General features: G+C 41.5%; 1 protein-coding gene across 35 annotated transcripts; it reads left to right on the top strand.

The window, feature by feature from the left end:
- Nucleotides 1-44,496: 44,496 nt before the first annotated feature.
- Nucleotides 44,497-126,478, top strand: adgrl2a (adhesion G protein-coupled receptor L2a). 35 transcript variants are annotated; one of them, XR_007194520.1, is made up of 27 exons: nt 44,497-45,109; nt 65,413-65,590; nt 82,378-82,591; nt 85,353-85,462; nt 91,692-91,706; nt 92,930-93,730; nt 100,074-100,379; nt 100,995-101,098; nt 101,595-101,780; nt 102,586-102,624; nt 104,186-104,369; nt 105,105-105,227; nt 105,558-105,763; nt 106,434-106,607; nt 108,378-108,587; nt 109,378-109,598; nt 111,095-111,161; nt 114,318-114,409; nt 116,224-116,268; nt 116,540-116,566; nt 117,772-117,940; nt 118,174-118,302; nt 118,820-118,916; nt 121,940-122,068; nt 122,647-122,664; nt 123,205-123,973; nt 124,597-124,706. XR_007194520.1 is itself a non-coding variant. In XM_048251755.1 (27 exons), exons 2-27 carry the CDS (start codon nt 65,488-65,490, stop codon nt 124,655-124,657), a joined length of 3,867 nt encoding a protein of 1,288 aa, XP_048107712.1. In that variant the 5' UTR covers nt 44,497-45,109; nt 65,413-65,487; the 3' UTR covers nt 124,658-124,794. The 35 variants fall into 35 exon arrangements, 34 of the variants coding, with proteins under 34 accessions (XP_048107712.1, XP_048107718.1, XP_048107716.1 ...); XM_048251755.1 differs by having other exon boundaries at nt 123,205-123,241; nt 124,597-124,794; XM_048251761.1 differs by having other exon boundaries at nt 123,935-123,973; nt 124,597-124,734.
- Nucleotides 126,479-144,179: the final 17,701 nt, after the last annotated feature.

Here is a 144,179-nt window from a genome sequence, read left to right as displayed (position 1 = left end):
TCCAATGATTTCAGATACTGAACAAAAAAGCTCTTCTGCCAACAGTGCATCAAATAGGTTTACATAAAAAGGAAAATCTGATTTGTTTGGGTGCCTGCTGCAGATTGTTGTCTGACAAGATTCAAATAAACAAACAACAATGACAGATAAATAGACAGAAAAACAAACAAACAGGTTGGGTTGGTTTGTAAATAAGTCAGCCTTTTCAATACACAACAACATTTTTTACATGATTTTTCTCATTGTTGCCTTTAACAGAAGTAGTTATCATGAGCGAGAGACCAGTTTATACTAATAGCAAGACTGAGCAATCTACTTTTGCTTGTCTGTCAGACACGATCTTAATCTTCACCCGGTGTTATAGCTAATCTTTGCTTTGAGATTATGGGATTTAGTATATTGACCATTGTTTCAAGAGAAAGATTACAAATGATTAGCATTTAAAGAGGTATATTCAAAAGGATATTGCCAAGGACACCCTTTCACCATTCATTCAGTATGTGAGCACCATTTAGTCCATTTAATATCAGTCATGAGAGTATGGTCAGTGAGCATCAGCTATACAGAAGTGGTTTGAAGGATATTCAGACTAAGTGGAAAAAAACATTAAACACTAGCTTTACGATTAAAATGTCTGTTTTGTAGACTAGTCATCTGGAATAAACATTTCAGTTTAGAGCAGTCATCTGAACCTCAGAAGTAATTGAAGGAACACATTTACTTGAGTGACTGGTTAATGCATTTGTTAAATTGCATTTTAATAATTGCTAAAAAAAAAATTTTTTTTTTTTTTTTAAATGCGATGTTTAAAATGAAACGCTTCAATATTTCATTGAGTTTTGGAGGTCACGATAACCTGGAGAAATCATAGCGCCAAAGTAATGTTACTGTGGAGGAGTCATTGAAACCTTTCCATGTTTAAGGACGTTTCCACACACTAAAGGATAAGAGTCTGGTAACCTCACGAACAGTTAAGATTGTAGACATATTTTCCCTAGATATCATCTCTCTTTTCGCAGTCTTATATTGAAGTTTTTGGTATGATATTCATAATGTTTTCTGTTAAACTGTAGATAATTGCCTCTGCTTCGATGGATATTTTGCCACTTCTGGCTGGATAAGACATAATCACTCTTTTATATGTGACATTTACTGCAAATAAGTATCACAAAATTGTTCATAATAATTCTCTTTTCAATAATCATATTTTGCTTGTTCAAAATTAGTAGTCTCCCTGCTTGTGTCCTTTTTCGTTGTAAGTTAATCAGGTGAAATATTGTTCCTTTGGAGCTGCACAAACTGAAGTCTACTGTTCTTCCTGTGGCTAAACATCATTTTGAACAACATGCACTTGTAATGACTGGCTGTTCAATATATCTCATTATGTATGTATACAGTATGTGGTTGTAATCCTTGTAATAGAGGATTCATTTGAGGTGCATTTATTTGATTAAATTTATTGGGCTTATTTTTCTCTTGATATTTTGTTCCATGACACTGTGTATAAGAAAAGGAATGATATGTGTTGGCTGATCACTTATTTAGTGATGAGAGATTCGGTAGGTTTGAATCCAGCCTGTTGCTGATAGTTAAATAGTTGCCTAACTGACTGTAATGGGATCAGGTCTTTATACAGCAGAGATGACATGGCACCATTATCATCATTAATCCATCACCAATTTATGAAGTGGCGCAATGAAAGTCACCACATGGATTAAGATCGAAGATCTTAATGTGAGTAATGTAAGTTGAGTGAGTGAGTGTGAGTATGCTTTAAGGCCTACAGTACAGAGTTAGAGGTATGCTTTGACAGAGGCCTGCAGTACAGAGTTAGAGGTAGGCTATGCTTTAAGGCCTATAGTACAGAGTTAGAGGTAGGCTATGCTTTAAGGCCTACAGTACAGAGTTAGAGGTAGGCTATGCTTTAAGGCCTACAGTACAGAGTTAGAGGTAGGCTATGCTTTGATAGATACCCTCTTGCCCCCTTCCTTCCAGCATTTCCGTAGGGAGACCAGAGGACATCCTACCTCATCCCCCTTTCCTCATCTCGCTATAGGAGACCTTCTCAGGCAATAGCGGCCTACAGCCTATAGATCACAAACTAGAATAAAGGCATCCACCCTAGCAAGGTTAATCAATCCAAACGGTGACTTGATATATTGTTGACATGACTTAGATAAGTGGCAGAAAACAGATCACACAAATGTCACCATTCCATTTATTTATTTCTTTATTTATTTTCACAGCCCCCTGTGCCACCACTGGCAGTATGGGGGTCGCCTCAGAAGGTTGCCTATTCGTGCAAGGCGTGCAAGGCCATGGCGTGCAAGGCCATGAACTGCTTCATCAGGCAGACATTAATCATATCCTGTCAATCAAACTCTGTCAAGTTCACCTCTTGGTGAAGAGTCTCAAAGACCTCTGCACTGGTTGCTAGGCGCACCTGTTTTGTGCCCAGAATCATTCACTTACTACTGTAGATGCCCACCCTATCATGCCAACACCAGGGCCATGTCACTTCCTAGACGCCCACCCCATCATGCCAACACCAGGGCCATGCCACTTACTAGACACCCACCCCATCATGCCAACACCAGGGCCATGCCACTTACTAGACACCCACCCCATCATGCCAACACCAGGGCCATGCCACTTACTAGACGCCCATCCCATCATGCCAACACCAGGGCCATGCCACTTACTAGACACTAGGTTTGAGGACGGTCACAGTGCAGTGGCCAGACATTATGCAGGAGTGGTGACAGCATTGCATCTTCATACAGAAGTGTACTGTATGTCTGCGAGCAGCCTCGGAACAAAGCATGTCTCATTGGAGTAGAGTGCAGTATGTAATGCTGGCTGGCTTGATTCATAGGCTACTGAATGGATGTATAATAAGCCCCATCACATCACTGACCATACTAAATGAAATGAGAGGGGAGCAATCCTGCTATTGTGTAGCCTCCAGAGGACTCGTGCATATTCATCACTGTTGATTATTATCCAAAATATCACTTCAAGTAAGTCAGGTTCATTACTACAGCCTGTCTACATTACACATATTTACTAGTTTGATGATGCAGATCATGGCTGGCTATTTGAAGTGTAAGGTCCAAAAGGAGTTTAGAAAGGGGAATGAACTTTTTTCTTTCCAGGAAACCGTGAACATTTCGTAATCAGGGTTGGGTTTTAATTAGGGTTTAGTATCTCTGGGTAAACCTTTGGCTCACATAAACTCTCCAGAGTCTTGGTTCTCAACAGAGAGTGCAGAAGGAAAGCAGGAAGACCCACATGTGATGCGGAACCTACAAAAAACATAATCAATCAAACATACAGTAAAATACAATGTCTTTAACATCTTGTTCAGTAATGAAACAGTACTGGACAATTCAATGATACAACTGCAAACAAATGGCAAATACAGACAGATTTATATATTTAAAAAAAAAAAAAAAAAAAAAAAGCTTTCCATTATATCACTATTCCACTATTCCATTATGTGCACAATAACAGAGCCTCTTTATTTATTAGTATTTTTTGCACAGCTAAATAAAATGGCAATGCCTATGATTTGTGTAAAGCGAAATCACTATTCATAAATAATGTGCTGTGAAAGGTAATTAGTGCAGGTGTTTTTCACACACTTATGCTCTGTGGGCCCCCAGGATGAACACAGTGGCTTGTAGAGCATAAATCAGGCTCCCGGTAACAGGCAGGAGTAATGACCTCCAGTGAGCCGAGAATCACACGGCAGGATTCATGGCCACCACGACACACTGAGCTCCCTTCTTAAAGGGTGAATCCTCTCACTATCGCCCTGAAATATAATATCTAAAAATAATCACCTGCAAGTCTACTCTACCAAGTAGGCAGTAGCTGTGGTGGTAGCCACATATCATGGAGCAATTACTGTGATTTGATAAAGGTGTGCATCAAGTCTGAGCGCATAGCTGCCTTGTCAAGGTGCGCCAACATGCTGTAGAACATTTGATCATGTTATGTATAATTTCTACATTAATCTACTGTAATAATGAGTCCACTGAATTAACTTAGAATTAAATGCATTTACACACAGTTTAAGTTAAAACAATTAAACAGATACTTCCATAACATTTTCATATTACAGAATAGAGGTTCAAGCAGCAATTTAAGCCCCAAGTACTGCAATATCACCATTTCAGCACAGAGCTGACATGTCCATATATGTGTGCATAGGGCAGCAACATAAATTCAAACATAATCAGGTGAAGACATGAAAAGCAATACAGATATTTTGGTCAGAATACTGTCCTTGGACAAATGACACAGTTTGTCTGTACCCTCAGGGCATGGAGCTGGCGTCGGTCTCTTGATTTCATGGCAATACTCAGTGGTATGGCCAAGATATGAATAGAAAATATGAGTTATTCTTCCTTGGTCAAACAATACTGTATGAAAAGACTGCATTTCCGGCGGGAACTGCGAAAGTGTGCTTGCCCTGGTCCGGTCACCAACGTGAGCAGACAGTGACATACGCTACGCTGAACCTGGCTTGATCCAAGCATTCTAACAGTGCCTTTCAGTGTTGGAGCAGTGGCAATACCTCAAAAGCTCTATTCAACTATTGCCTTATGGGTGAATGCGGTTCGTTGGATTTTACCTGTGGCCTGCCTTCGAATTTAGCTTCTATGACTAAAATCAAATCAATAAAATAAAACAACAGCAGTGATTGGCTGAAAAATAAAAATAATGTCAGCGTCTTGCACCTCTCAAACTGGGCTATCAGGTAACCTAGAAAAATGTGAATTTATGAAATATGACTAAGGCATTAAAATGCTGCTTGTTTGTCAGGATACTTTTTCACTTATTTTAAAAATATGAGCTATGAGTGTGAATGTTATATATTCCATCCCCTAATTCTGTTTTACTGGTTTATTTGACAAATAATCTATATGGATTTGCTCTATAAAGACCTTATGTCTGTTTGGGATTGTTTTGAGAGCCTATTGATGTATCTAAGAATAAAGGAATGTCCACAACATTAGTGATGTTTTTTTTGTGTGTGTGAATGTATTTTACTTAACTCATTGAATGTAGCTGGATACTCATGAACGCATGTCTCTAATAGCCACAATAGGAGTAATTTTAGCAACACCGTATTTTGTGTGGCCCATAACGACCCAGTGAATCATGAAAATGTGCCAAAATTCACATTCCTTGCTTGTTGTTGGTACATTAATCCCATTCAGATTGCCACTTATCTGTGATGTAAGAGTTCAGTATAGGTTTAAGGTCTGGGGCAGGGATATGACATTCTGTGACTTCTTCATTGAGGGCTTGCTTAGCAGCACTGTCCACTTTCTCATTTCCCCTCAGACCAACATGGCCTGGGACCCAGCAAAAACTACATTCAAGTTCTGGTTCTTTAGACGTTCTAGTTGATCAAGCTATGCTTTGGTTGTACTTTTTGCGTGACATTAAAGCCTACTGGAAAGATTTTTAATTGCAATTTAATTGAATGCAATTTACTTTTACGATTAAATAAAATTAATTTATCCCTCTCACCCATAGTTTTCTATTTATTTACAAATGTACATAGGCCTACTGTAATTACATTTATACATAGTTATTCTACTGATCTTCATACTATTCATCCTGCACATAGACTTATTCTTACTACTCTTATAATGTTGTTTCTGCACTACAATGACACTGTTTCCACACTGCACATAGCTGTATGTTATGTACATATCTGTTATATATTTGTCATATTGAATATCCATATTTATTCTGTTTTATTATATTCTGTTAATACACTGCATATATCTATATTATTATTTCTACTATTATAATGTTACTGCTACATCTACAGACATTATTCTACTTATTGTATGAGATAACTGCTAATACACTGCACATATTTATATTTAATTCATATTACTCTAAACCACCTTCTGTAAAATCAACTGTATACTACTGTCTACATTATTTCTTGACCTGTCTCTGTATATTTCATCACCATACTTTGAATGAATGCATACTGTACATGAATCACTGCTAAGATCTTTGGTTGCTATGAAGGCCAGTCGTTCTAAATGGATGGTTGCTATGGCCAAAGGCCAGTTCTATCTCTGCCGTTGTCAAGCGGGCATATCCTAACCTTATTTGATCTTATCTATTTTACTTAGCCTACTTCCATACAGCGAGTCCCATTAAGAAGTGGCCACTTCATTCACACTTACCGTGATCCATGCAGCAACATTATTAAATGAATCTATCACCATATGCCTATGCCAACGTTTGCAAGGAGGAGAATATTTTAATTTGATTCACAATGAAACGTTACATTTAATGTACATGTTGACAATGAGTAGGCTAGTTTTGATTGTTGTTGGTGGGGTTACTGCATCCCTTAGTTATGCCTACAATGCAAAATTGTTCCCTCGCGATTGAGAGCTCCTGCAGACGCATTTCAAAACATCGCGACGTGAAATGCCACCACAAAAAATTGTTCGGTCTTAGTGAGTTAGGAGTCTTCCCGACTTCTTTTAAGCCGTCACGGACTCAGGCGCTACTTTTAGGGCTAAAATGCTTCCTGAATTACTCTTAGTAAAAAAAAAATAGGAGTCCTAAAGTTACGAGTACAAGCATCTCATATCTACGACGGAGTATTAGGGCCACACATGAAGAGAAAAAATATTTTTGCCATGGCGAGATTAAACTCGACATGTTGACTTTAAAGTCGCCATGTCGACATTAAACTTCGACATTTCGAGAATAAAGTTGAAATTTCATATCTACTTTAATCTCGACGATGTCGACTTTAAAGTCGCCATGCTGACATTAAACTTCGACATTTAGGCCCTTGAAATATCATATCTACTTTAAAAAGTTTAAAGTCGACATGCTGACATGTAGCCTACACACAGTTTAATACCTACAAATATGTTATGTTGAAAAAAATGGGCTTCAAATAGGTGTTATTTCAGATAGATTGCAGATATTCAGATAGATTGCGTCTTTGTCTGTTAACTATCATTGCCGTCCATCGTGAAGTGCTGTCTCGTGGTTATGGAAACTATGCCGTTTAGGCTAAATAGCTAGAAAAATATATGTATCCAATGATGTTTCTATACAAAATGTTATTTCACTCTGTTTTACGTGGTTAAGGCCACTGCACATCCAAATAACTGCCCTTCATGACCCACGGGCGTCACTCTCCATAGGATAACATGGCAAAACTAATTTTTCTAAAACTGCTTTTCCATGTCTCACCTGCAATACGTAGCCTATAGGAGGCTAGAAACACAGGTATAGCCTAAGCATATATACTATTTTGATCTCGTGAGAGAATATGTGTGCATGCACTTTATTTATACACTTTGAGTGCATATGTGTGCAAGTAGGCTACTAGCCTACATGGGGTGGTCGGGAGGACAGCTTCATTCGTCCCTCCATAGACATTCAGCAATGGGCTGTTTTGCATCCATTACAAACAAGCAACGTGAAAGTCTAGGATTGGAGAGCCTAGTATGCCTCTAGTGCATAAGATGAAGTTGAACATTTAGATGCAACAACTAAATGTTTAGAACAACACTTTAATAATAGGCCTACAATAAATAAATAAACCGCTATGACGTTTAGGCTACTTTTGACCATCGCATTTATCGCCTGTAACTCCGTGATAAGGACCTAACAGCAAAGTATTTGGCTGAGCAACGTAGGTTAATATGTTCTATGTTTTGTCCACATGATATAGGCCTAGGCCTATGTCTAATCATTGTTGCACTCAAACACTCTGAATCATTGTTGCACTTGTTGCATTGTTTCATTCGTCCTCCCTTTCAATCGTCCCGAGCGGTCGTTCTCTCCAAACTAACTTTATTCTCAAAATGTTGAGTTTAATGTCGACATCGCCGAGATTAAAGTCGACATGATAATTCAACTTTATTCTCGAAATGTTGAGTTTAATGTCGACATGGCGACATTAAAGTCGATACGTCAAGATTAAAGTCGATATTACATTTCAACTTTATTCTCGAAATGTCGAGTTTAATGTTGACATGGCGACTTTAAAGTCGACATGTCGAGTTTAATCTCTTCATGGCAAAAATATTTTTTTTCTTCATGTGTGGCCCTAATACTCCGTCGTACATATCAAATGACCATGGCATCACGCTAAGCAACATAAATCCCATACAGCAACATCTCCTCCGTAGCTTCTAGCCACACAAGAAATGAATAATGTTAAATCTCTGCTTGGCATGCTTCTCCGCTTAGCATTCTAATAACAGAAGGGGCACGTTTATGTTGACCACTACCATATGACTCATTATATCTGTAACTGTATAAAACACTTACTTTCATAAAGGACGCACACCATCCAGCACATACACATGGAAACCGATATTTTAGGCACTTGGCCACGAACTCAAAATGTGTCTCTCTGAAGCTCTGTTCTAGAATCTTTGCTCTGTTGTTCCCAGAGTTGCTAGGCAATAACAAATAAACAAATGACAGTCTTTGATACCAATGGTATCAAAAGTGTACGAGTGATTACGAATGGATGTGTGTGGTTTGCAATTAGAATAAACAAGAAATAACATTTCCAATAATTTCCCATGATAAATTACATATTTATGGATGGGTGGTTTGCCAAATGATGGGTGGTTTGCCAAATGATGGAAACTTTTAGAATATTTCTTTTTTTTTTTTAGCTTATGCACCCTCACACTGGAGTCCCCAGTTCATATACAAAATTTGGTATCGATATGTGACAGTGTTCCTGAGATATGGACGACTTCCTGTTTCGGAGCTTCGCCGCCGATTTCATTTGGCTGTGACGGGCAAACGCTTTCGAAAATCAAAAATCCTTCCAGTAACTTTTTTGAGGCTTGGTCCAAGGATAATGTACGTCAAGTTTCGTGGCGTTCGGACCAAATTTTGACCTGTGAAAATTTAGTTTCGCTTTCTGTTCAATCCAATATGGCGGACGAACGACACGCCCACCTGACGTCATCTTTGCGACCAACTTACACCGGTACTGACCGGACGTTTTAAATTTGGAACGGTGTCTCTGTCTCAAAGGGCCTAGGCGCTAGAGCTGACAAAAAATTAGGGAGACGGGAAAAATAATAATAAAACTTAAGAAGAACAATAAGTGTGCTGCTTTGCAGTAAGCACTAATAAAACTTAAGAAGAACAATAAGTGTGCTGCTTTGCAGCAAGCACACTTAATAAAGAGCTAGACGTTAAATTATTTAGTCGGTTTCTATCTATCTATCTATCTATCTATCTATCTAAGACAGTGAAACAATTCATATCAGACTACGTTTGTATGCCACCAAGAACATTTTACTAGGCTCTTTGGAATGAAAGTGGTCAACATTTTATATCTTCAGTGTTTGGGAGTACATAAAATACAGTTAGTGGTTGGACATTCATCCTTTCTCTAATTTACCTTCACCTGTGTCCAGCACCTGGTGCTAACTTGGATTGGATGGGAATACTGACCCTATTTTAGATATTTTTTTTTTTTTAGAAAGATTTACTTTATAGTGAAAAAGCTCTTCCTGATACACTGTGGATGAATTGTATAATAGGATCACTGCATCAGAATCACTTCCATGGTAACAAAAAAACTGTAAACATTTAGGGCCTGTTTTGCCCAGTAAAGAGAAGTAATCATGTAATCCCATCACTATGTCAAAATGTAAGCTACATTTGATGATGTTTACTGTTTTGAGTCGTTATAGAAAGCCTATGGTCAGTCCAGATGGACAGCCAGATGAATGACAAAGCCTATCAAGTCTACTGTACAGAGTTGACCATCGCTCTCATAGCAACCATGTTCAAAAAAAAAAAAAAAAGATGACCCAAATCCGTCTATGCATACACAGAATAATCTAAGATGCGTGGTCACAACAGACACTTCTTTTTATTTCCTTGTGTGGATGTCAGTAATACTATTTGTTTATATACTATAAAGCCTTACAGCACTTATGGATGATGTATGGCAACAAATAGTAGTAAACCTCATGTTATAAAAAGCATGATTGTGTTTTTAATGACGAGGCTTTTCATTGTTGTGCCATAGTTACCCTTTCGGAATCATGCTAGATATCGGAAGTGTGGACAGTGTGCATGAGGTGACGGTTGTGCTGCCAAACTGGGACTAGTTGTGAACAAAGTGAAAAAGCGTGTTATAAGCATGCTATGTCCTGTATAGGTTATGCTACAGTATGTGGTATGCAGTTGTTAAGGCTGAAGTTTCTCATTCTGTTGTATTATGGCAAAGATATTTTTAGCTCTAGATTTTTCTTTGGGTCATCTTTTTTGTTTGACCTAAAAAACAGGCAAACAACAAAATGGGTGAAACAGAGATTAAACGACTAGCAAAGACAAAGAATCAGTTAATAACCACTTTGTCAGTCATGTGTACCAAACTGACTTTTCTGCACTGAGCACTGCTGCTTAGTACTGCTGAGGAAACTGTGACAAACTCCGCTCAGATGGAAATGCCATTGTAAGAGTTATTCTCTGTTCATCAGACTGATTCGTCCCGACGGTGGAAAAGTACCTATGCAGAGCACAACACGACAGCGGAGATTCTTAAGAAAGGCATGAGTCAAAGCTGGCAGTGAACGAATGAATGGAAGTGTGTGTGTGTGTGTGTGTATCTCTATCTGCGTGTTGTGTGTGTATGCATGTGCGTGTGCATGGGATTCTGGCCAGAAATGGTCTACCATACAACGTGACTTGTAAATCTGCTGTACTGAAGAGCTCACATTAAGTTTATTTTTTTATTGGTCTTATGAGGAATGTAAAAAGAGGTATCATGAAATAACATAATTTCTTGCTATCCAGAGGTAAAGATATATATCATGGGGGCTTCCGAGGAGATTACTGGGAAATAGGGGCAGCAAGTGAACCAGTGGTAACCCTTGTGTACTCACATCCACCGTAAGCATCTCTAAACAACTTCATGTTAAATTACTGCCTGAATTGGGGCTGCAGCACAAGCAGCAGAATCCCTTACCGCATATGGGTCCAGTGCCCACAAGGACCCAGGTATGGCCCGAGGTCATTTCTCGATCCCACATCTCATCTCTCTCCCACTCATTTCCTGTCTACCCTCTATAAGGGCTGTAGAAAAGCCCATCAAAAATATTGCATGAAATAATGTCAGATATGATGAAATACGGACTCTCTAGAGGATGTTTCTATGGGATGCGCAGTATCTTTGGCCTTGGCAAGGAAATCCTCAATGTATTTCTGATCAGCTACTCCCTGAGCTCCTGCAAAAGACAGTTGTCTAATTGCAGGAGGCTTAGCGGCTTAGTTCAGTGGTAACTTACTCTCAGATGTAAAAGAATCTCAATATTTTAAGTGTTTTCTAAACTCTTCCCTCTCCAGAATCATGCATGGCTTTAAAGTCCTACCTAAAGAGTGCACTTTTCAGCAAGCTGTGATTTGAAATGACAAAGTGTGGTACATACCCTCACATACAATGATCCACAGTCTCTAGTTTTCTACCCAGCTTAAATGAGAGATGTATTGATGGAATGTACCTAATTCCTTTGCCCAAGAGGCCTGTATTGTGCAACGCCAGTCTGTCTGTCAGTGGCTTGTCGTAGTTACTCATTATCCAAGACTTCCATAAGACTGAATGTTTCTCAGACAGCTTCATTGCAGGAAAAGGAAGGAAAGAGACACTTCCATTTCTATTGGTCTTTCTTCAAGTCATCTCAGTCACTGATTAATGATTGGCTATTGTCATGGCCCCTGCCCCCAATACCCCTCCTCTGTCAGCCCACTTCATCCAGCGTGCATTGGATTGCCTCTGCATTGATCTTCCATTACTTCTGTGCTAGCCTGAGAGGAGGTTACAGTTCCCAGCTGCATTGAAAAGCAACAGCAAAGTTACCCATTACAACACACAATAAACCATTATCTAACCACAATGGGGCAACTGTCTTCAATAGAACATCATGAAAATCCAGATACAAATACAAACATTTGTGTTTTCCGTTAAATGTTATCTCTGTGGATGTTTTCTCAGAAGAGAAGTGCCATTAGCCAACACTGTACCCAGATCAGACATCTTTCTGTTAGTCTCCAAATTTTGATATCACATGTCGCAGGCTGCTTGAAATAGGTATATGTCACATGGTCTTGTTTGACTACAGATGGCTGCTTGGTACTTTTAATGCTGGCTAAAATGTAACGGAGTGGTGAGCAAATCTCTCCTCTGCCGTTCTGGAATAATGGTCTGTCGGAGGCGGAGTGATGCTGAGTCTCTCTTTGACACTTTTATTTTGAGCTAATCTCGACAAGAGGCGCAACAGGGGCGAACTGCTGTATCTGGTGTAACAAGAGCATGAATAATTAATATGCTGTTATTAATGAACTTCCAAATGTTATGTTAATGAAACTGATTTCAAGTCTAATTTGTCAGCTTGGATACCGTTGCCATTTCAACCATCACATGCAACAAGAACGTACCATAATGGATGTGATCATGAAAGGCATACGCATGCTGTGAAAAAAGATCGCCATTTCAAAGACTGCTGGCTGCTGGGATGTGTATCAGTGTTGTAAACAACAAAGAAAGATCACTGGCCAAGTAGTTGTGCCGTGCCAGACAGATTTCCATTATCAAGCTTTTCAAAGAGTCCATAATGTCTTGATACACCCCTGTTGTCACTTCAATGTGACATGTATTTGTTTGTATTGTCAGTGGCATGAAGATAGGTATGTACCTAAAGGAAATAAAAGTCACATTATTGGCTTAGAAGTATGCAGATGCATTAACATATATAAGCAAGGCTAAGCTTTGAGTCAACAGCACATCTTTGAGTGTTTGAACTTGGGTCTGTGGGGAGATTGGGCAAACACAAAACAGTCTGTATTTTAACAATCAAAAGCAAGCATAACATGTCCCTAAATCCAAGCAGGCATGCAGTGAGGTGGCCATTTAACAAACCATGTCTGTGCGGTGTGTCCCCAAACTGACCATCTCACACATGTTTGGACAGCTGAGCTTCTGAAGAGTTCTAAATAACCCTTAACAGTGTTTTCTGCTCATCATTTGACTACTCCAGTCATAAAACTCTAAACTCTAAACTCACTTGCTAATCATTGCTTCATCTGCATTAGTTATCATCATTTGTCCTCTTAAATGATTAACATTTCACTTTAATTTGATGTTGGTAATACTAACATCATAGTTCATATACATATTATGATTAAAATGAATGTATGTCATTAAACTGGGCCCCTTTTTGAGTGGTAGAGGAGGTCTGTGCTGTTCATTGTGATCTGGGATATGTGAGTATTGATTAATGTCTCTGGTAGACATCAGTGTCTGAACAGCTGGCTTTGTAAGTCTCGTTCTATCACGAAACTGCCAGCCAAAATGATTTATCACCCAACTAAATTAAGACATCTTTAATTAGTCAGCTGAATGGTTTGTCAATATAGAAAATAACAAGTAAACAATCATTTAATCATGTGTACAAAACAAACACATTTTCTCCTGCTCATTAGTTTGTAATCCACTAGTATTAAACCTACAGAAGGGGACTCACACAAAAGCCTTATTGCATCCCCAGCTCAGCCCCAGAGCTCAGGATCACCGGGGCAGGGCTAGAATGCAAATCTCCTCATGGAAACACCAGTCGATCTTCTCTCACTTGTGGCACTTGGAGGGAGGGAGTACACACATATCCTCAGCAGCTGTGACTTATCTGTCCTTTGCATGGTAATGGTTAGGAGACAAAATTGCACTATGAAGGAAACATACAAAAAAAAATCTGTTTCAGTACTTAAGCAGAGTTATGCTTCATAATATGCATGACAGAGGAGGAACATAATTTGTTAAGGATAGGGAAAAAAGACAAAAAAACTTTTTTTCCCCTCTAAGTATTTAAACATATGTGAGATTCCTCTGGAGGGCAGTAGAACTGGGCAGACGATTTCGGGGTCCATTGGTGTGTCTCACCAAAGTTGCTTGGATAAGGCGAAAAGGACAGTTAAATGGAGATGAAGAGCCTGCTCGCACGAGACACCGTCTGTCAGCTCTGACTTTGACACGGGTTTATCTCAAAGGCTGAGCCCCTCTGGAGAGCATACTGCATGCATACTTTTATAGCCAGGCACTGGATATATTTCCACACACTTCTCAAGTGGTTATGTGCAGAGCACAATCTAGATTAGCAAAGTAGCTGGATACATAAAGCCAAGAGGGGAAACTGGTTGGAAAGTCTAAAGGAAGTGTTCATGGCTCATTTCTATCTTAGTGCATTCACTGTTAACACACCACAACAACATGGGCATTTTCTTGTGTTAAGTGGAAACATAGTGCCATGCAGTGTGTGTGTGTGTGTGTGTGTGTGTGTGTGTGGCTGTTGGTATTATCACTGTTGTTCATTAATTGTTCTGAGAGTAAACAGCTTTGGTGATGGCACGAGCTGAACGAGGTGGAATGAGCCATTGAATAGCACGTTTAAGGCAGTTAAAGGAAACTGTTTCATTTCCGTCTCTGTAATCAAACACCCTCAAGCATTCCCAGACTGCGTCCACGCTTAAATGCCTGCAATTATTCAACAGAGGACCTCACCACTATGCTAAGCACAGCTCCTGCTCTAAAAAAAAAAAGAAAGTGAATTTGTCTTTTAACATAAACAGAGTTGTGAGGAGGGAATATAGGTTGCTTACCAACAGTCACAAAACAAGGCCATTATTGACATAAGCTGCTTACAAAAATGATCGATAATATAAAATACAATATTGATAATATAAGCTGTTTGTCCATATGAGAGTGATAATAACTGTTTTTATTATTTAAGGCACAGTCTGTCATTATAAACGGCTTTCATGGTTCACTGGCGGTACTTTCTGTTGTGTGCACTCTGTGTTCATGCATAGCCCTGACTCAAATGGAACATTTGTTCAGAATGAGCCATATATTCCAACCAATCAGTGAAGGAAGGCTCGTATTGGTTTGGTTATCAACAAATACCAACAATATTTCATCTGGATTGAAAATTGTACTTTTACAAAGTGTATAGCCAAACAAAATAATTAAATAAATAAATAATTTTAGCAGAGTCCAGTCCAGTTTCTGTGTGGATCTACACCAGATCTAGCACAGATCAATCAAATCAGGACTAGGTTTCCCACAGCATGGTAGTGCTAGGGCCTTAGTTAAATTATAGTCTAAACCAAGCTCTCCTGTAGTAACAGTGGTTTCTTACAGAGCGGCACTGCTGTGAAGGGAAGCTAAGACCTTTTCCCGTATCAGTTATTTTGGTTTGCGTGACATTCTGAGAGCTACCACCAAGCCTTGTAAAATAAATTCAACAGGAGTCCCTATAGCTGTAAAAGGCTTGTAATTCCTCCTTTGGCTTCCAACGGGAAGTGGGAATTTACAAGGGATTACAGACGGGATAACGAGCATTCAAACTTTTTTATATCTGTCAGGCACATGAGAGTATGCTTACAGTTCGCCACACCGAGAAGCATGTGTTTGCGTGCGTCTGTATTTATCTGAACTTATCTGGGGCTTGTTGCACTTACTCTTAAAACAACAAGGTTTTTATGTAAAGATGATTTATTTGCAAGTCATTGCATGAAAAATCACAAAAAGATGAGCTCACATAACTCACTCAAACACTAGGAGTACCACAGTCTGCACCACAGGCTCAATATGCCTCTGCCACAGAGGAAGTTTTGTTTACCCAACTTCATTCATCAAGATTATTACAGTGTGTTTGAAGTCATAATAAAGAAATATATCTTCACCCCAGCCTGATCTAATATTAATCGTCATTCGCCGTTGGGTCTCTCCTGTTTTACATGATCAATATGCCGGCCTCCTCAAATTTAATTAAGTTACCTCTCAGGCGCGAACAAAGGTCAGTCCTATGAACAAGCTAGTAGGGGACCCCTGTCTGTACTTTTGTCTCATAATATTGCAAAGACCATGTGGTGTTCATGCTATTGATTTAATAAATTAGCTTTTAATTATCTTTTTTCTCTATCAAATGCAGTATGATATATCTGACTGTATATCTCATCACTCATACTGTATCACTAAGCTCATAAGTTTATGAACCCATGCTAAAGTTGACTAAAAAGAGGAATAATTAATTCATTTAAAAAAATGAGGAAAAATCCAACCTTTAAGGACACCAAATTTCAATTGTGAATGAATAATGTATCGTAAATAAATAAATATTCTTCCTTAAAATACAGGGGGCATAAGTATACACACCCCAGTGTTAAATCCCTATAGAGGCAGGCAGATTTTTATTTTTAAAGGCCAGTTATTTCATGGATCCAGGGTCATGGTTGAGGGCAGCCATGGCCTACTGGTTAGCGCTTCGGACTTGTAACCGGAGGGTTGCCGGTTCGAACCCCGACCAGTAGGCACGGCTGAAAGCACCTAACCCCTCACTGCTCCCCGAGCGCCGCTGTTGTTGCAGGCAGCTCACACACAGCCGGGATTAGTGTGTGCTTCACCTCACTGTGTGCTGAGTGTGTTTCACTAATTCACGGATTGGGATAAAACCAAATTTCCCTCTCACGGGATCAAAAGAGTATATATACTTATATATACTTAAAGTTCCCTTGGCCTTTGGAATTAAAATAGCCCCACATCATCACGTACCCTTCACCATATCTCACGATGGGCATGGGGTACTTTCCATAACATTATCTCTCAATGCAAATCAAACCAGCTATTAGGCTAATTGAAATAAAACCATGCCAATCTCTAGGTAGCTGAGTCGACTAGGCTACTTTCGTTTTGACATGTCAGAGTAATCTGACGTGTCATGTGACGGTGTGTTGATGCATGGATAATTGTCTCGTCAGCTATTTGTAGGCCGAGGACATGACCTCGGTGTCCTCTATGGTAGCTATGGCCATGGGTACAGGGTTTGACCCAGGTTTGAGTCTGACTCGGGTCATTTCGGGCGATTTTTCACATAGATCTCCATTTCTTGAGGTCCCCGTAAGGGAGAACGGGGTAAGATGAGTCATTTTTTACATTCTTCATCATTCCAATGTGAGATTTTGTTTTGTTTTGTAACCTTTGTAAAAAAAAAATTGTGTTCTACTGAAAATTTGCCAAGACAGATTTAAGCCAAAAATAATTCAGTGGAAATGCATGGATTCCAGTTGCTGCTACTGTAAGAAACTGGAATCCATGCATTTCCACTGAATTATTTTTGTAATCTGATCCCTTATCATACCTGTTCATTCTTACTCGTGGCTCGACTTATCGTGACTAAATTCAAATGGCTGCAAACGCTAAACTTCGTGAAGATACTGTCTGTATAAATCGTCTTGTAAGTAAACTACCAGTGCTTTTTCAAAGTTCTCAATGTCTCGTTTTAAATGTCAGGGCCCTCGGAAGTCTACCAATGAAGTGTGGAGATACATTGAGCCTCGTAAATGGGTGTAAAACAGTGATTTATTTGCATGGCTAGCCCGATGCGTCAAGCACCACTATTGAAAAAGCTGTTGGTAGCATCGGCTAACTAGCGCCAGATTTTGGAGTGCAGGGGACAAGCCGAGATGGGCTATGAGACATACGTTCACACTCTGTATCATGTTTCAATACACTTTAGGTCAATATCACACCGGAATTCTCCTTTAAGTTGGTATGCAACTTACAGTAACAGGGTTGCGAGTAACAGGGTTGCAAATCTAGGCTAAGTTGTGGTTTACAGCAGGAACAGATGCTAACTGTAAAATTTAGCTATGTATACAAGATCAAGGACAAACATGGTTATATAAGTATATAAAGTAAATTTTGACTCTACTCAATATTAGTCGTACAATATGAGTAACAGAGTTGCGTTCACTGAGTGACACACGCAACTTGGACAAACATATTTGGAAAAAAAACCTGAAAATTGTTAGAGCACTTACCTTTGGTCTTGCCATGTGGGCAGAAAATGTCCTTGTGTTGTAACTTACTTTGTGCCAGTAGACAAATATTTTAACTCTTTCTCTGCCAGGTAAAATTCCTTATGGTAACAGGGTTGCGCGCATGTTGTGGGACACAACTTAATAGCATAAAAACTGTAACATGCAATACAATGTAGATCAAAGAAATTGTTTTCATAAGTAAAGGAGATGAATATCAACAATATACAAGAGGAAGTAATTTATTTAGAGCTTATTTTAATTGTTAAATTTGGCAATGGAGTTGGTCACCCAATGTGTGGGACAAGAGAAAATGGCCATTTTTTGAGGTGGTCCAAAGGTATTCGGTCTTTTGAATAATAATAGCTATGGAGCTTATTTTTCCACCAAATTTTACAGTTTGTCTTATAACAAGTACATTATTCACAAAAAATAGTAATTTAGATATATTGGATATGTACATTTGAGATTTAAGTGGTGGGACAGGAAATGTACCAAAATCCTGGAATGTCCCTTTTACTGTTAGAGCATAATGTCCTTTATAAGTCTATATCCAACTGCTCTTCCCCATGTCATACGTTTCTCACCTCAGGTTCCATATAGGCAGACCCTGGGGCCACAGGACTTGTAGTGGCATGACTAATTCGTTTTGCTGCCATTTAAACACCTTTTCCTTTTGAAATCCTAGTATGTCACAAGATATCCTAGTTTTGCTTTCCTACTATCTAAAATGGCATACGTATTTAATCAGGGCTTAAAGCATGAACGATTTTAGTGCCTGAAGTGATTAGAAATACAAGGCCATTTTACATAACCATCCATTTTCAAATCTGAAAACAGTCAGGCCCCCACCTGAATTCCAGTACAGTGTCAGAGAACGGCCCGGTGCGCTCCTTTCCTGCTATGTTGGTAGTGCTGAATAAGATTTTAAAAGCGGCCTGGTGTGCTCCTTTGCTAATAAAGATTTTAAAAGCGGCCCGATTAGGCCCCTGAGTATCTCTTCTGGCTGGTTAACCTCTCGGTGTGTAGCCCTCATTTTATTGTGATCATATGATCGCTGTCACACTGTTGGTAAACTACTGCAGCCTTGGCCACCACAGTGTCAGCTGTTGTCGACTGGAAAAAAACACCACCTCACTCAGTCTAAACCCTAAATCCTCTCCTCCACGCTGGCGATCTGACTGCCAAGGATCGAAAAAAGAGTTAAAGGGAATCAGTAATCATTCGGATGCCATTAGCATATTACCAATGAGTGTGTGCAAATGGGACAAAATTGAACAGAAACTGAATTTGTGCGGAGGAGAATCCATGGGCGCAGCTGTCTGGCAGACACAGCATATTCATCTGCCCATGCGAGGGAGGAAGTTTACTATTCTGATGGGAAGAATGGACGTTAATATTACATTCCCCAAGTGCAGCTGCCTCTATGTCTTTTTTCGGGTGACATCTTCAGAAGTCTAAAGTGCCCTCTTCATTTAAGTAAAGGGTTCCCTAGAAAGGGAGCAGAGCACAATTTTTTGATTAATTTCAAACAAACATGATGAAATCGAAGCCGCGCCTTTACTGTTTGTGAGTCACCAAGAAGACTGTGGTGCATCTGTTGGGGATGAAATGAAATGGCCTCCTTTTTAACAACTGTCTCTCGCACACTTTCCCTCTCGGCACGACTCCAGTGTCGGAGCAGGAGGGTGGCAATTGACACATGCTTCCTCTGATCTGTGCGAGGGCAATGGAGAACGTAGGATTACCACTGGTCCCCTTTACTTCCACCAGACACCGGCACAGCACACACATATATACATTACACACACACACACACACACACACACACACACACACACACACACACACACACACACACCCTAAAAACTGGGTGTGTATGCAGAGGATGTTTCTGGGATGTTTGAAGTGCATGGTCTGTGCTGTGGTACAGGATCAGACATGGCAAAGCTTGGATTATAAAATAATCAAGTCTGCTCTGATGCCCATATGTGTGTGCAAAGGGGATTTTAGTGGTTTCCTTTTGCAAGAGGAGAGCAGCACCGACAAATTATTATTTCAGATGTTTTATGCCTTTCAAATGAGCTTTCGGCTTACATTAGGTACAAGAAAAGGTCTTGTGCTTAAAACACATCTAGTCTTATTGATGATGATTTTCATTCTTCTTTTTCCCATGTAAAAAAAGAACACATCCCTATCTTCTCCACAGTGATGAATGAGTCCGATTACCAATTGAAAGATGAAACAGGAAAAGCTCTGTCGTTGAGAGGTATCTTTTTAGTCTGAGATGTGTCTCTTCTCAATCCACCTGTTTCCCCTATAGGGGCCATATGCTTCAGAGAGAAGACAAAGCTCATTGTTCAAGAGCACACACACCGCTGTTAGACTGTCAAAGTTTAAAAAATTATCAATCAAAGATTTATTGTGCTGCTTGTCCGAGGGCTGTTGAGCTGCCCTGAATAGACATCTATTTAGACTCCGGTGGCACTGATAAACTCCTTTCACTCTGGACAACAAGGCAGGGACTATTAATAACCCTGCTGTCACTTCACTATTCTCCTCACAGAAAATAGTAAATGTCATTAATAACAGTCTCTGTCAGCTACTGACATCCCCCATGATTGTCCCAATCGGTGTGCTGGGCATTGTTGTTTTATGTCCTGTGACGCCAAAGACTATTCTTGTATAGTCTAAATAGAAATGCCTCTTACCCAGACCCTCTTGGCAACACAACAGATGGCATCCTCTCACTTTATAAACATGCTACATCTGATATACTGCATTGAAAGATTTGCAGCAGAGTACAGAGAAAATATACAATATCTAATCGTAGAGGGGATGTACAAATGTAATATTAATACAAAATGGTAATCTAAGTTTGTTTTGATGGACACACACGTGCAAGGGCGCACACATACACACACACACACACACACACACACACACACACACACACACACACACACACACACACACACACACATACCAATGAGTGGGCCCCTTTCCTATACGTTGCCAATTTTATGTCCACAGATGAAGCATAAACATCTAGTCCTGCACACTTCACAGTGGAGACTATAATTCCACAATGTTAGCCACAGACATGTATGAGCCTTTCAAACATGTAAATAACCCAACATGTGTTTGACCAATATAACCCTAACTAGCAAAACGTAAGGATGCTAAACTATAGTACCATTAACAGCCTAGCCTCCAAATAGATAGAGAAGTATAGATAGAGAAAACAGAGTTGCTATTAAGAATACACAAAGTGTATGAACGACGATGATTGTTCTCGACTGCTTTCAACTTCAGAACTTTGTTTGAAAAGTTTTCTGTTGACTTTAGTGAGACTTCATTTTCAGTTGTCAAAAGTAGTGGGGACGAAACAGAGGAATGCGAGAAGTTGTGAGGCTACAGCACCAACATAAACGAGACCTATGTCCTTTTCAGACATACTCCGCGGGCACATCTTTCATAGTGAGGATTCTCATCATTCCATCCGTTAACTTGCCTGTGTGGGTGTACGTGGGGCCAATCCTTTACAGTGTAACTTTTTAATGATGATGAGGTGGATCACAGCTCATCTGCAGTGTTCTCTCTCTCTGTGATGAAAGTAGTTCAGAATGCTCTGTTACTAAAGCCTGAAATGAACAACATGCAACACAAGTCATAGACACATTGTTCAATATTGTTCATAGTCATTAGGCCTACTTATGTTTGAATGTTTACGCAGCACCTACTAAACCCAACTAGTAAGGGATTTCTCACTCATTGCATCTGACTGAAACAAATAACTGCTCTTGCTGAGTCGTACATGTATTATGTTTGCAAAAATCATAAATCTCACCACCCCCTCTCTCTGTCTCTCCAGTACTCCTCTCTGGATTATGCATGAACATGTTTAGAACGTTCTCAGGCACAGTGCACATGTAAATGAAGTTGAGATACTGCAGTTATTCCAACCGTAGCTTATCTCTTGTGTGTGCCTGCCTGTTGTCCTACTGTAGGTGTAGATTGGCACTTGCCTATTACCTTTGGGCATAATCCTTTCTTAAGTATGAATATGTATGTATAAACATGTTACATATAGACAAGAGAAACACAGTTTATCAAATGCACATAATGTTCGAATCACTCATGAGAATCATCATTTACCAATACTGAACATCTGTAGCTGAAAGCTCATGTGCTATTAAATGTATATTACATTTCTATACATTTCCATCAGTGTATATGCCGCATGCTGAACGGCTGAGTCAAAGTGACATCTAGGTATGTAAATAATACATGACAATGCCATGCAGCCTCTCCTGGCTGAGAACTCATCATGGATCGGTTTCATAATTGCCCAGGTATGATATCCCACATAGTTATGTGTGGGAGATTTGGATTTTGTGCATGCATAGGTCAGCCAAGAACTTTGCAAATGTTTTTTTTTCCAGGTCATTGCAAGGGGGTTTTATCAACCTGGGAATGCCAACACAGCATGTTTTAGCTGTGGCACGCTTTTACATACTGCCCAAGATCCACAGTTGACAACAGTGGATCTGGGTGTAAAACTGTACTGTAAGTGTGAACAAGTATGGCAGAGGATGTCAGAGCTGAGGTGTGACTAGTTCAACTCATAGAGCTGAGTTGTTGTTTTTTTAGAGAGAGAGAGAGAGAGACAGACAGACAGACAGACAGACAGACAGACAGACAGACAGACAGACAGACAGACAGACAGACAGACAGACAGACAGACAGACAGACAGACAGACAGACAGACAGACAGACAGACAGACAGACAGACAGACAGACGTGTGTATTTCTGAGTGCCAACGGCAGATTTTCATTTTGCTACTTCATTCATACCCTCCTGAAATAGCCCTGGTGGTGACACAGGTGTTTACACATTATCCCAAGGATCCCGCAGCCGCGCTGGGTGTTTAGGAGCTAAGCTATGAATGTGCACTGCTGCCGTTAATTCCATAAGCGTAACTCACTCAAGGGCCTCTCCTGGCAGCTGCGGTAGCGCTCTTTAAATAGATAAGTAACAGCGTCAGGTATGTAATTGGTCTTTGAAATAAATGTAATCCCCCCGTGTTCACACGCAGGCCAGTGGATGCAGGCATTAGTGATTAACGAGTGGTAACCTTATGGACCCAGACACCCACACTAACAGTATTAGTGAAGATAGATATAAGTATTTTGAACATTCAGTCCAATTTTGTGGGGCATCATTAATTTCATCTCAGCTCAATTCCTTTATTTATATAGCACCATTAACAATTGAAAATGTCTCAAGGCTATTCTCCAGAGAGAGTCTGCAGTCTGAGCCATCGTCTGAATATCTGAACCCTGAAATATACCTAGTTTGGGCAACTGGAAATAATTATTGCCCATTAGTGTGTCTGAATAGACGGTCAGCATTGCAGAATCTTAGAAGTCATTATAGACTGATCACTACAAGAATGATGCCTGAACGGGATGTTGCAAAGATGCAGAATACTTTGAAGTCATCGTGCAGTGGTCTCATTGAATTTGTTTAAATAAAACAAGCAGCTTTTAATATGGTTCAAATATAGAGATGTTGAAAAGTATTGTGCCTTGGTGAAACACTATATTGGTTTAATAAAATAATATGAATAAATTATTTTACTTTTTATGAGCAATTCACCTCATCTAAAAAATACAGTTATTAATTTTTTCTATTTGATTTAATTAGACAATTTGAATTGCAGTTTAACCTTGGGCCCTTAAAATATAATTAAACTATAATAAATTAATAGGATACAATGTTGTCATAATTTCTATTTCTTAAAACTCACCAGTACAGTTTTTTATCTAACTAAATGAATGAATAAAATTAATAAATTCCTAATTTTACGACCCATTCACATTTAAATCCTCGGCCTCTCTACGAAATTGCTAAATCCCTCAAGTTTGCTACCTTAATGGGTCATTACATTGAACCTAAATTGAGTTTTTTGTCATCCTGAGGTTATGGCAAAAAGCAAACTGCGCACTTCACTGATATAACTTCTTTCATCATTCGAGAACTGGACGTAAAAGAGTCTATTACAACTCACACGCTACTAAACGGTCCATAAGATGTCTATAAGTTAATAGTATAGTTAATAGTAACCATACAGTATGTCAATGTCATGCAGAAATGAAAGGATATAGATTTGGTATTGGCTGTCTGTGTGTCTGTCTGCAGTTTATTAAAGTATAGGTGCATAATTGTTTGACTATTTCTGGTAAGCCTAGTTGTTTTCAACCTCCAATGAAAACCAGGAAGAACTCACTTTAGCAGTGCAATGCAGAAAAAAGGCACTGTCAAATTATAATGATTATATACAGCGTATGCTGTGTGTGTGTGTGTGTGTGTGTGTGTGTGTGTGTGTGTGTGTGTGTGTGTGTGTGTGTGTGTGTGTGTGTGTGTGTGTGTGTGTGTGTGTGTGTGAGCGTATGAGAGAGAGACAGACTGACAGAGAGACAGATAGAAAGAGAGAAACTGTGACAGAGAGAGAGAGAGACTGTGACAGAGAGAGAGAGAGAGAGAGAGAGAGAGGAAGAACAGGAAATTCCATTAAGTCATGCTTCACTTGAGCTCCTGAATATTTGCCAATTTCTCACCTCGAAAATGAGCCAAACCTGAGGAACCTGCAAAGTGCTGGAAACTAGAGGAAGAAAGGTACCAAAACAGTAGGATCCTTTTTTCACCATATAATCTAGACCTGGTCTCCCTCAACTCAGCACCAGACCCAACACCCTGTGCCCCAGCACCAGACCCAACATCAGACCCAACACCCTGTGCCCCAGCACCAGACCCAACACCCTGCAGCCCCATCACCAGACCCAACTCCCTGTTCCCCATCACCAGACCCAACACCCTGTTCCCCATCACCAGACCCAACACCCTGCAGCCCCATCACCAGACCCAACACCCTGCAGCCCCATCACTAGATAACAAGGATCCACAGATCCACAAGACCAGCACCAGCAGAACCAACCCAAGACCCCTGGCCCATTTTCATGGTTAAAAATGAACAAAGGAGGCAGAAAGAACCAACGCTGCAGTACTGAAAGAGCCTTACAGCAGCCGAAACACTGAGCTTAAAGATATTAAAGAACTCCTCAGCTTCATATGGACACAGAAATTAGATCATTTGTTAGTTAGATAAGTCATAGTTAATTATAGAGATAGTTAGAATTAGATAAGAGGATATGTACATCTACTACAGAGGCAAACACCAAAACAAACATGCCAGGCAGAATTAGGCCAATACCCTCCTCTAATTAAAAAATCTAATGGAATTGCAAAGAGAGCAATCAAATTCTAGCAACATCTAAAAACTAGTGACCCCACCTCATATCATTTCAAAGCACTTTTCTCTATTATTGTGTTAAGTGCTCCAAATGGGAGCCGCATTCTGTGTATGAAAGGTGCTATACAAATAAAGCTTAGTATTATTATTATTATTATTATTATTATTATTATTAATACTTAAGAGCCAAGAATTGAATTGAGAAGAGATTCCCCTCATTCAGTTTGTCGCCTCCACCAAGAAAGCAACAAAACTAACATGACTTACTGGAATAACACTAATCAGCCTCAGGGCACTGACACTCTTATTGAAAGCATTAATACCTAGCAGCACAAAACAAAGCATATAATATAGCTGCAAGCAGCAATGAGGGGGCCAAGCAGGCAAGCTGGAGTTGCCATGGCAACTCAATGTTGTTACATCAGACATATAGCTATAAGCAGTCACTACAAGTTTCATGTCATACAACCCAAGATTAGTTGAGATATAAGGTCACTTCCTGTTTCATGTGTGTCAAGTTTGGTGTCGAAATTTTGTGACAAAATTTGTGACCTGTGAAAATTTAGTTTCGCTTTTGCTATAATCCGATATGGCAGAAAATCCATCATGGCGGAAACTGACGTCATCGTGGTGAAAATTGACGGCATTCAACTCGGATCGGTCCAAGGATTCCAACGATACCTCAATGTCGACAATCGGGTCTACGGGTCAAAAGTTACGTGCGTGAACGCATGTCCAACTTTGGCCTGTTGGTGGCGCTAGAGTGCTCGAGGTGCCAACATGAAACTTGGTGAAATTAATCATGAGACTGTCCCCAATCATAGGACAGTCCCCAAATTTCACAACTTTTTACCAGACGGTTCTATGGGCTGCCATAGACTCCCATGCCAGAGGAATAATAATAATAAGAAAACTAACAAACACGATGGGTGCGATGGCGTCGTTCTTAGCGAGGGCCCTCATGCACTGGGGAGTAATTAACACCCGGCAGTGCCTGTCCCTGGACGGGTGAAATTTGTGTGAGGCGTACCACATCTGAAAACGCCTCATATGCAACAGGCCCATTGGCAGGGCTACCGCTGCAGCTGTCATCATTCCCAGTAATTTCTGGCAGGTGAGCGATGACACTAGCCACCTGACCCGGAATATCCTGATGCATATTTTTATATTCATTATTCGTTCTGGCGACAGGCGGATGAGCATTTCCCTGGAATTCAATTCCATTCCCAGGAAGGAAGCAGTCTGAGCCGGTGTTAACACACTTTTTGCGTGATTTACAACGAAACCCATCCTCTCTAGATGAGATAACATCATTGTGGCATGAAGAGAGGCTTCTTCTATTGACTGTCCACATAGGATCCAATCGTCTAAATAAGTGTAAATTAGCACACCCTGGTGGCGTAAAGGCGCAATTGCAGCCTCCACGCACTTCGTGAACATGAAGGAAAAGAGGGCAAGTCCGAACGCTAGAACTTTAAACTCGTAAGCCTGCCCTCGAAACGCAAAGCGTAGAAATTTCCTGTGTCTGAAGTGTATGGGAATATGAAAGTATGCCGATTTCAGATCTAGGATTATGAACCAATCGTTTGGACGAATGCACCTGACCAACTGGTGGGGTGTGAGCATTTGAAATTTGTGTATCATTAAGTGTCTGTTTAAAGCACGGAGATCGAGAATGGGGCGCCAGCCTCCGTGTTTTTTTGGTACAAGAAAATAGCGGCTGTAAAACCCCAGAGCCATTTCGTTCGGTGGCACTGGCTGAATAGCTCCGTTTTGCAGGAGAGTCTCTATTTCCTCCTGCAGAACGTGTGCCTGGCTCTCTCGCACTACTGACTCCACTATTCCTGCGAAACGCGGAGGTGGGCAGGCAAACTGAAGGACGTAGCCTTTGGTTAGTCCTCAGCACCCAGGGACTCACTGCACACATGCGCCATGCCGAGTGTGATGCGAGTTCACTCCCTTTATTGACACATGAGGGGAACAAAAGATTTGGACTCCAGACTCGGCACGGTGCTCGTTAGAGCCAAAGTGCGCAAGGAAATTTTGTCTGATAAGCACAGCGCTCTGGGAGCAAGCTGCGTTATTTCTGAGCGAGGAGTGGGGGAAAACACGTTTATGTGACTATGTAGCAAGCATTTGTTCGGGCATAAGAATGGGCAAACATAATGTGCTTTGGTGAACCTTTCTCTGGCCATGTACTGGGGGAGAACAGGCATTTTTGGTGGGAGAGGATAACAATCGTCCCACATCCCCCTCATCTTTCCCCTGTCCCTAGGGCTGCGGCGTTCTCTCAGTCGAGCTCTGCCTAGCTCGCTGGGCCTGACGGTTGTCCCGTCTCCTCAGAGGTGGCTGATGTTGAGGAGGTGGCACTTGAGGAGGACGGAAGGTGTGTCTGTTCCATCCTCTGGGGTTTGATACCTTCGGAGGAGGCACAGGAGAGCGAGAGCCAGCTTCTCTTTTAGGCGGCTGCGTCCTTTGAACGTCCGAGCGAAAGGGGCGCTGGGTGCCTTGTGGTGTCGAACGGGGGATCCAGGCTTGTAGCGCTTCTCTGGTTTTCTTGTCCGCCTCAAATTTTGCAGTCATGAGGTTCACTGCTTCGCCGAATGTCCCTTGTGGACTCACAGGTGCGTCCAGAAGGGGACTATTCTCCGCGTCTGAGAGGCGAGAAAGAGAGAGCCAAAGGTAGCGCTGCGACACAATCAGTGCCCCCATGTTGCGACCGATATCCTGGGCCGCGCAGCGAGTCAGCCGGAGAGAGAGGTCAGTGGCTTTTCTCAGCTCGGTCACCACATCTTGATCCACATGCGTCGCGGAGAGCTCTGTCAGCAGTTTAGCTTGGTAACGCTGTAACAGGGCTTGGGTATTAATAGCGCACACCGCCTGACCCGCGGCGAGGAAAGCCTTTTCTGTGATGGCGGTCTGTTGTTTTCCCGACAGCGTTGGCAGTGCGGGCTTCTTGCCGAGACGCATGGTGGGAGCAGCGGGGGAGAGGTAACTAGCCACCGCGTCCTCCACGGGCGGGAACTTGAGGTAGTCTAGATTCTTGGCGTGGTCCACATCCATGTACGAGTCGAAGCGTGCGGAAAAAGTGCAGCTCCACTCCCAGCGTCTTGCCAACGGCCTGGGTTGCGTGGGGTTCGGAGGGCTCGGCTTGAGCGGATGGTGGGTAGTCCTCACTCGCTAAATCTGCAAACTCTTCGTAGTCTGACTCATATTCGAAGTGGATAACGTCTTCCGACTCCGGAGGGAAGCTGCGTGGGAGGATCACGGGGGGCACATTGCGTGGGTGTAACAGTGGCTAGGGAAGAGGGACGACTCAACTCCATAGCTTCCTCTTGCGAGTCGAGCTCCTGCTCAGCAGGCAGGGACGGTGGGTCGGCGTCTGCTGGAGGTACCGTTGCTTTGTCCCAATGCGCCAAGCGTTTCCTCACTTTAGCTAGAGGCATGAGGGCACAGGCGCGGCACAAGATGTCCTGCTCCAGAAGTGCTGTTTCAGCGTGGGCCCTTCCAAGGCAGTTGACGCACAGACGATGCTGGTCGCCCTTGACCCTAGGGTGGCCGCAGTCCGGATAAGCGCGGGATATCTTTGTCGTTGTCAAGAAAAAGTGATTCGCAGGCACTCAGTATTAGTGTTGAGGAACACAAATACAATTGAGTTGGTAGCCTTACGAAAGTGCTTGTAGGAAAAAATTCGACAAGAGCTTCGTATGGGATGAGCAATGCAAAGCAAGAAAGAGGAAGATGGATGCGCGTCAGTGGGGTTTATAGCCTCGCCTTGGGGGCGGGCTCTGCGTGTGCTGACGCGTCCATCAGCCAATCGGAGTGATTGTAGAGTTTCGATTGGATGACCTGATCTGGCGATCAAGTCCCATTGAGTAATAGGTCGCAGTTCCTGCGACAGGGAACCAATGTGTTCTTTGCTGTATGTTTATAGTGTAGTGATGAGAGGAGGAATACATTAAAAAAACGTAAAAAGTCCTCTGTTTGTGTGGTCGTAAGTAATTAGCATAGGCCTACTGTATGTTGTTGGACACGACATCAGTACAGTAGCATAATCCATTCTCAATGAAGAGAGATTAGACAAGTACACTTTGCATATACAGCATCTCTGTGGGACAAGAAAACAGAAAGAACAACCAGACAAACTTAGTACTTTGAACAATATTCAGGAAATGTGAGGTGCTGGAACAGGTCATTTGTCATTTGATTGTTTATGCCAAAAGTCAACAGCACATTATCTATCAAGAGTTGCTTCTTGTGCCTATGACATTAGTTAGCTGGTACGTCTCATACCAGCTCAAAGGCAATAGCAGCCCCTCAACTTGGAATAAACAGGCTTGGGAGTGTTTCCATAAGGGTGTACTTTAATTCAGATGAGTGTGCATAGCACCAACACCGTAAAAACTTGAAAGGAAAATAACAAAGGCAATTTAGCCAGATACATTAGCATCACATTGATAACAGCATTGGCAGGCAACAACCATTATATGAAATGAATCTCATTACATTTACATGAACGTATGAAATTAATTCATATAAAATACATACATACAGTACATTACAATGAACCACATACCTCGCCCCGCGTATCAAGGGGTGCTAAAGAGTGGTGATCTAGGGAATACCGCCATTAACTTAACTACTTAGCTAGCAACTTCATAAATATTCTCAAATTATTACTGCCAAAGCAAATCAAGCACTGACTCAAAAAAGGGTGGCCAGGAATGCTGCAAAGTGGTATAACACTTCAAAGAACACTTTAGTTGAAGGTTACAGTAATATTTTCCGATCTCTGGCTCTAGACAGACTTGTAACGTGCCTTCTTGTGTTTTTCTTTGAACTAGCGTGAGCGTGGAGAGATTAGTTCACCATGCAGATAGTGTGATGTCAAAATAAAAGTCACATAAAATCAGTCAGATAAAAGTATAAGTATGTATCATAATAAAACACTGCTAGTGGTCATCTACAAATGGTGATATATAAATCAAAGGCACATAATCAGCTCTGACATTTGGAACATTTTAATCGTCACAACTTTGAGTATCCAATCAGAACATCCAGTACATCATTTGCTTGTGGATGACATGAGCTGAGGTGATATGATATGACATAATCACGCCGTATGTGAGTACCATCCAAGACTGACGATCATGCCAGTGCAACACATAATTGGTCACCTCATTAACTGAGAGCTTTTGATGTTTGCAGTGTATTTCCAAAGGTTAGCTCAAACTATTTGGAAAGAAAGAGTCAATATGTACAGGTGGAATCCCTCCAAGCAACTTCATTGATTTTATCAGTATGTGTTTGAAGAGTTCCAAATAGGAAAGGACTGAGTATTTTTCTTTCTTTTTTGCATGCGATCTCAAAGTTCTGACATGAAAAACAATCCACCAACAAACCACCAGCACCACAATTTTGAATTTGAGTTTTTTGCAGATTAAAGGCTAGTAGGCATGTTTCCACTTTGTTTACCACGTAATAACTGGGGAAAAGATTCAGATCACATACACAATACAAAGCAGACACAAAAGATTCAGACACGTGATTTTAATCCTCACTAATAGCAGTTCTGGTTATTACTTCAGTAGAGGAATTTTATGAACTTCATGAGTTACTGTGATCATTGTATCAATGATGCACTGTCATGGAAACCATCCTTAAATAACCAATCTAAGTGTGGCATTTTCATTCATTAAAGTCACAAGTTTAAGAACCAGGCATATATATGGAGTAACACAACTATATCTGTTTTAGCTGACCCATAGGAATTGCGTCCTGTTATATCCTAATTCAACACTGAGTTAGAACAAGACCTACATGACCAGTAGTGTTTTGATTAGTTTTAATACTCACAGGCCTTATAGCATTGCGTACATTTGCAATTGCAAACCAACAAACTTATCCAAGGCGTAATGTGGTTCGTCTAGAGAGCAACCTTGACAGATACCAACCCTACATTACTTTCATAGCAAGTAACTAGTTCCCTATGAGCTTGCTTCCAGTGTTGACAGCCTATGTGTGGTGGCCACTCAAGGATCTTAGAGCGTAGCGCTCTATAATCTTTGGCTCTGACTCTTGAGGGCTATTGTGACATCATACAGGCGTGAGCATAGACTGTTATAGTCTATAATGGGCGTGAGTGACACATTGGTGGTGTCCACTCATTCATTTTTAACTCACATTCATTTTGGTAGGGTAAATGTCTTCTTTCTAGAAGATACCATGATCGTTCCAATATCTGGTCATATTCTCTAATGTTTTTACAAAAAAGTTAAAATCTAAGAGGAAAACTAAAAATGATTGATGTATCAGTGATCTCAACAGAGCTGTGTGAATTGAAAATGCATTTCTAGCCATCATCAGCTCTTGGCCTGTTTGATTTCCTTCCACCAGCCCTTGCAGCAGGCAAGCATTGCTGCCATAAAGCAGGGGGAACAGAATACAGTCGTTTTGCTGTGTCAGAGTGCTGTTATCTAATGTTGACAAGTCGTAAAGGAAAAAGGAAATAAGGCCACACTTCGGGTCTAATGACCATTTTATAATCAGTATGCTGAAGAAAGCAGAGAGCAGAAAATGTGTCTTTGCTTTATTGAAACATTCAAGACATAACTTTAAAAATGGTGTTATGAAAATGTAAAATTGCTGCAATAACTCATACAGGAATTTTTGCATATGCACACAGTTTGTTGTAGGTAATCTCAGAACCAATGTGCATATATCAGAGCTGATCACTATGCACAGGCTCTCTTTGATCTTCATTAACATTGGCAACGGGTTGGACTATACAGTACGAATGAAAATATTTTCAAAGATTATGTAGGTTTCAAGGTGACGCTTGTGCGGCTTAATGTTTCATTTTAATGGATGGCCATGAACTGATCAAATAGAAGATGTTGAAATCATATTATTTTGGCGAGCCCAGAGTGAGAGAGGGAGGGAGAGAGAGACCAAGGGGCGCTAAGTGTGGGTTGCATTTGGAGTACACCCCCATTGCAAAATGAGACTAGTCCGGGCTTAATGTAACCAGCAAAAGCAAGATCAAAATCCATAGAAATTCAATTAGGAATCAATTTGAGTTTGTGCGAGACAGACCGGTGCCAACAGAGAGGATTCCTAACTAGCTTATGGTCTGGAGAGAATGAAACACTTTTCATTTATACATTTTCCCGTGCTGCTTGGCCATGCTTGAGGATTGCCCACACATATTAGCCAGGCTACAGAACTGCTTTTGCCTAAATAAAACAGGTCGCTTTGGAAATGAACTTTCAGAATTAAAAAAAAGAAAGAAAAGAAACTGAGAAATCCTTCAGGGCCAAACAAATGTAAAGAAATGCATTAAAACAAATACATTACAATCCTCTGAAACAAAGGCATTAAGATGGATTGAAAGTACAAGGTCATTTGTTTTCACTCCTCCATCTTTATTATTGGTCTATGCATATATACTGCACGGTGCATAAATTGCACGGTGAACCTTTAACAGAGTAGCAGACAGACAGAGCCTGGAAGCCTATGTGTGTCTCTGTGTGACTAAATCAGTCTCGTACAAATGGGAATTCATTGACCAACCCTGGACACAGACAACAGGAAACAATACACTCAGAGCACATTAGCAAATTCTGACCCTTTCTATAATCACTTTGGATGAATGTGCCATCAATAACTTTTCTGTCATTTCTCTCAAATACAAATATATAGTGATCCAACTGCATCACATTAAGGAACCATATCCAACGTCAATTAAGGACAGAGGGAACTCTACAGAGAGAAATGTATTTGAAGTTATTTCTTAGGCTCTTGCCATTCAACTGCAATCCATCCTACAATAAGCAAGAAATTAAGACCATAGAGACTCCTTCATTGAGACGGGAACAGTACTCCAGATAGTAATATCCTGGTAAACTGCCAAGGCAGGCTCCATTAATTGCAAATTGTGAGAAATAGGTGGCAGAGTCTTTACCATTTGCCGGCACAGGGGTGGTAGTTAGAGCGTATCTGTGGATCTATTAAGGGGAGACACAGTGGGGAGGTGTGCACCGTGAATGGGATCTCAGTGTGACACCGTCAGAGGCCCTGATGAAGCGAGCTCCTCGAACAGCGCCCGCTCCGCCTGCAATCTGCTGGTCTAGTTCTCCGCTTTCTCTCCCTCTCTACCCCCCGAGCCTCAGTTCACCTCCGCACTGATGCAAGCGGACTGGGAGCATGGGGCGCGCACACCAGTTAGCTTACTAACTTACACACACACACACACACACACACTGCTTTGATTAACATTGCTGATCCACACAGTATTGGTAAATTTCTTTTGGTTCTGGGTACCTCTGCATTCCTTCAGTGTTTGGTCTGTAAGATGAGCCCCAGAGTAAATATGTGGAGAGGAATGATGATAGTGAAGCTAATTCATTCTTCGGTCTCCTATTTTCCTCCTCGACTTCAATCAAGAGGTGTCAGACTTGTGACTGGAAGGTAGCCCAATATGAGATAGCAAAGTGCCCTCTGCATGCATTACACTATGCCATCAAACAGCAGAGATTTGTGATGTTCCATTTTGAGAATATCAGCTGCTTTCGTGTTATTTCCATTTAATTATTTTAATTATTGTGAAATCATTCGTCTGGAACACAATTACGTTGGAGAAACACAATTGTGTGCTGTTGAATGCCAATTTAGGTGGCGCTCCAACGTTCAGAACGGATGATGGAAGCACATCCAGTAGAGCCGTTAGAGGCAACTGGCCTCTCAGAGGGAATCTTATTCAGGAGTCTTGTATTCTAATGGCGTCAGCAGATGTATAGCCATGAATTATGGGTACTCTTCTGCCTCGCTCCACATGGGCTCTGTGCTGCTCCATGAGTTCAGTGTTTGTTCCGCAAGTCCAAAGCGGTGTGAGGCCAGGGAACACATTTGAGCATGAGTGTTTCCTAGCATATCTCTCTTGGCACATGATATACCTTCACAACAAGTTATTTGGGCTCTTTTGCATGTTTCCATGTCATGCAGCATAATTCTGAATTAAAATGGCCTTCCTCGAGAGAGCTGTTGGTGGGGGAATGGCCTCTGCAGGGGTGGGTGTGCAGTTGTGGTGGTTTTCCATGACTGCGGCTCTGTGGAGGACATTCAGCTTGCCATCTGTATGTATGAAAGGCTTGGAATATGTAAACTGGATATAGTTGAAGGACCTTTGCACACACACACACACACACATGCACTCACACACAGAGACACACAAACAACACACTCACACATTCGTATCTTCTCTCGTTGTAACACACAGTCTCTTTCTTTCATCTTGTTCCCTTTTTCTCCCTTTCTGTTTCTTTATCACCCATCCACCCACATAAACACACACACACACACACACACACACACACACATATATATATATATATATTTACATATATACTAATATATACTGTATACATGTGTGCACACACACACACACAAACTGTCACACACATTGCCACCACCATCATCACCCCTGTGTTCTCTGCTGTCAAGCAGCTTCACTTAACATGGCAAATATAGTCTCTCCGCTTGACTAGCAAGCATGATTTGGTCAGATATTCAAATAACTTCTCACTTCTGTGTCACCTTTCGGCTCACTCCTCCGTCTCATCCTCATTTAGCATTCTGTCCTGTCTCCGGCTGCCATGCTGAAGGACTAGACGGGTAATTAGGTCAAATGATTCTGTTGTTCACTTTTGTCATGCCACATACACACTACCTGTGGCTGCCTGTGGGGTGGATACAGCTTATCAAACATAAAATATAAACTATATTAGAAATAATAATATTATTATTATTATTATTATTATTATTATTGTTATTATTATTATTATTATTATTATTAATAACAATAATAATAGTATTATTATTATTATCATCATCATCATAATTATATACCATTGTATATACTATTAGATGTACCCATACCCCTAGAGTATGATCCACAAAATTAGAAACAATTTTTTTTTTCATCTATGCAAATTGTAAAAGTCAGAGTTTTGCATATTTTAGAGTATTAACTCTTTGCATGATTTGCTTTGTGTCACATGTTGTTCTGCATATTCATGGCAATGGCATTTCTGTACCTCCAGCACTGTTGACGCGCACAGTTGAAACCTCTCGACTATTCTCCTCACGTCTTCTGACATGCCGCACATCCGGGGTGAGAGTGAGAGACAACATGTGCTCTCTCTGTGTTTGTAGCAATAGGTTCCTGGAGGGAGATAGCAGCGAAACCTGCGTGCCTCCACTCCACTCCCGGGGGCACTGCCGCCGTGGCTTAATGAAGATATGACATTCAAGTCGGCTGAGTGGAGTGTGGGGCCCAGGCTGGGACTGAAGTGGCATGCTGACAGCCTATCAGTCAGAGCAGCACTCAAGCCTTGCAGTAGGCCTCCCTAAGGTGCACGGTACACAACCAGCACATACTACTCCTCGCGTCGCTGGAGCGGCTCCATTTAGGCCACAACGCCCAGCGAGGAATGTAACTCTGGATGATATGGGGCTAAATGAATGTAATGCCACATGATAGCCAACTGTAGAGAGGCTCTGGATATTGTAACTAATGCTTCTATGATTTCTGATTTAAAGAAAGTCAATCTCTCATGTGGTTTTCTGAACACATGGAGTAGGTCAACATAATGTTTGATACATAGTTCAGTGTATTCACATAAAATGACTATACATCCATCCCATGTGAAATGATGGGGTATTAAAGCAACATTGGATAATACATATTGTACATATTGTATAAGAATGTAGCGATATAATGAAACTCTGCCAGTTTGTGTAACTCTAAAAACATGACAAGTCATTGCTTTGGTGCATCATTTCCTAGTTTACTCACATGAGAATAAAAAGCATAGCTAATATATTCATTGAAAACTCATAATTGCATTTTTAGTTGTATTTTTTTATATTTTCACAGACAACAAAACAAATACGCAAACACAATAATTCCAGCGTCAAACTCCATCAGGAAGCTAGAGGCTCCTAAGCAGCTGCCATGGTGATGATTTAGAGGGCGGTATATGATGGATGGGCAGCTTTGAGAAACAATAATGGCAGCAATAACAAAGCATAAAGGTATCTAACCTGGGGAAGAGTGCGGCTGTTCAGGGCCAGATCAGGAACAGATCTGTTTCTGCTGTCTCCTGCTTTCCAGGAAAAGCCTCGACCAGTTAGACATTTATAACCCGTGACCCATTGGCAACACACACACACACCCACATGTGCACACACAGTCATGAGAGTGCAGAACGCAGACACATAGAAGTAGGCTATTCGTTTTCAGTCAAATATAATGTTTCCACCCATTAGCGATTTTTAAGAAGACACAGATAAAGTGTCCCATACTGTCCTCCTGAGGGTATCAGGTCTGGGTCCAATGCCTTACAAAGTTATAACATGTCACTCAATACAGATGTATACATTTATACTGTCTATTTACAGATAAGTGAGTTAAGATAGTCATCAATCTCTTCTATTCCACCCTTTTGAAAAAGAAAAAAGACATACAAAGAAAAAACTCTTTATAACCTCTGAACTAGTGAAATGGTGCTGGTTTGCGTGAGTGTCCATGTAAGTATAATTATAGAGGTGAACAAAGGTGTACAAGTATCACAGCAGACAAGCTTCGTAACCTGACCCTACAGTAAGCGCTGGTCAGTGGCATCGTTCCGGCCACACTAAACACAGATAATATTTCTTAATCTTCTGTGATTACTAAGGCCACACAATCCTTATTTCACTCCTATGTAACTGACAGCCTATACCGGTAATTGTTTTACAGGGTGTAATTGACATGTGAACTTTCACACAGGAACCTTGATCACTCATACCAACTTTTCTAATCAAAACAATGTTTCATGCTGTCACCTAGATGAATGTGTACTGTATGTAACAACATGTGCATGTTTGGAGAATGTTTCCTGTGAGAATCTGTGCAGCTATATTTGCTTCTATTTCTGTAGACAGCTTTCAAGATGGGGGTGGAGGGTTGGTGGTTGGGGGGAGGATTAGATAGCCTAGTTGTCATGCATACTTATGCATACATATGTCAACTATAACTCAATTTGTGGAGTAGGTGCTACCTCTGACTCGGTAATTGGTTGAACATATATACCCTACCATTGCTTGTTTACTAAATGAGTAAATCTACTGTAAACTTCATTAAGAAGTCAATTGCATTGTATCTAGATTGAGACAGGAGAAGTCAAAGTCAACCCTTATGTGTACAATTAACTATGCATTCTTTGACTGAAAGGGTTTGGTGGGGGTCCACACATTTTCCAGAAACCTTCAGGTCAAATCATGCATTTCCTAACCAGAACCCTGAGGTACCTCCTACACATGAATTCTCTAGTAAGTGCCTCAGTCCTGGGTTTTACTCGCAGAGGAAAGACAAAACTCCTATGTGTAAAAGCTTATGAGGGAAATCCCTTCCCTGGCATTTGGGTTTGCATTTAGCTCTGTTGCAGATATTGTTTGTGTTGCGTGTGCTCTCCAAATGAGATGAGCTGTGAGGTACCCACAGGGGAAGACATCCATCCTACACCCCTGCCTGCCTCCAACTCACACATACTGTATGCAGTGAGCTACTTTCATCTCTCAACTTTACACACGCTCCCACACTCTCTCTCTCTCTTTCTCTCTCACACACACACCATATAGCAGAAGAGAGAGAGAGAGAGAGAGAGAGAGAGTAAGAAGGGAAGAGTGTGTGTGTGTGTGTGTGTGTGTGTGTGTGTGTGTGTGTGTGTGTGTGCTGGAACACATTTTCCTTTTTTTTTTGTGCCAGTGCACCAATCTAGCCAATGCAGTCACTGAGAGAGACATTGTGGAGAAGCCTTCAAACTGACATCAAAAAGACACACTGTGCTGTTTTACATAAATTGTAAAAATGTGTATGTTTAAACTTCACAGTTCACATGATCACAGTTGCGAGATCTTAGAGCTTGTTTTCCTCCTTACAGTAAACATTTCACTCTGCCTCTTACGCCTGCCTGCAGAAAGCTGAAAATGCTGGCCAGAACAGCAGCCCCTAAAGCAAACAAGCCCAGGTCCCCTCTAAAGAGGCTGAACGGATCCCGTGTTTGCTCAAAGAAGCTGCATGATACCAGAGTGTAACTGAGCATTTTCAAGAACAATTTTTATTCCGAGAGCCCTGGTGAGATTAAATAGACATTTTTGACAGTAGCATTTTAAATTAAGGTGACGGGGGAACCTTGTGCTCCATGATATCCATTCATTTAACTTAGCAACTCTAACCAGTGGCAGAATTAGCATTAAAATTAGGCTGGTGGGGTAGGACTCTTCAGCACAGTACGCTGTCTGTCTAATCCAATCGCTGTGAATAGCGTTAGCATAGCGGATGTGAAACTCGAACAGCAGGGCTTCTATTTGTTCAGGAAGAATGTACAGTATGCACTGTATGATTTATGCACCGGTTCATGAATAGATTTGTCTTCTTTTCTGGTCCCTGCTTTGCTGTCTTTATATCTCGTGTCTGTTAGGTGGTATTCAAAGGTCAGCCTCAAGCTAAGTGTGAATAATTTCCTTTTAAACTTCCTCTGCAGTGGTCTGGTATAGAATATTTTGGGGCACCACCCTCGAGCATGCTAAACTTTTTCTACTTGGGAGCTTCCACTACACTCTCTCTCTCTGTTTGGTTTGATTTACTCCCCATCTTAACCCCTTATTGCTTTACTTCTGTTGCCTGACACCGGTAAGATGGAAGAGCACAGGAGAGCAAACCTCCCCGAAACGCAGTGTGGATTGGAGAGTTTGATTTTGTTGGTCCTTCAGGGAGCTGGACTCGAATCCATCCTTTACTGTCAGCGGCCATGAGAATGAGTCAATTCTGGGCAAGTTTCAGGCTCTGAAGGCCTGCTCACAGAGCCCCACAGCACACGCTGTCTGATGGATATTGCTCACTGAAACGGCCGTTGCTATCACAGGGTTGTGTCTTCACGCTGTTGCCACTATTTTTTCTCTCTATTATGTATGACATAGAAATACTGAATAACAACAGAACAGGATGACATTAGTAAAGTAGCAAGGAAAATAGAAAGTCAATCACAATTTGGACTATTGTCAAAAACTCAGGGCAATGAGACATATATATGATTATTAGTAAAGCATGAAGAATTCAACCGTTAGTATTCTGTACTGTCTCCGGCTGCCATGCTGAAGGACTAGACGGGTAATTAGGTCAAATGATTCTGTTGTTCACTTCTGTCATGCCACATACACACTACCTGTGGCTGCCTGTGGGGTGGATACAGCTTATCAAAGATAAAATATAAACTATATTAGAAATAATAATATATTATTATTATTATTCAGACCGTTGTGAAATCCATCTCATTTTCATTTTGCGCGCATCTGCCTCTGACGTTAAGAGTGACAGAGAGGAAAGAGAACACCATAATAATAAAATAAATGTCAACAGTGTCAAAACGACACAGGCAGTAATCTCTTGGCAGCACTGTGGAAAAACAGGCAGCGCGAACATTGAACTTTTAAACTGAAAAAAAGAGAAGTTGATGAGGTTAGATTGGGGGTTGAAGTTTGTGTTTAAGAATTGAGTTTGAGGCTGTTACTGTGCTCTACTCAGATTCAGAATGAGTTGCTCAAACTTTTTATCCCAGGGTATAGATGGACATTCAATCAGTACACTATTTTTTTTCTGAGCCATAGGTTGTAGCCAAATCATCATGGGAACCAACTTCTTTATTGACATCTCAACAACATCGAGAAGACTATGATAACTAATCAACTCTTTTGGAAAATGAGAAATCCATATGTCCATATAGTATGTGTGGGGTGTATGTGTGTGTTTCTCTCTCTCTCTCTCTCTGTGTCATTGAGTTTGATTGTGTGTTTGATTGTGTAAGTGGCTGTGTGTTTGTGCACATATGGGTCAGGGCTGAATAATATTAGAATAGACTAGATCTGTGCCATGTTGCCATGGCAATTAAGACAAACTTCTCAAGTAGCTTCAGCAGGAGTTGGAGTTGGAGGGGCTCGAGTCTTCACTGTAAAGGTCAAGACTAAAGACTCCTTTTGGAGACATCTTGGCACATTTGCCTAATCCACGAACAAAGGTCGCCATGGACAAAAGCTGAATGTGACTTTTCCCAATAATCACGAAGCACCCAAAAATGGACATTGGCAAAATGCTGAAATGACCTTGGATTAGACTGTGCTTGATTGAAAAAAGGATTTATTTTTTTATTCCTTTTGGACAACTGCGCCATGGACAGTGGCTTCTCTGTGGCTCCTCTAAGAGAACAGAAACTCATCAGCCTGTGTAACATAGGACTGTCCTCTTTAGCAGAATTGTACATTCAATTGCATTAGCAACACAAGCGGAAAGTTAGGAAAATTATACGTAGGGCCAAATGGAAGAAGAAAGGTTTATTTTATAATTTAACTCGTTGAAAGTACAAAGCTCTATCTATAATGTCCATAATATGTTCTAATAACTATATATATTATTCAAAATTGTTGTCAATATTCGTCAATGCAAATACAAATGGTTAAGCAAATAATGGCAATTAAGTAAAAGTAATTTAGTAAATACAATTCTGCTTAAATTGTATTTTCTTAAGAATTTTACAGCATATAGATTATTCAATTTGTAAACAAGCAACATGCTAGGTAAAATACCACCTAACTTGGTCAATAAGCTATTTCTGTTTTGCCATCACAGTGTATGGTGAGCAGGCACACCCTTCCTCCTTATCAGGGCCATAGTAACAGCCTCTGTAATTCACCACAGCAAGCCAAATTAAACTCTCAGCATTTGACGAGAACTATGTTTTAAATATTGTGCTTACCTGTATTTCTCTTGGGACAAAATAAATGTCTGGAGGTTAAAAGTAGTTCAGTCATCAAACGTTATGCGTTAATTTTACCAACTTTTCTTCATAGCTGAACAGTCACTGAATATACTTAGAACAATTCAGTTTCATGGAAATAGGCTATATGTGCTTAGAAGATTTATAATTACGGTCTTTTATATGGACCCATGGAAGCTACTTTTTAAATTAATAGAAATAATAAGAATACACAATTGGGTCAAGGATAGAGCATTTACAATTATGCATGCCTATTTGAGAATTTTCCCACTCCCCCAATTAAAACTCAGGCAATTACTCCAAAAGATTATTGACCTCTAGTGGGACGTGTGGTGTCACAGGTTTTGCATTTTTGCCTTATTTTCATCATGTGCCATTGGTTTTGGTCAGACAGAGAGACGTACCATAAAATGGCCTGAGTAAGCATAGCCATAGACTTAGCCTTGTTGGACTGACTTGACAATTTCAAGAAAGGTCATTATGGTCAGTGGATTTAAATGTAGTCCTTGCAGAGAGAGAGAGAGAGAGAGCCCATCTCAATAAGCTAGCCCTCCAGCCAGGTTCCTTTATGCAAATCATATGCTTATGAGCGGCTGGGAAATGCTATTTGTTTAGCCTTTTGGAGGTGGCATCAAGGTTCCCGGTGAGCGATATAAATTTATTGCCGTACATCATGCTTTATGAGTCGCTAAATGGCAGCCATATTTCTTAAGGGGCGAATGAAAATTTCAAAAGAGCACAGGCAGAGATGACCACCTTTACTGGGGTCTGCGTGGCCTGACTCCGACTCCGACTCCGACTCCGGCGCTGACACTGACCTTCATGCCGTCGTGGGCAAGGTGGACTCCCAAATGTCTTTATTATGTTGAGGTAGTTAAAAGGTTTTCTTTTTCTTTTCTTTCTTTCTTCCTGTCTCTCTGTTGCTGTCCTTGTTTTAAGAAACGTCTTCCTGTACACTAGCCAGAGCCACATCACTTTGGATGGAGCCAAATTAGAAGTGTTGGCCTCCGCGGAGGCCCATTACTGCCCACCATACATCACGCTTCTGATGGGATCCAAACACGACCACAGCTGCTTCCACTTAGCACAGCCGTCTCAAAGCACAGGCCTTTACGTCCATTTCGCCCTTTTGATGTTCATTTCACCTTTATGATGGGTAATTATAATATATTGGCACAAGAAAAACAAATGCTGTTATATTTACTGTACCAAAGATAGTACAGCTAAGTAAAAATGTTAAGCAGAATATGATAAAAAAAAATGTAATAAATCTACACTATGCTGGAATGACAGTTGTTTGTATGGTCTGTTCATTTAACATTGACTTTATTTGACAGTAATGCTAGACAGGGTCCTTGATACTCCCATTTGAAACCAAAATATGGCTGTTTACATTCTTTTTAATTGCTTCCCGTCTCCCTGTGCGTGCTGAGGGTCCGTGTAATGACTAGTCTATTGAGTTGGACTGCACAATTAGTAAACTAAATAAAAAACAAATGCTATATTGTCAGGGCGTGGGGAGACATGATATTGTAAGGCACAGGGAGGGTGCTCCGCAATGTTATTTGAGTTTGAAGAGCATTTTCCCTGTGAACCGTTCACAATTACACAGCACACTACTGATAAAAGGTATATGTATTTATTATATGTATTCATTACTGATCATTGCTTGAAACAGTTGACTTTGGTCACTACTGTTGAAATGTTGAATCTGTATATGCTGTCAGGAGGTACAAAAAGGGGTATTAGAAAATAGAATGTGAGAGTTGTGTCTTCGAATATAATTTGATTTCCGTGATCTAGAGTTAAACTTCCTGCTGAAGATTTCACTTCACCCTGAACAAGGGTAAAAGAATATGACCTCATGCATTAAAAGAAAGAAAGAAGAAAAAAATCGGCCACCAGAAAACTGCTCACAGATGTTGTTGGTTACCCATGCTTGGTGGCGAGAGACCTTTTTACTCCTTCCCCTTTTAAGTATTTAATCAACCTAAGTGATAAATGAAAACATTTAAAGTTGTTTTCTAGTTTAAAGTTTACAGTTTACACTTACCTATCACAACAATGCAGAATCATGGTTTGGCCACTAATGGATAAGTATCGCATTGATTTAGCTTTGTGCAGAATATAGCACTGGCATTCCTTACTCACAATCAGGTCATTTTTTAATTAACCTCAGCCTTCTGTCATAAGAGGATGACCAAACATGATACAATATGTATATTTTTTTATTTTCCCATTCTGCCAAACTTCAGTGTGACATAAAATTATTAATGGCTGATTGTCCTGAATCATCATCCTGTGGAATCAAGATTTCAAAATGTATTAAAGCAATTTTTGAATTCATGGTCAGAGGACTATCATTTTTTTGTTTAAAAATGCATTTTCTGTTTCTAATGATTGGGGTTACGTGCAAAGACTCTTTTTGTCTTACAAATATTTTTCCTCTTTTACATATAATTATTTTTATTTTTCAGTAAATGGATATCTGACTTTGATGGTCATGCTACATCTGTTTTCTCTTTTGTCTGGTAAAAAAAAAAAAAAAAAAAAAAAACTTTATGTAAAATTATGCATGCGGAAACAGGAGCATGGAGGACCCAGATAGTCACCTTCACCTAGTCGATACAACTCAAATTCAGGCTTCCCCTTAGTGCCTCAAACCTGTATTTTTATTAAAGACAGGTGTGAAGGGGGCCTGCCTCCCCCGTCTGATGAGACATTTCACGTCTCCGGTTTTCAGATTGGTGAAAAATTCTTTGTTACTTATGGACACAACCAACATCACCACCAGTTGATCCATTTAGTAGACTATACAACATTTTTTAAATATATTTACCACTGACATAAATGTCAACTTACATTTAATACAGCACAGTGACCATACCTACTATTTATTTATGTGCATTTGGCTATGTGTTTGTGGTGAAAACTTTGGTGACCCCCACCATCATTTCTGCTGTGATTGCCAGCCTGTTGTCATCTGAAGCCAGCAATGACACTACTCTCCCCCTTGTTTTTGATATTTGTTAGTGTTACAGTAAGGATATGTCATAGGCAGTGGTAGAGGACTCTGAACCTCCATCCTAACGTTATCGTAAGAGCATGCAGTTGAAATGGAGTGGAAAATAGGCAATGGTGCATATACTGTATTTATAATAATCTACTACACATTTGGGCTCTCTTCGCTCTAATCTTCTTTTCCAACAGCCGGGACTAAAAAATAGTTTTAGGCTTGCTGGACATGATAATATGTTTATGTGATTAGGGAGTTTTTTTTTTTTTGGTCTCTAGAAATTCCGAGTCAGTGAGGTAGGAGAATCCATGTCGGGATTTGAGAGGAGTCCATTCACAGACTGCCCGTCGCAGAAGCCAGTCTGCTCTGCACTCGACTCAATGCACTAGCGCTGTTTACGGGAAAGCTCGTAGCTCTGTGTCTAGTCACTCTGTGAATGTCGCGCGCAGGACCTTCTCCAAATGAGAGTTCAAACTTTGCAGTCGCGAGGCACAACATTATCATTCTAGGGACAAAGAGGACTTACTTTAACAGAGAGGAAGTGCTCGTTTCTCCTCTTTCGCAGTTTTACAACCAAGGCAGAGTCACAGGTCTGCAGTTCCTCGCGTATTCCTTGATCTTTTTCAGCGACTGCTGACTGTGCGATGTGAGTAACGATAGACTCCACGGCTGAGAGGGAGTAAGAATAAATGGTAAATCAGCGGCGCTGATGCCTATTGACTGATAGCACCCTGTCATGGAACTGTTTTCCCTGACACCAGGGATGTGCGAACTCCAAGAGAGAGCCGCTGCCTGGTAAAGCGCTGTCTGTCCCGGGGAAGTGGAGCATGCCTCAGACCTGCAGCGCGTCCCTCTATGCCGCCTGCTGTGTATTGAGCTGCAGAGGAGGACCCGCTCTCACATGCCTGCAAGCCATCTTCTCCCCACTTCCACTATCCAACTGATTTTTTGCCACTCTTTTCGTTACCGTCACAGCATCTCTCTGAAAGGTAAGTCCCTAAGCATTATTCCGTTTTACTTTCCTGTAGGATTCAGCCTCTACAAGTAGGCTACTCAGTGGGCTAATAGCGCAACGGATCTAATAACCTAATCGGAGGTTACAAAGTTATTAGGCTAAATTGAAAAGATGCGACAACCCTCTGTTTAGGCCTAGTGTATGCTTTGCTAGCATACTTTTTTTTTATTACAAAGTCTAGTTAGGAACGTGGCGAGATTGTTTAGGTTGTATTAAACAACACCCAAAAAAGTAATGGCATTTAATTTAAGTGGGCTACTTGGCGTAATTAAAATGTTCCATGTGTTGGCATGGCTAATTGAAAAATGGTTAATGAAAACAGAACCAGATGTGGACCGATTTGGTCGGCTGTCGTATTTTTTTCGGTGTCAGAATGCATCGAAACTCAGAATGTCGTGGTAGGTACGGAGAACAAAATAATAGGTTTCCTGTTAAATCGGTGTAGTCGGTAAGGCTTGTGAAAGTAATAATTTGCGTTTAACATGGGTATTATTCTGGATTGTCTATCTATACAACGTAGTCACGGCCTTGGCTAGCCAAGAGCGGCGTTAATAAGCTAAAGAAAATATAAATATTTGACTTTGATATAGGCTCACTGATAACAAATAAAATTGGACTCAACATATAAGTGAACCCAACAGCAACACAACAAAGAAACAAAGAACTTCTGCAAACATTACACGAATGACAACTAACTTGGATGCAGAGTGCTGCAGGGTTTAAATCCTTGAAACACTCGGCACTTTGGCTGTAAAATTAGATCCTTTCACTGACCATGCATTATTTACCAACACTCCCGGCCCTCTTGTCAACCATGTGTTAACGGCTGGGAAGGAGGCACATGAGTAGAATGGGTCATCACCAGTGGCTTGGCATGTTTGACGACCTGACGGCTGCTCGGCGAGGCATAGAAATAGTGAGGATTTCGTGATCAATAGGACACGCTTTCCCCCTGCCCCCTCCTGCACTCCGCTGGGATGATGACAACAGTGTTATCGGTGAGGATTTTATCTGCCCCCCCCCCTTCCATATATTCTCTAACACCATCTGTGTATCCTATTGCTTCTAACTAACTTCAAATTGAACAGTGGCAGTGTGTGCTAATGCTCCTAATGAATAACTGTGAGTGTCAGTGTTATGACAAGGTTCAAGGAGAGACTCAGAGCTATTTTTTGTTGTTTTAGTTATTTACTGGTGCAGTCTGATTTATGTGAGCTCGTATAACTAGACACCATTTCCCAGGACTGGGGACAGAGTTCTTTGAATTGATGCAAGTGTAGACTAAGTTCCCACTGTTTTGAGGCCATTTTTAGCATTTCAAAGTGGCATCATATCCTTCCTCAATAGAGGGACTTCATCCCTGTCCCCCATTAGTTTAGTCGAGGCCAGAAGGCTGAGAGAAGCGTGATGGGGTAAGGAGGGCGGTAGACTTATAAGCTCTCACAAATGTGTGTGTGTGTGTGTTTGTGTGTGTATTTGCACTGTGTGTGTGCGTGTGCACATGTAGTTGCGCCCTTGTGTTTTGTATGTGTAATCTTTCTCTCTCTCTCTCTCTCTCTCTATCTCTCTGTGAAAACACATCCCTGATTTTGACACAACTGACACTATTTACTTTGTTACTTACAACTGACCCAAATCTCCTAATTTCAGCAAGTCCTTATTTTATTTGTTATTTGTTTTCCACAAAGTACTTGTAGTTCTGAAGCAGCACTCACAGTTAAACAAAATAAAAATAAAATAAAATGGGGGATATTTGTTATATGCCGTAGTAATGAGAAACGATGTTGAAATGGCATGTGTTGGCCAACATGTCGAATCAGTTGTACCACAGACGATTTTCATTTATATTGTCTGAGCCTTGTCCCTTTGTTGAGTTGAAGCTACCTCCAGCTGATGTGTTCAGTCTTGCTCACATTTATTTGTTGATTCAGATGCTAACTTTTTGTGACAAGGAGGAATTGAGTGTGTGTGTGTGTGTGTGTGTGTGTGTGTGTGAGAGAGAGAGAGAGGGGGGGCAGAGAGAGAGAGTGTCAGAGCCACTATTCTGAAAGAAGTGCAGCTGTTGTTTGTCAGGGAATGATAGGATTTATCATCCTTTTTTCCGCGCAGCCTTTAGCTAGCCCTTTCCCTCTGTTCCCTCTGAAGATGCAAAGCGAACGTGTTTTTGAGTTTCAGATTTGAAAAAAAAGGAATCAGAGAGAATCAGCGTTCTCATAGAATTGAGAGATTTTGTATGAAGTATTGCTCAGAGAAATGGGTGGCCGTATGGCACATTTTAAATCGAATCAATCGATGCATTTGAATATCTTGCAAATGCATTGGGGTCAGCCTGTATTAGCACCATGCCAAGTGTGTTCTCCCTTTAAAACAATATCGAACTATTTTTGTTTTTGTTTGCGTGACGCTGGAAACTGGGGCAGATTTCTCTTTTATGAATTTGGTCGGGGCTCTGTGTGTCTTTCATACTTAATATTGAGCCCATAGTTAAAAAAGAAAAACCCTCTAGAGCAGAGGCCAGTGTCAGTCTTTACTTTATAATGAATGCAGTCCAGTGCATTCTGTACTTTTCTGGGAAATGTTCAGTAGGTTAAATACAAATATGACCTTTGCGGGGGGGAAACGAGCTAGCGAACGATCACACAAAACGAGAAAAACACCCAGTAACCGTGAGACGGTGGTGGCATCACTCAACAGTGGAATCAACTTATGAGACACACATACAGTAAATACCCAATCGTGCCTTTTGATGCTTTTTCCATTCATCCAAAATCGTACTGTACAACTAACTGATCTGCTCATCTTCAAAGAGAATGAGTGTGCGTGTGCGAGTGTGTGTGTGTGTGTGTGTGTGGGTGTGGGTGTGTGTATGTGAATGCGTGTGTGTGTGTGGGTGAGTGTGTGTGTGAGGGGTGGGTGTCAAAATAAAAATAAAATGGGGATATTTGTTATATGTCAGAGTAATGAGAAACGATGTTGAAATGGCATGTGTTGGCCAACATGTCGAATCAGTTGTACCACAGACGATTTTCATTTATATTGTCTGAGCCTTGTCCCTTTGTTGAGTTGAAGCTACCTCCAGCTGATGTGTTCAGTCTTGCTCACATTTATTTGTTGATTCAGATGCTAACTTTTGTGACAAGGAGGAATTGAGTGTGTGTGTGTGTGTGTGCGTGTGCACATGTAGTTGCGCCCTTGTGTTTTGTATGTGTAATCTTTCTCTCTCTCTCTCTCTCTCTCTCTCTCTCTCTCTCTCTCTCTATCTCTGTGAAAACACATCCCTGATTTTGACACAACTGACACTATTTACTTTGTTACTTACAACTGACCCAAATCTCCTAATTTCAGCAAGTCCTTATTTTATTTGTTATTTGTTTTCCACAAAGTACTTGTAGTTCTGAAGCAGCACTCACAGTTAAACAAAATAAAAATAAAATAAAATGGGGATATTTGTTATATGTCAGAGTAATGAGAAACGATGTTGAAATGGCATGTGTTGGCCAACATGTCGAATCAGTTGTACCACAGACGATTTTCATTTATATTGTCTGAGCCTTGTCCCTTTGTTGAGTTGAAGCTACCTCCAGCTGATGTGTTCAGTCTTGCTCACATTTATTTGTTGATTCAGATGCTAACTTTTGTGACAAGGAGGAATTGAGTGTGTGTGTGTGTGGGTGAGTGTGTTTGTGTGTGTGTGTGTGCGTGTGTGTGGGTGTGGGTGTGGGTGTGGGTGGGGTGTGGGTGTGTGTATGTGAATGCGTGTGTGTGTGTGGGTGAGTGTGTGTGTGAGGGGTGGGTGTATGGGTCGCTATGATCAGTTAAACATGTAGAAGCTTGGGTGTTTCCGCCCTGCAATTTTGGGGGAAATATTAGTTTCCATCATCATCTTCCAGCGTGTGACGCAATCATGCATCCCTTGCCTGCTCAGATGGCATATCAATATTGGAGCTAATTAGCTTCAGTGATGAATTTCTCAGAATAAAAGAAAGATGAAGCACTTGATGGAAACACATTCTTCCACCATTTATATTCACAATTGGCCTATTAAATTAGACATACCTATCACATAATGATCATCATCAACAACAGCAATGATGATAATAATAAAATAATAATAAAAATAATAACCATAATAATATCAAAATACATACTTATTATTATATTGTTTAATATTACATATCCAGTGTTATTATTTCCATTATTATTATTAGTAATAGCCATATTATCATCATTATCATTACTATTATTATGTTTTTATTATACAAAAATGCAGACACACGGCTGCCCACCCACATGCACACACAGTGGTAAATGAGTGGAGTCTTATGAGGAGGATGCTGCTGGGAAAATATTCAATTTCTGGGTCAGTGGCAAAAGTCGGGGAGGCAAAGCTTTGAGCAAACAGCCGTTTTTGTGCTTAGGCCTTGGCTGTCCACAGAAAGAGGAGTCTGGCCAGGAGAAAGGATCTGCAGACATCTGCAAGGGGTAGCGCAGGGCTACAGGATTAGAGGCAAGCACATCACATCCACACTTTTAAACAAGACAGGCCTGACGCTTGGATGGGGTCTGGAGCAAATTGGGTGAATTATATGATGACATTTGGCCTTGTGTGTGTGTTGGGGGGTCTCTTTCTTTCTTTCTTTTTTCTTTCTTTCTCTCTCAACAGAGACGCCATTAATATTTTTTGGGGGGTGGCAAGAATCTTATTTTCATTCTCTTTGGTGGTGGTGTGTGTGTGTGTGAGAGAGAGAGAGAGAGAGAGAGAGAGAGAGGTGCAAGTCTTGTTTGGAGGGGGCCAGTGGTGTCACACCCTCAACCAAGGCTCTCTTGTAATTCTCACTCTGTGTTGGAGAGTGTGTTGGAGAGTGTGTTGGAGAGTGTGTTGGAGAGTGTGTTGGAGAATGTGTTGGGGAGTGAGTGGTTTATGGAGTACAGAAGGACACAGATAGTATTATCAAAACATTTATGAAACAGCAAAAAAAAAATTCCGTCTTGCTTGGAAACACATACGGTATGTTATACATTTCTACATATAATACATGTTTGATATTCTTTATATTTTTGTAGGTCATATATGAAGTTGCATTCACTTGATTTTCTTTTATGTTTCTTTGCTTCATGTCTCCAGCGCGATAAAGGAATTTACTGTTTGTGAGTGTGTATAAAAGCGATTCAAAGCATAAGATGTTTCAGTGAAATATTGTGAACATCTCTCTATGGACTAAAGAGATATTAGAAGATCTGAGCTAATTAAAGGTGTTTACCGGTATTCAATTCAAAAATGGCCTAATAATTTATTCTCATTGATATAGCAACAGTGAGGCCTGTCTGAAGTAAGAGATGATTGTGGAACACGAGTTAAATCTTACTTTAACATTATTGTTTTCTTTGGGGTATACAATACAACAGGCAATGTATGCATTCAGAACTAAAACACCAGAGTGATGAATAGGGCCTTCAATGGAGTGGCTCCATCAAGATGCTACCTATCTCAGATATGGATGGATCTATTTTGCTAAAATGATATGAGAATACCTTGAGTAAACAAATATATTTTGAAATGGCATCATAACAGTATATAACATCCCGTTAGGTTTGTCTGTATTGTAAGAAGCAAACCTTTGTGATGATGTGAAGACACCTTTCTGCAGAGACGGAGACACATTATACGGTCTATAAACCATTGTTCTAAAACACCACCTCGCCGATTTTCATCTTGACAACGGCCAGGGCATGCATGCTCTGGACAGTTGGCATGATAATAGCTGCTGTTGGCCTAGCCAGCCTCTCCTGTAGCATATAACAATAATGTGGTCAAACCCAGACAATCTAGACTGAAACAAGCTGGTCTGGAGCATAGTGTCGATTTTGTAAAATTGCTGGGGGTGTGGGAGAGAGTTTGTCATGGCAAAACGAAGTACAAAGGGAGACGTTCCTATCTAGTGTCTGGCGCTGAAAGGTGACATTTTCTCCCATTTTCTGCTGACTGGTGTGTCCCCTTCTGTTGATGACCGTAATAATCCTCCAAGTGACAAAACCTGGGCTTTGACAAGGGGAGCTTCACGATAGGTGGTAGCTTCTTTTGCACACTGTTGAAAGTGCACAAATAGTGCATGCACACACACACACACACACACACACAGGATAATAATAAAGAACTAAAAAGAAACATTCTGGAAACAGATGTTCCTAATTCATGGCTTGCAGTGCTTGCACCCCTTAAACAATCGCAGAATGTTCCCAAGTCTATGGGCAGTCAGTCAGACCTGCCAATCCCTCCATTTGTCATTGCAATGCACAACACTCCCTCGTTCTCTCACTCACATACCCTATATGTCCACTCTCCATTGTTGGCTCGGAGCGGTGTCTTATGGTGCTCTCTAGCTCCTCACCTCAGGGGATGCAGCATGGAGTGTTGGCTAAACCGACAAGAGTGCGCTCTAACACCAGTCCCTTCAAAAGAACGTCCAGAGGGCCTTGGGGGAAGTAAAGAGCAGCCGTAGAAATGGTCTTGTTCAAAGCCTGTAAAATTGACTTTGCTTTCTCTGATAACTTTTTTTTTAAACCAGTTCTTCAACTTCAACTGTTCTGGTCCATTTGTTTACTTATTTATTTCTTCTCATTATTATTATTATTTTGTGAGCATGAGTTAATATTGTCAGTGTGTTTGTAGAATTAAATACATTCCTTTCATTCTGAATACATCATGCTGGTTCATTGCATGAGTTTTCTTTCATACATTCGGAGGTTGAGCAGATTTAAACGGTGTCCCATTTTTGTGTCTGTCTGTTTGGTCTGAGGTGCCCGGCCTAGTAGTCGGGTACGATGTACAGACGTGGGTGGGTTTTATTGTTCCATCATGTCGGAAGCAAGGATTTCAACTATTTACGCAATTACCTTCGCCAAATCCACATTAATCTCACAACAAGATAATCTTCTGTTGTTTGGTCCTGTGCTTGCAGTTACCAAGGGAGGGTTCTCGTTGAGAAACCTTTGAAAAGGTGCCGTTTTGAAGATAACATGTTTTATTTTTTTTCAGGCAGTTTTTTCTCCATCAGTAGGATGTTGTCATGGTAATTGACCTGCACACATGCCATAAAACCAGTGTGTGAATTTCATTCAGTTCCAGTCAGTTTTACCCCTGATTATTTTCAGCAGTCAGTGTGTGTAATAAATCGACTGTAAGTCCACCGTTCATTTACAGCAACCTGGCAGCTCCGACACCGTCTGAGACATGAGATCCAGCTTACCATTCTAAGTGTCAACCTTTCAGGATTTTTCTCTTTTAAAAAGAGCACGTCGACATAGTAGCTCCGAATGAGATGTGTAAAGCCTATTACCGGAGTGCGCTGCATATCTAGACTGTTCAGTGTGCAGCAGAGACGACTGCTGTGCCGGCTCCCCTGCTGAGGGTGGCGGAAGATGATAACCTTGCCACTAATTCTTACATCCGAAATATTTTAGCATTGCCAGACGCCGGCTTTTCGGGACGCCATACTTGCTCCTTTTAAAACGTGGCCTGTCCTCGGAAATTGAGTGTTATCTGTCCTTGTCTTCCCCTGTGGAGAGCACACACACACACACACACACACACACAGCTTTAAATGTATGGAAATATATTTCTTCATGTGTACACCGCACTGCTTGCAGCAGACCTTGGAGACACATTTTAGATTTTTGTTTGGGACACTGTGGACACTCACTGAAGGGAGCCTGCATTACTACACATTACATCTGGAAAGAGTCGTCCGCTGCAGAACAAAGAGCAGGCTGGTGGCCCGGTTAGGGCATGCCATTAGGTACGGGGTTGCACGTACTGATCTGCGTTTGCATCACAATCGCTCCGATGGCCTCGTGGTTAACACATGTTAATGAAAACGTAACGATCCGAACACAATCAAGGCCTAGGAGTAGCACTCAAGATCTCTGGGCCTATGTCGCTCGGGGATGTGCACCAGTACTCACACTGAAACTGGATCTAATTGAAAGGCTAATAAGGCCCTTCTCTCTATGTCTTTCTCTCTCTGGACAACTGTTTGAAACACACTGAGTGTATTGTTCTTAGCATACAGTATGTGTAGATTTGATACGCTCCAATCCACTTACTGTATTTTGAGTTTGGTAATAATTGTACTGAAATAGTGTAATGAGCCTGACCATTGTTTCACAGGGCTAAGGTCACTACCGATCAGGGAATTGATTTTCGCTGGTCTTGATTCACTGAAGGCATGCCATTAATTTTAGATTGACCCAATGTTTCCAAGTGCTGTATTTTTCATATCCTCTCTAACTTGTTTAATATATCATTACTTCCATCTTTTTGTGCTTCTTTTATTTCTCCTGTGTGCCAGTCTATGAAAGGCTTTGTGAATTACTGAAAACATTGTCTAGTTAGTCCATAGCTGTACGTGTGAATCGTCTGTTTTCTGATAGCCGGGACTAGAACTGAATTATGTTGGGCGATAACATTTCCCTGTGCTTCCCAACCCTCCTTGTTTGAGTCTTCCCTTGTGTTTTTGTCTCTGATCTCGAGATCCTCTGATGTGACTAACGTTAGTGTCTGTCTATTTGGCTGGTCATGGTCTGGTGTGAGCGAATGGGGGTACTATCTGTGTGTGTGCCTGTCTATATATGTGTGTGTGTGTGTGTGTGTGTGTGTGTGTGTGTGTGTGTGTACCCCCCCCCCCCCCACACACACACACACACACACTCACACACACACACATCCTCAAAATGTTGCTAACAGAGCACATACTGCTTGGAACCTGTGTTACAATTGGTTTGTACTGATATTGCATTAAAATTGATTGTGTAGGTGTCTGATATAATTAAATGATTGGGCAAACATGGTTGGTTGTTAGCATGGCTTTTCATGACGATTTGTTGTTGACAGCGCAGGTTGAGGGCGGCTCCAGCTCCTATCTGCCCTGTCTCTCTGTCTTTTGTTCATTCGTGGCACTGCAATACAGCTTGTTTACATCAGGATCTGCCATCTTCAGTCTTCGGGCGAAAATTGGTGCTGAAAAATTTAGCCAGAAAACATATTTGATATGCAACGGATAGAATAGTTTATTCAGGTGCTGTGTGACAAAATGTTTTGATTCCGTGCAAAACTACACTTTTGTGTTGTTGCGGGTTGGGACATGCTCAGATTTTTTCCCGATAGTTTTAGTTGTTGGTGTGGAAACTGCAGTTTGCTTTTTGCTCATGTCTAGGGTTGAGAATTGGTTACATGGCTGCTATTCACCTGCTTAGCTTGTCCTTTTGGCACACAAAGGCTTAATTAGTTAGTCACAAAAGTGGTCGAAGGGAAAGGGTTAACATACTGCTCAGCCTGCATGGCATCTTTTGTAGTCAGAAATATCGTCCTTTTTCACGGGTTGATTGTGGAAATGTGCCAGTCAATTCAGGGAAGATGAGGTTTTTTTTGGCTCTTGACAGTTTTTGAATGCTAGCATTTTCTGGACATTTTTTTTGTGCCACCCAATTTATGTTTTGTGTTGCCTTCCTCTATCTTAAAAATTAATCGTCCTGTTGAATAATGCCTCACGATCATGGTGAATTATTTATGATCAGGCCCTTAATAGAGGGCCGGAGGAGGCTTTTTACAGCTCTGCAGCTCATTTTGGCCCCGTCTGTGAGAAATATTATGAAGGAAGCTGTTGGGGCAATGAAACATATGGAATTACATGTAAATGTTAGCCAAACAAAACACGCAAGAAGTAGGCCTATTTTTGTTTGCCCTTTTATTCTTTTTTTTAAAAGAGGGTTAAATCACTGCTGGTCAATGTATAAAGCAGTCTATTAATTTCTCCGTCTAGAGAGATGGTCCAGATTAAGGGTGAGAATGGCTGTTTTGACCGCCCCGCAGTAAAGATGCTCCCCCTTTGCACTCTGCTGATTTACTCCACTTGACAGATGAGCTCGACTTCACCCCCCCTCTCATACTCCACCCCCCCATTTTCACATACGAGCTCAGAGCATGTGCACGGCTGGTTTTGACAGGAACACTGCCGTTATTGCAGCAGAGTGAATTAAATATTGATGTATTTTGTTGAAATTGAGATGATGAGCTTAAGGGACCTTTGAGGGAATTCGGCAAGCGCCTCTTTTTTTATTCACCAAAGGCTGCCGAGAGGAGGCTGTTTCGGAGAGCGCGGCCGCTAAAGGGCCGGGTCAAATCCACTCCCTCGCCTGTCTGTCTGTCTGCCTGCCTGTCGCTGTCTGTCTGTGTATCTCTCAGTCTTTCTGCCTGTCTGCAAATCCTGATTTTTGACTCCTCACCTCGACGTGTCTGTCGGTGCTTGACACAGGGACATTGTGAGGCTTTCTATAAGGCCTTGTCACCACACCTTAAGACGTACCGCACAACTTCCCTCAGATGGGCTCCATACTGCCTAGTCTCCGGAAAATATATATGCGTTTTAAAAAAAAACCCAAAAAAAACAAATAATGCGTAGTGTTATAACATAACATGGGAGCTATCTGATTTATTTTCGAAAGGAGAAATAAGTGTTGTAACTTGTAAATGACAGGCAGGCACTATCATGAGACACCTGTGTAGTGGTGGAGCTCGGGTTCTCTCAACCTTCATTTTTATCTGGCGGTATTGATGTCAGCTTATTAATGCTTTAGACGAGGAGCATCTGGTGGCACTACCATTTAACAGCACCGGAGGAATTACCCTTATCGTGCGTCAGCTGAAAAGAGTAGTTTCCGCTATCAGTAAATGGAAATGACAATTTCACATTTCACTCAAGACACTCCTCTTCAGTTTCCATAGAGCATCAATACGGTAGTTAATGAGGTATGAAACCTGCGCTGAAAGTTTGGCGCCTTCGCCAGAAATGTAGACCATGAACCCTATTTAGAGGCCCATAACATCACCAGTGAATGCTCATATGTTATATAAGGCAGCATGTGGATTACCCTCAAGTGAGGGACAAACAAAAGATGCAAAAAGACTTTTGAAATGTTTTCCATTTGCCCAATCATTTACATTATTGTAATCAGATTTTCACTATTTATGCTTTAAATGTGAAAACAGTTCAAAGCAGCAGCCTATGGAAATGGCAAAATGGCTAGCTGTTTGGATATTTTAATTAATAAATGATGCACTCTAGTGCTAACATCTTTATTAGCTTTTGGGCACAGTTGTCCCATTGTTGTCCCTGTGGTGGTCAACACACACCGGTTCCAGTCTGAAATACGAGTTTAGACCAAAAGCGTCATATCCCCTTTATAACACTCATATCTTTCCCCGAAATGCCATGGCAGAATCCCATGAAGAGGTATATGAGTGAAGTTTCTTCTCACTCATAGACATCTCATTTTCCATATTACTCACATCACTATAGCAACATGTTTGTGAACTGTATACACACACACTTTGTGTGAACTGTGAACTCACACACTTTTCCCCCCCTTTTGAATCAAAGCACTTTTTTTAAGAATATCGGGGGAAATGTGGCTACAGTCCGCTATTAATGCTTTTATGTATCCTAATACTTAATAATGTATATTAAACTGAATGCTGTAATAGTATAGTACAGTACATAAATAAAAGAGAAAAGCTAACATATAGCCACCCCTTTCAGTTTATTACTGTAAAATGACTTTCCTTGGCAAAAAGTCATGTTGGAATTAAACAGTGGGATACCATCTCAATGTAACGTGATATAAAATACATTGTGACTTGAGGCTTGCGCGTCAATCATTTCACTGAAATCAAAGGTAGTTTGCTGTTGCAAAAGGTGTTGCATTTTTAACTATACAGTGAAGGCTGGCTGGAGAGAATGAATGCTCTCTGTTAATATTTCATTAACGTTCGTTCAGTAGTGTTGACTTAAATTGATCACGGCATTAGCGCCGCCGATATGTATTTTCATCCTTTTGATATAAACGTATGTTCTGAAACTCTACAGTCTTACAGTAGCTCCGTCCGTATGCAAGGTGACAGTAGCACCGAGGTTGTGGGATTGGCTCTCTGAGTGCGTGTACACACATAGCATATAAATGTGTTGTGATCTGCTTTCAGATGTACAGACGCAAGCTAACTGGAGCCATAGAGTGCCAGGCTGAGTGAGCAATACATCTGTGTGTTCTGTTGGTGTGAACAGACATCATATTACTGCCACAAGAGGCTCTGATATAGTTGTTTGTAATTCTCTCACTCCTGTTCCAACCCAAAGGAAATGCACTGATGTAAAATCGGTCACATTTGCCCGGGAGGTACAGCCCAGGCCACGTGTTCTTGGTACCAAACGAGCATGAGGAATAGGAGCTCGGAAACCCTGTTTCATCATTTGAAGCAATGTCATCACGACAAATGCATTGCAAACAGGGCTAAGGCTGGCACTAACGACTAATTTTCTATCGAATAATCTATCAGCTATTTTATAAACTAGTCGATTAGTCTACGATTAAACGATTAAATTCACGAAACGAAAATTCACCATATCATTCACCAAGTTCCTTTATTATGACCGCCGCGCAGCGAAGCTGAAACACTGAAAGACCGGGGTACACGAAACTTGGTGGGCATGTAACCCCACATGGATAGCATGGAACCATCGTTTTTCGCTTTGATCTGTAGCCCCCCCGCTGGGCTGGACCCCCCGAAAGGAGGGTAGGGCAGACTCAGTTTTCTGTGAATATCTCGAGAACCGTAGGGTTTAGGAGGACCATTTTTTTTGTATGTTGATCTCAAGGGGCCATGTCAACCCAATCCATAACCACTCATTTCATGTATAGCGCCACCTAGTTAAACACAAAAAATAAAAATGAGGTGTTGTAATCGCAGGTATCTGTGACCTAACATAGTCAAAACTGCACGAAATTGGAAGTGTAGGATCATTATGACACCCTCTGAATGCACACCAAGTTTTGTGGAATTCCGTTCATGGGGGGCCACACAATAAATTAATTTATGTTACTATACACCAACTGGCCTGTAGGTGGCCGGAGACAGTTTTCTGTGAATATCTCGAGAACCGTAGGGCCTAGGAGGTCCACCTTTTTTTTGTATGTTGGTCTTAAGGGGGCATGTCAACCCATCCCATTACCACTTATTTCATGTATAGCGCCAGCTAGTTAAAAATTAAAAAGCAAAAAATTAGGATTCCTGGGACACTGAAAGACCGGGGTACACAAAACTTGGTGGGCATGTAACCCCACATGGATAGCATGGAACCATCGTTTTTCGTTTTGATCTGTAGCCCCCCCGCTGGACTGGACCCCCCGAAAGGAGGGTAGGGCAGACACAGTTTTCTGTGAATATCTTTTTCCGTATGTTTGCCTCCAGGGGTCATGTTAACCCATTCCATATGCACACATGTGCATAAACAGATACACACGCACACACATACATTCACAGTAATCATACATATGACACATACTCATACAGTAGACATATGCACGCATGCATGCACAAGCACAAACACACGCACATACGCAGGCAATATGAACAGGCAAGATGGGGGTGGGGTTGTATAAAATTAATTTTACATGTGAAATCTATGAACTAATCATGTTTTGGTACTTGTTGTCTAACAGATACCAGTGAGAATTGAGTGTGGATAATGCAATTTAGTGAGAGTTAGAATCATATAGGGCCTTTCAGACAAAATGTGCTGGACTGGGCGGCGGTCATATTTTGTACCGCTCTGCAGTACATCTAGTTTAAACCACAGGAACCTGTTGGGGCTGAAATTGCAACAACATAGTCTTGCCAATCAATCAATTTAGAGTAAGCCCAGCCTCCAGTGCAGGCATGTGCTCAGCATTTAACTGACAAACTGAATTGTGTAAGGTCCTTTATGGCTTCAATAATGAGTGTAGTCCTATCTCTCAGCTGTAAGGACAAATAGGCTACTTTGAAAGACCTCTGGAAATGTGTTGAACTTTAGTACTTGCAGTGGTTTTGCCTTTTCTCATGGTACAACATGCAGCACACCATGGCAAGTGTCTGTGGACCCAGCTTGATTTCTAAATGTATGGATAGAAAATGTTTTTTTTTTTTCAAACAGAAACTTACGTACAAATAAATGAAGCCTCATCAGGTCAGTCGCTCAGGCTTTCATCAAGTCCTCCACTGTGTTACCTGCGGCTTCTCGTCCACATCTCCTTCTAATCACCTGTCCGCTTTACCTGTTTCATCATCTCCTGAATCTTGTCTGCATGCTCTGATTACCTGTCTAGACTATAAGCACTCGACGCTTTTCAGGAGAGATGCAGCTGGCTTGCTGTGCTTGTATTGTTAGCTGCTTCTCATGTTCTCAGTTGTATGCCAATCTTGTTCCAGTATCCTGTGGCGCAGCTTTCGGTGTTTGCGTTTTCTGAAAGTAAAGAAAAAACAAAAGAAACTTTGCACAGTTGCCTCCAGTCTCACTGTGCCACGGAAGTCCTGTTTGTGTCTGTCTGACAGACGTTTCCACCAAAAACACCTTGAAGTATTGTTAAACATTAAAGTTTAGGTTAAGTTTAAAGATTGGCTGCTAATCAGGCTAGCTTTAATCAAACAAACTCTCCTTTCCATCTGCTCCCCTGTCCTGCCCAGAGTCTGATTGACATCTTAGAGGCCCAATCCCTGCCTTCTCTGAACTTCCCTGAGCCTCTGATTGGTTAAAGGCCTAGACTCTGAGAACCATTAAGAGAGAATAATGAGATAATGCTGCTAAGGTTTTTGAGCTTGTCCTACATTCCTAGGGGAGCTCATGTCTGCAGTGAGATACATTGTACGCACTCTTTATTTGATTCAAGCAATGAAAGAATAATCAATTGGGCATGTGTAAATTTGTAATGTTGAACTGACCTCGGACATGGTAGGGCAAGTGCTGCTGGAGTAACTGGCACAAGAGTGAGAGCATTTGTGTAAAAATGTTTTGCTATCACAGCAGCTTGTTCCAAATAGCATAGTCTGATCGTCTATGTGAAATAGAAATAGTTACTGCAGGAAATTATGGGGGAAAACAATTGTTAATGGAAACATTAATTCCTAATTATTGTGAATGTTAAGTGATAGCAGATGGAGTAATTGCAGCCAGAATAACATTAGAAAGTGTGAGATTGAGTATTTTCTTGCTGTTAGTATTTGCTAGTATTTTCTTGCTGTTTTCGTGCTGTTACATGCTCATTTTGAGAGATATGACTGTTGCAGAATATCCATCAGTAATTCAGCATATTCTGTAATGTTCAATCCAAGGATGTCTCATTGAGTAGCGTTAAGCCTAAATCAAAGAGGGCAGCTCTGATCGATTAGCTGGGTAACCAGTAAATATGACTGATGAACTAGTGTGTATATGACACCAGGCGGACGAGAGCAGTCTCATGGATGTATACACTCACTGCAAGACAGGCTATTGCTATTCAACATGACAGCTCCGTCCTATTCCTTGTTCCTGTATAGTGAAGCTGCCATTTCTGTATTTTGATGCAGAGAAAGGACCTCAGCTCCTCACAGCAAGACTCAGCTCTGCAGTGGAAGCTTGGTTTCACTGTTCAAAGAGCTGTACGTTCTTAAAAAGGAGTCACACTGCGAACACCTACACCCTTTGCTCTCTCTCTTGCTCTTTTCTTATTGATTGTAGAGCATGGGGTGAACAACGTGTCCCACTCCTCTAAGAACAGGAGAAGTGACCTGGAAACCTGGGTGTGTTAGGCAGAGTAGGGCGGTGTGTGTGTGTGTGTGTGTGTGTGTGTGTGTGTGTGTGTGTGTGTGTGTGTGTGTGTGTGTGAGTGTGTGAGTGTGTGAGTGTGTGAGTGTGTGTGTGTGTGTGAGTGTGTGTGTGTGTGTGTGTGTGTGTTTGTCTGTCTGTGAATGCATGTGCTCATGTGTGTGTGTTTGTGTGTGTGTGTGCACTTGCTTGCTTGCCATAGCAGCTGCACTAAGTCACGTCGTTGCCGTGGTCAGTGTGTCAGTGTCGGTCCCTTGGCTGTATTTCTCTCCCTCAGCCAGCGGTGGGTCAGCGGTGGACCCCCCCTGCCCCCCCCCCCCATGCCTGAATCAATGGGACATGATTCATGTGATCACTGACCCAGTGCTTCATCGCAGGAGTAAAGATTTTCCGATTGCTCACAAAATCACTGGCCTCTCTGCAAGCCCTTTGAAGCCATGCACTTTTATTCTGCTTTCCATTTTTTTACTCTTTTAAAGGGTCCTCAGTCTCGAATCCTAGATATATCGCATCGCATTTATGGAATTGTAATCTGTGCTTAATTTCTAGACACAGTGCTATTTGTTTAGCATTTAAACACACTTATGAATTAATTGTTTACCAATTATATATATTTTTTCTTGTTTACAATTTGCTCCAGATCACATAGCGCCACTGTAAAGGTGCTTTCCTAACTACCCAAACTCGAGGTCCTTCATGCAGCTCCATGAAAGCTTGGGGGTTAATTCACAGGTCAAGCAAGACTTGCAGGCTGTCAATTGTGCATTGTGCTCATTCAGGCTCCCTCCTCCCCTTGTCCAAGTCCCTTTCTCCTCTTCTCAAGTCTGTTTTTCCATGCCTTCCATTAGAGGACGGCCCACAAATGCCATTCTTCTTTGGTAACCTCCACACCAGCTTTCCACGACACATCTCAGCTTTGTTAAGAGACTTTGACATTCTTTTCCATTTGTCTCTTGGTTCCTTTTGTGGCATTCGGCTCGCAGCCTCTCCCAATCTTCTTTCGGAACTGTAATGGTTGTCTTCCTTTTTTTGAAGCGCTTGTTTGGAAGAGTGTAGTAGATGCACTTTGCAAGTCTTCTTTTAAATCTTTTATATCCCAAAGATCTTATTATTGTTATTAAATTATTAAACATTTGAAGACCCACTTCTTTTGAATCGGCCTTAATATCTAATCTGCTATTATCTCCTATATCCATTTTTCTGAAAACTCTTTAAAAATAGTTCTTCATTCATGGTTACTCACATTCTTTCGTTTAAGTCTCCAGTTATAAAACATGTCTTGCTTCTAGTACTATGTGTCCTTTAATCACAGTCATCTCTTTCTTCTCTATTCTCCACTCTATTCTTTAACTTATGCTACATTTTACATTTCACTGATACACTTTGCAGATTTATGTAGCTGAGCATTGAGCATTGAACACTGAGCACTTTCTTTGTTGCTAAGCATGTAGTCAGCCCATATTAAAACCTGTAAAGGTGAAGTCTCTGTGTGCTAGAGTTCTACAGTGGCCCCAGGCATCAGGAATGAGTGGCAAGCGAAAACCTCCACCTCTGTCACAGGGGAACATGCTGAGGTGGTGCACCCTGTGCTTTTTATACATGCCCTCGAACCTCAGGCCAGAGTGCATGTACAGAATGGGAACATGACAGGAATGGAAACGGGCAAGACAGCAGTAGCTCCGGCGTCTACTGTATGCAGATGAGCTGTTACTGCTGAGGAGGAGGCTGTCAGGTCCCGTGGCTCAGTAGTCTCTGGAAAAATGTTTTGTGACACACAGCTGGTTCCCATAGGTAAAATGTACATACATATGTACTGTATACACTTACTTACTTACTAGTACTTATATAACTGTAAACACTTGGACTAAGGCATCAGCTAAATGAAAAAAAAGAAGTTTTTTTAAATCAAATTATTGCAACTGAGTGTCAGTATGCTATTAAGATGCTAGTCTAGCACTGGAGGAGTGATAGTTATTGTTGTTGGACAGAATTTATTGAATTTGTTCAAATTAGGAAGATGCCTGATATTTCTTCCTTTGGTAAGATATGAAGTCCCATACACACCTGATCATTTGTGCATAATTGTCAGAATCCACTGGGTAAACAGCAGAAATAGCCTCAGGGTCCAAGCTGAAAAAAGAGAGAAAAAAAACCCACAGCAGTTGACAATGAAATGTCTGCATGTTTGTTCTGTTGTCCTTTTCCCTGGTGACAACATCTAATAAGGTACCACTTCAGAATCAATGTTGTTAGTACAATGTACAAACAGGATAATAAATCACATGTTTTAGTACAGTGTACTGACAATGTAAGATCATGTTATTTCAAACGAACAACCTTAGCTCTAACACTGTCCCTTAAACTAACTAGACCTTTTAATACTATGGACTTTCTGCTATTTGAATTGCATTCTACTAACCAATGAAAGTAAGTATTAAATACAGTGCACCTAATCAATGAAAGTAAGTATTAAATACAGTGCACCTAAGGTCGTGGACGTGGGGGCAATTTTTATTAGTTTGATAATGACTGAAAGCTGCGATGTCCTGTTTTGGGTCAGGTGTTGTAACAGCTGTCGTGTGGCTTAGAGCCAGCTCTGAATTTGGATGTTTTCCTTTGAGTTCTCATCTTTACAGTCCTAATTTCCATCTAACACCTGGGCTGGCTCATAGCGTTGCACTCTTAATTTTTATGGCAAGTCTTCCCACCCCTTCCACTAAGATCCAGGATTTGAAATGCCCGTACGGTCACACAGCAGTGTTTGTGCCCTTTTAGAAAGAAATGTCTGTTTGTATTGTGTGTGTGTGTGTGTGTGTGTGTGTGTGTGTGTGTGTTTGTGTGCATCTGTGCATGTGTGTGCATGTTCATTTCCAGACCTATAAGAGTGTGAATTCGAGATGGGCCTAAGTGGGGCTGATGAGCGATGCTTGCAGCAGCTTATGGGCAGAAAGGCCTCCTGCAGAGCCGGGAGAGCTCAGTGTGTGTAATGAGGGGCAGGGCAGTCAAACTGACTCCCTTAGTCTTTGCCTTTGGTCTCCGGCGATCAGTATGTTAAACACTCGCACAGCATGACACAAAGATATTAAAGTACGAAACTGTTATCATCGATTTACGGAGCACCTAACTCCACACACACACACACACACACACACACACACACACACACACACACACACACACACACACACACACACAGGAGCATCTGTCCTCCATCATTTCTACGTGGGGTACTGCTCTGGCCTCTACTGTTTTATATCCTCCTCCCCTGGCATGTTCAACTACGGACTTGATGTAAATTAAAACCAACAAACACAAAATGGCTCCTGCAGCAGCTTACTGTAGGTAGATGAACCAGTGGATCTTCCCATGGCTCCTCTGCTAAAACGCTGTGCAGTCAATGGCAGAGTCATGGGTTCATTTCACACTTCACATATCATTCTCCTCACACCTCACACCCCCTCTACATGCTGTGAAATATTGACTCAGAGCAGAGACAATGACTTCCTTCTTTCTTGTGGTGCATTGCCCCAGTTGAACACTACTTTTCCAAAGGAAGGCCTTCACAGAAAGAGGCTCTTCTGTTAACCTGCTTTTAAAGAGTCAGTCAAGAGTCCACTGTGTTGGAGAATACCATTTCTGATCTGGCTTTGAAGGATTTAAACAAAATGTTCCAAACTGCTGTGCGGGCACTGGAAAATCTATGTGTTTGACGTCTTTCAAAATCCTTCTCATCATAGGCAATGGACTTCTAATCCACATAAGATTTTCGTTGTAGACTTCTGGAATCTGTGTCACAGACAGTTACATAAACGTTAACGTTCTATTGATCTGTTGTAATTCTGCTGGCTTGAGGCCTGGTGATGGCGTCAGTATGGAACTGTAAAACAGTCTGTTTTCTCCTCACCCCCCCAAAAAGTGAAACTGTTTTTAATGGGGCCCTGTGCGCCTGGTTACTGCAGCGACTGTATTTCCCCTGGTGGGTTTGTTTCGGCCCCGGTGGGGTAGTGGCGAAGCAGCACTCCGTGCGCGATAAACATGTGCACCAAAGCATAGCTGCTAATACAGGCAGATACACGCAGCGTGTTCTGCTCACAAACCTGCATGCCGACTGACTTAAGCGTTTTTTTTTCTCCGCACTCCGGAAGGTGAATAAGCGGAACAGAGGATGGCAGGCAAGGCAGACGGTCAGAGCGAAGGAGAGATAGAGGGACCGGCGGGTCGGTGTGTTTAGGATGTTGGAGGCAGATTGCTGCGTATTAATTTGCTTGTTAGTTTTTACGTTGCTGTCTCTGAGGTACCCCGCTGCTTAAATCTTTGGGATGGCGGGCACGCCCCCATGCAAATGGTGAGCTCTTAGTCCCTATTAAAGGGATTTCCGCCGGCTGGATTATGTCCCGGCTGGCTTTAACTTTTTGTGGATTTGTGGCCTTTTTCTGTTTTAAATGTGTTTTCACTCTGCAAAAAAAAACAAGGAAAAACATTTTTAAAACACCTGATATGATACATTAATGTGGATATAAACATTTTGTGTTTCAGAAACATAGAGAGAAGAAGGTGCTAGTCTCTTTTGATCTGTGCATTAAGTCCCTCTCCTCTTGCTCTGCAGGTGAAAAGATCAATGATGATCATCTCTGAGAGCTGTTGTCCCCAACATCTGTAACCGCCATCGATTCTGTCCAGCATGTGGGGAGCGTCCAGACCAAGCGCAATGGCCTGCTTCTTACTCCGAACATTAGCAGTCTGCTGCCTCGTGTTAGCATTGGCTCATGTTCAGTGCTCAGAAGGTACGTTACAATCACCAAACTAATCAGCAAGCACAGACAATGAGAGTGAATGAGTGAATGAGTGCCGTTTAATACACTGGGTTTGTGAGTGAATGAGTGCCGTTTAATACACTGGGTTTGTGGGTGAATGAGTGCCGTTTAATACACTGGGTTTGTGAGTGAATGAGTGCTGTTTAATACACTCGGTTTGTTTATTGTGTAGCTCATTCTGATGTCGGGGCTAAAATCAGACCAAAATCTAACAGTGTCTGTCTGGTTTAACAGGAGGAGTTCTAAACTCTCTCATAGAAACTAGCCAACAGGCTAGGATAGAGACCAACACACCCAAATGGAGATGTTCACACATCAACATTCTTTTAGGTTTGGGGGGTGCTGTGGCGCAACTGGTTCCAGCACCCATACCATATTCAGTGTTTCCCATACATTGACTTATTTGTAGCGGCCCACCACAATATCAACATTGACCACCACACAATGATTTTGCATGTTGTACTTTAAATTGGATGGAATTGGTTCATTGTAGAGATATGTGCACCTTTGTGCAGCCTCCCCTTGTCTCTCAACAAACCTACATGCATGTTTAAAGAAAACATTAACAGTCCTGCAATTGTTGTCATAAAAGTCCACTGGCTAAATCGTGCTTAAACCTGCATCATAACCATGATTTGTTAAAAACAGTTAATTCTGCAAACCTACCACCACAAATTGAATTCAATTCTGTGGGAAACACTGATATTGGGGTCCACATGGCCTCTGTCATTTACCAGTCCCACCCTATCTCTCTTTTCCACTTGCTTCCTCTCACTCTCTCTGCTGTCCTGTCTGATTTAAAGGCATAAAAAATATTTTATTTTAGTTTTGTTAAAGTTAGGTTGTAGATGAAGACATAATCATGCAGTTAGGATCTGTGAAATCTAACTCCCACCTGATCCATTTAAAGCAAAACTCTCGCCAAAATGCAACCTAGGGTCTTTTTGTGAATGTACCCGAGTCAAACTTTTGTTTAAAACCATAATTACAACGTAAGCACCATTTTTAAGATTGACCGTATTTTCGGGTCAAATGGCCTTTTGAATGGGCAGTGCTAGGGGCACTACTATGATCGCATCAAAATCACTATTTTTCACTAAAAAAAAACACTAAGAAGGCTCGACATATTTTTGCTCAAAATATCACCAGAGTCTCTACACATGAACTCGAGCAATGAGAACATTGTTTGTGTACACAGACTCAGAGTTTACTAAAAGGGAAGGTTTTGAACAACCTGGCAAGATGATGGCGGAAAAGCCAACCGCTAAAGTGAGTTGTTCAAAACCTTTCCATTTCACCCAAAATTCGTAATTCGTCGTAATTATGCTTTTAAACAAAAGTTTGACTCGTGTACATTCACAAAAAGACCCTGCATTTTGGCGAGAGTTTTGCTTTAATATAATTTTTGCATGGACCACATTGGTGCATTACTAATTAGACTTTATGTAAGGCTTCAGAATACAATCTCCATGAGCATGAATGTCCAGCTGCATGAACATCCCCAAGCAGGCTTGGGTCTTTTCTACTGATGCCATATTCTGTGATGTGCATCACATGGCCATTATGTATTCTGCATTCTGTGATTAGGTTGTTATTGTAATTCAGGGCTCTCAAGTTTTGAGGACAGGCAAGAGTGACATTCCCCGTCGACAATTCCCCCCCCCCCCCCCGTCCGGGGGTTGAAGGGCTTGCTGGTCAGACGGGTTGCGAGAATGGGGGTGTTTCATTAATAATACTACAACTTTTTGTTGCTGTTTAATAATATGCCTTCAGATGTCCCAGAGGTTGTTTAGATCCCTCCACGCCCTCGAACCCCCACCTCAACACACCGCATGGGAGTCGAAGCTCTAACCACTGAGCTAAAAGCCCAAGCTTCCAACTCAGCGGTTAGAGCCGTTCTTAAGGTTAGGGGTGTGAGGATTTACATGCGCAACTAGCATCACCAGCTAGCATACACCAGCCCCAGGTCGGTCAACAGTTGATCCAATATTAGTTGTGCAGAAATATAGCCCATCTTATACACACCAATTGAATTGAAATAGAAATTGTAAAGATTTGTATTTTTTGTAATTATTCTATATTTAGTGTAGTTATATCAGAACCTGAAGTAGCCTACAATCCAAATGCAAGCATGAAACTTCAGAGTATTACCTTTCATTTGAGGCCAAGATTATTTACATTACATTACATTACATTACATTACATTACATTACATTTGGCTGACGCTTTTTTAGCCAAAGCGACTAACAAAGATTATGCTTATAAGGGGTTCATATGCAGTAGGCATTTGATTGCCAGTAGCCTACTGTATGCATTTTGGATAACTCAAAGTCCTATGGGGAGTTTTCATAGGGCATTTTACAAAATGCATGAGCATATCTTGGCAAATAATGGTCTAAAGTACTCATGTTGTCATTCTATATTGATCTACTTTTGCACACAGCATGACAAGACCTAATGCTAGGACTCAAGTCAAGACCTAGAGGGCTGAAATGTGGTCAGTTCAAAGATGCTTGTTAGTAGAAAAAGAAAATAATAATCTAGCCTTTGTAACTTTGTGTCAGTAGGCTACATCACACAGTTATTCTAATTGTTTTCCAACAGTGTCTCAGCTTTCCAAAAGAGAGCAGGCATTTGATTATTGGCTACAGTATGTAGGAGCAATGCCCTCCTAAGTCAAAATGGGGCAAAAGTATAATTTATAATTGCTCAGATTTGCAAAAGAAAAGATTTGACACATGGCACTGACAATTCAATAATGGGCTTTTCCACCACCTCTGAGCATCTACTAACCTGGACCTTTTAGGGGGCTTTCCTCTCAAGGTGAATGAGAGGATGCTTAATTGCTTTTTACCTGAATTTTTTGAATGCAGATGCAATGATTAATGCATCCATGGCCAGGATATAATTATATGATGAATTTAAAAGTGACCTATAACAATAGGCTATGCAATACACTTTAATTTGTTTAGTGCTAATAAAATGATTAAGCCTATTTGGAGTGAGAGATGTTTAGAATGTGACAATATGTCAGTCATCGTGTGAACGAAAGTAGGCTATGACTAGGCATAGGCTACTTGTTCTGAGCAAGTGTTGTCAATGAACAGGCTGTGAAACTGTTAAACGGCTAAGTTACAGACAGTCATGAACAACTGATGCTAATTGTCTGGGAAACATTCTCTAGCAGTCACGTTGTCATTGTTTGTGTCAAACAAGTTGTGTATTTGTTGTAACATTAAAAGATGACTTACTCTGTGCTGAAACCATGAACTGATGCTCGAAGCTTCAAGGTGAACGAAACAGGTTCGCGTTCAATAATTCACGTTCAACAATTCCAGGATACACGCCATTTTCATTGGTTGTTGCGTTAAATCTTACCCAGATACAATAGTGCTATTTTCTGATTGGCTATTGTGTAGCCCCTCTCGTTATTTTTGATTGGCTGATAAGTGACAGGCTCAACTCCAGGGGAGACGCGCTTGATTTTGAGACATTTTGGGCGCTGAGGCAGCATACTAAATATATAAATAGTTTTTCTGCATGATAAATACAATGTGTGGCGGGAGAGCGTGACAAAAGACTGAAATGAGTGACTGTCACGCTCAATGCGTGACACTTGAGAGCCCTGTTAGTAATTGTACATACACATACATTTTTAACATGTTGACCACGGTTGACTATTCAGACTCAGTTGCCTTAATGTTAATAGAACAAGGTCCTTGAATTAACCATATTATGAGTAAATGCATTTTACTGTAAGGATTAATAAACCAGAAGCAGTATTATACTCTATTTTCTATGTTTCCATTCACCTCCAGGTTCACCACTAATTATCAAAAGATCAAATCATTAGCTAACATGAACAAATCATTAACCTTTGCATTAAGAAACATTAAGTAATACTAATCACTGTAGTAAATTATTTTTTTTATGTTGACCACTGCTGGGATTTAATGCTAGTTAATATAAAGTTTGACCAGTTAACATCTTAGGTAAATAGCTGCAGTTGAGCATCACCAATTCACCTTTGACTTGGTTTGGAACAGGCCTCTCTCTCCTCGTGTGTTTGAGATTCCATGTTTTAACTGTAGGAATGAGTCTGCATTAGTTCATTATAAACAATATCCCAAGTAAACATGGTTCATTAAACAGCATCCTGCCTGTAATATCTTTTTAATGCATTTTTATAATTGAATTAAATGGGTTACAGCCGCACTACAAATGACTCGAAGTTTGTGCTTTTGAAGAGGCTCAGCAAGATTTATAGCCTCAGGCTTGTTTCCTTGTCTAACATCCCAAGAAACTTGGGATCTGGTCGTTTCCATTTGTAATGGCAGGAGAACTGTTTGTGCAGGATAGGGTGATCTGAATTCAGACTCCTCTTCTTCCTGAGTAATATCATTTGTTTTCTCATCCAACTGTTGTGAAAACCTCCTCTCCCTTGACTTGGGGAGGGGTGTCGTGCTGATGTATGAATCACTTGTGTTATATTTGTTAGAAAGGAATGCAAATGGCTTAGACCTAATGATTAAAGAAAACATGGCATAAGACAGAGTTGTAGAGCCCAAGGCTTTCACTCTGTATATGCAGAGACAATCAAATGTGTTTTAGCTCTTGAGATATTGTAATTGTGGAACATACTGCATGTTTATTGTGGTATGCAAATGTGTGGGTAAACTACTCTGTTAACCCTTAAAGGAGTACCGTCACACCGGTGTGACAGGAATGCTGGGAAATGAATGTTCTAAAGAATATCTGGGTTCATTGAATTCAACATAGAATTTTAGAACCTTCAATTGTTGCGGAACTTAGAATGTTCAAAAACCTACACCTTTAAGGGTGTGAAAGTTCAAACCCAACTTTATCAATACTGTTAAAAAAGCTCCTAATGTCTAGCCGTCTCAAGCAATCTCACATTCTCTACAGAAGCCCCCATTATCCTAATGCCTAGTTCAAGTGTTATAAAATGTAACACTTGACATTAAAATAATATTGAAACTTTTAAATGACCTGGCCCGTCAAAATGGCCCTCAAAGAGTCAAGTGCAGTTCTTGACAGCAGAAGCGGAAGACTAACCTAAGCGACCACTTGACAAACCCCAAGCACCTCTAGTTCACTCCCTGCCAAAAACCTTTTCAATTTATAAAAATGGATAGCCCTATTAGTGTGTGTGTGTGTGTGTGTGTGTGTGTTGATAAGATTGACTAGTTAGAGTCTCTGTCTCCTAAACTGTCAAGCAAACATGCCTAGGGAAGAAAAGAAAAAGAAGAAGAATTTCTAAAAAGCTGTGTGTGTCTGTGCTGCCAGTTTCTGCTAGCGGATGTGTCCTGTTCAGCTTGGCATTTCCACAGCAGATTGTATCTGTCCGTTATCCCCAATTCACAAACAAGCTACAAAACAAGTCATTACAGAAGCCCTAATCTGGAAACACTTTGCACATTGCATCAGTCCGCTCAGCAAACTGGTGTGGACAGACTTTAACAAGATTGAGCGGCGCACACAATCGAGTGTGGCAGAGGCATGGATCTAACTAGGTTAATCTCTTTGTTGTACTCCTCGGCTTGGTGAATCGCCTTTCTCGGGGTAAGGTTTCACCACACCTGGTGGCCTCTGCCGCTGCTGCGGCGGTGTTCCGTTACGGATTGGGAATCTCGGTGGCTGGTGGGTCGGAGCACCGTCGCGGTGGTGTTCCATTACGGATTGGGAATCTTGCTGGCTGGCGGGGACGGAGCGCCATCGACGGCAGTGGCGGGGACCGCATGCCGTTCGGCTCTCTCATCAGGGGCTGTTTTTAAGAGATAAGGAGATAAGGGCACGGAGACAGACTGTACGTGGGCAAGGTGTGACTGCGGAGCACTCCTAATCTTGGGCTGGATTGCCCGTTAAAGAGGGAAGGGATTCAGTGGATTAGCCCTCGGCACAGCTGGTTGCCGCTTTATGTTTGTATGTTGTGTAGGATTATTTACTACTCTGATTTCTGAAATGTCTCTTAGATTTTTTTTAAAGACATTAGTCATGTAAGTCCGGCATTAATTGAAATCGCTGTAGCCCTGGTGTGTCACAACACCAGCCACCCTAATTTTCCACATTGTTTTTAAATAAACAAAGAAATGAATTCATGCTTTTGGTGATATCATGCGTATACTGCATGCATTGTCCTTAGTTGGATTAAACTAAGAATGGATGTTCTTAGCAGGAGGAAATATGTAATAAAATATAATCTACAATAAACATGTAAATATCAGCAGCTTTGTGAATAAATTACATTTCATATAGGATGAGTGGTTTACTGGATGAACATATACATGCAATTAGGTGCGACAAGGGAGATTTTCTAAAATGGTTTATATTTGAATGGTTTAAAAAGCCATCAAGGCTAAATATGTAAAGCATCTTTGCAGACCGTCAGAGAATATTGTCTCACTATAAATAAATGAAACGCTGTTTTGAAACCATAAGGTAAACTAAGTGTCCTGTATCAATCCACTCTTGTGTTACTGCTTTTCCAAACTTCTTCCAAAACACATCCTGGAGACAGGGGCTTTGAGCCAGTGGTGTAAATCCATCCATTTTCATGTGGAGACGTGTGCAGACAGGCCACGCACCCGCGTGCGCTGTGAAGGGTCGCTGTGAAGAAAAAAGAAACACCCCAAACAAATGCGTGTCAGCGTGGGTGTCATCCTGCTGTTTGAGCCCTCAACCCCCCATTTACAATCAGTCAACAAGAGGCCGAGACGTGTCTGTGTGCGCCCGAGTATGATGACAGCCGTCGACGCGTCTGTCCGTCATCCAGTCGGCCGGCACTCCCTGATGTTTCACAGGAAACTGGGCTGTGAAGAGCATCCCAAATGCATAGCGCTGTCTCATATGGAAATGTATAGATAGTTTTGCCTGATCCCAGTAGGGCTAATGGTAGAGCAGACTATTTGGTCATTTATCTTTCATCCAAAATCATTTATAGCACAGCGTTAGCATAGATGTGTTAAATTAGTGTGTGCATGCTCCTTAGAAATCAAATCATTCTGTGAGTTGTTATTAGACCTTGGCTCTGCTGGTTAAGCAACGAGAAATCTATTCCAGTAGCATATGTCGTGATGCAATCCCAGCAAGCAGCAATGGGACAGGATAATCAAGTAAATGATCAAATGTGTCTGTGTGTGTTTACACTTTGGTCACAAATTAATTTGAAATTCAGCCTCAAGAGATGGCAAAATCTTTGCCAATGAACTTTCTTCTGGGCAAGTGGCCCCATCCTCTCAGTATGATGTCTCAGTGCTGTGAGGTGCATACAAAGTTTTAAATGTGGTTAAGTGAATTAAGGAGTCCCTTCATGTTTTTGGTTTTGCTGTCTGCACTCACAGCTACTGTAGATGATGAAGAGAAGGTTACAGGCACATGTATTAGATGGGGAGGTTCACATTAGTTCTCTCCCTGCCCTGACAGACAGAAGCAGACATTGTGACTTGTTAGAATTCATACCATACCTTCCAGGAACTGGCTAAAGTCCAACATAGGTGAAAATAGAAAGATGAAGATTCTTCAAACCTTTATCTAGATAAAAAATACAGTCACCAATCATGAAAAAATCGTATTGGCAGGGAGCTGACGCAGAAGCTTGACATAAATCTGAAACAGAATAATCAGCAGAGTCCACTTCCACACTTCTCATCAGCCCAATACACAGGAACAGAGAGCTCAGCGCTCGGTCTCAATGCTGAGTATTTGACTGTTTGGAATAACAAGCTTCGTTTCATAATAGCACTTATGAATAACCTCATGGGAACACAGAAAATATCAGTCGTACTCTTGGCAAGCTTTTTTTCTGTTTGTTCTAAAGCAATGTTTTCTCAGTCTATACAAAGTATACATAATGCAAGTGTAGGACAGAATCAGTTTACAGATGCTCTCTCATCTCATGGAGTACTTGAATGCTAATATGGAGTTCAAATGAGAGATGGCATCATCCACTAGTGGGGTTGAAGCTGCCAGTCAGGTTTATATTGTGTTGCGCTCTGTTTGTGTTATCCATTATGTCGCATTATCAGCTCAGAGAATGGAACATGATTGCTCTGCAGACAGGGAACAGCCAGGTCTCTGTTGCCCGTGGATGAGAGACTGTTAATCTGAGGAGAAGCCGCCCAAAGAATATTAATTGATCGGCCGTGTCAGCCAACATTATGCTCCTCAGGGATGAGTGTTTTTGACCATGCCTCCTGAGCTAATTCGCTCTCAGCATGCTTTGTGCGTCATAGCATTGTGTCATGACACATTGTTTAATCATCATTGTTTCAATGAGTAGAGTCTACAGAGTTTTATTGTACAGCTTACTTACAATGTGGTTAATGTGTTAAATGTTCTCTCTACAGTTGTGTGAATGGACTCTGTTTATAAGATCATCAGAAAACATTAACTGTATATAATTGTCATATCGTAACTATGCTGGAGGCAGAGCAAACCTGCTCATGAATGAAAACATAAATACAACTTGTTTTTTTTTTTCAGAATCTGCAGAGATTCAAAGGATAGAATTCAGAACACAAACCAGCTAATAGAGGTCAGAGGGTTCAGTCTCAAGAACTGTGTTGCTCTCCATAGTAACACCCCATTACATGGTCATGAGTCCCATGTGAAGGGAGCTACATAGACTGGAAGTCTTGTTCAATCAAGCACTTCCTTTTTCACTTATTGTTACTAATGGATGAATTTTCCCAAATTATTTTGCCATGAATTACTCTCATGAAATTTTACATCTAATTGTTTTGCAGCAAGAATACAATTGATAATCCTGAGAGGTATCATTGAGCTGTAACAACAGCTTGGAGCTGAAGCTGAAATGTCTGATTTGCATGGTGGTGTTTGGTAAACGAATGTAAAAAAAGAGAGAGAGAAACACTTGTGCTGCCTTTGAGCCAGTGGAAAACAAGACCTGCGGGAGGCCGATGATGAGAGCAGGCCCACGTTTGTTATTTTCCCCCACGCAGAAATGTCTTGCAAGAAAATCAATACGGCCTGGTCCCAGTGTACAGTAGCACGGCCCGCAAGTGTCAGTCACTCGCTGGACAGTTCTCTCTTTGATTTGAAAATTGATTCAGGTTGCTGTCTTCTTCATCAATCACGTGTGAAATCAGAGAGTTGAGTCGAGACGAGGCACCACACCACACCAGGTTCGCTGCTTTGCACTTCGCTTGTAGATGGATTACTTTTCAGTTTATCTGTATTACTTCTGTGGACTTCTCACGGTCTAGTCTAGACAATCCTGTTTTTGTTTCGGATTAATTCCAAACGCTGGTGCCTACAGTGGACACTCTCACACCTGATGGGGCTTTTACCTCATGTCTCTCACGCGGACAAATGCACAGAGCAGTGGGCTTGTGAGTGACCAGTGACATTACTTTCTGCCTGCGAGTTACTAGTTATGTCGGTTTCTGGTGAAAGTAATCACAGCCTTTCATGATTCTTTCTGACTTATATTTGTTTTTTTTTTCAAGTCCATATGTTTGAATCTTTATACAGCTCTCAGATGTGGTCAAACTCTGACTGAAGGGTTTGCTGCCATGCATGAAATTTCTTTTTTGTGTCATTGTATGGATAGGCATAGCCAGCTACAGTAGTGCTTAGCGTGGTGTATACCAAGTTGTATACTATATCTACCACATCATCTATAATGACAACCCACCATCCTATATACATCAGTGCGCGCCTCACATGCTTTTTGAACATAGACATCAATATTTTTTAACACAGAATATTGTAATCATCTGAAATGATTTTACTCCCAGTATGGACTTCCAATTATACCATTAGTCCTTTAGAAATGCATAGCTGTGTCACAAACACAACTAGTGTGTGCCTGTGGTCAGTCTGTCTGTGTGGACATCACAGCTTTCCCCCGTACAAAGGGCGACTGTTGAATGACCAACAAGTGACCAATCAGAATTGAGTATTCCACTCCATGACAATAGTGTCACATCCCGTGAGTGGATGACCTTGTGACAAGTGACCTTGAGCCTTCAATATTTTGAAAGCACGCGGGATGGGGTTGGTGGTGGTGGGGGGGGGGGTTGGGGGCGCTGGTGAGGGTTGTTGTACCCTGTGCCTAATTTCAGGAAAACGACAACAACGACAGCATGAAATAGCACACAAAATGTGCGTACAACAAAATACTTTAAATCACCAGTTAATAGAATGCCCGAGTATAGAATATAGAGTAAGCAAGAATGAAAGACTTTGCTTGAGCCAAATATCCGTAATCCTCCTCTTGTTGCATAGAAGCTAGGCAGTGTGTAATGCAGTTATTGGAGATTCACTGCAGCAATATCCCCTGTGTTGTAGCATTTATGACAACTGCCAACAGCAATTACCCCATGTTTTCTCTGTCTCATTGTCATCAGTCTACCAAAATATGGGTATGCATGACATATAAGAGCACATCTAAATACATGCAATAACGTTATTAAAGTGCCACTTGTAATGATGTTGTGTAGTTGAAGCCATCTATATTCACACTCATTTCTGTGACTAAGATGAGGGCTTTTTCTGCCAAGCATTAGGAAGATTTCTTTCACATCAGCTAATACAGTGTGATAAATATCCAGAATGCCAACCTGCAGACTGCAGAAGTATGAATTTTAAATAAGTGGGAGCTGTTTTGCCATCATTATAACTTGTGAATGATTCTCGGGTAAATTATGAATGTGGTGCCAACTACTGATTTACTGGCAAAGGGGATTCTGGGACAATAAAACACATAATGACTTTACATGTTTTCTCTGTTTGCATATTTCTGAGCAATTGGCAGAATTGAAGAACAGGATCGTTGAAAACCGAATTCCATAATAACTCCTCCTAGCCTCATGGGGCTCCCCTGGTATATTTAAGTCATGCCTTTGCCAATGGTTAGGACACTGAAAAAGCACAGGTGTGTGTGCATTGTGTGTGTGTGTGTGGGGTGTGTGTGTGTGTGTTCTATAAAATGCTTCAAAGCGTTTGGTACAATATTTCATGTGACTGATTTGATTGTTATGTATTATATTCCCAGAGCGAGCATGTACTTAATATAGCAGGCAGAGGAGGCCAGTTCGGTACAGTGAAAGCACTTATTTGTCTTTGCGTATTGACGCATTCCCTCAGCCAGTCCGTGGGTGAGTGGGTGGCGTGGCATGCAGATGTAATCTAAACCGCTGCCGAACAAGTCGAAAATATCTGCTTCAAAAAGCCCACCTCGCCGAGCGAACAGGAAGCAGCGGGGGGGGGGGGGCTGTTTTTTTATGATGTCTGCCCTGTGTTAAATGACAAGGTATTTTTTTTAGAGGTCCGTACTTATATCAAAGATGCTCCCGATAGCCCACCTGCTGTTGCCATGGAAGAAAAAGATGTAAATGAAGCGAGGCGAACACTGGTGGGGAATACAAATGAGGTGGGGGCGCCTGGTGCCGAGCAGTCTCAGAGCGAGCAAAGGAGTGTGTGTGTGTGTGTGCGTGTGTGTGCGTGTGTGTGTGTGTTGGGATAATACACCATGAAGGGAAGCATTCAGAGGCCTCTCTTTCACAAGCATGTTAGGATTCACTGTTTTGTGTGTGTGTGTGTGTGTGTGTGTGTGTGTGTGTGTGTGTGTGTGTGTTTGTTTGTTTATTGCCCTTTTTTTATCCAGAGATATTGTCAGAGTCTCACTTTAATAAAAAATGGTGTTAGATGTTGAAGTTCTACTCCTTCCTTATACCTCTCCTCACAGACTTCAGAAATGCTAAAGACTAAGACTCGATTCTATATTTTACCCTGAATGACATCTCGCTCAAGCTTTTTAATCCTCTCAAGATAAGGATCAAGTGTAACTACCGGTAACTAACTAACTCACTAACTAACTAACTAACTAACTAACTAATCAAGTAAATAACACAGTCAAGCACCTTTGTTTTACTTATATATAATATATATATAACATTTATAACAATTAGTAAATAAACAGCAAACATTACTTAGTTCCAGCAAACATTTCTTACTTCCCATGACAAATCCCACCTACTTCACATTTCTCCGTGTGAGGAGAATGCTTCGGCACATGGTTCGAGTTCCCCCACACCTACTCTCGTGGCGTCTCGGTGACACCTGACTTCTTGAGACAACGAGCTCTTGTGAAGGATATTGCTGGATTATGGCGTCGAGGCCACCGTAGCGGGAGCAGAAAGCCTTGACATGAGATTTCCTCTGACTTCTGCAGACCCCTGTGCCCCGTGATGAGGATCGGGAAGGAAAAACCTGTCTGACTCAAGCTGTGGCGCCCGTGGTTCCCCACTCATTCTATATGCCAGACTCCCCCCCCCCCCCCCCCTCAAAATCCCCAGCAAGACCTTCGTCCACGGAAAGAATGAAATAATGCCGGCCTGCGGAGTGTTGCAGGCTCATTCAGCGGAGATGGGAGCGGATGTCAGGGCAGATCGGACTCAAAGTTGCATTAACTGCCAAAGACAGGCATCATCGTTGTCTGCGGCCCGATTCTTTTTTCTTTTTTCTCTCTCTCTCTCTCTCTCTCTCTCTCTCTCTCTCTCTCTCTCTCTCTCTCTCTCTGCTGATCTCAGAGTGTCGTGTCAGGAAGGGAGAGACTTCAGGACCATGTTTGTGTGGAAGTGTGAAGTAACAGAATTCCTAGCTACTGTAATAGTTTGGCTATGAGGGTTCTGAGCAGAGTGGAAATACTCCAAGAGGCTCACAGAGGCTGAATTATGAACCACAATCTACCATTCCTGAGCACATTTGGCAGCAAATCTACCAGATTAAATTGTATGCCAAATCACAAATTTAGGACAAAACTTTGGGGGATATGTTTTGACTAAGGGTGATTACGCAGGGATGATGATTGCAATCCTTATCTGTGTGTGTGTGTGTGTGTGTGTGTGTGTGTGTGTGTGTGTGTGTGTGTGTGTGTGTGTGTGTGTGTGAGAGAGAGAAAAGGGAGATCCTCTGTTAATTACCCACTTCTCGGTGATGTTCATATCCTGGCAGATGGTCACTTTCCAGCTGATTTGCTTTGTAGAGGAGATTAAAATATAATATGACCAAAGAGACTGCAATATGTCATTGCATTAGTATGTCTTCGTCACCTCGCCTCGGCTCACAGGAGTGCAATGTCATACCAGAGGTGATATATGTCAGTCAGCATGCGAGCCTGTGGGTCTGTCTATCCATGCATGGGAACACACATTTACATATGCACACACACAACACACACAGGCACACAATAAAACACACACACACAAACAATAAAACACACACATACTCATGCACACATACTCATGCACACACACACACACACACTAGCTAGTAGGCTACTGCCTTTCATTCTGTGTTTCAATGAACAATAGAACTGCCTTTGAGCAGATGATAACGTGTGCAAGTGTATTTTGCACTGAGACTGTGCAGACGTCTGTAGTTATGGAGACAGGAGAGGCATGGAGAGCAGGCCAGCAGGGCACTGCTCTGACCAGCTGATTTCAGTCCACAGTGTGTGTGTGTGTGTGTGTGTTTGTGTGTGTATGTGTGTGCTTGGGTGTGTTTGTGTTTGCATTTGTGTTTGTGTGTGTATGTGTGTGCTTGTGTTTGTGCGTGTGCATGCATGTGTGTGTGTGTTTGCATTCGTGTTTGTATGTGTGTGTATGTGTGTGTGTCTGTGTGTGTGAGAGTGACTGGAATGCATGATGGGGAGCAGAGGTGCCGACAAAGCTGGAAAAGGGATCTCATTGATCTTGGCAGCAGTGGACATGTTGCCATGGAAATGGGACAGAGCATTCCATTTAATCACAATGCGACTTAAGAGTTAGGTCACTTTAAATGGAGCAGATTACAGTTTTTTATGATTATTGTTCCTCTCTGAAACTAAAAGCAACAACACTGATCAAAGTTCTGGAGGGTATTCAGATTTATTTTTTAAATGGCAAAGTCTTTCTAAACTATGTCTTAGGTTTTATATTGTGCTGAGCTGAATTTTCTGTCCCAACAAAGAACATAATGTCATTTGTAAAAGCCACAAATGTAACTCAAAACAGATGTTTTTAGAATTTCAGTCTTTTCAGTGCTGCACTGCAATTTCTACATGGCGTGTTCATGGATTTGAAGTATTCATCGATAGGTGTAAGGTACTCATACATTAATTTAATGAACTGGACAGACTTCCGTGCCATGTCAATTATGGGTGTTGGAGGGATTCTCAACGTAAGCAGGCGCAGGCTTTATTAAAATAGAGGAATACAACTCATCATGGCAGCTTTGCATACTTTAGTGAGGAACACGTTTTTTGGTTGATGTTATTGAGGTCTTAATATATTTCAGTTTTTTTTTTATGTGTCCTCTTCTGCCTGCTAATGAAATCATCTTGTTGGAAATGTCAGAGGAATAGTACGGGAGCTTGCAGCCTCTTTAGCTCAAACAGCTGCACAAGAGAACCAGGCGCGGGAAGACATTCACACGTTTTTCACCTCAACTTTATGCACTGTATAAACGAAACCAGCCAATAAAAACACAACCTCCTTTCATCTCACACCTGGCGCAAATTGATGAAGTTGATTTTATGTGTCTGCCTTTTTTAATTTGCGATTCTTCGATTTTCATGAAAATACTCTCGTGAAAATGAATGAACCATTCATCATTACGGGTATATTTATCCAAGTTGAGGCATGACTCATCTCAACTACCTACTTCAGAGTTGTTGTATATTTTCTTGAGGATGTACTGAAATGTATTTATTAACAGATATTGATAACCATTAAGTCACCTCACAATGCCGTAGTTGGTTAGAGTGGAAAAGCTCTTAATATCGTTCCGTAATAGTCACCAGTAACTGCTATAAGTCGGGTAAATAGCAGGAAGGCAGTGAAACTACATATGGATACACTTGGACTGTATCCAGTACATCTGAGAATACCACAGCACTGCAGGCCATTTTGACCATATATTTAAATGTAAACATAGATTAGGGTCCACTATAATCCTGACGAGTGCAGACTCATTGTGAGTTGGCTCTTGTTTTTGCGTTCCGTGGGCCTGTCAGCGCATTGCCCTCCCCTCATAGATATTCTCGTCAGTCACCCGCGTCTACATGGGGGTGAGAAAGTAGTTCAGCCGCGGGCCCAATCAATTCACAGCCTTTTGAAAGTTGCTTTCTGACCAGCTTTGTCTCCCGTAATACACGGAGTGGACTGCCAAACTATTAGCTAGGAAGCAATAGTGTCTGATTGCTAGTTTGTTACTAAAAGAGGAGAAGGGGATGGTTGTGCATTTAAAGGCTGTTCCCCAGGAAAAGAGGGGGAAACATTCCTAACTACTCACTCAGCGTGGCGTATTGAGAGGCTTCTCTTGTTCCCACAAACATCCTCTGGTTTCCTTTTCTGGAGCAGAGGGGCAGGATTTAAATGTGCCAAAAACTCCTTCTGAATCACTGCGTGGAGGAGCTAATTTGTAAACCATAAATGAATGATTTCATGGCATGACTTGGCCTGCTTGCTGGAAGTGAAACTATAGGAGTGAGTTAAACGCCAGGGCCACGCGTATGAGGCCGGGAATGTGGGCCAGTGCAGTGCAGGAAAACGAATGCAGCCCAGTCAACTGGACGTCCCTGCAAAGCCTCATTGATCCATAGAGGGCTCATATGACCTCTTATCGAGTCAAACGAAAATCCAAACTAATTTAGGCCATTAGGACGGAAAAGTCATCTTCAGTCCTATTGTTCTGGATGCGGTTTGAAAGGAGTTCATCCTGTGATCATACAAAATGGTGGTGTTAATGTTTATATGATTTTAGGAATGCATGCCCCACATTATCCCAAATGACTTTCACAGCTTGCTGTCTTTTGACTAAACAAAGCAAATAGCTTCCTGGCAATCAAATGATGCCACGTGGAATGCACAGGGGGCTTGGTTTGCTTTTAGGGTTTGATCGTTTTGACCAGTGTTGGACAGAGGCATGTGCATAGCCGTCTGCTGATGGAGAGCATAATGACCTGAAATTGGTCTCTTTGCCTTTAACCACCACTATTTGACAGTCTTCACGTTTGTGAGGCTCAAAGGCACATTATTGATTTTCACCCCCCCCCCCCGTTCTCCCTTCTGTGCTGCTTTTGTCTCTTCTTCAGCAGTCAAGATTGAAGTGGATTAAATTGCAGACTTTCAGATGCTTATTTGTCTTGTTTGTTTACAGATAGAAAACAAAAACATCCTGTAAAATGTTTACTGCCAAAAATCATTCGGTATTAGAATCATACACACAAAAAAAAAACAGCAAGGTCATTCTCTGATGGAAGAGGATTTTGTCATTAGGCTTATTGTTTTCATGTCTATGTAGAACAATAAGAATGGAATGGTTGAAAACAGTTGTACTGAAGCAGACTTGATTTATTGTGTTGTTGTAAATTGATTTTTAATTTACTCAAGAGGCCACTTGCAATGACGAAAAAGCAAAGAAAAGATAGACCCAGTTCAGAGGAAATTGAATATGTTCAAATGAAGAAACCTTAGATTGGCTGTTCTAAATAAAACCATGTAAATTCCCTTACCCCAAATCCTTCCTACTAACCCCCAACACACACACACACACACAGACACTAACCCACATCTACACACACATCATTCTCTCTGCCCAAGCAGAGAAGACTGTTGTTTTGTTCTTGATGTCTTGTTTCCCTCGTGCTGAAGTAAATATTTCTTCTCTTCTCTTCTCTTCTCTTCTCTTCTCTTCTCTTCTCTTCTCTTCTCTTCTCTTGTCTGTTGCAGGTTTCAGCCGAGCCGCACTGCCATTCGGATTAGTAAGAAGAGAGTTGTCCTGTGAGGGTTACCCAATCGATCTCCGCTGTCCAGGAAGTGATGTCATCATGATCGAAAAGGCAAACTACGGCCGAACAGACGACAAGATCTGTGATGCTGACCCTTTTCAGATGGAGAACATTAACTGCTACCTCCCAGATGCCTTCAAAATCATGTCACAGAGGTAATTTAATCCTGTGTTTCTGCAGCTGAAACATTCAGCCACACTGAGGTCATTGGTTTGATTCCAAAAAAAAAAGACATACAAGGGAAATCTAAACCTTCGTTGAACTCACACTTGCTTTCACTGAAAGTGTCTGCTAAACACCATGGAAATATGAGTGAAGTGTGGATGTTAGGTGTTATTTATTTATTTTTTATGCAACTTGAGTCTCGGTATGAAAAAGCTGTGGTCTATGATTGCTTTTGATATGTACCAAAAGGTCCTGGGTCAGGTATTGTTGCACATTTATTATCTAATATCAACAATGATTCAATTATAAAAGACTTGCCAGGTCAACAATAAAAACAAGCAGAGCATTCATAACCACGCTGACGTAACACCACTGCTGTCCTAACAGACATGGCTGAGATATGGGAGCCAATCAGCTGCACTGGAGTCTCATACATCATCAAGCAGAGCAAGGTGCTCATCTGCTAAATGAGTAGATGGAAGGGCTTGAAGTGTTCCTCAAGCAGTACCTAAAGAGGGCAGTGGAGGTGTGTGTGTGTGTGTGTGTGTGTGTGTGTGTGTGTGTGTGTGTGTGTGTGTGTGTGTGTGTGTGTGTGTGTGTGTGTGTGTGTGTGTGTGTGTGTGTGTGTGTGTGTTGGTGTGTTGGTAGCGTAGTGGTTAAGGAGCTGGGCTATCATGCAGTAGCCTGAAAAGTTGTGGGTTCAACTCCTGGCTTCCACTGTTGTGCCCTTGAGCAAGGCATTTAATCCCTAGTTGCACTGGGGATAAGGGCTCTGTAATATAATTTACATATTAAGTTGCTTTGGATAGAATGTAAATGCAAATAAGAGTGTCCTGTCTTTAAATGATTAATGTTGATAAAATTATAAACAAAACGACTTTTATCACCATGCTTCTTAAGCAAACCTCAAATGGATGCTCCTAATATCTGATTTAACAATAATCCTCTCCGATCCCACCATTATCAGTGGCAGGCCTGCGTGGTTCACTGAAGTGATTCAGCACTTCATGCCATCGGCCTGCACCTGATCTGCAAATGATGCTGGAGGCTATTTACAGTGTGTCAGATGAAGGAGTAATGGAACAAAATAAACCTGATTAACGGCAGTACATGGCACATGGTATTATTTGCCACAATACAGTAAGAGTATCTCTCTCTGTCTCTCTCTCTCTCTCTCTCTCTCTCTCTCTCTCTCTTTCTCTCTTTCTCTCTTTCTCTCTTTCACACACACACACACACACACACAGCAAAAAAATAAGATTTCTGTAATTGTGTAGGATTTTCATCACACACACACACACACACACACACACACACATATTCAGTCATAGATTTCCAATGCTTATGATATGTTTTGGATGTGTTTCTTCAATATGAAAGGCTTCGGATGTCAAAGCAGAGAAAAAAGCAGACCCCTGTTCTTAGAGCTCTGCCTGTTGCGTGTCCAGATTTGTCTGGACGGAGCACATGAGAGCAATAAGCGATCAAGGGATGTTCGGGCAAAGTTAATTAGTCTGTCTGGCTGTTGACAGTGACTGCACAATCCAAGTTGTCAGTTTCTTTTACCGCCTGCACCAAGCAACTAGTTTGCAACGATTCTCTGTCGTGTGGCAGTGGGATACATGAAAACATTTGCCAGCGTGCAAACCCATTCAACAATTATGCATTCTGATTGCTGTATATTGTACCAATTGGTGTTGTAGTGGCACGTTTGATCAACGGGACACCCAAGATGATTTGATTTGGACTTTGATGATGCCTTGATTCCCATCAGCATGGAAATTGAGTCAGGCGGGGTCATTCGTAGGCCAATCGGCCCAAATTGGATTAAAATTCAAAGTAGAAACTCTCTCAAAGTGAATTTCCCCTAGTCCGTGTGCTACTGCATGTGACCCCCATTTCCCAACGCGACTCCCCTGTCCTTTAAGATTTTAATAAAGCCCCTGGCTTTTGTAAAGATATATTATTCAAAAGAAAACACACAAATGCACAGAGGCATGATTGCTGACCCTGTCAAATTCCTTTGTGTTGTTATATGTACAGGCTGCCAATTGTTCATTTCTATATCATTTGGATGGCACCATGTCTTGATACCTCACAATTAAATTGAGATATATAGGGGTGGTGCAATAATAAAGTCTTTGTGGTTGTGCTTGTGGTTACACTGTGTGAAGCATATTTTTCCATTTGCTTATTCTGACTGGGACTAGGCTGAGCCATCTCAGAGTGCCTGTTTGTCAAAGGTGTTGAGTGATGAGATGGTATCACATGTGATGGGGTTGCGGACTCCTTAAAGCCCATTTGGACTCAAAATGCCTTCATCTGATGACATTATCTTTTTTCATTTCACTAAAATGGCCTAGAAAGAAATCACGCTTCTACTATCTACTGCCTTCAATTTGGTCATAAAACGGTGGGTTGATGGCAGGTGGGGTCCGTAAATGTAGACAAAAAAAGTGCCTTATGAACTTTTATGTGTTTATTTTCTTAAGGAGCTGGCTATCGGCAGCATATTATCAGGAAAAACACTTCTCCACGCCTGTCTCCTTAAGAGTGTTAACGTCAGACTGAAACAGGCTTTGATTTGGAAGCAGACCACCTCCGGCAGGAGGATTAGGTGCTTCTCATGGGCCTACTTGGCTTAAAAATACATCATATACTCTTACTGAAATCTACCCAAAATAGATAACGAGTCCCATTATATCTCTCCATGTAGGCTAAACAACTCGTGTCCTCCTCTTCCTGGTTTAGGTGCAACAACAAAACCCAGTGCATCGTCCTCACAGGAGCGGACAGCTTCCCTGACCCTTGTCCAGGGACCTACAAATACCTTGAGGTCCAGTACGAATGTGTTCCTTATAGTAAGTATGAGCATTCTCCCGCATCTCTATGGATGCACATGTAGTTTTATTATGTTAGCGTGTTACATGCTATAATCCAGGTTAAGTGGATAAGTTTGCTCTAGCACATATAGGAACCATAAAAGGTCAAGCTAAATGCATTCATTTTTCATATACAAATGCTGCGAAGAAGCCAATTCTAGTCAGGACTGTAAAAGATGATAGCACAGTTTTACTACCACATTTTCCAGACTATGTATACGTACAGTATGTTGAAAGTTAAAGTTTAGTTGTAATTCTAAACATTGTTCATTTAGAGGCCCCACATATTGAGTTACAGTAAAAAAATCTTAACTCAATATTTATGTTTAGGCAAAATAATCATTAGAGAGTCTTCAATTCAATGATGTGTAATAGGCATCTTGTTTAGTAGCCCTAGCTAATGTTTTTATTGCACAATAGAGGCAAATTGCTGTAGAATATTTTCTCCTAACTGTTTCTTACATCAGATAGAAAGTGCTTTGAAATATGTAAAACATGTTTCACCAAAAATGTCCATAGCCTTAAATTTGGCTAATGAGACAATGGATAGCTGTTACATTCCCTCCAAACTTTATTTAATGTACAGCCTGATACATTTTTGTCAAGGATGTATATTAAGCATAGAAGAGGTTATATTTTTTTGCCCCATTAGATATAAGGTATGTCAACATTAACAACAGGTTTGAGTTTCTTTCTTTCTTTATTTTTTATTTTTTATTTTTTTCAATTTTACATTCATATTGACTCCTTTTATTGTGGTGTTATGATTAATCACTAGTATAAGGTGGAGAAATTCCAATGTGACTTAACCAGCCACGGTTCTGACAGATTTTTTTTCTTTAACATGTACCGCTTTTGACACCGAAAGTATCACATGTTTTATGTAAGCCAATTTAACACATGCGCAGTGGAATACATAGGAGTAACATATGAGGTTATGTATGTGCAGCAGCTTGAGGGGAAACAAAGCATGAGAACATACAAATGTAAGAGTCAGGTGATCAAGGGCCATATTCACAAAGCATTAGAAAAAGGTGCTTCCTGAGACAAAACCGCTCACTCCTGCTCAAGCATTTCGCTCACATTCATGAGTGAATGTTCCTGTGTGCACATAGAAATACACAAACACTGCTGTGCAGTGGTGGAAGAAAATAAGGGACCATTAAATATGTGCTTGGGTGACATTAACTGCAGTATGATATCAGTAGAATAACACATGAAATAAAATGTCACATGAATCCTGAATCCTCAACTCACACATGTACGCTAACAGTGAACAGACGCTGCAGCCAACAGTTTGTTAAATTGTCGCAGAAATATGAAGCCATGTGACAAGTGATATTTTACACAGAGAGACAAGTGATATTTTGCACAGAGGACATATGCAAATGAAGAGTGTATATAAGATAAATATAATATAAGATAAAAAAAAATAAAGTGTTCCATGTTGCCCCATGTAATGGCACCAAATGGCACAGATAGCTTGACAGTCACACTCTGGTACTCCTACAGAACTACTGAACTAGATGTTAGCATGTGGCACCATTATTTAACATTCAATTAGCAATGCTTTCGATACGTACCAACTATTAGCCAAGGTTTATACATTGATTTTGCAAAATTTCTTCAGCTACTGAGGTTAATACACAGGGGCAGTTAATATGGTATAAATATGTTTTTTTTTTACTTGCATAAAACACTGTCCTGTGGTTTATACACTATGTGGTTAATACACAGGAAACCTTTGCTTCACCCTGTTGATAAAGGAAGTAAAATAAATAAGTTTAGTACCTTGGTACTTGAGTGTTCCACAAGAGTTCTCAAAAAGAATTAAGGACGGTAAAGGAAAGGAAAGATGATTTTAAATTAATTTTCAGAAGCCTCCAAGCAAATTATGTTGTAAACTTCCACTTGGGGAAATTTCTAGGGGGGAAATAATCTCCCCAATTTTGTTTTAAATGTTTACAATGACATTTACTCACACCAAAAAAAGTTCAATTTGCCTTAGACCAAAATACACTGGATTTGGTAGGTATTTAACAGAGTAATCATCAACATGGCTTTGTGGTTTTACAACATTGCTTGTCTGTTACCTGAAGCCTTTGTAGCATCAAACAAAGCTGAAAAGTAAAGCTATTTGAATCATAAAGCCTTGAGAGTAAGATTACCCTACAAGTGACTAGTCCAATACACAAGCAGCTGGACTGCGAACACATTCCTTAAGCATACCATCTGTTTAATCTGATAATGTGAAGTATAATTAATAACAAAGTGTGTTAGGCAACAGTGCTAAAGAGTATCATGCAGGATAGTTGTGTTCAGTTTAATGTTGTTTAATGTTTTGATGTGCAGTGGATATTTAAGTAAGCACCTGCTTTAAGATGATAAGTCAGTAGGTCCATATGCTTAATACACATCTTGCTGAGATCCGCTGTGTACCAACCTGTCTAAGTAGCTGTTTGTTTAACCAGTGGCATGTGAAGTATGTTATTCATCTTAAATTGATCATTAGCATCTTATCCACGGGGTTGTGTGTGAGGGGAGTGTGGGTCAGCCCTCTAACCATATGTGTTAAGTGATGTCCCTGGTGCCTACGAATAATTGGCAAGATGCTACAGTATGAGTTTGAGAAAAAAAATTCTAATCCACTGTCAATTTTCTAATATTCAACTTTCAACATAGTCTGTCTGCCATATGGCAACTAGACAGTATTATAAACTAGATATAGCTTTTACTAAAACTGAAACTAAATAAACTTGTATAGCTCTAATAATGAGATTCAGACTCAAGATTAATCAAAACATTTCAATGCAAATTTCTAAGATGTTGGGGGTATTTGACTCCTGTTCTTGCTTTAAAAAGACCCTTTAAAGAAGATATGACACTACCATCTGTCATATTAGCAGATAATTAGGAATAGCTTTTATGAAAATATTGCTGCCGTTATTTTGAGAGAAGCAGAGGTATTCATACGCCCCCATCACGCCTCCAAAAATACATTTAGCAGCATTGTGCGTCAACACGGGTTCAGCCATTCAGTACCTGACCACTGGATAGCGGCCAAGACATTTCAGGGTGGAAATAATTGGGCCGAGCCGGAGACATCTCAGTCACCTGTCAGTAGCAGTAAACAGCGCTAAGGCCTTGGACAGACCCGTTTCACCACTGTGGCAGTTTTCTGTGGATGTTCACCAGCCCGCCACACACCAGGTCACAATAAGTTGCACACAAACATAATTAGCTGAAGCAACTTAAATGGCAAAGCACACTTCGGAACTGCTTCTTGAGCATTTAGAGGTTGCAAATACATTTTTTAAAAGGTGTCTTCTCAGTCATTGCTGGTAGTAAATAAAGAATATTTCTTACAAATTCATTGTCAAATGGCAATATGTCAAATCAACACTGACAGACACCCTATGGTTTGACCCCCTCCCAACACACACACACACACACACACACACACACACACACAAACACACACACACCACATAAAAACATAAAGGGAGGCAATGCCCACCAAAGCACCACTTTGTGAATATGGTCCTTAGGTTCCTGTCTCTCTGCTACAAGTCTGGGGTTACACTCAGGTGTCCTTGCCTACATTCTTCTAAATGTTTTAGTGTTTTCTTTCCCCCAGCAGCTTCAGAAGGACAGACTCATTTTCCACCATGTATGACTTCAGTTGATTTTTCTCCCTCTTTTTCCAGATAACAAGCTTTCTCTCCTCATATCTGTCCAGGGCTGCTGTTTTGCCTCCTTTTCCTTTTCAGAGACACTAACCCATTTTATTCCCTGCTGGCAGCGATGGATAATTTGCTCTGTCAATTGTTTTCACTGTGTCAGACCTTGTTGGAAGCCACAATTGCTGCTAAATGCTATCTACATCACATTCTACACATGCACCAGCACACACACACACACACACACACACACACACACACACACACACACACACTGCTCTATCATGCAGAAGATATCTCTTTGAAGGATATGTCAGCTCTTGAATCAAAACAGATTTTACATATCATGGTTAGAATTTTACATCAGGGTGCACTTAATTAAGATGAATTAAATGCAGTCGTTAACCTTAATATAGCATTGACTACAGCAATTAATATTACTCAGTGTTCAGCAATACTGAAGTTCGTGGCTCCTCTGTGCAATATGATGATTGATATGGAGAGTTTCTAAATGCAAAGCATAATTCATTGATGAACATGAAACCATGAGCTTCAGTATTAAACATTACTTATGCTTTCTTAATGCAGTTTCACGACTAATTGTTGCATTAATGGACCTTCAGTGCAAAGCATTGCCCATATTGTAACAACTACAGTATGTTGTTTAGTTAGTCAGTGAATGTTATTAGTATAGGCTTATACAACAGTTAGGTCCGGTCAAACTATTGATTCATTTCTGATTGGATGAAAGGCATTCCCTGATTCATGATGAATGGTGATGATCGCTCAGAACATCCCGCTGAGATTCTTCAACACTAGTAATCACTGCACATATTGCATTGACGTGAACGTTCCATTCATTCAAAGCAGAGAACAGCAATTTCATAACATCACATTTGACAGTTACTGAGTGGTAAAATTGAGTAAATGGAGTAGGGTGAATGTTCAGTTTAGAAACATATATGCTAGCAAGTAGGCTACAAATGATGGAGTACACAAGCACATATAGCCTTTTTCACTAAACTTAATTGGCTCTCAAGTGAAGTGTCCATATACAGGGTGTCCAGGTTTTTTTTTTTTTTTTTTTTTTCTCCAGTAATTGTAAATCATAATCCAAAGAATGGCCCATTTGCCAGCTCTTTTTTTTGTTTTTTCTGTTTTGCTCAGTGGCTCAGAGAGGCTCTGTGAAATGTCTTGCAGTGATGCTTGCTGAATACTGCAGCTAGATATCACACCACTACCACAAATAGTGTGTCAAGCCATAGAGATCTGAGATGAAATGTTTCAAACATGATGTGTTTCATGGTTTAAAACCTCGATGTGAAAAGGCCTGCATTTGTGCCAGGAAGAGAGTCTCCAAGTTATGGATTGCCATGCTGGTGTTTATCTCATTCTCTTTGAATCCTGCTTCACTGGCCTTTTTACGATTTCCTAGGAATTTAACGTGGCTCCTTGTTTGATGTATACAGTATTAAAGGCATTGTCTTGCACAAATAGTAGGTGTATGCTAACTGAGAACAGTGTCTCTGTCTCGTGTTCCGTTATCTATATATAATCTGCACACAATCACGTTTAGTGTGCGTTTGGTCCTTTTGTATGTGAGCCAAAGCTTAGATTTCTGTTTTATGTAAATTTGATATCCTTACTAGAGTGAACAGCTGTTGCTTGGTTTATTTCTTATCCACAGTTGTGTGATGTTTGCATAGAGGCATGATATGTTAGTGAACATATTTTTTTCTCAAACACTTCATCACAGTGTGACTCTGCGGTTGTATTAAAAGCATGATTGCTTTGTTGATTAGGGGGAAAAATGAGATCTATAATACTAAACTGTGAAATAATAGCAGTCTAGTCATTGTGATGATTGAATCATTTGAATAAGTGAGTTTAATTCACAAACACATTCAGATTTATGTTCATGTTTAATGCTATCCACCAATACAGTATGTTTTATTTTTAACAAATACAATATGTTATGTTTTCAAAGCCTGATTTAAAAAAAAAAAGATCAAACTATACTTTTTAATTTTGGATCTTGACTCATGACAATGACTTAGCTTGATAAATTATAGTGAATTTGTTTGGTATCTGTTCAGTAGTGAACATTAGTTGAGCTACCTTATATTCTCTGGGGTCTAGATTGTTATGTCTGTCTTACATATATTTGTAATGTAAACACTAACAATTTGCCTTGCCTTTATTTTATGACGTTTCACTGTTAAGCATCCATTGGTTTTAGATTGGCGTCTGAATGGAGTGAAGATTAACTAACCTCTCTCTCTCTCTCTCTCTCTCTCTCTCTCTCTCTCTCTCTCTCTCCCTCCACCTTTTTCCTTTTGTGTCTGTGTCACCTTTGCCTGATGTTCATTTGCCTTTTTCTCCTCCACACTAAACTAGCTATTCTTCTTTATGTCCATGTCTCATGTGCTTGTGCTACTGCATATTTAACCACAGAAATGATAGTTAATTCATGTTAATCTCTTTTTTTCCTTGCACCCTTTCATTCCCTCTACCAACGCGTAAAATAGAAGTGGAGCAAAAAGGTAAATGACTGACACAATCAAAATCCTAGCTCCTTGTTTTGTGCCATATGGTTGAAACCCTCCTTTCCCTAGTCTGCTGGTCCAAGCTAAGCAGGAAATATGAAAAGAAAAAGCCTGTCTCATAACCCTATGGTCTTAAAGTAAATCTATGTACAGCATATCCTCAGCATGCACAGACACACAGCAAGCTTATGCTATGCCTACCTAGTGGCAGTAGTGGCTTAGGTTTCTTTGGGTCTTTTGATTTTCTTTTTTGTTCACCCCTGGGTGCCTTGTTTTTGTTGCATTCAGCCAAGTATTTACATTGTCCCCCCATATGCAGCCATGGCAACAGGTTTTTTTTCCTGACCTTTGAACTTCCCTTCCTCTGCTGTCCTCTGTCTGCTCTCTTCCCACCCTCTCACCTGCTGTCTCGTACTCATTTATTACCTACATGCTCAGAGGACTTTAGGACACATAGGCTAGCACTACATAAAAAAAAATAAAAAAAACACAAAGTGCTAAAGAAATCACTTGAGCATTGTAGAGCATGGTAACTGTTAGCATTAATGTACCTCTCAGGTCTAGTACATTATGTGCTGTAAATGACAAGTGTCGCAGAATACATATTTACAGATGTGCTGAAACCTGCCCTTGAGACCCTGTCTGTGTTTTCTTGTTGGTCTTTTAGTTTGCTTCTTTTATTTACAGGACAAGTTATTTTCCTTTAAGTTTCCCTGTTGTATATGCCGTCCCTTTTCTTGGTTTCATTATTGTACAGTATATGTCCATGAAGCAGGGTTTGTTTCATTTCAGACAAGCACAATTTTTTAATCATATATATGTTTAATAACTTACCTACTCTTTTTTTATTCTTTCTTTCTACGCACAAAACCAAACTCCTGCTCTTGCTTGTGATCGTTGGCTAGATGTAGTATCTTGGCCACTTGATGGGTTGTGTGTCCCCTCTGCTCTCGGACAACTTATTTATCAAGATGACATTAGACCTCAATTTCAAATGAACGGCTCAAGATAGCCACTGGGGCTGGTACTGATCTAGTCCTGATGTGGCACCTGTTTGTTAGACCCCACGCCAGATCAGGGCCAAATCTCTGCCAGATCAGGGCCAGATCTGGGCCAGTCTCGGCTGCTAATTGGGCCGTAATTTATGTTAATTTTTTGTTTGGTTTTGTTTGTTTTGCTTCCCTAAAATCTGTTTCTTGTTCTACTCTCCCCATTGCTAGTTTTTGTTTGTCCCGGGACTCTGAAAGCTGTCGGAGATCCTTCCTTTCTCTTTGAGGCGGAGCAGCAAGCCGGTTCCTGGTGCAAAGACCCGCTCCAAGCAGGTGACAAGGTCTATTTCATGCCCTGGACTCCCTACCGCACAGACACACTCATTGAGTACTCGTCACTCGACGACTTCCAAAACTCTCGGCAAACTGTCACGTACAAGCTCCCTCACCGAGTTGACGGTACTGGCTTTGTGGTGTATGACGGTGCTGTGTTTTTCAACAAAGAGAGAACACGCAACATTGTAAAGTTTGACCTCCGGACCAGAATCAAGAGTGGAGAGGCCATCATTAACAATGCCAACTACCACGACACATCCCCGTACAAGTGGGGTGGCAAGACAGACATAGACTTGGCCGTGGACGAGAGTGGGCTTTGGGTCATCTACGCTACGGAGCAGAACAATGGCATGATTGTTATTAGCCAGTTGAACCCCTATACTTTGCGATTTGATGCCACATGGGAGACGGCGTACGACAAGCGCTCCGCATCCAACGCGTTCATGATATGCGGAGTGCTCTACGTGGTCAGGTCCACATATGAGGACAACGAGAGTGAAGTCAGCAAAAGTGTCATCGACTATATTTACAACACGAATCTCAACCATGGGGAGTTTGTGGATATTCACTTTCCCAATCAGTACCAGTACATAGCAGCTGTGGAATACAATCCCAGAGATAACCAGCTCTATGTGTGGAATAATTTCTACGTATTGCGATATAATCTCGTATTCGGACCACCGGATCCAGCAAACGGTAAGTAGTTTCACATCTTCCTCTTTTGCATCCTATCACCATAAATTGCATTTCCAGTATTGGGATTTGGTTGTCCATTACTTACTTGTGTTGGTATTCCTTAGATAGCCAGCCGTCTTGTGTGTCGAGTGTCATGAGTGACTGGTTTTTAATTTAGAATCTAATATGTGTGAGTCGAGTGCAGAAGCTCAGGAGGGCCATAAACATCACGGGGGTGAAGCACTGTGGCCCAGAAGTAAACATCATCTCGCCGACTCGGTTACAATATCATAAGGGATTGGCGTCGGGGGATTCCCGCTGACGGCCAACAACATCTCCCGTGGTGAGGCCCACGGGGCAGTAGCACTAGTGGTAGCGGTAGCTGCGGCGAGTCCTCCCCGCTAGCGAACGAGGATCGGACGAGGGAGCGAGTGAGCCCGTAGAGCTTCGACGGTGAAATTAAGCCTGTCTGGACAGGTACGCAAACAGCCTCTGGGCAACCACGGATCACATCTCCATGGAGTATAATCTCAATTCCCCATCAGTCTTTAAACAAACAGTTCACACTCACCCCCCCCACACACACACACACACACACACACACACACACACACACATTCACACACACACACATTCACACACGCTTGCTGTGTGGCGTGGGTGCCAGGGGGAAGAGACAGACAGCTGGGTCGAGACACACATCCATCTAAAAGGTCACAGCAATTACAGTGTTCTATCTTTATTTGGAGTGCCACACACTGGTGTGGAGATGGACTGAATAAGTGTGTCAAATAGTCCAGCAGTCGGGAAAAAAAGACTAACCATTCTAATCCTTCCACATGGCTTTATCTGCAGACCATGTAATACCCTCAGTAAAGCTGTGAAGGTCAAGCAAGTTTCGGCAGATTAGACTGGCCAAAGACTTACAGTAGCAAAGACATTTTTCTATTTTTTTTTTATCAGTGTAGTAAATGTTAAGCAGAGCTGCCACATCATACATGAAGCCATGATGGAACCAGATCAGTGAGTTGGACAAGTTCAATGAGTTTTTTTAATTTATTTTTGTTGGGGTTTAGAATTTGTATGTTTCAAACATGGGAGAAAACATGAGCACATTGCAGTGGAGCAAAAAAAACAACATGCAGGCACATTTTTCATGAGCCAGGTTAGATGGTTTAACGGTATGTGTTTTATGTTGTATGTGCGTGGTTTGAGCACAGATGGAATGACAGAACGACATAGTTTGAGGCTCAATTAACCCAGCAGGATGCTCTGGAATTTAAATCGTCCTATATTTTGTAGTGTCATGTTTTGATGAAAGGCTTGGATTGACTCTACTGTCAGGTCACTTTGAAATCTAACCAGAAGCGAGCCAAAATAAATAAACTATTAGATTTGGATAAAAAAAAAGGATAATAATCAGACTCCAAGAACATAAAAAACTTAAACTGAAACTTTCCAGGTGATTTTCATGTCATCTACTTATTGAAGTATTTCTTACGGAAATGATTAGTTACTCAGGATAAATGGTCAGAGCTGAGGGAGAGACCCTGATGTATGCGCATTCAACTAATGTGCAACTTTATGCTATGAGCCCCCTTTAATCTCCTTGTATTAGCTCTGGTGATGAACTAGCATGCTCTCAATGCACTGTCACTCAGAGAGAACTCTCCAAGAAGAAGTGGCAGAGGCAGTCAGTTCACACCCACAGACAGAACGAGACAAGTTCAGAGCTTTAAGGGCTCTTCAGACATGGTACTGGAAACGGAACTCTTTGCTGCCAGTCTGACATCCATTTTTTATCCTTACATAATAGGCAATAACAAACTAATTGTAAATAGCTGAACTAATAGTAGGGTCCTGGGCAGTAGTCTCTGATTACATCACGTCCATAATTTAGAGGTGTGTATTTACACTGTACATTGAAAAAGACTGAGGGGGAAAATGAAGCATTAAATACAAACTTGTAGACATGCATCATCAATCTAAAGTTAATTAGTTTCCAGTTACGCCATAACAATAACACACCTTTGATTGATTGCCTCTGATGCCATGATACTGGCCCCCACTAACTGTGAACAATAGCACAGTTATTCAGAACCGCATGCCAGAGCACATAGTTTCACATCTTTAGTCAGTGGAGGAATTGATAGTGTCCAGTAAAATATGGCCTTCTGCATCAAGATCGTCTGCAAAATGGCTTTTTGTGATGCAAGGCCAACATCTGTGGCTCCGTCTGAAACAGGCGGTCTCCAAAACAACATGTCCGTGTAGATTACACCTAAGTGGCCGCAGCGGAGACGGAAATGTGCTTATGGGGGGCGGGGTTGCCTCTTGCTGAGGTCTGCGTCTGGCTCCGCTCTTGCGATGGACTTGTGGAGCCAACCAGCCAGCCAGCGGTCCAGGCAGCGCCTTGAGGCCTCCCGCCTCTCCACGCGGCACAGCCACAGCCACAACGTCTGGACTCCTCTAGATCAGCAGTAAAAGAATTAATTACATCAGTAATCAGCACTGATGATAGCAGTTACATGCTAATTCAAAGATGCACTCTGCATTTTGTCTCAGGGCAGTGCGCACGCTGCGAGACGCCTTTCCCCAGTCTCGAGGGTAATCGTCCATGAATCTAGCGCTAATAGGCTGTTGTTTTATTTATTGTGCTCGGTGTACAATAGTTTTCATGTTGTGGTAATAGAAACACTCAATTTAAATTCGGAGGAGACTTTGGAGTTTGGAGGAAAGTGTAGTGTGTTAGACATGTGTTAAATGTTGCTTGTCTTAAATGCTTTTTGTTAGAACTACTCTAAAGGGTGGTATATTGATGATAAATTCATAACTCAAATGACCCTTCTAATTAAAAGAGAAACTGACAGAAACTGTAATTGCTTTTATCCCATTGTAGGCTTAAGGACTAGTTTAAATTAAAGGAATTTACCCTTTGGATTTGCACTGTTGTGTTGCAATTTAGGGCTTGTTGACCACACTCGGATTACCTCTGATCAAAAGTGATATTTCCTTTACTATTATCTCAATTTGTTTATTTGGAAAAAGCCAGCAGCATAAAGACCCAAATAGCAGAGTAATTATTGATTTATTTTTCTTTTCTTTACAAATGACCTACACATTGATTTTTGTAAACCATCCAGTTTTCCAGTACAAATAAGGCAACCTTTAGCAATGTGTTCAGTGTCGCTGGTGTCAGTGGTGGTCTTAAACAGCATACAAATATTAGGCCGGTAGCTGCCCACCAGATAATGAGAAACTCAAGGTATTGCCTATATGCAGCTGACAGAAATTAGACAATCAGGCCTCTTCTTCCTTTTTCATAGAAGTATTACCAGCTCTCCTTTTAATAATTGAGTAGGTAAGCAAGGTTTGTGTTTGTTTGCACGATTTAAGACATCAAAAATGCTGTTGCGTTTTACTTCATGTAGAAATAGATGTCTTATAACCTAGGTGGAAGACATCTTTAGTCAGGGCTATGGTTATCCTTAATATTACACACCAGTAGACTTAATAATGCACACCAATGTAAGGCTACTAATATACTTGATCTGCAGTATGTTAGACACGTTGATAATTACTTACATTGCTTAAAATCTAATGTTATGAACTGCTGGGGCTCATGTCAGTCAGACTCACCATCTGTAATCTCAGAATAGATTATTATCTTTGTGTCTTTAAGAAAACAAAGGCCTATGGATCCAGTCTAGCCCTTTGGCATTATTTAGGGATGATAGCTAAGCCTTGACAGATCTATATGATACAAATGAACATGTAGGCGTACGATATCTAAAATGAATTCAAATAGCAGTTTTCATAGTGGAGCTTTCATATTCAGTGTCAGTGCTGAACACTGACAGACAGAATATATATATATATATATATATATAATGAAACCATGCACAGAGATTTTGGGAAAAGGATAACCGGAACACAAAACCGCTTAGGAAATAGATTGTAAGAAATGTGCCTTGTTTACATATGCATATTCTTTCAATGATGGTTTTGCAATTCCACATTAAAACATATATTTATTTATTATCTGGGCTTCAAGCCAGGTTTTTTTGTTGCACATAGAAATTTACATCTAATATTTGATCCGTTTTTAAAACACACTGACAGAAGCCAAGGACTACACAATACAAGCAGCATTGTGACTAGCTGATACTGTGTCAAAGGAAAAAAATACAGGAAATCTTTCAAACGTGGCTGGTGCTCATATGGATTGTAACTAAATTAGTCAGCAATAGGCTTTACTATGTACTATCCATACTTAAAATAAAAACAACATTGAAAGAGAAGGAGAAAGAGCGAGAACCCAAATAAATAGGAACATTTGGTCGAAGCAACACATTCTTTGCTCTCCAGTTTCGAGTCTATGCGCAGGGCCATACATTACAGACTGCTGTGCAGTAATTCATAGGCCCTGTGAAAGGCCATGTGATCCAGTGGAGAGTCTCTCGCCAGCTGCAGTGTTGCATGTTGCCGGTCCCCTTGTGTTGTTTCAGCTGAAGACAGAAGGCTTTTATGCATAGCTTTGTACAACTAGAGAACTTTGCATGAGCGGATCAAGATACTGCAGTGCTTAGTTGCATAGTTTCTTTTTTCCCCTAAAACATTACACTAGAGGTTATTCATGTGTGCATGTAGGCAGTATTAGAAATGTTAGTCTGTATGCAGTATTGATTATTATTACAGAAAGTTTCCCTTAGTGAAGAGGGAAGAGGAAAGGCATCTGAATGAGCAAGAAAGACATAGCCTTGCATAATTTAATTTCTTCATAGTTATTCTGCATCTAAACCTTCAATCCAAGACATCAAAGAGACCTAACTACAGTACGGACTGTAGCTCAATAGCAGGCCAAATGAAGTGCTGTGTAAATTATGTCCGCAGCCGTAAGAAAGACTTGCTAGTGTTTACGCTTCAGTATGTAGGTTGCATACTGAAAACTATAGTAAAGTTGCGAATAAAGCAAACAAAGCAAACTATAGTGACTATTGTGGCGCCTCATGGGTTTAGTAAATTCTCAACTTGACACATATCCTTTTTTATTTTTACTGTTAGAGTGACAACCACAGCCGTAACCAAATTCCTTGTCTGTGAGAACATAGTTGGTCATAAAAAGCTACCTCTGATTCCGATTCTGATTGACTCTGGAGGAAGAGATGTTCTCAATAGTTTGGTTTGGTGTGCTGATGCCTATTGCAGCTGGTCTGACAGATTTGCTGCTCAGCCTTGCTTCAATCCAGCATCTTGATTAAAGAGACACCGACATGTGAATGCTGGTTAACAACCACCAGATTACCATCAAAACCTCCCTCTAACACTCACACTTGGCAGAGAACTCACTCATGATATTAATTTGGAGTTGAGGCCAAGTTCCTGCTCCAAAGCTTCTGTAGCTGTTGATTGGTGGAGACTCTCTTCCTCTAGTGGCAGCCTCCATCACAGGGTTTGGGGAGTGCTGAAATCATAGAGACGTATTCATTCAGATGCCACACAAATCAAAACGTCTTATGAGTTTGTTTTGCACATTCAGTGCAATGGATGGCAGACTCGGGCAGTTAAGCAAATTGGTGGTGCATTGCCAGCCGGCATGCTGTCTATCAGTATTCTGCATTTGCATTGTGGGGAAACAAAAGCAGATGCGACGTAGAAGCTTGTGTTTTTCCACACACGGCTTATTCCCATGTTAGGTACGAGTTCTACCTGATGTGTGCAGCCTTTTCCTGAGCGACCTGCGTGTCTGACCTATGACAGCCAGTGATAAATAAGCACTGCTCTAATTGAAAAATGCCTGCAGACCCTTGTTTTTTCCAAGTAAACATGGTGTTCCCTTTTTCCCTCACGTTGAATGTTGAAAATATATATATAATACAGAACAGAAACAGAAGTGCGGAGACGTATGTGTATTGTTTTGGCCCTTGGCATCACATTACTTACCTCTCACCTGCTTTAACAATGTCCTGGGCCCAAAGAAAGCAACAGCAGCCAAAGTCTATATTATGTTCCGACAACGCAACAACACACACCAGAGGTGTCTCTCTCTGTCAAAATTTAATCAGGCATGCTTCAGACTCCCAGGCACACAGCTCCGTCAGGCAGCAGGAACTGGCTTTAATTATTTCCTGGTATGGAGCTCAGGCTGAACCGCTGAAATGAGATGAGAACAGGAGGGAGAGCAAGCACTAGAGTAGACTATGCACGCGTTCCCATAATGCATTTCTCACATAGCATAGCTAAGTTGTCACAGTGTTTGATTAGTTTGTTGTTTAGATGGCTGTTCTTGAAGCTCTGGTTTATGAATGTGTTATGGGCAGTGAGCAACTCACCGTGATCTCAACTTTCTGTTTCTGCTTGTTAGGCCCGGTGATTTTGGAAGGAACCTTTTCACCAGAACCGGTCAAGACTACCACCACGACCACGACAACCCTCGCGGCCAAGACGGTCGTGAACACGGTGATGACCACCACCGTTGCCCCAAAGGCTGGAACCAAAGTGTTCAGGCCGCCCCCGCCGCCGGCAGTCCCCGAGAGCACCACTCGTCCCTCTCTGGACTCGTTCCCGCTGCCCGCCCGCTTCTGCGAGAGCGCGGAGAAGAGAGACATCGTGTGGCCTCAGACCCAGAGGGGCATGCTGGTGGAGAGGCCCTGCCCCAAAGGGACGCGCGGTGAGCTGCCTGTTTTTCTCGGCCCCCAGACACACACACACACACACACACACACACACACACACACACACACACACACACACACACACACACACACACACACACACACACACACACACACACTCACATATACAAAACACACACTCGCCTAGCAACTACTATACCATGAGCATGCTTGACTGCACGACACAGCTTAACACAGTTCAGCTCAGCACAGACTGCCCTCATTTACTGTAAATCACATGCTGCATGCATAGTATTGATTTGTTGAGCTACTGCGTTGAGAAATCTTTGCCAGTACGTCAGATGAAAGGGTAGTTTTTACACAGCAGCATCTACAATTATGTTATCACAATTAATTTAACGAGTATTTTCTTCGGTTTAGTTTTTATAAAGATCATTTCACATGATGATGGAATAATTTGCGGTAGATCTTGAAGATAATGAAAGTTTGTTTCACATAAATTGAAACAGGTGTCTTTGTTAAAAAATGTGCATTCATGGCCTATTTAAAGATCTCTGTGCTGCAAATCAGCATATATTGTATTGATTTGTTTTGAACTGCTTGTGGCTGAGTGGCTGCCGGAGTTAACACACTTGCTGTTGATACTCTAGGCACTGCCTCCTACTTGTGCGTGCTTGCCACGGGAGCCTGGAACCCGAAAGGACCAGATCTCAGTAATTGTACCTCCCACTGGGTCAATCAAGTCGCTCAGAAGGTTTGTTAGGCCTGTTCTTTATGGTTTATGGAAATGTAATTGTTTGTGTACCACGTCTTGATGAATACTGAATAGTCTTAAATGACAAGGTTCAAATTGTGTTCCCTTTACTCCTAGCATGAGATTTGAAACATAAAACATTGCCCCGGGCTGTCTAGCCGAACCTCCCGCTGGTTTAATCTGATACTCCAACCCTGAACCTGTGTTTAAAACAGTGTAATATTTGATGATGACTTGAGTTAAAACAGCAAGTCATTAAAACACATTGGACAAAGCCCCAGATTTTATGCCCCTAAATTAACTTTTATCAAAAAAAGCTTTTGTTAATATACCCATGGAATATTATCAGTTTTAATTAGTCCCAAATCGCTTATGAGTGGTATTGCAAAGGACTATTCTCTCACAGCGTGAAAATTCTCTAATGAGAGGAGGGAGCCTTATAGTCTAACATAATATTTTCAGAACCATGCTGAGAGGATAATTTGTATCACTGCAGATCCGGAGTGGGGAGAACGCGGCAAACCTTGCCAATGAGCTGGCCAAGCACACCAAAGGGCCCATCTTCGCCGGCGACGTCAGCTCCACCATGAGACTGATGGAGCAGCTTGTCGACATCCTGGACGCTCAGCTTCAGGAGCTGAGGCCGAGCGAGAAGGACACTGCGGGTCGGAGTTTTAACAAGGTAGTTAACGCCGCTGATGATGACTGCTTCGCACTTTGTATTGCATGATTTATAATGGCGGTCTTAATGCAGGGTGCCTGTCAACAATCTTTAGGGAGCCATGAAACAAGCACAGTGAAATTGGACTCCTATGCTTCCAGTAACTCAGTCATTAAATGCAGTACTCAAATAAGAGACATTTCTTTTCTTTTCCATTTTCAAGGAGTGACATGCTTAATTATGTACATAGTTAGAGAGACACACAGTAGTCCACATATAGGTGCCAACACTGTCACTTGCTATGCACATCAGTAACATCATTTTTAACCGCCACACATTCCATAAACAATGGATTTCATGGAGCGGCGGCAACATAAATAGAACTGAATGGTAATGTGCAAGGCGGTGGTGAGTGGGGTTGTGTTGAAAACAGTGGAATTAAGTGGAATCGCATGTCAAAAACAGAGTGTGCTGCAGTGATGTTGGCCTGTGCACCTTTACGCACTGATAAAGAGAGGCAGTCCAAGTCAAGTCAGCACGGTGATGACATTTCCAATGGTTATTTCGACTGCAGTCAATCAGGTCTGAAGGACAAACCTGCCGGGCTTCTGTGCTGACCTCCTTCCCTGACGTCATTAGTCTTGCACCTGTAGATAGTGTAGGAATCGAAATCCGACTCAGAACAGGAAGGGGCAGCTGGCTGTTCAGTTGGATATGTCGGCTAACTCCTTTACTCAAACTCTTCCAACCTGCTAATTGTCTGTTTTGTGTTTGATCTTTTTCTCTCTCTCTGTCTCTCTGTCTCTGTCTCACTTTCCAATGAAAGCTTCAAAAGCGAGAAAGGACATGCAGGGCATATATGAAGGTATCTGAGCTCTTCTCCTGCATCACAGCTCTCTCTCTCTCTTTCTCTCATCCCTCTCTCATCTCTCTATCTCCCTCTCTCTCTCTTTCTCTCTCTGTCTCTCTCTCTTTATCTCTCTCTCTCTGTCCACCCCCTTCCAATCCTCTGTTCAGCCGCATGCGCAGTTCTTTCTGTTCCTTCTCTTTCATTGCGATGCCTGTAGCCTCTCTTGTCCGTGCTCTTTTGGTCTGTGGTTGACCAATCCCTTCCCTCCACAGCCCAGTCTTGGCGCGTGTGGGCCTGTGCCGTGTGCTGAAATGCAAACTTAACGGCTCCCAGTTAATTTACTCTTAATGATTTCAATTCATCCTTTCTGCAGATTCCTGCCTTTTGTTTTTTTTTTTCCTTTAATTTCTTTTTATTCTGTTTGTTTATTTGTGTGTTGTGATGTGTTTTATGGTTGCAGGGCATCTCTAGCTTCTGCTTGACTCCTAATTTGTTGTTCCCAAACCTACACTCTTCTTTTTTTTTTCAAACTTGTGTGTGTGTGTTTGTGTGTATGTGTGTCTGTGTATGAGTGCACTGCTGTTTTCCAACCTGCGTTATCTCTTTGTATTCAGGAATACGCTGCACAGATTACACCAGCTGTGTAGTGGCCAGCAAGTCCTCACAGCGTAATTAGATTGGGAACGGCTGGAACACTAATGTTTCTTATTGTATTCGCATGCTCTTCTCCACCCTCTGTACCCTCAGTATCGCTTATTGGACTCTATTGGGTTCTGAGGTCTAGATTCCTGCCGCTCTGCTCATGTCCATAGTTCAACCCTGTCTTCCCGTTGTCACAGTCCTCTGTGTCAATTATAAAAAGATTATATGGCTGTTAATTATTCCTGCAATATATTTCTCTCCAGTGCCATGGTTTGTGTGAGTGTAATTTGTGTGTGTGTGTGTGTCTGTGTCTGTGTCTGTGTCTGTGTCTGTGTCTGAGTGTGTGTGTGTGTGTGTGTGTGTGTGTGTGTGTGTGTGTGTGTGTGTGTGTGTGTGTGTGTGTGTGTGTGTGTGTGTGTGTGTGTGCGTCTGTGTGTCTATAATATCACAAATAACTTGATTCTTTAATACAGATACAACAAAAAAAATACTGTATATCACATTGCATATTTGAAGGGTAGATTAACATCATGGAAAATGCTTTCCTGACACAATTAGTACAGTCACAACATCACAGCTACCTGTTGGCTACAGCTGTCTCTCTGGGGCCTAGTGCTCTTCATGTTTCTCACAGCTATGTATGGACCCTTTCAAGAGAGTTCCATTATCAGCATCATAGTTGGCCCCACAAGACTTCCGTTTTAACATTCCATATGTTATCTTAATGCAGAGGAAGTAGATTGGGGCCCAAATAGAACGTTCAAGCATTGTTTTTGTTTTTATTGTTGAAAGGGTCTATATCTTCCATGGAGGCAGAAGCGGTAGCCGCAAATCAATTAGCAGCATTGGAATGAACCTGCCACACAATCACTTTTCATTGCCTTTGTTATGGATGTAAAATGGCCGACTTTAGCGTTTGCTTTTGTGCATCCAGGCCATTGTAGACACAGTGGACAACCTCCTGAGGCCTGAGGCCCTGAAGTCGTGGAGGGATATGAACGCCACAGAGCAGACTCACGCTGCGACCATGTTACTGGATACTCTGGAGGAGGGAGCTTTTGTCCTGGCAGACAACCTAATGGAGCCTGCCATTGTGAAAGTACCTGCTAACAATATAAGTATGTGCAATTTAACATCAGGACTCATTAGTCAGTTGTTTTGTTTCAGTATCAAGTCTTTTCTACACAACAAGCAACCAAGTCCTAGCTCCATTAGACATGTTGTACTGTATATGAATGATATAGCTTCCAGATGTTTTTCATTATGAGTAGCAGACTTTGTACACACCAGTCTTGTGCAAAATTCAGAATTGAATTGAGAATGACTCCTAAATTCCAATTAAATTCTTGAATTTTAATTGAATTTGAATTGAGGTCAAAAGAAGAATCTAAAATTAAAAATCAAATTTAAATTAAAGGTTGTGAGTTGAAATTCAATGAAATACAAATAAATTATTATACATTATTTAAGTGTAGTGTTTAACAATGAAGCTTCAGAGTATATGTCAGATATGAATCAAACACACAACTTGTAACTTGTAACAGTAACCAATTACATAACCAATAACCTTCCCAACACTGAATGTATGTGAGATTCAACACATTCTTTCTGTTATGTGACTGGAATTTCTTTGAATTGCCATGAATTTATTTCCACTTCCTGTTATTCCAATTCAAATTCAAATTCAACTTCCTGTGTGGTGGAGCCATTTCAATTCAAATTTCAATCCATGAATTGAATGGAGGCCAATTTGCACAAGCCTGGTACACACATGTAGTATTTGTGTTTTTATTAGTGCTGTGCTTTTGTGTCCACCATGATGTAACGGGTGCTGCATTTCCTCTCGTTTCTAGTTCTGGACGTCTACGTGCTCAGCACAGATGGTCAGGTGCAGGATTTTAAGTTTCCGCAGACGAGCAAAGGTGGAGTTTCGATTCAGCTGTCTGCCAACACGGTGAAGCTCAACAGCAGGAATGGTGAGCTCCAGCCCACCTGCTCAGCCTCTCTTGTCCTTTTGGTGTGCTCTGCAAACTACCACAAACGCCTGGAGATTCACTTCACATTTGTGTGTCGGGCTAGGTCAAGAACAAAGACTAACAAATCCTGTATACAGATAGTGGCAATTCCTGAATACAGATACATTTGCAGTGTCATATCTGTATTCAACATCGACATTTCAATGTCGACAATTCATTTTTGAATCACTAATATTATTTTTTTCAATAGACATCAGTGACTTTAATCAGCTGTGGTGCATTTGTGGGGGGGATTTAGTGTTTCATTTGGTGTTTTTGTCATTGTTTTAGGAGTTGCTAAGTTGGTGTTTGTGCTCTACAAACACTTGGGACAGTTTCTCAGCACTGAAAATGCGACCATCAGACTGAACAATGAAATACATGGACGCAACCACTCTGTGGCTGTCAACTCCGATGTCATCGCTGCGTCCATCAACAAGGAGTCCAGTCGGGTCTTCATATCAGACCCTGTGATTTTTACCTTGGAGCATATTGATGTGAGTTTTGACATAAAACTAACAGACATTAATCCTTTTACAGTAATGTAAATTTGTATGAAAAGTTCAGTTCAGTTTAGTTCAGTTTTATTTTGACATTGTTACAGGATAATAGTGAATTGAGCAAAACAGACAGGCATAATAGACAGTTTTTAGAAAAAGGCTCATTTGAAGGCTAAATGCTCTGCTAGATCACAGACAATTATGTTTTAGTCACCAAACATTGAGATGAAACACACCTGAAGTGATGTCTCAGAGAAGTTACAGCGAGCCCTGATAGAAATTAATTATTTAATCATCACGGGAATGTTGGTGGTACTTTTTTCTATAAAACTGGGGTATTGATTCAAAGATGAAATGTATAGTGTTGGATGTTGTTTCAGTACAGTTATGCTGTCTGTTAAAGTAGTCTGGAGAGCTCAACGGAATTGTGCCTCACTTAATTGTTCATCAAAAGAAACTAAACCATGCTTTTGATGTGAGACATACTCTGACTGAGATGTGTTTCTAGGAATCAAGGATAAAATGCGAAAAAAATCCACCTGAAAAGAAAATGAGGAAGTTGAAATAATTAGCCGTCATTCAGAAAAAGCTTTCACACAATGCTGTCTGGCAGCTTTCAGACACTTTTCAGATGTCTGTACAGAACTGTTTGTGTACTGTTTTCCAGACGCAACACTACTTCAACTCCAACTGTTCGTTCTGGAACTACTCGGAGCGGAGCATGACTGGATACTGGTCGACACAAGGCTGCAAGCTCGTCACAGGGAATAAAACACACACTACCTGCTCCTGCAGTCACCTCACCAACTTTGCAGTGCTGATGGCCCATCGAGAAGTTGGGGTAAGAGACCTGTCTTTTTTCATTTTAATTAGTGCTGGTTATTGCCACAAATGCCCTGATTTCAAATAGGATTCACAAGCTCACAAAACAATTATCTCCCGTTTGATCAGATTACCGATATCGATTATAGAAATGAGATAAGAACTATTATATAACAGCTCTCTAGACATGGAGAAATTAAAGTTCTTAAGGGAACACAAATGTACAATTCTGTAAACAGTTTTTTAACTTTGAGTTTCCAACCTTGTCATTCTACAATTTTGAATAAAACGCTAGAAGGCCCTGCTACATTATGTGTAGCATTATGATACATTTTTATCCTTTATAAGTCACATAGTCCTTTCCACTGTCTGACTATTTTAAGAATCTTCAATAAAGTTTCAATGCAATGCTATTGGCTACATCTGCAGCTATGTAAAATAATGGCGAAAATGTCAATAAGTTATGAGATACACAGACTGCAAAGGCCCTGATTATTAAAGGTTTATGGGTTCAAAATGAATATCACAACAACATCAAATATCCAATGTGGTATAGACCAGCCATGGTGTCATTTTTTTCTCACTCGAAATGGACGAATCTGGCTTTATCTTTAGAAGATTACTTTGGACTTGGGAGATGGTGGGGAGTGATATCAAGTTTTACGGTACACAAGCACATCTGAGCCAGAATAAGCAGAATAGGAGTAGAGAGAATCGCTCTCCAGCATGTCCTAACCTTTCAGATGTCATCAGGCAACATGATCATGTATGATCTAAGCTGCATATTTGGCCATGAGATGAAAGATCTACGACTCATTCTACCAGCAGACTTTTTCAAATGGCAGCTGCAGGACATTTTACAACCCCAGATCCATAGGGACGGCCAATGTAGAAACATCACTGGCATCAGCATCGAGGTCTTTAAATGATGAGAATTTAATCATCTGAGAATGGGACCACCTACGGTAACAACAGATGTGATACACCATGATGAACTTGGGAAGGGGGCTGCTTAAGAGTCAGAGAAGATGGGGCTGTTCTAATGAAACAGCCCTGGCTGTGGTTTTAGTGTCAAAACTGTAAAGATCTAGAAGCTTGTGACCTTTTGCAAGCCCCAGATGAACTAACTGTAATAATATGGGCCAAAGAGAATGCAGGGTATTTCCACAAATCACACTTCTAAGGTTTTTCTGTTCCCAATGTTAGGCACTAAAGTGTTTTATTTCCTGGTTTTATGTATCACAATGGGGATGTAATGTATTGTGATTGGTTATATCCATGCTTTGGATTTGCTATATTCAGTGCACTCGAAGAAGAATTTTGTAGACATAGGCTATTTAGACACACATAAATGTTAATGAGAAATTGTGCCATTGTGAAATGAGATGAAAGCGGACCTCCCAGACGTTATCGGATGCTTCTGTTCTGCCTCAAACGAGAGCCTTTGCGAATTTTAAGGTTTTTATTTCCTTAGTCAGTCTTGCTCAGTTTGACAGCTAATAAGTTCACTTGAAGTTGTAGACAATGCCTAAAGAGGCACACAGGAAGCTGGAGTCAATTGTCCCTTATGAGACGCTAATTGCGGTCATCTGATACACCCAGGCATTGATTGATAGCAACCCAGCGTCCATTTACATGTCTCTCTCTCACAGCGGTGTTCATTTTTCTGTCTCGAGCCTGCCACAACTGATCCATAAGAGCCACTAAGAAGACCCTCTCTGCTGTTTTTTTCTCCTCTATTGACAACCCCGCGTATTCATTTCCTCCGTCTGTCTGTGCGGCTCCGCAGGTCAAAGGCGAAGTGCACGAGCTCCTGCTGACGGTCATCACGCGTGTGGGAATCATCATCTCGCTGGTGTGCCTGGGCGTCAGCATCTTCACCTTCTGCTTCTTCCGTGGCCTGCAGAGCGACCGCAACACCATCCACAAGAACCTGTGCATCAACCTCTTCATCGCCGAGTTAATTTTTTTAATTGGGATCGACATGACGGAACCCAGGGTAAGATCAGAGATTCTGCTATTGATCTTGAGATTAATTTTCTCTGCGATTCATCAAAAAAAGAATCCCTTGTCTGAAACTGAGAGGAGCTGCTCAGTTTTCATCACGAGGTGCCTTTCTTAGCTGTGTGGATAAGAAATGTAGATGCTGGAAAATGAAAGTGAAATTCATCAGTGTGGAAAAAATATATAATAAAACTGTAATAGGCTAATAAAACATCGCTTATTATCATTATACACGGAGTCAAGCTATAGGGAGGATGATTTTGCACTTAGTTAAAGTCACTTGACCTTATTTAAAAATTATTTTTAGCATTAGCTGATAACAGTCACTGGACATGCAGTCTGCTGGTTTTTTTTTTTGCCTCATGTTACGCAATCATCTCTAAAGCTGCTAATTAGTCAATGCTGAATTAACCTCAGTTAGGCCATGGAAAATGAGAAGCATCACTTCATTTGCAAAAGGTTTTCGACATTAAAAATAGATGAACATTTGATATTCCCTCTTTTATCTTCCCCAAAATAAATATGTGATGGAATCACTTTGAAAATGAGAAGTGAGCACCTTATCCATCAGAAAGTAATATCTTCTACAGTTTTAAGCTACATGGGTTGAAGTATGTCCTTTTGTAGATAAATTTATTTTATTAACAGAGTTAATAGGGCTCAGTGTTTTGCTTGAGTGGGCTTTTGGGTGGCTGCCTTTCTGGTCATAATAGCCTGAAAGGAAATACACAACTGTCATATCATGAAGATTCTGCTGAATTCCTGTATGAATGTCTTGTTTGCAGATTGGCTGCTCCATCATCGCAGGGATTCTGCATTTCTTCTTCTTGGCCTCCTTCAGCTGGATGTGTCTGGAGGGCGTCCAGCTTTACCTCATGCTGGTCGAGGTCTTCGAGAGTGAATACTCACGCAAGAAATACTACTACGTGTCCGGCTACCTTTTCCCCACCATAGTGGTCATCGTGTCCGCTGCCGTCGACTACCGCAGTTATGGGACGGAAAAGGCGTAAGTGGAGCCTCACACATTGGCCCTTGACCCCCCTCAGCTAGTCTTCACAGTGCGCACATGTGTCAATTAGAATTAGTGCAATGGTATGCGTGTTGTCATTGCTAGTAATAGGCAAGATCAGATGTGGGGAATGTTATGACTACGTGTCTTAGCATCTCAATGAAGACGACTGTTTTGATAGTATTAAATGATACTTCTTTACCCCGATTTCATAACTGTGTTGATCCCAACCAATGCGCAATGTGATCCGTTCCCATGGTGAAGCCATAGCCCTGCTCACCAGCGCTGTTTTGGCCAATTTCCTGCTATTTATGTTTGCCATTAGTGTGCGCTCCAAAGCAGTAGCGTTTGATCTGTGTTGTTTATGCTGTTTATTTGGTTACCTTGCAGCAGGCTAGTGTTTCACATGCTGGCCCAGTGCGAGCTAAGGCCCTCTTCACAGGGAATAGCTCTCTTTAAACTCGCCATGCTCCGAGTGAGAACTAAACACACTAACAGTCCTCTGTGCACACTTCATACACTTTGGCTTTCCTGGCCAAATGAGACTAGAAGTATGCAAAGCCCCCCATGACTGGAATTTAATCATCTCTTCCTCATGTTTACGTTAAACTTCTCCCAACAGAACTTATTACAAACACAGCAAGGATATTTAGAATTGCAGCATGGGTACCTTCACAATTCCCTCCCCCATAGTCAGTGACTTTTGACTTCAGGGGTATAAAAGGCATCCAACTCGGCCAACTTGGCCAACTCTACATCCTGAATCTAAAGTTTTAGCTACAGTAGAGGTCAAACCTATTGCCAAGCTACCATTACTGCCCTTGCTGTGGCGTAGCATAGCAAAGCTGAAACATTCTGGCATAAGAAACCAGCCGTCAGATCACTAACTGATAGCTAGCTGGAGAGGGCTTGGCCGTTGCTATGGTGCAGTACAGTGCAGCATACCTCAGGTGAAGGCCTGTTAGCGGAGAAGCAGCATGGGAATATCGATGCTAGATAGCTAGCTGATGACTCATGGCGGGATCCGTATGTGTTTTGGACCAGTGAGTTAGACCAGACTGAGACCGATAGTGTGGTCTGGTCCTGCCTTGTGTGAAACTGCCCTTTGTGGAATCGCCCTGTGTGTGTCCTCTGTTTAAGGGCTCTCAGGTGGCCAGTTGTATGTGAAGTGCTTTCCAGCAGCGGGTGCTTTATGGATGCCATTTTGTCACACTAATTAATAGCAGTCTCACAGTCGGAGCTCTATCTGGCCTTCCCCACTGCCTTTTCCACACGTGAGAATTACATGCAAGAGAGAAGCTAAACACTTATTTTATCATGCAATGCAAACATCTTTCTGCAAGTCAGGCAGTGTAAACAGATTCCTTCAAGTCATGCAGTGTAAAACGCTTTCTGCAAGTCATGCAGTGTAAACCACTTTCTGCAAGTCATGCAATGTAAACAGTTTTCTGCAAGTCATGTAATGCAAATGGTGTGTGTTGTGTACCCCCCAGGTGTTGGCTAAGGGTGGATAATCATTTCATCTGGAGCTTCATAGGACCTGTTACCTTCATCATTATGGTAAGATGGATTACATTTAAATGCACTTTGCTCTGATTGTGTGTGTGTGTGTGTGTGTGTGTGTGTGTGTGTGTGTGTGTGCGTGCCACAGAGAGAAAGAGCAAGAGAGGGAAACGAGATAGAAAAACTGGTGCTCTCAATATGGGTGATTCTCGTGGTTGAAGTAATTGGCACAGACGTGCTGTGATCAGATCTTTTGTTGCGTGCAAATGGAGAACGGTGTCTTTTTTTCTTATACTCTCTTTAGATTCGCACCATAATTACCATGAATGACAATCTTGACAGCGCTTCAAAGTAACAATAAAGAAATGATTGTATTTGATGTGTAATTTTGTATATGTATGTATATATGTATGAAGAGGGTGGCATGAGGGAATTGTGACAGCTAGTGTATATACATCCATCACTGTGTGGTCAAGGTCTATACGGGTGAAGGCCATACCATCCGATGCTGACATATGTACTGTTCAGCCGACCAATTATTTACTGGTCGTGGCATTATTATCTGCTAGCGGATCGGTGAGCCATGGACCTAAGAGGGCCTGGGGGACTGTGACTCCTGCCCATAAAAAATGAAATAGCCCAGGGTTGTTATTGGGCTAACCTTTTGAGCAGTGCGCTGTCTATTGGTGTGTCCTCTAATCTCTCCCTGTGGTGGATGGCCGACTGTGGCAGGCGGCCTCACGCGGAGACCAGATGAGGCGGAGAGACAGGAGAGGAGAGGAGAGGAGGGATGGACGGTGTTTGTGTAGAAGTGTGTTCATTATTGGCTTTATGGGCCCATCAACAGTCCCGCTGACCTCGTCCAGGCGTCTCTCAACGTCCACATCACTGCAATAAGGAAGAGCTTCTTGAATCTTATTTAGTTGCTAGATTTTTTTTTTTTTGTGATGATGAGATGGAAGAAGCTAAAGGTCACTGTGGACCACATCAAATACACTTTGTATGGAAAATAATCCCACAAATGTCATTTCGTCCCCAGCCACAGCCCGTAGTCAAACCAGGTCGTGTATTATTTATTCCATGTACTTCCCAGAGTTTGTCTCATTACGGCCTGACTGGTCTACTTTGTTTTTTTTTTTTTTTTTTTTTTTTTTTTTTTTCTCTGGTGTGAGATGGCCATCAGCAACTCTGTGCTAGTCACCTGTGCAGTAGTCCCCTCAACCCCAGGTGCATCTGATTTATTGTGAAGTCTTACGGTCGGACAGAAGGGAGGGTTTGCAGTTCTCGGGGAGCTAGCTCAGGCTGTTTCTCTGTTTGCAACGTTTGACAACGAAAGATAAAGTACAAAGGTAGGATCCCCCCGAGGGACCATGTAACTGGAAGGTTTCCTTGACCTCGCGACCCTGATTTTCTAACAAATTGGCTTTGTCCTTGTTGATGAAGGTGGTGGGTGGATGAAATGGAAGAAAAAGCTGAAACTCAGGAACGCATGCTCAAGTAATAAAGCTGCCCTGCTGTGTCAAACTCCTCGGTGGACTCTTAGGGTAGTCGTTCCACTGGTGCAGCAAAGTGGAGGGTTTTTTCCCCTCCTCCTCCTCCTCCTCTTCCTCCTCCTCCTCCTCCTCAACCTCGTCCTTCTTTTGCTTTTCTCTTTTGTATGACTTGTCCTGAAGCCAGACAGAATGGGAGGCTGTGAGAGGCTCTTTGGGCGCGGAGACAGGCTGGAGTTGGTCTGCCTGCGGGCGACGCAGGAGTATTAGCTCACTGGAAAGGGAACATGGAAGTAATGAGAGGTTGGAAGGCATTAGTATGCTTGAGCAGTTTGAACGCAGAGGCTTGGATCATGACACGTCATGAGCAGTTCTTGTCATCCGGACAGTTCCATCTGCACCGTAAATATTTCATCCGGTTCACGGGGAGTTCACCCACCGTGCGCACGGCCGAAAAAGCTTTCTCCGCCGGTCCCAGGGTGGCGTGGGGCCCTAACACACACACACACACACACACACACACACACACGTGCGCGCGTGCGCTTGGCTAACTGCGCTGATTCACTGAGGCTGAGCTGAGCTAAGGAGGCCTGGATGTGGAGTTCCTTTCCTCCCTCTGTCTCTTTCTCTCTCTCTCACTCTCGCTTTCTCTCTCACTCTCTCTTTCTCTCGCTCTCTCTTTCTCTCTCTTTCTCTCTTGTTTTCTCTCTCTCTCTCTCTCTCTCTCTCTCTCTCCGTGCTTGCGCCACCCGCCCACCAGGGCTCGTGTGGCAAGGTAGCGGCAAGGTAACAACAGACCCCTGGGAGAGAGCCGGGGAGAGAGTGTGTGTGTGTGTGTGTGTGTGTGTGTGCTGTGTGGGGATGGGTGGGTGGATGGGTGGGTGGATGGGTGGGAACACTGCTTCTGCGAGGTTACTTGAAAGTGCTCTGTCCCTGTACACTGTCTCATTGGATCGCTGTCATCACTCCTGGCTGGCTGCTGGGGAAGGTATTCTGAAGCCTTCACTCAGCCGATTGCAGAAAAGCAACACACACACACACACACACACATACACATACACACACACAAGACACCATGACTGTGGTCTGTGGTATAAAAGGGGCTGTTCTATATTAGAGTTATATTCTGTGTATCTTGTCTCACAGTATATTTTTGCAAACACACTGGCTAACTGTGTAGATGAGAATATTGATCTTCACTGTTGTGATAGTTGGAGTTTTGTGGAACGTGTCTTTTTTTAAAAAAAATAAATGAAAAGAGAGTGAAGAAACTCTGGTGAAGGAAAGAACACTTTGCCTGTCTTGTTGCATTACCATTTTGAAGTCGCCTTTGTGTTGTCCAACATGTCCAATTACTAATTCATGTTGCGGATAATAACTGAATAAATTGTATGGAGACTTTCCAAACAACAATTTGTTTTGAGCAGGGCTGGTTTGTTTGTCTTTCTTTAGACTGCACGGCTTGGCCCTGGAAGCAGCTGTAGCATGCCATTTGATTTCTAATGCATTTTCCAGCTCTTATTGATATAGAATGACACTAAATTGGCGCCAGACGACTAGACGGAGTCCTGCGACAGGCTAAATACACATTAATTGAAGCAATGCATCAAGCCCTTTTTTTTTTATTGCAGGCTAATTAACATCTTGCTCCAATTGTACTCTTTTCTTTTAATGTGTTTCCGTCACAAAGAGATTATTTCTGTTCTTCTGTTTGTTTCCACAGTTAAATCTGATCTTCCTGGTCATAACCATGTATAAAATGGTCAAGCACACGACTTCACTGAAACCTGATTCCAGCCGGCTGGAGAATATAAAGTAAGTTGTTTCTCAGCCCTTTTGCCGGCTGGCTCGTTGTTTGTTTATTTGTTTATGTGTTTGTTTGTTCTCAGTAACATTGGATGTTTAGATCTGTAAAAGGGTAGAGATTTCTTCTGTGATGTTTTTTACAGAACCACAAAAAGTCTTTATCTTTATGCTTATTTCTCTTATAATGTCTTTAGTTCCACACACCAATATACATTGAACTCTTCCGCTTGTTTTGCAAGAGCAATACAGATTGATCCCACTTAGATCATATTCCTTTCTGTGCATTCCTACAGTATGAATTGGTTGTTCAGAGAGATGAAAAAACACCCCTCTTTTGAGAGAGCATTTTCAGACTTTGTTGCGTTGGACAGAAATCCTTTTCCTAAGCCCTGTGTTGTGTGTGTGTGTGTGTGTCTGCGTGCGTGCGTGTGTGTCTTGAGAGTGCTGATTCAAACATAAAATAGTGGTTCAGCTGGGAGGGCTACCAGAAAAGCCTGGCCATATGTCTCCCATGAAGAAAGAAGCGTTTTGATCCTGCTCACTTCTCCCACAAGGGCTTCCATGTAGTTTTCCTGCAAACTGGGGGAAAGATAACACATTATGCTATCTGTCCTGATTCTCAAAGTGTGAGAGGACTACTTAAGCACACGTTAGCCTTTTCGCCGGATGCTTCAATGTGTAGAATTTGTGACAAATGGTCTTTTGCCTAACGAGATACTGTTGTTGGACGAACAGTTTATTATGGGTTCATTTTGACACATAGTGCAATAGAGGAATAAATGGAACATTTGTCTACTTTTAAAGGAACTGCGAGGTGTTTGAATATGGGTTGTAAAAGATATTGTTAACAACAGTCAGAATTGTGGCTTCAGCTTCTGATAGTGTAAAACTTTTATAGCCAATTATTTATTATTTTTATGTATGACTTATTGCTGTCAATTTTCCATTATTTTATGTCAGTTTTTACATCAGCCTGTTAATGTCTGACTCACGATAAGGATGGAATTCTAGTTGTGTGAAGTAATAAGGGATTGGTGGAATGATAATCACTAGTCATAGTTGTGTAATGGTATAAGGGACTGATGGCATCACCAGTCAACCCTTTACCGTCCAAGTCAGTGTGCCTCCTGTGACAAGGCAGGTCTGTGCCTCTTCAGCTGTAGACTTCAGGGCATCCTCGCCATATCCTGCCCATATTCTGGCCATATCCTGGACATATCCTGCCCATATCCTGCCCATATCCTGCCCATATCCTGCCCATATTCTGGCCATATCCTATCCTGCCCATATTCTGCCCATATTTTGGCCATATCTGGGCCATATCCTGGCCTGCTTGATTTCAGAGATGGCTGCTCTGATGGTTTGTGCATCAGTCTTGCTGAGTGGCTTATTTTCATGACAGGAGGACGCTTTGTTTACAAATGTCAGAATATGGCGTGGATGTAGCAGCGTGCGTATGCTCATAGAAAAATATGAAATTGTCCGTGAAATATCTCCAACAGATGTGTGATCTCTATGCTGTTGCTTTCATGTTATCTGCACTTGCCCTCAGGAGAATTGTCAACCACAAATGGGGCAAACGATTCAGTGTTCTTCTCCATGTGTGTGTATAAAATCATTATGCTTTTCTCTGTACACGCGCGTGTGTGTGTGTGTGTGTGTGTGTGTGTGTGTGTGTGTGTGTGTGTGTGTGTGTGTTTAGGGGAGAGGGGGGATGTGATCATTGCATGTTGCATGTCAACGGCTCTAACCAGTAGCATCTCGTTGCTCCTCTTTTTGTTTTTTCGTCTCCTCTCTTCTGTTTGTCTGTCCATCCCCACCAGTAATTATCGTGTATGCGACGGCTACTATAATACCGATTTGCCAGGGTAAGCTTTCATCATATACCGCTTCTCTCTCTTTACTGTGCAAGCAGCATTACGCTAGCAACACAACAGTGTTTGCTGATGGCTTAGAGGTTAACATGCTTGTGAAGAACTTTTATACTTTCTTTTCTTTTCTTTTTTTTTTCCTTAACTGTTATCTTCCTGCAAGTTCCAAGATCAAAGTTGCAAGTCTTTAGTTGAATGCATGCTAATTATGCTCTGATCATTCTGGTCTAATTTTGTCTCTCTCTCCTGCTTATTGCTCTGTCTCTAGCTATGAGGATAATAAACCGTTCATCAAGTAAGAGCATTATTAGTGAGAAAGTCCTTTTTATCCCCTCAGCCTGTAGTTGATGCCCCCCTCACTCCTCCACCCTCCCTCTGACCTGCAGGGGTTCGTCATTGTCTGTGTGCTCGCCCTCATCCTCCATGTCTGTGGTCGGTTCTGTTGGATGTCTTTCATGTGGTGTCCCGCGGTGTGTGGGGGACTCCTCCGGACACCCTCACACACCAACTCTCTCACACACACACACACACACACACAAACACACACACACTCCTTTGTTTGTTCTTCCCTCTGCTCTAACCGATTTCTTTAGTTCCTCAGCGCTCCCAGACATAGACCCATTGTCAGCCTATTATACTGTATACGCTCTGGTCTAGTGTGCTGTTTTTAATAGAATCACAACTCAAGATACATGCCATAATTTCCCGTCTTTTTGAACATGCAGCCCTAAATCATAGTTGTATGTGTGTGCGTTTGTGCGTGCGTGTGTTTTTTTTGTGTGTGTGTGTGAGAGAGAGAGAAAGAGAATAACTGTTTGTTGTGTGTGAGACAAAAACTGTTTGTCATTTAAGAGATTTACGCTAAAACAAATCTCCCCAGGGTGGCACTTTCTTTAGGTGGCCCAGTGGAGACAGACGTCCGTTTGGCACTGTGTTAAAAGGGTGCAGTTTAAACATGGGTCAGGAGAGCTATGGCACTATGGCACAGCATGCGTGCTGACGGGTACTACCCGGGTCCAGTTTCGACCAGCGGTCATTTCCCGCTCTCACCACTTTTTTATTTCTCCCTCCTGCTTCATGTCTCTCTCAGCTGTTCTCTCGACATCTTCATAAAGGCAAAAGCACCAAAATATAATTATGGGTTAGTCGACAAGCACCTGTATTTTCAGTTGGCAGGTGTGTTGATAGCATTTCTAGAAACACCTGATGACGATCCTCAGAGGTCCATCAAAATGAAAGTGCTTCCCTTTCCACCAAACAGTGGAAGTGTAAAGCTGAATTAACATGTTGCTCTGATGTTGGCATCTGCAGTTCTCAAGCTAAATGTAGCTAGTGTTTTCATGCTAACAGACTCAACAGTGGATGGACACTGTGGGTGTTTAGCATTTCATCATTACTGATGTCTCCTTAGCATACCCTAGAGATGAGGCCTATCAGTGTATTTTGTGGATGGACGAAAAATGAAACACAAATTGCTTGTTCTTCTATTTGTGGTTCTAGATCTTGGGTTCTTGGAGCTTTTGCTCTGCTCTTCCTCCTGGTTCTGACGTGGACATTTGGATTGTTCTTCATCAATGAGTCTTCTGTGGTCATGGCCTATCTCTTTACAATATTCAACACCATCCAGGGGATGTTTATCTTCATATTCCACTGCCTTCTTCAAAAAAAAGTAAGTGGATATTTTATTTTATACTGAAAAAAGATAAATACTGCAAAGTATCCATCTGTTAGTGTAACATTTGGTGGGTAATCGAATTAACGATGGTGTGCCAAGCTACTATTAAAACATATTTGACAAGTACGTTTTGTTGTTTTGACAGTTGGTAATATTTTCATATGGCTCAAAGAGAAACCCGAAGTAGCAGTTTTTCTAACTTTCTTCCACTATTACTTGCATGGCAGGTGCGAAAGGAGTATAGCAAATGCTTCCGTCACACTTACTGCTGTGGAACTTTGCCAACTGAAAGTTCCCACAGTTCAACCAAGACATCAACCACAAGGACCAGTGCCCGCTACTCCTCTGGCACCCAGGTACTGTCCAGGCACACGGAGGCTAATCGAGTTCACCACTCAGTCGGCCGTTTGTACTGAAGGCAAGAATTGAGCAGCCCTGTGTCTTATCCGAAGGTCTCCAACAAAAATAATCTAATTTTACAGATGCACAATAAATTGAGAGCTTTACAACATTTGCACATGAAGACACAGAAAATGGGGCATTCTATGCATGGCTTATCCAACTAATCGAGGCATTTGTCCGTAACTGCATATACCACTCTTTGCATCTGCTTTCAAACTTCTCGCAATCTGTTTACATAAATATTTTCATCTTTGCCAAAGTTCTTCTCACTGCCATCAGTTTTAATGTTGTTTATATGCCATCTAAGGTAACTAGTGGTTAGTGGTTCTTTTTTTTTCTTTTTTTTTTGAAGAGCAATATCAAGAAAGGTATATTAGTCTCATGTATTTTGGATGTATGGTGGAATGTTCATGTATATATTTTTCCCCTCACTATTCCAAATATAACCCCTGTGCTTTATGGATCTAACAGAGTCGTATTCGGAGAATGTGGAACGACACCGTCAGAAAGCAATCTGAATCTTCCTTTATCTCAGGCGACATCAACAGCACATCAACCCTTAACCAAGGTCAGTCATAGAGAAATCTCCACTCCTTCAAGACAAGATCTAGCATGCCCATCCCGAGAAGGTGAAAGAAAAGAAAGCTGAAGGAAATGTTAAAGAGTAGCAAAGCAGACTGCGACATGTGCTAACACCTGTCACAACCTGGGCCACTAGTCATCTTTTCACACGTATGATTAGCATATCCATGTTTTATGATAGGCAGAGTAATGGCCTCCTTAGCCCTTAATTCACCACTTGACAGTGTGTGAACGAACTCTGTCAGCCATTCTAAGCCCTAATTAGTTCTAAATGAGTTCATCACTGTCAATAAGCTTTGACATGCAATGATACACAATAGAGCGTTTGTCAGACAGGTCATTACAGGAGACTCCCCTGTCCCTTCACTTGCAGATAACCAGCGGAGTGTGAGGGTGTGTGTGTGTGTGTTTTAATGGGTGAAAGAAGCGAGTCACTGGTGGCTCCAGCAGCCGCACATAGCGGCACATTGGGCCCATTCTCCGTTATGTTTTGGTGTTTCCTCAATAACCTGCCGTGGCTTGATAAACGTGGCCCTCCACTTCCCTCTCACATGGTCGGTGTCACCGCACAGCCAGAACAGGATTACAGGCATCAAATCCCTCTTCAAATCCTTCATGGCCCGTCACCGTGGGCAGCAAGGCCGAACACAAAATGGGGCTTAATATTATTTGATCATTTCAAGCACTCAAACTTCAAGATTCAGTCCATTAAAAAAGAGAAAAAGAGATGGAGAAAGAAGGGAAGAGGGGGATTGGGAAGTGGTGGAAATGGGCGATAAAAGGAGGGATTCAATCAGGCTTTTGGCCCAGTAACACCCTTTAGGATTCACCCAAAAACAGACTCAAAATTGTTTTCTGAATTATAATTCTATTTGCAGCAAAATTTACAGTTTTAATTAACACTAATATGATGTTAGATTCTTACAATCCCAGCAAATCCTATTTGTGAGGTCCTCGCCCCACCCCGCCCCACTCCGCATCCCCTTGTGCATGTGTTGTTAGCTTGGCTGGGCTGCGGCTCTGGGACTCTATCCACTTAGGCCCTAGAAAGAGCTAGCATTCATAATTTAGCCCGAGCACAGATATGGTGATGAGAAGATGATGTTCAACTCTGAATGACCCTGGTAGGGAAGCGCAGGTTGGCCAGTCACGCTGTTCTAGCTCGCTCTCAAATGGCTTTCAGTGCATTCTGGGGAAAGATGGGTCGCAGTGAGGTGGGGGTTTAAAAATATATCTGTGACTCAAACGCCAGCTTTCAACCCAACTTGACAGAGATGGTTTACAGACACAGAATCTCTGTGAGCTGACTGCCGTATTTTGGATATGTGACAATTGATTAGCTGATCGTGTTATGCCTATGGAAATAGTCCTCCTTTCAGTTCAAATTTAGTGACATTTGGAGAAGTATCGGTAACACTTGACGGGTGTGTTCATAACACATTCATAGCAGCTGTCATAAACTGCACATAAAGCATTCATGACTGTTTCATTCATACCAAACCTTTCATGAATGTGGAAGACAGAATGACGACAACTTGTCAAAATAAAAGTCCAACAATCGCAAAGCAGCATTGTTTTAAATTTGCCTCCAATATTTCATAATGGATACCATTAATTTAATCTTTCCAGCCTTTGTAAATATTTCATGAATATCTTATAAAGTCTACATCGAATGTCACTTTACTATACAAGTTGTGAAGTATTCGTAATGAGTTTAACACTGGGAGTATTTGTGTAACGTATTTGTGTAACCTGGAACGGTTGGACATTCCCAGTAGCAAAAGATGAGAAATCATCTGCAAAGGTTACATCATAAAACAAATACATATTTATGAAAGAAAAATAATTTTCTTGACCATGTTTTGTCGTTTTGGCACTGGAGTAGCCCATTGACTTAGATGTGATGTGATCAGGTAAGAGGTTTGGAATAAAAACGGCAAAGCTGTTTTACGATTGTTGGACTTTTATTTTGACAAGTTGTCGTCTTCCACATTCATGAAAGGTTTGGTATGAATGTTGAGTCATGTCTCATGAAACAGTCATGAATGCTTTATGTGCAGTTTATGACAGCTGCTATGAATGTGTTATGAACTCACCCGTCAAGTAAAGTGTTACCGAAGTATCTTAGTTTTCCTGTAAATCTTTTAAGTTAAGTTATTGATATAATAAGGTCTCTTATAGATGTCAGACTTTTATGGGGAAGGGAAATTTTAGTTGAAGCATGATAATTTAATTTCCGTCTCTTAAATTTTACAGGTTTACATTAATCTCAAATGGTTGTGCCAACCCAGACCTTATTAAAAGATTACAGTGTTTAGTTTTGGATTGGTCGCCAATGCAGAGTTATACTCATAAAGTCTAACTGAAGATATTCAGAGATAATGTGATCAATTCAGTGGGTGGTACTCCTCAGGAGAGGGAGGTTTAGGGATATTCCAGTTTGTTCATCTCATCTCGAGAAGATCAGACAACTTTATACTTTACAGGAAAAAGTTATACCAGAAAGTAAAGATTCTGCCGGACTTATTGTTTCTAAGAGGCTTCAGAGCTCCAGAGCAGTGCTCTCTCCCTTTAGAGCTTGATTGGATAGCTCTGAGACTCTGCTGCAAAGATGAGATGATGGCCATGCTCAGGGTCACTGCTGTTTATCAGCAGAGGCACACAGTTTATCAGCAGAGGCTTGCAGACGAAGATGGAGTTTGGACAATTGTCCAGCTGTTTAGACAGAAGAATGTAAAATAAAGAGGACCATACAGTATGTTGGTGCAGTGTTCATACAGATCGAAAAATTGTGTTTGGTACATATAGTCCCCCTTGGTTTACTTTCCCTGCATGATTTTGAAATCTGTGGACGTTTCCACTATTGACAGGTTTGCTAAAGAGAGTGTAGTACGGATAGGACTATACATGCAGTATGTTAGTAAGTATGAATGCTTACTTAAAGAACTCATACAATGATACATACTCTCTGTCCCCATTCCTCTCTTTCTCTCTCTCTCTCTGCTCCAGGAATGACAGGCAATTATCTTCTAACTAACCCTCTCCTCCGACCGCAAGGCACTAACAACCCCTATAACACTTTACTGGCTGAAACGGTCGTGTGTAACACGCCCGCTGCCCCCGTCTTTAACTCTCCAGGTGTGTTACTGCTCTTCTAACACTCACACACTCACTCACACACACACATGTTGTTGCTCTAAACTGTATAAATGTCATTCTACATTTTCATTTGCTTTGCATTTCGGCAATTGAAAATAATAATGTATGTACAAACATAATAAATTACTTGAGTTTACTTTTTTATATTTATTTACGGCTTATACATTTGATATGGCCTATTGTAAAACATAACTGCTATGTAGTACTAATACGATAGAAGGGAGACAAAAACCCATCTTGTTGAACTTACATTAAATGTGTTGGGTGTGAAATCATGCATTATTTTATACAGTACTGTATGTTCATCTTACTTTGCGCAGCGGATTTCTTTCAGAACCACTAACGTATTGTTATTTCATCAGTAGTTAACAACTAAACTAAACATTATCATGTTCTATTTCTGTTCCGAATGTCGACTCTAAAGCATTTGACTCATGATGCTGTGTTTGTCAAAACCAAACTCTGGAGTTGATGTGTTGTGAATGACCGTGTTGTAAAGGTGTATGAACATGTTTTAATCTCTGTTGTTTGCTCTCTCCTGCTGCCTCCTTCTATAGTGACCTACAGAGAGACAAGTATGGGAGTAAAACTTAACTTTGCCTATCAAATGTAAATTTTTTTCAGCATGGTTTTAAACAAAATCAAAGAACAACCACACAAAAACTGGCATTGCCACTGCTTCACTATCTATATCATCAACATTCTCATACAGTTGGCAAGTGGTTCACCAAATAGAAATCCAATTCAACGTTACTCTGCACTGATGTCCATGTTCCCTTTCCTGACTGAATATTTCGTAAATATGTCTGAGGCTTTAGAGTCTCTTTAAGTCTTTATGAAAGTGTGTCTAACATCTGGAACCTGCTGGATATTGTATAGCATATAAATGCATGCCTTTTGTGTAATGATGCACTTTAATTAAACTACTGATATGCTAAATGTTACTCTCAACTCTAATGGCATTCAGTGTGTAAATGTCAGGATTTAACACCAGCTCTAGGTCTCTGGACCAGTGTTGAATTTAAAAGGGAGAAAAGACTATTTCTAGTAATAGTGGGCATTCTCACTCTTCAATTGAGCTGCACTCTTATCAGTTCCCCCCCCCCTCTCTCCAGACGTTATCTGTCTGGATGGAAATTCTTTTACAACAAGGTATAGGTGGATTGTTATATAACTCCTGGCATCAGTCATTTCTCTTTCTTTCTACCCTTTTCTTTCCTTTCCTTTTTTCCTCCTTACTCACCACTTTATTTTTTCAAAGCTGTGTAATGTCCCATATCTGTGCCTGCAACATAGTTGTTGTCCCACCGAAAAAAAAACAAAAAAAACATATTTACCACCCTTCTCTCTCCAATCTCCAAACCCTTTCAGAGAAATGCATTCACATTCCACACTCCAAAGTGTGTCGAGTCAAGCCAGACACAGAGACTTTAATCTCACGATTGCTATGTGTACTTTGTGCATAAGAACGGGCTGCCTTCCTCTGAAGCCGGTGGCTCACAGAAAGGCCTGCCATTGCCTCCTGTGACCTCCCTGGCTGTGCTTTTTTCTGGGGTTGCTCGATCAACTGGGGGTGCATTTGGCCCTGTCGCTGTGACTAATGCAGGCTCTCACAGTGACCTTAACCAGCGGAGAACATTGACAGTCATTGAGAAAGTCTAGAAGGAGATTCGTATTGGAAATCACTGAGCAGATTGTTAATTTGATGAACCCTTGCTCCAACTAAGTTGCTAAGTTTTTGTGTGTTTATTTATGTCTTATGTTTTCTTTCACTTCTGCAGTTTTCCATCTTGTCCGAATAAAACGTTTCTTTTTTTGTTTGTTTATGTTTCTTTCGTACATCAGCTACACTTAGGCCAGGTAGCCTGAACGGGCTGACACGATGTGAGTTGTGCTAATTGAGTGTGTTCACCTGCCTGTGTGTAGTGATGTGGGGTGCTTGCTTGTTCGCCCTTGTAGTGAGAGAGATGGCTGTCCATGTTCGACATGACTTTTCTTTCCCTTCGTTCATGTTCTGACATTTTCCCCCTCATTCTCACCTTCAAAAACCTCCTAACAGTGTTGGTGTCTTGGCAGCTTGCAAGTCTGCACAGTCGTTTGCTATTTTCTAAAAACAATTCTTTAATATTATTCATTTATAACATAAGTTATTTTTTTACAAGTGTTAATGTTGTTTGGGATATTGAACTTCACTCTTCAAAACTGAAATGAATTATGTTGATTTCATTTAGACACATTAGAACATACCATTTTCACTCTGAACATCAATTCCACTCGTAGCATGCATTACAAAAAAAAAAAAAAAAAGGAGTATTTTTGTTTGTTTGTTTAGCCTTTTGTTTGTTTAGTCTCATAAAATTTTAAATTCCTCAATAAAAGTTTAATGAACTGGAGGCCTTATGACTCCTGAACAGCATTAACACGAGCTACTGTAGCATTAGCGTTGTGTTAGCGATGTGCCCAGTGTAAACTAATGTAAACCCTCCCAACATGCTCTCTCATTGCAGGACACTCACTGAGCAGCAAGAGGGAAACAAGTGCAATGGATACTCTACCGCTAAATGGTAACTTTAACAATAGCTATTCACTGCGTAACGGAGACTACGGGGACAGTGTGCAAGTGGTGGATTGTGGACTAAGCATAGACGACGCAGCTTTCGAGAAAATGATCATCTCGGAGCTGGTGCACAATAACCTCAGGGCCTGCAACAAGACTCACAACACGGAGCGAACTTCTTCTTCTTCTTCAACCAAAGTGGCCGTCGGGGTCGGTGGCAGCAGTGGCAGCGAAGACGACGCCATCATGGCCGACGCCTCGTCTTTGGTGCACGCTGCCAACCCGCGGCTGGAGCTGCACCAGAGGGAGTTGGAGGCGCCGCTGATCCCACAGCGGACACACTCCCTCCTCTACCCCCCGCAGGACAAGGGCAAACTGGAGTGTATGGAGAGCTACATCTCTCCCTTGACGCCAGAAACGGACGACAACCTGCAGTCCCCCAATAGAGACTCTTTGTACACTAGTATGCCTAATTTGAGGGACTCACCTTATCACGAGTGTAGCCCAGACATAGAGGAGGACCTTTCTCCGTCCAAGAGGAGCGAAAGTGAGGATGTCTACTATAAGAGCATGCCAAACTTGGGCGCTGGGCATCAACTGCATGCCTATTACCAGATAAATAAAGTGGGAGACGGCTACATTATTCCCATAAGCAAAGATGGATGTATTCCCGAGGGGGATGTGCGGGAAGGACAAATGCAGCTCGTCACGAGCCTTTAGACCGATTTAAATATTCACCACTGTACTCTTGGCAATGTAGTAAGATGTGTCGAGGATTCTCTCCACATGTCCAGGTATCCACCAAATTTTCATCTGCATCTTCAACCTTGAAGAACATTTATGACTATGGGGAGGGTAGTATGAGATTGTTTGATTTTGCCAGGACTGTATATAAATTGAAGAATAAAAAAACAGCCCAATAATGTATTTATATGTTCTTCTGTTGCTGGAAAAAATGAAAAGATATTTAAAAAATATACACAAAAAAGACAACCATTCCAAAAAAAACAGTTTCTTACATAAATTTGTACATATAATACACATGAGCATAATGACACACACAATCAACATGATCACTGTCTAAACCTGTTTTGTATTATATACAAAATGGAATGTTTGACTGCTGAAATGTTCCTGAAGACACTATTGGATTTGGAAGAGGTCTTGAGTTTTGGGAGGCCCTGTGAGAGAAAAAAATAACCACTAGCAATCAAGCCCCAGGCCTTATTTTCTCCAGTGTATATTGAACTCTTGACAAGACAAAAAATACAAAATATTTATATATATTTTGTTGTATTGCTAGTGAAATCAATGACAACTATAATTATGAAGAAAACATTTTAATTAAAAAAAAACTATGTTTTGAAGAGACTATTGTGTAAAAAAAAACCTCACTCATTGGTGGTCAGTGTTTCCTCCCTGCATATACAGTACATCCCATTTCTAGCTCATGCAAGTGAACCGGTGGACATCATCCAGAGGAAACGCGTAGTCATTTCAGCTCATGTAGAATGCTCCGACTCAGAGTGCCGCTTTGTGATGTGAATCTGTAGAACAGATGAATATGCGATGGACTGGTAGGCCCCTTGTTCTGGACTCAATTTCCCCCTGTAGTTTCTCATTTGAATTGGGTTTTTTGTTTGTTTGTTTGTTTGTTTTATTATTCTCCCCCACCCCCTCGAAACAGTGAACTTTTGTGAATATTTTCAAGCACTGATATACATGGTTCATTATTTTATATAAGCGTGATATTAAGACATTCATCACTTTCAAAAGAAATGTAAAGGTCCACACTTCGTAAACAATAAATACATGTGAATCTTTTTGTCAAAGCTTTGTTATTTTTCTTTCCCCTAACTAGATTAATGTGAGTGTGTGTGTGTATGTATATGTGTATGTGTGTGTGGTTGAGGTCGGGGAGGGGGGTGCACATGTGTTATCATATTGTGTGGAGTCCAAGACTACATGGATGAATGACTAAATCAGAAAACATGTTACTTCAGTCATTTCAGTTTATGCACATGCAGCACTGAATGCATAGTACAGGTCAGCACCATACCTGTCAACACTCCCTTTTTTCCCGGGTTGTCCCGTATTTCAAGGTCATCTCCCAGCACCCTCCCGTTTTGTTATTTCTACTGGAAAACTCCCGTAATTTGCATGGCCATCAAACTTCATTTTAAAATCATTGATCCATTCATTTTTTCTATTAGTCTGACATCTCCCAGGTTGCCAGATTGTGTATGAAATACATACTACACATACATGATCACTTAGTTTCAGTTTCAACCGTTTTGTCATAGGCTAAAACCTGGCAACCCAAAACCCAAATAAGGAAGCGGGTCTCGACATAAGCAAGCGGGCTAGTTGAATGGCCTACTCCAGAACTAGCTATGGTAAAATTGTTGGGAATTTAATTGATTAACAAATCACATAAACTGTTTTTGAGTGTTGTTGATACACTGAACGTGTGCCCTCGGAACCAAATCTGACAGCAAGCAGCTTTGGAGTTTTGGAAGTAGGCTGCAGGCAGGCAGCTGGCGGATAGGCTACACATAACTGGCATGCGTAAGGTAATGGTAAGGTAAAAGCAACGACCAAAATGCAGTGTTGAAACACATGTATTAAATATGCAACCACAGATCCAGTATAAACACTGCCCCCAAAAAAAAAAACTCCCGTTTTTGGAAAGCTAAATGTTGACAGGTATGGTCAGCACAGAGGTTGTCTATCAGGAAATCCTTATTGTGTGAATGTGTCTGACAGAGTTCATACAATCTGCATATGCTCCTTTATGTATATCCATATTTACACAAACTCACTGTGAACAAGAAGAGCAAAGGTTTGCATGTAATGGTACCTAAAGGCTGTGTTGGTCACATGCAAATCACAGATCTCCAAACTGTAGTGACCCCAGACAATTCATACAAAACTCATTTCAGACAACTGGACTTGGATCATATTATCAGACCCAGGAGAAGATAATTATTTCCATTTCCTTTTTAAGAGGACTGTTGTAATACCCAGTGGATAGACAGCCTAGTGGCTGAAAAACTATAACACTAGTTAACAATACAAAGAGCATATTGAACTGTACAAAAGAATGGCTGAACAATGAAATCACTCTGTGATCAAATGTCTTTCGTTACCCCATAAAATTGTGTCCAATTGCAAAACAAACTGTAACTTTCAAACTCCTCAGCTTTGAGACCAGTTAACTTATTGTACATTTGGTGTCCTAGAGCTCCCTTTAGAAAGCTCCCTTTAAAAGAGATTAAGATCCCAATGGGACTTCCCTGGTAGAATAAAGGATAAATAAAATTAAATAATAATAAAACTACCAGTAGATAATAGCTCACTGGTCTGATCACAGACTCTAATCTATCCAGTTTTCGGCTGTATTTCAATCAATCCGAATCAAAACAATCAATCAACTCGTTTATTTGTGCCTTTCATGCAGAGTAGCAATGTGAGGTGCTTAACTGCAGTACTCAGCATTAAAACAACACAACTAAACAAGCAATATGCATATGTGTTTACATAGTACACAATGAGTTGAGGAGAATGTAGTTTCTACAGTATTTGTTACACAGTGAGCTTGTGACTGTGAGCTTGTGCTAGCAGGCACAGTCTGCAGCCTTGATTTGCCACCTGGAGGAGTGTAAGCAATGGGGGCATAGAGGTGCTAAACAGAACAATGTAAAGCAATGTCACTGGAAAACATTTTGTATTTCAGGCAGAATAGACTTTTCAAGGTCACATCCTTCCATTTTTTTATTTTCTTTTAACTTTATTTTGATTTAAAAACATATATTGTTAAGAAGTTTTGAAGTTTTTGGGCATTGAGTTTGTCTGTGTGATTAAGTTCTCTCTCTCTCTCTCTCTCTCTCTCTCTCTCTAAAATGAAACAGTGATGTCTAGAGATGCCTGAATAAGTAAAAGACAGTTTTTGCACAAAACTGAAATTACTCAAATTACCGCGTCTCTCAATCCGTGAATATCAATCAACACTGTTGTCATAGAGAAAGTTAAATAATTTGTGCTACAGCCAAATAGTGTTGTTATGATCAAGTTTTATTTAGTTCTATTCAGTCTTCTAGTCCAAACGGGTTGTGTATACAGTAATTGGAAGGTCTTTACAGTTATTGCATATACTAACCAATCTGTCAATCTTTGTTTTTAACTGTATCTGATTCTATTTGACCTCCTTAACTGTGTTTGTCTTTTAAGACCCATATAAAAAGGCCTGCCTGTATTCGGGGTCAATAGGCAACCTTGGTAGAACACCCTCTTAGAAATAGAAATCCACTCTCAAGGCAATTGTGTCTAGCCTGATACAGTGAGATGTGACAAACTGAAACAGGTGTTCACAACACCATAAACATACTCTTGACATATACTTTGTGACATTCAACAGTGATAAGTTATTATATATATAATCATAAGCAGATTGTTGTTGATTGACAACCATGATTTCACACATAAACGAATCTTCATAATTTAAACAAGCGTAAATAGATTGTTGTAATTAGGCCCACAACCTCTATGAAAAAGTAGAACCTATGTTTGAGTTTCAAATCTTGGCAGCAGAATTTCAACAAAGTTTCTAATTAATGGCATAAATCATAATTAGACTTAGTAAAATATCCTAGGCCTATTTTTTCACCCTATGTTGTGAGTCCCATAGCATGAGCAGTAAAAAGTGTTGTTTCGCATGTCCGTGTTGGTGTAGTGCTGTCGTGTATGTAATGCACAGTTCCCAATGCTGATGATTCAGAGCTGTTGCTATTCATCATGTGTCAGGAGCAGTCCTTAGAGGACCGAGGAGTACCAAGTGAATTATTACTCCTAGTGTGGCTGAGGACTCGTACATGACAGCCGGCAGAGGGGGAATGACAAAATCATTTAGAAGTCAGTGAATTATCAGCCTTGTCAAAATTAGGCTTTGTGTAAAAAAAAAAAAATGGGATGACCAGAAATAAGTAGAGCACAAGTGGCAGGTTTCCTGGTGAAGGATTGTCCCTAGCCGGGGAGAAAATAGCAGTTTAGCTGAGGACTATGTTTGGAAAGCGGAATTTATTCTTTCAAAAAAAAAAGTGCAATGCTTTTCTGTGACAGCTGGGGCTAAGCATTACAGCGTGTTACTGAAATCCACAAATTATTGAAGAAAGCAAGTTAACAAATGGGGCCTGCTTGATGCTTGTCTGTTAATGAATGGCTGAATGGACAAATGGTCCGACTGTCACTTATTGCAATACCAGATGCCACACAAACTCACATGTAAGCTAAAGTGAGTGATATGTGCAGAACAGACAAATTGCCTGTGAATCTACTCAGAAGCATGGGGAAAGTTCAACTGTTCAACATGTCGGGTACAAAATGTTTCAAAGGAAACATCAGTTTTTATAAATCTACTTAGTTCATGATCAGCTGCATCAATTGCTATTTTCTAGAAACACATAGGATGGATTCACAATAGATTTAACAAAATGTTAGCGTGTCTACCAAAGCTACAGTATAAAGGTGTGTTGGTTTGTGCAATGCAAACCACTTTCAATAGTCCAGAGAAAGATCTGTTCACCAGAGGTAGAGATGTTGTATTGTCTAATGTCTTTTTGTTTTATAGAGAAAGAAACCTATTATGACCAAGGATGGGAAGAGATCAAATGGAGACATTTGCATTTTAGAGAGACCTATTTTCTTAGAGAGATTAAATTAAATAAGGAGATGTTTGTGTATTCAGATATCAAAGTGATAAGAACAGTCTGTAGATTCTAGTTCTAGCTCAGACAAGATTGATCATAAAGAATCCAAATGGTCTCCTCTATGGTCATCAATAGAAAATGTGTACTTACAATTCAATTATTTATTATTCAATTATTTATTAATAAAAATGATTAAGTTACTACATAAAACTTCATATAGTTGTAACCCTTACTTAGCAGTAGTTCACATTATCAGCACCAGTCTAATGTAAAACTACTAACAAGTAATCTACTTTTGGAAAGCAAAAGTCCTTATTATAAATTGGTAAACACATTGCCCCCATGGGCACTTAAAATCCAATGAGTCCTGAAGATGCATACATAGGCTGAAATCTTACAGTCAAGGTCACTCAAGCATTTTACTTTTTAAATCCAGTAGTGTTTTTTTAATGTTTCTCTTTTTAGCTGCCTGAAAATGACCACTGATGAAGATACTTATCGAGTGACCCATAAAATGTGCAATATAAGAATGCCTTTATTCGTCACCACTATCTGGACACTTGCGTACTCATGCGTTGCCTGTGTCTATTTTATATTCCATTTGGAGAACATGGCTCTATTCATGCATTCAAAAATACCTTGCTACAATTGTTACTAAAGTGCCTGTGCTGAATATTACAACTGCCTAAACAGAAAATTAAAAATAAAAGATTAGGCCATTCCCTCTAATGAGACATTTTATGCTGTCAAATATGTGACGGGACAGTTTCTAATTTATTCTTCAAATGAAAGGGTGGAAAAACATTTCTTCATTAATTTTTTGCCTTGCGCTAAGGTCCACCTTAACCGTCACACACCATTTCACTTCATTTGAGAGTGCACAGTTTTTTTTATTTTAATGTTTTAAATTAAACACGTGCCACATGTTGTTAGTTAAAGTCGTACATATGCCCTATTTAATAGTTGAAATTACTTCTAAATTGTGCTCATTAGATCACCAGTAAAAAGCTATAATTCTCATTGTATCCATGGCTGTGAAAAAGGTTTCAAAAGGGGTTGTTAAGTAGCACCACTTTCTGTAGTTTTATTCATATTTAACTGCTTCTGTTTATATTTACAGTTGTCAGTATACGTAGTAGATCTGTGCATTGCACTAAAACATGGAACAGAGAGTTACATTAGCCCAGTAAATTCTTAGATGTGCTAATATCATATCTCTTTCATTTTCCCTTGAACTGTTCATGCAGACTATTGATAATTAGACCATCAAAAGTGATGGGAAGAGCTTGGTACTATAGGAGACGTCCCTTGTCAGTTCAAGCCTTCCCCAGATCCATAACTGGTTTGAGCTCTGAAAAGAAACGCAAAAGCAAGATGCAATTCCTCATTTTAGTTTGATAAAAAGTCTGATAAAAAGAAAAAAAAAACAACCCTGATCTCCTGTTTCCATTTCTTTTCAATGTTAATAAGCATATCTTTGTTCAATTACACAGAAACATAACATATTTCCTGCAATGGTTTGGTGGGAAATGGAACCTTGTGGACATGAACTAAAAAAAGCAACGTCCGCCTGATGCCAGAAATGGAGGCTCTTGTTCAGAAATGAATGAGTTGAAAATGCCAGAAGAGAACATTCATTGAAACAAAACTCATATTAACCTTATGAATCCTTCAATCAGGGAAGGTTTCATTCGAGGCTCTATCACATAAAAAGAAATGATTGAGTGCCTGAAAAGAAATACTTCCCCTCCTACACACTTCATAAACACCTCCCACACAGACACACACACACGTACACACACACACACACACACACACACACATACCACCAGCCCCAGCCTTGCTAGTGCAAGTTAATCGTCCTACATTCGGCGTTTGCCAACGGAGGCAGAGGGCATCTGGCCGAGGGCATTCGGAGAGGATGATGTCAGTGCCCAGTCTGGGCAGGTGCCAACACACCCCTGGGGAACTAACGAGGACTGGCACGTCCAGCCACGGATAAATCTGCCTGCCAGTGAGCCATGACCAGTCGACCATGAAAAGCACCGAAGGTGACGACGCTCTTTCTTTTAAATAATAAACCGGCCACCTGTAACTGTTAATGGGACACACTGAATGCTGTAGGGGCCAAAAAAATAACACAGGTAGCTCAGTCTTACAGTGTTTCAGGCCAGGTGCACGACTCTTATGACATGCATTAATACTAACGATGACTAATCATTATAATGATTTCTAAACGAGGAACTGCGCTATTCGCAGCCTGGATTGTTGTAAGTGCTATTTCAGAGAAGCAGAGATGGAAAATGCTTGAATATGAATGTGAAAAAAATGTTGACATATGATGGACTAGTGGCTCATGTGTTTATTTTTAAGTATATTGTTTAGGCTTTTTTGCCTTTATTATGACAGTGAAGAAAGTGACAGGAAACCATGAGGAGAGAGAGATGGGATGGGATCGGGAAATTACCTGGGTCAGACTCGTACCCAGGTCCTCGTGGGCACTTGGACTCTAATGTGGTACGGGCGCTGTAGTCAGTATACCCCAATGACACGTGTTTCAACACATTTCAGACAATTCAGTTTTCTTTACTGTTTGCTGTTCATTTCAGAAATATCATATGATTCAATTGTTTACTTGAGGTAAGTTGTATTTAGTGTGTTACAACAAGATAGTCCTGACATTCTCTGTCTTCTCTGTCTCAGATTTTGAAATACCATCATTCTTTCTTAAGTAGATCTGGCAGAGTGGCAGAGAAGTGCGCTTCTGATAAACACATGAAAAATATATGTCTCAAGGACTTACCTTTAATAGAAAGGCACTTAGAAACAATCAAAACATTGCCTTGTACATTTTTCTCACTACAGACAACTATCACTGATGTTTTTCTATTTTTTCTACTTTTTCATAACATAATTACTTTACTTTAGTCAATGACTTGAATTGTTCTGTTTGAATTCAAGAATTAGAAGATGAAATGAGCCAGAGGTAAATGAATGTAAAGAATCAAATCACATGGATGGTATGATGAATGAAACTTCATCTGGTGATATGGCACAGATCAACAAAGTGGTGAGATTCAATTGAAAAATAGCCACACATGGCGATTGACGGGGTCCAGGCAGAATGACAGCAGTTGCAACCACACATCAGCAGTTGCAACCAATATTGGATGTAGAAGTGGCAGTTAAAGAATATATGCATTTGAGTTTTAGACATATTTGAATTGCCAATTAGTTTTTTTATTTGGCAGTGTAGAATCAGGAAGGAAACAGAGCAAGAATATTGCTCAGATATGAGCTAAAAACTTAGCTTCTATATGCCATTATTAAATGAGCCTATGATGTTTCATGAAAAATGGCCATTTACACTGGCAAACACACTGCTAAAATTTGATTGGCTGTCCATGGCCATTTTGAAGAGTGAGACACCTGGCGTTGTGATCCAATAAGGCCAGGTATAAGTGTACCAAATTTGACAGTTTTACATTATACAGTTCTTGAGATATTGACAATAGAGATATTTCAGTTGAGATATGGTTGTTGAGATATTGACAATTTAATGGGTATGCATCCACAGAATGTTGTACCAAGTTTGTACCAAGATCAGACCTTGGCATCAGGATCATCACGGACCGCACCCTTAACTTTGACTGACGTGTAACTTTGAAAAGGAGCGACCAAACAAAAATCAGACAAGAAAAAAAATCTTTCTTCTAATGGTTTGAAAATATGGGTGTGGCTGAGAAAGTTTGATTCAATAGCTTCCAAGGAAATGGTTTCCCTGCTTGGACCCCTAAGTAGACACAGTGACATATTGTTTTTCAACTCAAGAATGCAAGTACTCCAAAGTAGTGAGTATTATAAACATGCAATTAGGTAGAAACTGTGAGGTGTACATGTTGTTGCTATGATATGTTATATTTAACTAAATCGCTAACTCCCTGACAGCAGGGGCGGTTCTAGGGGCGGGGCCAAAGGGCCCGGGCCCCATCTGAAATCTCATTGGCCCCTGACTGGCCCCTGTACCGTCAATCATCAATAAGTGTCAAACTTGTTGAGAACGACGATCAGAGATGCAATTCCATTCCCAAACAACTGGTGGCAGTAATGCACCTATGAAGCTTGAAAGCTAAAGCACACAGTGAACTGTAAAAGAAAGAATACATTTGGCTAACCAGAAATGTCTCTGCTAATGTGAAGAAACGATACATTTGGCTCACGGAAGGATCAGCTAACGTGAAGAACCGATACATTTGGCTAACGAAAGTATCACCTAGAATTCTAACGTGAAGAACCGATGGCAGCGTTTCATCCTCCACAGAAGTTTCTTGGTGAGTCACAAATCTCTGTTGGTTATCATCATTATGTGAAAGGGACGTGTATTTGTTGCTGTCACAATATGTTAAGTTTGTCAATTAAATTACGAAGCAGCAGCAAGCTTGCAGTGAACTGTTAACTGACTTAGTCAGTGAACTGTTAACATTAACTTAACGTTAGGTTACTTGAGTTGAGGTTTGATTGTTTGTTAGCATGCTGATAGATTTTATGTATGGAAAGGTAATGTATGAAGTGATTGAAATGGTGTTATATGAAATGCAGAGAAATGGACATCCTGTTTGTTTGGGGTCCGAAATTAATAACATTAATGTAATGTTACTTACCAAATGTAAGTAACGTTCGATTTTTTTTTGCTTGAGGAAAACGTTTCACAGCTGCTTACATAAACATGAGAATACATGCCTAATAGCTAACGCTACGTTTTTGTAGTTAATGTGAGCTATCATTGCAAAGTTATTAACCACTATTCTGAGTTTATTTGATTCATGGGCTTCGCATGAATTCTGTCTCAAAGTGTTAGGACAAGGAGAGTTTCATTGAGATAAATTGGTTAAATTTTCTACTCTATTCACTCAAGCTTTATATGATTTTAAAAAATAATAACTGGTTTTACAGTTGCCAGACGACATGCTGAATACAAGCATGGATTTTGTGAAACACACATTTGTGTTTCACCTACAGACTGGGATGCCGCAGGAGCTGGTGACTTCAGAACCACCAGTCACCAAGCATAGCTGCTCCTAATGGTATGATGCTATTTCCTATTGCCACTACAGTGAGCATATTTTGTCATTCATTTTAGAAACGCCAGGTTGACAGTGGGTTATGAAAGTTAATAACAATTAAGTTACTCAAACTTGTTTCATTTTCTTCTCTCCAGACATTTCCCATTCTAGAGCAGATGGTTCTGTGCAACCTCTCCTAAACTGGTATTCCATAAAGATGCAGCGGAAAATAGGAAGAGGCCACTGACTTCTGATACAAAGACTTCAAATGGTAGGAATATTCCATCTTTAGTGTTTTGCTTCCCCTTCCGTAATTTTAAACTTTCAAATGACCCATCGTCAGTCTTCAAATCAGAATCAGGCTTTTCTAACTGGAAGCAAGACGGTGGCTTCAAAGACCATTCCAAATAAGTTGTTGAAATTGTGTAAATATGATGTAGTTGTTGCTCACATGCTGTGTGTGTGTGTGTGTGTGTGTGTGTGTGTGTGTGTGTGTGTGTGTGTGTGTGTGTTTGTTTTAATGCACGCAAACTGGCACTGAAAGTGGTTTCTCTTATCAACAAAAGGGGAAACAGTTAAAGTAAAACTTGTTTAATTGAACGAAAAATGTGTGTATGATGATGTATGATTTCTGTTTAAAATATCAATGTATTTCCACTGAAGTGTCTATTATATTTTAGTTTTATATTGTGTTTTTCAATGCACATTATAAAAAAATGGGAAAATTGTTAAGAATTGTATTGGCTTTTTTGTTTTTTAGCATTTAGCATTCAAGTATTTGAACAAGGTAAGAATGGTGAAATGTATGCACCTTACTGCTGTGGTGTAGTCTAGTTAGCTGTAGTGGGTATACTGTGATCAACCCCAAATATTAATACCTATCCTTGTCTGTTTTAAGTGGGTATACTGAAATGGTGATGCTTTTTAAGTGGGTATACCAGAGACTTTCTAATGAGGAGACACAGCACTCAAAAAATCCTCCATAGAAATGCATGGGGCTAGTTTGTAATGCCAATATGGCCGTTGTCTACACATATCCCACCCCTTCCTCAGCAAAATGTCAACATGTGAATACATTGAGCCAATCATGTGGTGTGATGTGAATACATTGAGCCAATCATATGGTGTGTTGTGAAGACATTATGCCAATCATGTGTTGTGAACTCGCCGCTGGATCAAGATTGGTGTCGTGAAGCATTGCGCACGCACATTTCTGCCGAATAGGATGCCCGATGAGTGCCCAAAAAGCGTTGCAATATGGCCGTCGAGTGGAGGGACTTGCCTAAAAGAACTTTGGGTATACTGCGGATAGGCCCCTCAGTGTATGATGTGGCCCCTTTATGGCCCCTGTCTCAGAAAAATCCTAGAACCGCCACTGCCTGACAGGCAGCTAAGCAATGACACATTGTTGGAAAAAAACATGACCTCAAAAGTATTTTTCAACTAACTTTCAACGCCACACATTTTTAAAAGCCTCGCTTTTTTCTGCTTGCACCCGCTTTTAGAAACATGAGGCGGGTTGCAATGGTCAGTCGCACCGTTCCATTGGGAAACAATTGAATTTCAGCTCCTGAGGTGAAAAATGCGTGTCACTGTGAACACCACCTAAATATCTAACAACTTCATCAGCTACAGCTGCATTCCTCCCAAGCCTCCATTGAATCTTACACATCACAAAGTTTGACTACTTTTTAATGAGCTTCCTTGACAAAGACTTTTCCTGGTAGGCTTGATATATTTCCTGCCACATGCCATTGGTTTAGTTTGGCATGAAACAAGCTTATTAAATGCCAGCACTGTTTTTGTTTGTGTGGGCTATTAAGGCATGGGGAAGGGGCTTCAACATAACTAAAGGCTAGTTCACAAGCAGGAAGTAGTAGAGAGGTAATAAGAAGGCTTCATGAAAGGGAATGATCGCATAACCACACAGCACTGAAAAACAGACACAATCGTCAAATATTTTGTCAGTGTGATAGAAAACTGGCATGGAAGAACCCAGCTGCCTGAATGGCATCCGATACACTGAACATATCTGGACAAGGTATACAGACCACATCGGGTACAAATATGGCCCGGGCCCGTGCCAGATCCTGGTCAGATAAGGGCCTCATCCATCCATCTATCTATCCTTCTATCCTTCTACCCTTCCATCCATCGGGGGCCTGGGCAGTGAGATGTGTGGTGCCAGCACACCTGCAGCATAAGTGTGGCACAGCACCTGCGATTGGCCAATCCCAAGAACATAGTTGGACAGACCTCTGCCTCAGAGTGTGGTGGATCACAGCTGTACTGATGATTTTACACTGATTATGTTTTCTCTCTCCCCCTGCCCCCCCCCCCCTCTCTCTCCTCTCGCCTTGTGAGTGAGTTTATCTCTCTCTCTCTTTCTCCCTCTTTCCCTCTGTTTTGCTGATATTAAAAATGGAAGTACAGCTGGGTCCATGCCGGATAATGAGGTCAGTGCCGCTGCAGTCACTCCAGCGCTGGAAGTGAGGACCAAACACAACACAGCACAGCAAAGCACCAGCGCAGCGCAGTGCAGGCGTCCATGGGAACCATGGGCTGGGACAATTGGCTTTGTCTTCCATCACAACCTTTAATTAAATCTCTCACACACTGAGGAAATCCAGACCTCCCATAGGACTCAATGACACCTGTCAGTTATTTACTCGAAATATAGAAAACTAAACACAATACAGCCTACCACTGCTAAATGCTGATGACGGTTGTAGATAAACTATGATGTAACCTATTGTGTAAAAATGGTGCCAAGTGATATTGTTAATATTTTATTCAGATCTTTCACAATCTATATTTATCTATGTTTGTTATGTATCTATATTTGATTCTTATGTGTGAACTGTAAGTCATTTAGAATTCTTTTCCAGCACATAAGACATCACATGCAACCCATGACACACTTACTAACGCTTCTTACGCTTCTCTTGCACAGCTAACACATCTGTGGATAGCAAAAGCTAAAATTGGCCACAGTGTCACAGCCCTGCATTAACAACGCCATACTTATTTGTTATGTGAGCATGTACTGAATGCCATGAGCTCTATCCATAGGGTTGTGTGAGAGAGCGAGGCGTGTGGCTTTGAACTTAAGTGCCGTACCTGCATCACTAGCCGTGGGCAGGGAGGAACTGATGAGAGAGGCATTACTGACGCCCCGAGAGGAGACACGCGCTGTCCTCAGGGACGGAATGATGCTCTCTCTTATTACTCTCACTCTCTCTTTTGCTCTCTCTATCTCCTCTCTATCTCTCTATCTCCTCTTCTCTTTCTTTCATCTCATCTCTCATCTCTGTCTCTCTCTCCCTCATCATTTTATCTTTCTCTCTCACTCAGCTCTCTCTGTCGCTCGTCATACCTTCTCCCGCTCATCTTTCTCTCTAGCTTTCTCTCTCTGACTCTCTCTTATCATTGTCTCTTTTATCATTCTCTCTCTCTCACCACTCTTTTTTGGTCATCATCACTGTGTGGTGCACTACCATCACTGCTGTCAACCAGGTCAACCCCTGAGTAGAGACAGCACAGAATAAACACAACGGCTGGTGACTGATGCTCCTCCTTTGGCATGACGGTATTGATATGTGGTATGGTTTGATAAATAAATTATTGAAATAAACCCAATTAAAATTAGTTAAATATGAACTCAACTTCATCTTGCTGTCAGGACATCAGGAAGAATTAGATGTTATTTTTCGGCTTAGTTGTTTTGTCCCTGCAGATCGGTCACTTGTACGTCATGCTGATGAATTAATTGCTGTTCTTTTAGCAGAGATAATCACTGTGACTGGTACCCTATTAGCATCAAGCTATTAACCTTTGTTCAGATAGTCTGTGGCCACACACGGCTGTGGCTGAAGCAGCACATTTGTCATTTGGATGTTCAGACTCGTCATGTTTTTATACCGACGTCGAGTGAAGCGCTGGATGTTTCATTTAGTGTCCTCCTCAAAAGCAAGCAAACACCGGCTCCTCATCAACACACGGATGTTTAATCAGAGACCAGGGGGGTACATTAGCATTCATCTCGGCTCTGTTTACACTAACATTGTTTTTGTTCTTTCCACACATTCTCTGTACCACATACTGTTATGTACAAATGACAGAGTTGGGGGTGAAGACCAAAAAGGTGATCAACTACTGTGTCACTGTGAACTAGCTAATGTTGTGGAGAATGTTTTGATAACTTGTCTATGTTCTGATCAAATTTACCCAGAATTCTCAGTGTTACGCCACCATACCTGCAGGTTGTTACTAGGGTTTATAAAAATCACACAGAAGAAGAGTTTGCAATTATAATCTAATACGCATTGTTATCAAATGTAGAGAATTACTCCTCTGTGTGCTTGAACAGCCCACTCTGTGTGTGTGTGTGTGTGTGTGTGCTCGCAACCAGGACACTTATGAGTATATATGTGTTTGTGATATGATAGAACTTTACTGTCATTTCCTATGCATTGCCATACATACAAAAAGAAATTGCGTTTCTCAAAACCCATCCCTTTGACAGTTTGCGAAAACATTTAAAAATGTAAAAAATGTAAATTTAAAAAGGAGTCCTTTCACTCTACAATGTGTGTATGCATGTTTTGCTATGCTAGCATTGCTGTGGTGCTACAGTATGTGTGCGTGTGTGTGTGTGTGTGGGGGGATTCACAATGGCATTGTCATGCACCCTTATGGCAATGTCATTGTGAATGCATCAGGTTAAGCAACAATATCTAACATTTAAGCCAGTAAATGCACATACATTTCCCTTACATTCCGTCAACCAATTTCCTCACATTCCATCAACCATGTTCCTCACATCCCATACGCCATCAATACCGTTTATGGTCTGACCATGATCCAGCAGTCTACAACAGATGCATTTAACATCGCCATGTACCTTCACAGGCTAAGCAATATTACCATGAATTGTGTTTCACAATTGTGTTGTGGGTCTAGTTACTATTGTGCAGCCAATTCAATGCAACATGTCATGTAGTATACAAGGTATATAGATATGCTTTCACAGTAACTTCACACAGACCGTTATCACTCTGCAGGTTACACTCTACCCGCCCCATTTGTTATCGGCGTGCCGCCGATAACCTCAATAGACCATAGACCCCCCCCATCCAAGAAAAACAAGAAAAGAAAAATAGAAAAAAATGCAAAGAGTTAGCCTAGTGCCAAGGACGGAAAACCATTGTCACTTTACTGCTAGACCCAAGTACTTGAGAGTTAGTAGCCCCATCTGCCCTACTCACCACTGGCACTGGAAGGTGATGTGGGTTGGCGTGTCGTCCTGCATTGGTCCGAGCTGTCCTCCGAGGAGCCACTGCGTTGGCTGGTATCTCGTCTATGACAGGAGCAGGGATGGGGGAGTCAGGCAAAGCCAGCATGGGGGCATCCTCTGGCAGAGTTGTAGCAAGTTGGGTGGGCAGAACATCTTCCCAGGATCGGACAAGGACCCATTGGCCAGGGGTGTCACCATCTACTGGCCGGCTTGTGTTCACCTGCAGTTCCACAGGCCTGTTGGGTGTTTGTGGGTCCTGGTCCATGTGGGCAGGCTTGAGCATGGTTCGATGTACTTGACGTACTTTGCTTAGATCCTGTGTTGGAGCCACAGAGTATACCACCCCACCAGGTGAAGGTGCACGGATGACCTGATGGACCGTGGCGCCCCAGGCATCTTGGATCTTCAAACGGCCTCTCATTGTATGGTCTCTGATGTAGACGTGCTGTCCTTCTGCCAGTGGCTCACTCCGGATTTTCTGGTTTATGCCGTTCTTTTCTCTTGGAGGCAGCAGCTTGCAAACATTCCCTGGCATTCTGGAAGGCCACATTAAGGCGGAGCTTTAAAAAACACTCCCGGATGAGCACGTTGGCCACAGTCGTTGCCTTCTGGTCCCTGGTGGGCACGGCTTGGGTGAATTTAGTGAAAACATCAGTCATGATCAACACTTGCTCCCTACCATCCATTACAGGCTCCAGGAAGGTGAAATCCACAGCCAATATCTGGTTTGGGCGAGACGCCAGGAGGTGCCCCATGGGCGCATGGGGTCTGAGTTGCGAAGACTTTGCAAGGGTACACGGCTCGCAGCTCTGACACCACTGCTTTATATCTTCCCCCATTCCTGGCCAATAGCACCGCAGTTGTATCAGCTCTGTGGTCCATTCGACACCCTGGTGGCTGTGGTCGTTGTGGAGCTGCTGCATGACTTCCTCCTTTAGGCATGCAGGCAACAAGAGCTGACGCTCCTCTTCACCCCCATCTGGACGGAAGGTTTAGCGGTAGAGCAGTCCATCGGCCCCCACAACACGGTCCCATTGTTGCAGCAGCACGCGGGTAGGGCCAGGCAATTTCCTCCGCTCTGTCGGGTCGGGCGGTCCCTGTGCCAACCAGAACGGCAGGAAGGCCCCGATAGTGGGGTCCGCTGCTTGCAGCCTTCCTAACCCCTCGAGCGTGCGGGAGGGGAAGGCCGAGGTAGCCATCTGGGTCACCAGTGGTGGGTCTTGATGTCTGGCCATTTGCTGCATGAGAGCGGGTATTGCAGTCCCCGGCGTGGAGGACCCGGTGGCTGGTCCCAGTGGTCCTGCAGGTTGTCGGGAGAGAGCGTCTGCATTCCTGTTAGTACGACCAGGCCTATACCGGATGGTATAATTGAAAGCAGCAAGCTCAGCCTCCCACCGCTGTTCAGTTGCTCCCAGCTTGGCAGTCCCCAGATGGTTTAGGGGATTATTGTCCGTCCAAACGGTGCATTGTTGGCCCCACAGATATTCCCGAAACTTGTCGGTCATGGCCCACTTCATTCCAAGGAACTCCAGCTTCATCGAACTGTAGTTCTTTTCCGCTGGGCTGAGACTACGACTAGCATAAGCGATTGGCCGGATCTTTCCTCGCTGCTCCTGCGATAGCACTGCTCCGAGACCAGTGTGACTGGCACCACCTCCAGGATAAACGGTAGGTTAAAATCAGCGAATGCCAAAGTGGGGGCACTCACTAACCTCTGCTTCAATGCCTGGAAGCTGGTCTCGGAGGCATCGGTCCACACCCCATCAAGCCGTGGCCCTTGGCCCTTCCAGGTCTTGGTGCCGGCCAGCTCCGCCACCAGGCGGTTTAAAGGCGCTGCCAGCTTGGAAAAGCCCTCCACAAATCGCCTGTAATATCCTGCAAATCCAAGGAAAGACCTCAGTTTGGACACGGTGAGGTGGGACGGGGCCACTTAGCCACTGCGGACACCTTGGCTGGGTCAGTGGATACACCTTCACAGGATACAAGGTGGCCCAGATACTGGACTTCGTTCTGGAAAAAACAGCATTTCTCCAGCTTGGCTTTTAGTCCCTCCTTCTGTAGACAGCTCAACACTAGATCCATATGATGTACATGTTCTTCGACACTGGAAGAAAAAACAATTATATCGTCCAGATACAGTAAAAGGGACTGACAATGTTGTGCTCCAAACATTCTCTCCATTAGCCGTTGGAAAGTGCTTGGAGCGTTACAAAGTTCAAAAGCCATGCGGTTAAATTCGAATAACCCAAAAGGCGTGCAGAAAGCAGTCTTTGAACGGTCTTGTTCGGTTACAGGTACCTGGTTATACCCACTAGCCAGGTCCAGCGTCGAGAACCACTAAGCCCCTGATAGCGCATCCAAGGACTCTTCGATGCGGGGAAGAGGGAAGGCATCTTTCCTGGTCCTGCTGTTGAGCTGCCTGTAATCAACACACATACGCAGGCCGCCACATTTCTTCCGCACGATCACAATGGGAGAGGCATAGGGGCTACTACTCTCTCGTATGACCTGGCTGCCTAGTAACTGTCGCATCATAATCAGAAGGGGGGAGACGCCTGTACCGTTGCCTGACTGGTTTGTCGTCCAGCAGAGGAATATCATGGGAGATCAGATTAGTACAGCCCAGGTCACCCTCAAAAGCAGAGAACACCGATATGTTTTAACAGGAATGCTCTTACCTGTTTTTGCTCAGCCTCCAATAGCGCTGACAAAGGGACTGTATCTGCTCCCTCACTGACTTAGGCCTGGCTTCCCCATCAGAAGCCTGCATGCTAGCCACAACAGCCTCTATTTCTGGTGGGTCTTCAGAAATCCCCACAGGGAGGCCCTCAACAGTGGCGTGAACAAGCAACCCTAGCGAATGGCGGGGGTATAATGTAGCACATGTAAACCCCACGTTGACTACAGGGATGAAAGCTGTTCCTTGTTCTACGCGAACTAGCGCAGGCGAAACCAGGAGACCACTAGGTAAGGAGCCGCTAGCCGGTTCCAACAGAACAGCAGGAGCATCACAAAAGTGAGGAGAGCAGGTGGCTGCCACCAATTGTACCGTGCCTCCAGGTATATGAATGGGTCTTCGACCTCTAATTTTAGCTACACCCATTTCGGGTGGAGGAGAGCTGAGCTGGACCCGATGACAATGCTGCAAGGCATGCCGCCATGGGAGTGAGGCATGAACTACCGGTGGGAGATCGAACAAAGATGAACCATGTTGGCCAAATAGTTCAGCATAGCATTCGCGAATAACATTCATTCCAAGCACACCTGGTACAAGGGGAGGGGCGAGCTGACCTGGGGGATCTTTAACCACTAGCCAACCTCGTTGGGGGATTACCTTCCCCAGCACTTCAACCGTTAGCTCAGCATACCCGGTATAGGGTATGTCTAGACCATTTGCGGCCCGAAGCTGCAACCAATTACACTGTTGAAGTTTATCCTTGAAGTGTTGCACAAAGAAACTCTCCACCAG

Source organism: Alosa alosa, chromosome 9 (assembly GCF_017589495.1).
Source record: "Alosa alosa isolate M-15738 ecotype Scorff River chromosome 9, AALO_Geno_1.1, whole genome shotgun sequence".
In the NCBI taxonomy this organism is placed as follows: domain Eukaryota; kingdom Metazoa; phylum Chordata; class Actinopteri; order Clupeiformes; family Clupeidae; genus Alosa; species Alosa alosa.
This window is presented reverse-complemented; position numbering and strand designations above follow the sequence as displayed.

What these genes read in the sequence shown, in the direction of transcription:
- adgrl2a (XM_048251739.1), top strand. Translation starts at nt 65,488, where the DNA reads ATGTGGGGAGCGTCCAGACCAAGCGCAATGGCCTGCTTCTTACTCCGA. An exon ending in TCAATCAAGTCGCTCAGAAG is followed by an intron (nt 101,099 to 101,594) that starts GTTTGTTAGGCC and finishes GTATCACTGCAG; the next exon opens with ATCCGGAGTGGGGAGAACGC. An exon ending in TCGACATGACGGAACCCAGG is followed by an intron (nt 108,588 to 109,377) that starts GTAAGATCAGAG and finishes TCTTGTTTGCAG; the next exon opens with ATTGGCTGCTCCATCATCGC.